Here is a 108,476-nt window from a genome sequence, read left to right as displayed (position 1 = left end):
CATGCAAGATGCCTGCTCCCACTTAGAACTGAATGCAAAGAGATCATTAACAGATTTGAGTTCAGTGCGGAGCAGAAGGGGAGCAGGAGATTGTGCCTCAGAGAGAAAGAGGAAACTCTGCTCCAGAATATTTTGGATGGAGGTATTATTTTCATTTCACCCTCAAATTATTAAATACCTCTTAACTGATTTCCCTCTGGGTTTTGGATAGGAAATGTTCTTATACACTAAATCCCTTGATAAGGTTTAGTATATTCCAAATATGTCCAAACTTCCTCACTATGTAATCCACCAAGCGGGTTTTATATTTTACTGAAAGTGACAGACAGGACTATTTTTTCATGTAGCATGTGAGTTTTAAAAAAGCAAGGTGTCAATGGGAGAAATATATGCAGGTTATATATGATATATACATTACTCCTCAATCCAAGACTGCAATTTATCTAAGGTATTTCAACAGTACTTATATTCATTCTAACTACATTTTTTAATTATTTAACTATTAATTCCATTTAGCTAATATAGCTAGCTAGCTATGCACTACTTTTTACACCAGTCATTACTTTTAACTAACATTTTCAACTATTTATCCAATAATATGAGTTATTTTACCATCCATTGGTTTACAGCTAACTATTTAAACTCATTAGCCTGATTTTCACTAACTTACCTTACCATTAATCCTTTCTGTAAACCATCATTTCAAAGTAACATATTTAACTGTTAGCTAGTTCACAATCCATTAGTGTAAGCTAAGTATTGGCTAATAGCTAACTGGCTAGGCTACTTTTGCTAACTTATTTCACCATTCTTCCTATATGTTTAGTTAACTCTCTGAGGTACTTATTTAGCCATTAGCATTACTTTTAGATAACACCTTTGCTATACATTAGTTGAAACTAACTTCAACCATTACTTTAAATGCAACAATTAACCGTTAACTGTTCATCCATTACTTTTAGCTACCTCACCATTAGCTATCATCAGCTAGCTATTATGGTTAACCTAGCTGTCCATTTCAATCCTTAAGCTATCACTTTAAGCTGTCTCAACTCATCAGTTTGTTTGCTAACCATTTTTCAGCCACTTGGTGTTATATATTAAATTCTGTTATGTATACATATATTGATTGATCAACTTCTTGAACGTGCAAGGACCAAGAAACCTCTGTTCCTGGGCTTTGAGCTTTAAAATAGTGATCTAAAGTATAAAGATATGAAAGACGATGTACTTATGCAGATTTAGAGTCCGTCTGTTACAATAAAAGAGCACTGACTTATCAAAGTTATTTATTAAATGAATAAAACTCTTACAAAAACACATTAAGGCATACCATTTGGAAATATATACACAAAGCCACACATGGCTGGCGTTAAAAAAATATCAAACCATCGCAGGCCATCACACACAGTACTCGTCACTAGCACACCGCAGATGCCCATGGTTCTCATAGATTTTATTTAGGTATAGACTTGAAAAGGGTGGTGAAATAAATACAAAGGCAAGATGGCAAAGTGGACACGAGTGTTGATGTTAAAAGTGTCTATGGATATTTTTTTCGTTCTGCGTCTCATATGAGAAATCGAGATGACAAAAATGGAGCTGTGTTTCTTCATACTTCACAGTTCATCAATGATCTCGCTTCAAGCCATGATCTCGTTAAAAACAAAGCGATATTCAAGGTATTTACAATATTAGATGATTATTAGGAAGAGCTAAGAAAGGGTGTTTTTATATTTCACAGAATGCTTAATTTTTGTGTCTTCTGATAGGATATGAAACATCACTGGTGCATAATATATCCTCAGTGTACATAAATACCAAGGCTACTTAGTGACTGCAGCAGAAAGAGAAGATGAGGGGGGGGGAAAAAAACGGACAGAACAAGACAACTGACTCTAAAAACAATCCAGTGAGCAGATCCCATCTACACATTAGACTGAGTGTTCCTAGAAAATAGCAAGCAAGCATCATTGGCAAGCTTTTGGTTTCTGATCATTTGGCTATGAAAATTATCGGACGGAGTTTTTCTTTTTCTTTTTTTCAGGGAAAGTCGCTTCATGGTGGAAAGCAGGAAGAAATCGCTGGAAGAAACCATGTCTTTTTGGCAAAAATCGACTGCCATACCAAAGTGGTTGCTGAAGCTGCGAATCATAAAATGAGGCTAGCCAACTGCAAACTTGATGATCTCAGGCGTCCATATTTGTTTACAATAGTACGTGGAAGGCTGACACTTTATAGAGGGGGCAGGGGATAAATCTGATTACTGTCCAAATAACATGTAAACAGTGGTTTTAGGATAATCACACTTGTGCAACACGTGTAAACACATGATTCTGTTTCCTGCCACTAATCAAATACTCACCCTAGCCAGGATTTGTGTGCATGTAAACAACATTGTAAAATGTACCTATTGGTATGTGGGGGTCATTTTAGGTTTAATCCAATCTGACCAGGTTTCTGCAGTGTCCACTGAGCAAAGCACTGAGGCTTTGCCAGAATTGAAAAGCGCTCCCTCAGAAGTGGCGGTGAGAGGTTGTTACATACTATAAGGTGAGTCGCTGTGTCGCAGTAACAGACACATTGCAGGAGATTCTTTCACACAGCTGGATCTGTGTAAAATCAAATGGTGACATAAAAATCTTGTGAGAATAATTTGTTCTCTTAGTAAAAACTGAAGTCAATCAGAACCATCAGTGGCAGCCTCCAACAGTGACAGAGGTGTTGAAATCAGAGTGCCTCCCTTGTCTTTCAAATCAAGAGTTCTTCGCTTGAGTCTTTTAGTGTCACATGTATGTTTCAGGGGCTGTCAGACCACAGAGACACCCTGCGCGGGGCAGTTCAGCGCTGTCACCACGTCGGGCCTCTCGATGCGAGCCAGTGCAGAACACAGCAGTCCCAGAGTGGAGCCTTCTTTCTGGGCCCAGTTAGAGAGGAGCGTGTGAGCGGGGGCCTCTCCACGCCCAAACAGGTCCAGCTGTTCGGGCTCGTAGCCCAGCGCTGCGCCCAGCTGCCTCCACCCCCGGCCCCCTCCTTCCTGAAGGAGGCGCTCCACCTCTTCCTGTCTGTGGGGGGGTAGGTTGACGTACAGGCGATTGTCCTGCCTGCTGTCCCTCTTGGTACCTTACAAGAGACACGGACGAAATTAGCTCACCGTTTGGCTGTTTCTACTGAAAAATACACACTGGATATTTTCAATAAAAACAATATTTATATGATTAAAGGAGCAATATGTGAAGACACTAAAAAAGTACCGCCAGAATGTGAAGAAATAAGTTTTGACGTCTCTGCACTTGTATCGTGCTGAAGACATATCTTCAAGCGGCTGAACTACTTTCATTTCATTACAAAGAGTCACACCTTTGCTGGGCTGGTTGTCCTGAAGGCTGTGAGAGTCCAGAAAAACACCGCTGTCGCTTTGGAGCTTTTCTCCCTCTGGAGATGTTCCCAGCTCAGCCGCACGGGCCTTTGACAGAGCCCGCTTCTGTTTACATGATCTCCAGCTGAGCAGAGCAGAGGAATACAATGTCAGTTAAGCTACCCACGCTGAGCTATTTTTCATCCTAGGGCAAATGTAATAATCATTATTACATCCATTTAAGGACTAGGACGCATCCCTAGTGAAAACTCACCACTTGTAAGCCACATAAAGAAGCAGACCGAGCACCAAGGCAGCCAGTACTGATACATAGGCCAGAATATTGTTGTTGCCACCTTGGTCCTGTGGGGTAAACTTCGTTCCAGGGGGAGGACTTGCCTCGTCTGCCTTCGTCACCTCCTCAACAGGTCCATCCACAGCAGGACGAGATAAAATGTGCAGCTTCTTATCTATTGAGAATGAGACAGGGAGAGACGTGTCACGGGCAGTGTCGATGCATCTGCACATATGAACATCAGAAACACATTTGGGCTGCATAAATTAAGGCCAGAAATCATTCCGCAGAAGCCTGCACGCCTGATGTAATGATACCCTCAGTCATCCAGCTCCCCCCTGGGGTTTGAAAACCTCTCATTGTCCCTGTTTCCAGCCATGTTCTCCCTCCTGTGGTCTGCCTATTTTAGGATCAAACACTACAAGGTACTACGCTGACCTCCCCGGGGTCAGTGGGTCATGACATATGGAACCAGAGTGTGTGCAGATGACCTTACTCCTGGAGAGAGAATGGAGTCATTTGGGAGCAAGCAGGCTAGTTGTCAGGGTCGTCAACCTCTCTTGGCCTTTAAGGTTCTTGTGGGCAGTTAACCTGAAGACCTGTCAAACTTACACCAATTGGATTACAGCACTTCAGTGGGCTCTTTTTTAAATACTCAAATTTTCCAGCTCACAGAGTGCTACAGAGTGTTCGGATGAGGTGTGGATGCAGGTGTTGACCACATGTCGCTGAAGTCTCAGGGACCCTCCCACTGCCTGACCTCCCGCCTTAAGCTCGTTCTTTCATCTTTTACTATTGCTGCCTCTCCCTGCATTAGATTTTTAATATAAAAAGGCTGGCACTGGGCCGAAGGATATGGCAGAAAGAAAACAACTCATATTACACTTATTTTGACAGACATCGTGATTTCATTCACAATTTAATTTCCATTTTTACTGAAAAAAAATAAAATAAAATCATGATGATGTGACATTTGTTGGGAGTCTGAACAAAACAAACATGTTTTCTTTACATCTTCTTTGAGTTATTTTTTGGGCTTTGTTAACAATAAGACAAATTCAGAATATCACCAGACTTGTCCTTCAAAGGTGTAATGGGCTGCAGCTACTAGCTGCTGCTGGCTAGATAACTCAGTTAGCCATGCAGCTTGTGGCCCTGTGGGCTGCCACAGTCAGCCTAGACTGAGGGTTGGGCGCACCAGGGAGAGTTGGCAACAGAACCGGGCTCAACAGCCTCAAAGTGAACACAGCCGGATCGGGAGCAAACACTGCAGCACGTGTAGAGCCATCTGGTGAGTTTTATTTTAAGTGTGTTTTAAAATGAGTTAACGCGGCGGTTCAGATGGTTTTCGTTCAATTAAAGAGAGAAACTCGAATTCAGGGTGAGGGTGGAGCGTTGTTTTTTCTATTTAATAAGGAAAATAGGTATAAGAATGTGTCCTTTCTCAACATTTTGAGATCTCATTTTATTTATGAGGCTGAACAAGCTTAGAGAGCTTGTGAGGCATTGCAAACTTGTGGGCTATCGTACTATCGCCTCTTCAGGTACAAAGTGGTATTGTGAGACAGTAGGGTAACTATCTCTGCAAGAAAATATGACTTATGCTCAACACTGTTTCATCAAATTCTGTTGGTCTTTTTTTTTTTTATGCTTTAAACAAATTCTGGCCGTAACATACACATTTCACCTTTAAAATTCCAATGCATTTTCTCAGGCTGATCCTTCCTTACTACTCACCCATGCACAGTGTGTCAGAGTTGGGCATGCAGGCTCGGATCTCCACCTCGCTGTCGGAGCACTGGGTGCAGCTCTGGCAGGGTTTGGTGCTCCTCAGCTCCTCAGAAAATGTCCCCGGGCCACACCTCAGGCACAGTGTGTCCCCCTGTAAGCCACACTCCCGGACAGCACCCTCGCCGCGATTACATTTGGAGCAAGGCGCACACAGGCCGTGGACGCTAAAAAAGAAGAAGCCATTGTCGCATTCACACTGTGTGTCCTGAGTGGCAGAGCAAGAGCCCACCATAGGGACACTGTATGGGCACTTGCCACAGGGGAGACAGGCGCTGAGGTCTTCGGACGAGGAAAATTTTCCTGGGGAATCAAAATCAGTGTCAGTCTGGAGATTCTCTCACAAATTTCAGTGGCAAAGATGAGATGCAGTGGCATCTTAAATCTTCCAGCCTCTTCCACAGATGACAGGGTTAATGATAAGGCAGGTAGGACACATTCTACTTTAGCGGAGTAACACTAGATTATAATTACTTACCCTGTGGGCATGGCGTGCACTTGGTATCCTCTTTCCCACACTCTACCTCCACTCCAAAGCCTGCAGGACACAGACTGCAACATTGCCCTGACTCAGTGAACTGGCCGCTGGCACAGGCATCTCCAAGAGCGACCTACAGTAAACAGATGACACAGAAGAGAAAGATTACCAAACAAAAACTTTCCATGAAGGCCATTTCAAATCAACCGTGGAGAAAAAGGAAAGACAAGGTTTCTCTTGGTCCAAAGAGCTTTCTGCATTACACCACATGTGGGACGATAATCACACACATCCCACCCCTGTGTGATTAAAGAAGCGAGGAACTGGCTGAACTGAAAATGGCCCTTTTATCTTTTCGATCTGCCTCGGTTTTCGCCCTTAAAGTGCTCCGAGTCCTTATCTGCAAGTGGGTAATGGAGAGCCCAGCTTGAGTTATGACATGAGGGATAGATCGGACATTCCTGACGGCTTGTGCAGCAGGGTTTGGTGCCTGACAGGAGGGGCTGGCTTTAATCATATGGCTTTAGACCGGTAGAAAGAATAAGACACAAAGGGGTGAAGGAAAAACACTCCGAAAAGTAGGAAGGAAGAGGTAAAACGAGCTTCCGCGCTCCCACTCGTTCCGAAACGAGCTTGAACGACAGTGTGTATCAGTGCGTGCGGATACAGTGCGCGTGTGTGTGTGTGTGTGTGTGTGTGTGTGTGTTTCTCCACTACAGACAAAAAACGCGGGGGAGGGATATAAAGGAGACGGTTCCAGCCCCGGGCAAGGGTGTCAGTTGACCAAGGCTAACCCAGCATGCGAGTGTCTGTTTGGGTGAGAGGGGGGCCTTTGAAGTCGCCGAGCCCTGCAGGTGTGTCTGTTAAAGGTCAGTACTTCAACTGATTCCCCTTCTCCAGGCTCTGAACGACGGCATCTTAAACATGCGCACATTTAATGGTGATTGGCCTCCTCCGCCTGAGGGCTGACAAGACTAAACAGATGTCTAACAACTAACCTCCTGCAAAGGGGAAAAGTAACAGCTAAACAACCCACTGATGTCTCTCTTTGTCTCTGAAGTCTGCCAAGAAACACGGGCGACGTGTGTGAACCTGTAGAGCCTGTGCCGAAAAGCTCGCTGCAAACACACACACACACACACACACACACACACACACACATGCCCCCAGTCGCAAAACACTGAAATGTTCCATGCTGATATGACGGGAGGAACAGCTTTGAATCGGGGCTCGCCTCGTTCCAAAAACAACAGCCAGTTTAACTGCGGCGCTCACAGAGGAGCCCGATGATATCTGAGCACAGGCCGCAGAGCCCAGATCAGAGGTATTAGGGTATCGGGGGGTGGTAGGATCCAGCAGGCAGGAACCAGTAGGATGTTTGGAGTTGGCAGACTGTGACCAAGCCTGGACTGTTATAGCTAATAGCACAAAGGCTTCCTGGTAACACTCCGGCCGGCCCTCCATGTGACAGATGGAGCTCCTCTGCTAACCTCTCAACTCTGATAAATATTTGGTGACAGCGCTTTCTTTCTTCTTTTTTTCTTGTTTCTCTCTTTCTTTTTTTTGACCTCCAGCTTTGATTTCTGTCATTTCACAGTGTGAGCCTCGGCTGTAAGTCTGCCTGCAGGGCCGGTTCGGCTCAGAGCGGGAAGTACCAAAAGGCTTGGCACTTCACTCACTAGTGCCCAGTGTACAATAAAATATTTAGCCCATGCCCACTGGAGAGGAGAGGGAACAGTGATCTACTCAGTAGAGGAATGAATAAATCATTATCTACTGTATATACAGCATGAAATAGGACTATACTGTATATGGATACCACCTTATTGGTTTATTGGTATGAGAAAATATTCCAGGATACAATCCATACTGATGACACTTAATGGTGTAAAGAGTTCATGTTTACACTGTGATTTCAAATTAAACTCAGAATCAGATAAAATGAGCAGGGTTGGGAGGGTTACTTTAAAACTAACTGTAACTTTACTGGAATACAGTTACCTTCTCTTGTATCCTTAATCCTGTGTATTCTGTTTCTACCCAAGCTTGTATTCATCACGTGTCACACAGTAATTAATCAATACATACAATTTCAAATTGACTGCATCACTACGGAAAGCGATACTTAATACATTCTCCTCATTTAAAAAGTGTGTATGCCTCTGTACTTAGTTGTAATTCATTGCCACATAAATTGACTTACTTCACCATTAAAAGATTTATTTTAGGGCTGCAACAAATGATCATTTTCACATTTTAACTATCAATCGTTTTGTCTACAATTTCCCCGAGCCCAAAGTGATGTCTTCTTTTGTCCGATCGACTGTCCAAAACCCAACGGCTCTTCATTTACTGTCAGAAATGACAAAGAATCAGGGCAAATCCTGACATTTAAGAAGCTGGAACCCAAGGAAGTTAATGACACTGGATAATAAACTAATATCAAAAGGCGCACTATGTAGCTCTGGGGGAGAGATTTGACTCTGAAGAGAACGATGAGGATTTTTTTTTTTACGCCTGAACAAACTAAACAAACAAACTCTCTTTGTCTTCATGACTGAATAAACTGAATAAACAAACTGACCTTAAAGGACAACACAGTTTCATACTGTTTCACATTGTTTATATGTGGCGGACCCTGCCACCTTTCTAGCTTCAAACAGCCTTCTGGGGACATTATTTTCCTCTGAGAACAGCTTGTTTATTCAGTTATGGAAAAAATAAATATTTCTGAGTTTGTATTATTACCTCATTAATGTTGTAAATCTTAAAATCAGAGTTTGAATTTCTTCTCCAAAACTACACAGCGCCTCTTACAATCTACTCTACATAATTGTCAGCTACGATCGATCATTTAACCTTTACCATCTTACTATATTTCTTGATGTTCCTACAATATTAGTCACTTTCAATGACTAATTTGTCGTGCATGCACCAGAGACCGTTCAGTCTCTTATCTGTTGCCTTCGGACATAAAGTCTGGAGGGAGGGGGGACTGCAGTTTGCTTTTTCCATTTAGGTAAGAAGCTGCAATCTGAAGGGATTCCCCAGTGAGAACAGACGGACCACCGAGGAGAAGCGCTTTCAGTGGGGCTCTCAACTCCACGGCTGCCGGAGTCACTCAGTCAACGCGGATCACACACACACACACACACACACACACACACACACACACACACACACACACACACACACTTCATTTCAGCCATGAAACATTTTCGGTGCCCCTTTGAAGTGAGAGCACTTTTGAAGCTCGTAGGCTGGAGTTTCCACAGTTAATCTAATCTGCGTGAAAATAAACACACAAAAGGATGCTCCCTCGCTCTCTCCCCGTGAAGACAATGACCCATGAGCCTTCACAGTCCGGCTGTGACAGCAACAGACACTGGCCTTTCAGCAGAGACAGCCCCAGCTGAGGGGAAAGTTGCTGTCGAGCTGCACATCCCTTCTCCACTGATTACTGTCATCAGTACACAGGGAGCATCAGGGACAAATTAAAGGACGTGGGTTTCTCTTTTTCCAGCATCAAGCTCGCCCGAAAACTATGACTCTAAATCAAACAAGACAGCTCACGCTGATCCGTCAACTATTAATCTACAGATCCTCAACTCTCACCAAAGCGTTGAGAAGCGGTTCGAGTTTCTAAATGACCCTGAGGTCTGACCTCTAACAAAATCTGCTTAACTACACCATGGAAATTCAGATGACTGTGGTAACAAACTGAACCATCCCCCCACCCCCACTCACCTCACTCACGCACACACATACACACACATACACGCCACAAACTGGGAGAAAATGATGATAATTGCTTTGCTCCGGATATCCAGACTCAGCAACACGGAAAGCTAGGCCACATTTTCAACCAGTGACTGCAACAAATACGGCAGAGCACAGTCAACTACGGGCAACATGAGTCCAAGAAAATCATTAGGAGTGCGCTCACATACTGGGAAGCAGCTTTAAATCATCCAGGGAGTAATCGGACAATCATCGAAGAGCACAAATGATAACTTTTCCAGTGGGCAAACGAAGCAGAAGGGGGGGATATTTAATGACATAACAAACTAAATAAGTAAACTGACCTTAAAGGACAACACAGTTTCATACTGTTTCACTGTGTTTATATATGGCAGACCCTGTCAGCTTTCTAGGTTCAAACAGTGTTCTGGAGACCTTATCATTCACTGTTATTCAGTTATGGAAACAATAAAACATGTCTGAGTTTGTATTATTACCTCTTTAATATTGTAAACATTACAATTCTGAGTCTGACTTTCTCCTCCAAAGATGCTCAGTGCCCCTTAACAGCAGAGGCAGAAGATAAAACAGTAACTTAGATCCTAAAAGGGAGATCTTGCACCCTTCATAACAGGGAAGAGATACTCATCTTTTTTAAGAGCTGACGCTTTATCTGAACGCTTTGATCTAACAAAAGTTCTTTTGACTCCGAGGAGCGTGTCCAGACAGGACTACAAGCCCCAGGGGCTTCTCCAGGGAGATGAGTGTCAAATTATTGTCTTCGGCTGTGGAGGCTTTCCCTTCTTTTCACGCTGATCCTGGTTTAATAATATGCTATCAAACCCCACTGAAACTATCATTTGTTCGTATAAGACAGTCATTTATCACCGGTGAGGTGGGATAATCTTAGTAAAACTGTGTGCACCCGTGATGTTTCTCCACATATTTAAAGGATGTTCTGTAACCGTGTGTGTGTGTGTGTGTACAGTAGGTCAGGCTTGAGAGAGAAAAAAAAATGTTTTATGGTAAGTAAGTAGTTGGACTCCACTTCTATCATGAGATACTGTAAAGGAAGATTTAATCAGAGGTTCCCCCCCCCCCCCCCCACACACACTTATTCCATTGTTATTCACCAGCTACAGCATGACAGCCATATTCACCAACAGGGGCCATGTGACACAGCCTTAAAGAAATATGACTCTGTGGTGTAAATCAGATCCCCTCTGGGAACAATGGTGTAAAAACTGAACCCGGTGGCTGGAGTTTAAAATGGCCCCTATTGTGATGTTCTGGTGATAAGAAGTGTGGAAAGAGATGCAGCAGGCACAGTGTGGAGGCGGCTGAGGAGTGGAAACATGGTGTCTCCGTGTGCGTAAAGCAGTAATTAAGTGTTGCTTACTTTGAGCAGCAGAAGCGCGCAGATGACAAACAGTCTCATGTCTCCAGTCTCCGAAAATCCAACGAGCGGACGGATTGGTGCGTCTCGAAATCAGAGTCACTGTTTTTTGTTTTTATTTTGCAATCTGCATGAAAATGTACCCGTCGGTTCTATAAATCTACACGAGTTTGCTTACATAGACTTCTTCCAAAAAAACAAAACACAAAAAAAAAACCCTGGCAGAAAAAGTTCGGCGCAGTCCGGTAATCAGATGTTTCTTTTTTTACGCACGAGAAAGCTCTTAAAAAGCAGCCTGTGTAATCCATAGATCGTCCCAGGAACAGCTCGGTAGACGCATATCTCTCCCTACACGCGTTCCCCCGCTGCTTCTGTCTTGACTTCGCACAAAGTTTCTTCTGTTTCGGCTGGCAGGATGCGTCGACTGTGCCACCTCTCTCCAGCGGCTTTGCAGCAGATGAGGCAGGAGGGAAAAAAAACGCTCCGACGAGTTCTCCGGGGCCTTTTCTCCTCCCATCTCCTCAGCTTTCAGAGCCGCCTCCTGATTGGCTGCATCACTGCGACGCGCTGCTTGAGCTGGAAGTGTAAGGGAAGGCTGTTTGCGTGTGATAATGATTGATTTACCTCCTCAGACCTGCAGAAATCATCACATGTGCGTTCACAAAACACAGGCTGCAATTTAATGCATGGAAATATGACCAAGCACTGATGTACGGAGGCCCAGAGTGTCTAATATTGAATGAACGGAACAACATGACATTAAAAGTAGCCTACATGAGTGTATGCACACAGAATAACAGTGGTGTAATATAACTTAGAGCTAAATTGAGTTACTTTACTGACATTAGTTTGGAGTCAGTCACCCAGGTGCTCCCAATAACACATCTGAATCTCATGGCTGAACACATTTTGTAAATGATTGTGAACTGGAATATATTTGTTAAAAATCATTTTATTGGCTAATTTTGTTTAAATCTGATCTGCTGAACATCAGGTGCACCAGTGAAACAGGCTTTTGGAGCATGTCTAACCAAAATAGCTGCGATAATAGGCCCTGACACTAATACATCAGTCATAGTAATTCACTCACACTCACTCACACTCAGTCACACTGGGCCTTTTACTGAATTACTGCTCTGCCTTTTGCTCATGATACTTTACGTACCTTAATTTAAACACATTTTTCAATGTCAGAGGATTTTTGTGCTACTTTTACTCCAGCACGACAAAATATATTAAAGAACCATAAAATAGTGATGTAACCTAATGGTTTTAATTATAAAATGCTATTTCAAACCTCAATTTCATTGTACTCTCCTGTACAATGACAATAAAGACTATTCTATTATATTCTATTTTATTTTCACATTGATATTTTTTGTCTTTATTTATTCATGGGATTATTTGTTTCAGTATGTCTTAATTATCCATCTATTTAATACTGAATACATTGGGTCCCAGTCAATATGACGAATGGGTGCTGGCAGTAACATTCAATGGTTTGAAGTAACAAATTACAAATACTGAAATTGTTGTAATTAAGTCATCTTTCAGGGGCTCTAGAGTATTTTTTCAAGTCTGTAAATTTACTTTCATCATGAAATCTACTTGGTTATCTTTAAAGTTATAATTAAGCACTGGGTAAGTTTATTTACTCAAGTACTGTGTTTAAGTACTTAGACTTTACTGCATTTATTCTGTTTTATACAACTTTATACTTTTACTTCACCACATTCTAGAGGCAGTTATTGTTGTTTTTGTTTTTTACTCTCCAATACATTTATTTTGATGCTTTAGTTACACTGCAGATTCAAATTATTTAAAACAAAATATAATCAACAAATACATTGTGATGCGTTATTACAGATTTACACTGCCCAGGATTAATAGTGTGATTATGATTAGGTGTTGATGAAGGTCATGGTGAATCTAGGCGCTGTATCGAATTAGAACTGAAGAAGCCTTTTGGATGAGAGGTGAAACATCTTCGAGTCCATTTGCCTCCGAAACAGCACCTACATTTTGATTGTGATTAGCTGCACTTTTACCAGTACTTTAATGTTTAAGTAATTATGATACAATAATGTAGAATATATACTTCTGCCCATTCTTCACTTGTCTACTTGTCTTTCTGCAGCAGCACAGACTCTTTATCTGTGGGCTGAGTTCCTCTGTGGTCATACATGGGCGGGAACGATAAGGGAGCTATAAAAAATAAAAACATGTAGAGAGTACTTTTGCGTTTCGTATATGTCCACAACATTTGCTACAGTGAGTAGGGAATGAATATAGATGAAAACACAGATTTGTATCCCAGGATAAATCCCTCCGGAGGTCTGCGACATGACACCAGTTTACAACCCTGAGGGGCCACTTACGTAGAGCTGTGATCCGTTGTTATCAGAAACAAAAGAGGGCACGTGAATCAAACAAGATGCTCTGAAGATGCAGCACATGTTTGATCTCAGCAATTCAAAAGATTAGAAAACCAACGCAGGGTAAATTACACACCTTGTAAATTCTAGTGAATGCATCGCAGGGGGGCCCGGGGACTTCAGAGGAAAACAAATGGAGAGATCTCTCAGACACAATACTACTTGCACTTCAAAGCCTGCCGGGGGGACGAGAGGAGACGGAGGGGATTTTCCTGCTCTGATTAAACTTCAGCCTGCATTTCAGGATCAGTCTTCGCCTTGCTCTCGTTAATACACACACAGATATAAAATAAAGGGGCTTCTTGATTTTGACTGTCAGTGTCGGCTCCTTTAAAATGGAGTGCAAAAAGGCTCCATCTTCCTGAGTGATTTTTGTTCTGTGTTGAGTCGTTAAAGGCTTTTTTTTCTCCCCCCCTTTAAAACAAGTGGAAGAAAAACTCTGGCTGTGAGCGGATGACAATTTGCTTTATTTCATGGAGATTGTACTGTTTATTTTATTATTTGTTTGATCTCCGCTCCAGTGCACTGTAAAAATATTCATCCGGCCAAGTAGTTTTTATGAGTTATTGGGTCTTTAAATGGCTTCTATCAGCATGTTTCCAACACAAACCAGCTTGTTCTCAAATCAAGTGTTTATTTTCATTATATCCAGTGCAGCTATTTGCTTCGTTCTGTCTTGCTTTGAGATCTTGATATTGACAGCAAGAGGACTTTTATTGGTTGTTTAAAGGGGGAAAAAATGGCTTCTTGCACAAAAGCTACTTATTTAGAAGGTGACTTTTTGCAGTGGATTGAAGCAAACATCAAATAAGTAATGAAATAAAGCCAAACTTATCAGTAATCAGAAAAATAAACAGTCCTTCACTTGTCTGCTTGTCTTGCTGCAGGGGCACAGACTCTTTATCTGAGGGCTGAGGTCCTCTGTGGTCATACATGGGTGGGAACGATAAGGGAGCTATAAAAAACAAAAAAAAAACAAAAAACATGACTTTGTCCTCAAGCCTGAGGAGAAACTAACCAGAGGGGGAGGAGAAGAGGGAGTGGGGGGGGGGGAGGGCTGAGGTCACTGGCCTGTTTGAGGGTTGTTGCGGTTCCTGGCAGGAACAACTTGAACGACACCTAAAAAAAAATTGCAGCATTTCACGACATCCATCCCCTCAGGTCTGCAGAGGTCGGAGGGAGATACTGCCAAGGTGTCAACCCCTCCCACCATTGTGAATGAGCCCACATCAGAGCGACCGCATCGCTCTTCACCCCTCCTTCCCCACTTCCCTTATTCACTGTTCTGTGGTTTGTATTTGACTGAGGGGTCTACAGGTCGGTTTTATCACCCGGCGCACCCCCTCCCCACCCCTACTTGAATTGTACCCCCGGAGGTGTTTACGGGGAGGCTGACAGGATGTTCGGCCCACCAGGGGATCAAAGTCTCCTCTCCGAGTATATGTGCCGTTGTTCGCCGTGACCTTTTCAACTCTAATAGGGTTAACATCACAGATGCATGCAAGGCTGGGATTACAGTAGAGGAGCTGGATGATCTACGTCGTGGCAGCGGATCGGTTTCCTTCCTGCTGTGGTTCACACACACAAGAAGAATCAGAGCTCATTTTTTAGTAATGGCCCGATCATCCTCAGGATATGGGCAGTGGTTCACAGAGAAGAGGATTCCTGAATATAAGTGTGCAGTCACGATTAAATGCCATATTAGGACTGCGAGAGAGAGAGAGAGAGAGAGAGAGAGAGAGAGAGAGAGAGAGAGAGAGAGAGAGAGAGAGAGAGAGAGAGAGAAACACACAATCACAATTTCTGTTGTAATGTTTAGTCACGAGGAGCACAGGCCGCTTGGTTTTTAAAAAGTGTATTCTCAACATTTTCCATGAAACAATACAAAGGGCTAAATAATAGTGGTCGAAGAGACAAGTTCAAGGCAGTGCTGGCCTTCACTTAAGGCTTCTTGTGTCACTCTGAATCAGAAAAATCGGGACATCCGAACAACAAATAACAACAAATACATATGCAGCATGACTTAAACCCAGAAACCATATCCACAAGGCGGCCATTTTCCTCTTCACAGTCGCATGAATGCTGAGATAACGTTGTGCTCGGGAGGGGAATTGACAAGTTGTAGATAGTCTGACAAGTTTTCCCTTCATCAGCAATTAAATAGATGATGGACAGTGAAACTCTGGAGGGATTTCGGGCCATACTTTAGGCTAAAACATATTTGCTAACAGTAGCATTCAACCACTTCCTAGCTAACATTACTGTTTGAGTCCATCTAGTGCGTTATACTCAGAGGTCTTTTAAATAAATGTGTCCAACGTGTCAAGTTAATTTATAGCTTTCCCATTTTATAGTCTAACACCATCAAGAGGTAATGTTAGCAACGAAGTGGCTGAATGCTAGCATTAGCTATTGTTCAACGGAAGCCACCAGGATTACAAAATGTGTTGTTTAACCTTGAAATATGGCTCAACGTCCTGCCAGATTTTCACTGTCCATCATCATCTCAGTCGCTGATCAATCAGGAAGCAGTGAAATGAAAATAATTCGTCAGGCTTTCTGGAACAAAGCCGTACGACATTCGAGCTTCCCGCCCCGAGTGTGATGGCATAGGAAAATGGCCAGCATGTGTGAACATGGTCTATTCTGAGAGGAGGCCTCCATTTTGATTTAACTGAAGGCTTGGAGCGTTACTGCATTATCAATCAAGTGAAATATTACAGCCAAACAGAGCAGTGTTACATGAATTGATGTCAGAATACACGACAGCAAATCAGACCTGAACAGCTGCTTATCCAAAAAAAGCCTTTATATTCACAGACTCCTCTTACAGTGAATAAAAAATGTGATCTCACGCGGCCTGAAAGCACTGATTTTGCGTATTTCCAGGCTTGGAGAGCAAGTAAACATTTCAAATATAGTTCCTTTTATACTTACACACAAGATTAATCAGGGCATCACCTACAACGCAAAGTTAATGTGTACGTGTGCACCCTGTCATAGGTATTGCATTTGCCCAAATAGTTCCCTTTGTCTGTCTCCCATCATGACACTGCATAACAACTACTTTGTTCCAAACCGCAGTAAAAGAAGCTGGCAGGAAGTGAATTCCTCTGAAGCTCACTCACAGGCTCTCAGCTCACGTGTTTCGGAGTCATCAGACATTTTCAGCGCCTCATAAACAGCAACAATACCAGTACAGGCAAGCATCCAGCCGACCAACAGTTTACTGAGTTCATTAACAACATCTTAGCCACATCTGAGTCAGAGTAGAGTGGTAAGGTGTGTTTGAATCTGATCAGCAGGGAGACAGTGATCGTACATAAAAAAACAGATGATTGGAATTCAGTGTTTACACATGGCTCAAGCAGAAGAAGAAAAGGCACTTTTCAGATCAAATAAAACAGGGGTATAGTCGTGTGTAACTACAAAACTAGCACGGACACATCTGCAAGGATCTCGACTCCACTGTGTGTAAGGCATCGGAAAGCTCTCCTCTTGAGTTTCATTGCATCCAAGCTCCACGATCATGACAGAAAGAGTGAATGTATATCACGTACTTGACCATTAAAGCAGTTATTGCTTTAATTGTAACAGATTTACATTGCTTAGAGCCGAGGGGAATGCGGAATTATACACTGTGGTATGGTGGTGCACATCTGGATCATCATCAAGATCAGAAAACAGCAGTTCACCCCCGTGTCTTTCTTTACAAAGTAAACCCTCTTGTGGTATTTACCAGTATTGCAATATGGAAATCTCGAGCAACATCTACAATAGTTTTCAAGTTTCCAGGAGTTTTAAGAAGGTGCCATTGCCAGACAATGGCTTTGGGACATTCAACAGCAAAGGGATCACAGCAGGAAGAAGCCAAGAACATGGAGTCTGGGGTTTCTTCTCTCCGTGTCTGAGGCTGCATCGGCGTGCGTCACATCCCTGGAATATGACTCACTGGATATACAGTTCAACAGCAGTTCACAACCTCAAACATTGAGCTCTCCTCCAGCCACAAAACAAGGCCACTCTTTGGAATGATGCTGATTAAAAACAGTACACAACTGTAAAGGAAATATGCAATAAAAATATCAAATCATTTAAGAGTTTTAAAAAAAAGTGCTCAGTGTATAGTTGCTCTCTCAGAGAGATCAGGGGCTGACGAGGAAGGTTTCCCAGCGTGTAAAGGAAGTTGAGCGTGGCGAGCAATCTCAGCGGTGAAGTTCCTCCGCTCACTGTTCATCTCATTTGCCAGCATTCTCAGTGGGATTGTATTCAGTTTCACCTGCCGACACCTGAGAGATGCGGCGTGTGGATCCCCAGAGGCGACGGGGGAATTGTCCTGAGCGAACCTGAGAACAGGAGAAAAACATGTAAATCCTCACTCGAGGGCTAAAGCGGAGATGTTAAGAGTAAAAGACGCTCAATTAGCATGTGAAAAAACAGGTTTTTAACAAGTACTTAGCATACGATTACCCAGCGCCACCACCTCCTGCTCACACACTCACGCATAAAAACATGAACCGACGCCCCACTCCTGCATCTCACTTCTCACCTCCTCTGGCTTCCCTGCCCCCACCACGATCAACTTCCCGTCCTCCAGTCCCACTAGGATGTGACTGCACTCCTTGGTGACGGAAACACTCCTCACGGGAACCTTCAAGGCCAGTGGCGTTACTGCAGCATCCAGGCTGTCAAACAGAGGAGAGTCAGAATCACCTTCGGTTGGTATCAAGACGCATCCCGCGCGATCCGATCACAAGTGGATAGAGTCAGGCCATGCGTCTCTTGTGACATCTTGTGATTGGATCTGACCTCCCTACTCTATGTGTAAATAAAACCATATATCACTGGAATAAACCATGTTTTTACAAAAATAAATAAATATCTTCATGTATAACATTTGCCGAATTAAAAAGTATGCCCAAATAGTAAAGACTGTGTTGTAGACAGCATTTCACAAGTTTAAAATGTTTCCTAAACACAAAAACTCACTAAATTGAGCGATTCTTTAAGGGAGTCTGGTGGACTTTCCCCACAGGCATCAAAGGAATGACATACGTTGGTTACCGTTTACTCCATTTATTAAATTTGACATGTTTACTGTCAATAAAATGCTTTCTTCTTTAGTATATTTTGTTTAAATGATGAAATCTGTTGTGTGTTCACACAGCTGTTAGGAGGGAAAAAGCACTTTAGATACGGAAACAGGATTCACTTTTTAAAAAGACAGAAACAACTCAACAATGTATTGGATTTGATGCCAAATCTAAAGGAATGTGCCAATAATTTAGAATTTGCCATTGCAGTTTTGCAAAGTTTGTCACGTTTCTCCTCACACCTCAACTTTCAAAATGACACGATTTGTAAGAGAGACTGGGGATATATCGCGGTGTCCATTTCAATGCTTGGTTGAAACAGACATGTGCGTTCACAAAACTCTACAAAGACCCTGCCCTCCGCCTGCATTTTCTCATCATTGTGCTGTGTTACGGAGGCGTTTCTCAATGTCGGAGACCCTGGGGAAATCAAGTCGATTGTTAAGTCTCACGCCCACGTCGTCAAATACCAGGGCTTTGATTTGGCGAGCCACCAACCCAAACGAGACTCAACAGTAAACCATCTCTCATGCTTGCCGCATCTTTGAATGGCATGTTTACAAACAGAGAGCAACAAATCCTGCGTACTGTGCTGTCAAAGTGGTGTATAAATGCTGCAAGTTATGCTCTCAATGTCCTTTACCTGCATAAATCCCGCATGTGGAGGCCGCCCTGCATGGTCCCCAGGATGATGTATTCAGACACCAGGTGGAGCGCAGTCACCTGCTCCTCCATGGCAAAGGAGGACAGCAGACAGCCGTTGACTGAGTAAACATGAATGGAGTACTTGCCCTGTAGGAATAAGCAGGATTGTGGTATTGGCATAAACGAGTTGAGGAACTTGTTTGAGCGTGCGTTTCAATAGGCACCGACCGTGCGTATGAAGGTACCTTTCTATGAGGGCGTTCCTCCAGCGAGGTCTGTACCACAATGTGGCCCTCCATGCCCACCTGGAGCTCAGAGATTTGGGCTGGCACGCAGCTATCGCCAGGAGGCCGCAGTGTTCGCAGAAACTGGCCTCGTCGGACAGTGTGCACTATCACGGTCCCGTCCTGAAACAGAGTGGATGGCAGGTGAGGGTCAGCAAAGATGCAAGAACACAGATGCAGTTCTGATGCTGCGATGTAGACCGTTCTCTACATTTTGAGCATTGTACATTTTTCTACAAACCAAAAGACACGTGGACTCACATGTAGCTTGTTTATCGGAATGTTTGGCAACCTGTCATGCTGCAACTTTTGGCAACAGAGAGACGAAACGGATCAATGTAGAGCCCTTAAAGCTAAAGCGGAGCATAACATTTGTATTATGTACTTTCCTATAACTTTTACACTTGAAAGAAACAGCTCAAACCAGACAAAACTGTGCTTCATTTTTGTCATGTTATGCTTTCCATGCATAAACAACTGCTGGCTATAAGTTAGAAACATCTGTCTCTTCCGTCCTATAAAAAGTGTGTGTCTTTTGGTGTCGTTTCCTGTGGCTGCTACAGATTACGTTCTCACTTCTAATGAACCACATCACAGTTTTCTTGGAGAACATCCAGCTCGGATTTTTTTTTTTTTCAAAGCATATTGTGGTTATTTAGGTCGAACAACGTTTTTCACACCTGCACAAACCTACAGAGCTCAAGAGCTTAGTGAGAGGGAAAATAATAAAAAAAAAAGACTCTTCAGCTGCATTTTCATCCAAAGTATTCAGAACTTTGAGTCCCGGGAACTAAAATAAATGTTCCTTCACCCTGTTGTTGTCTGCGTTTCCACTGCGGTCTAAAAGATCCCGTGAAGAACAGGCAAGTTAGTCCACTGACGTATAAAAAAGTGGCTGTTTTTACAACTTTCCAACAACAATGCCTGGTCTTTGTAGAAGGTCTTTCTCCCCTTTTTTTCTGTAACTCCATATTGATGTGTCGAGGCATAATGAACAAATGGTTTGGGGCTACAGATTTTTCAAAAATGCTGGCAGAAATAAAAACGCTGCAAGTATACAACCGATCACACATGTTCAGCGGAGTAAAATAATGTTGCAGGAACTTGATTCAGATTCTGTTCCCCGCAGCTGAAATGCACCGTGTTCCTACAAAGGTTCCTGCGGTGGAAACTTGGCTCAACAATCAGTCAGTCGATCAACTCGTAAATCACTCTGCAACTATCTCAATCATGATTAATACTAGTAGATGTAATTTTTCAAGCAAAAACAGATTCTCACTTGCATTAAATCACCGTAAGCTAAATAGCTTTAGGTTTTAGACAGTGGTCAAATAATAAAAAAAAAAAATATTTGGGCAATTTTGACTATTTTCTGACCTTTTATCAACCAAAGGTGAATTGCAGCCCTACTTAATTACCTTGGTACTCATTGGGCAATCTGTGAGTCTTGTATCAAGCTTCAAACAGTTAATGGCGAGAGTTATCTCTGACCTTTGACCCTGAGACAGCCATGTCCAGTTCAGTGCTGATGGCCACACAGGTGACCTCCTGGTCGTGTCCGCAGAGAACCTGCACTGGTCGAGGAGACAGGCCGCTGGAGAAGCCACCCTGAAGGACAAAGCAGCCGTTACTCTGATGGGCAGCTTACAGTTATGCGCATGTTTACAAGCATGTGAGTGAGCCAAGATGTTTACCTGCTGTAGAACCTGCCACACGATACAGGATGTGTCCCTTGAACCAGAGATGAGGTAGATGCCACAGAGATCCAGCGCCAAGCAGGTGACAACGTCTTTGTAGAACACAAAAAAAAAAAAACCCACAAATAAATATGTAGCATTTACAACAAAGCATATATATATATATATATATTGTAAGCTAGACATACGGCATTAAGAGCTCACCAATGTGCCGGCAGATCCTGCCCACCAGCTTGCCCTTCCCCAGCTGGGTGACTCGCAGACTGCAGTCCCAGTGTCCCCCACTGAACAGCAGACGGCCGTCGTTGGACACCACCAGCACCTGAGCGCTGATCTCCACCCCGGGTGAGAACGGCCCGCTCAGGAAACGCTGCGTCCTGAAGCACAAAGCAGGGTTTGGAAAGATCAAAGCGAGTTCGAAGCGAGAAGTGAGAGCAAGGGGCGGCCTAAATGTGGAGGAGATTTATAATCCGCACATTAAACTGTCACTGACATCTGCAAATTACAACCTGCGTGAACCCCGGTGCTCAGATGGCTCGCATTCTGATTTATATTGTGTTTATGTGATCCACGTTCAAGGTCAGTTTAGAATAAGATCCATTAAAACAAATTGCAATTAATTAAACAGGCTTTGAAGCATCGCAGACAAAGAAGGACAGGCGGACAGATGTTCTGCTTCAATGAATCCGACTGTCAGGAAAGTTTAATACAGCCGAGGATGATATATAACCGTGGTTCCCACATTTTTTCCTTAAGGGTCCTCTTTTCTATTATTGAGTTAACTCATGATTAATAAGGTATGTTATTGATATTTCCTATTATCTTCAATGCATAACGATAACAGTAAAGAACAACTGATAAACTGTACCATTGCCCATTACAGTGAATGCAATAACTACAGGAAGTTTATGTAAAACAAACAATTTGAATGATTTTTGAGCAGATTCCTGTGACTATTGCATCAGACGTGAGTTTTACTCATATTTTTACAAACCTTTTACACAATTCTCTGTCCGTATGATGTATTTTATTGAATTTTTAACAGTCATGCAAACTTAATAGCCTCCTTTTTTTGGCTTTTCCTTCCTGATGCATTGCCATTTTTCTGTTGGTCCATTCGGTCATTATAACTAACATTATTTGGTAGAGAGTGAAGGCTCTGTGTGGCTGTTGTGTTCAGGCCCTTAACCTGTGAGCTTTTTTCAAAAGTTAACATCCAATGAAATGCTGAGATACACTCCCACTGTATGGATACTATTTTAAAGTTTTCATACATCCCTTTAAACCAAGAAGGCCTCCTGACCTCTGAAGTTTTGGTGACCTCTAGTGGGGCACGGTAACCCAAATTTGGGAACCAGTGATGTATATCATATTTCTTTCTCAGAAAAGCAACAAGCAATATTCATCCGGACCAGCTAAGAGACACACAACACACTGACCACCTTACAGATGAGGCCCCGTGTGGTCGGGAGATTGTAGTAAACTGATATCAGTAATTCTGGAGGTCGGATGATTGGCCTAAACTAAAAAAGAACTTAAGTATGGGGTTGATATGGGTGTAGGTTTTCTGAGGGCGCTCACTTGGGATTAGTCATGGTGGGGTCCTTAGTGAAGGTGAAGTAGTTGGCGATGTTTTTGTCGTACGGCAGCCAGCTGTGTGTCCCGATCAGCCCGTTGGAACTCACGGTCACCTGCAGAGAAAAAAAAGTGCCATAATGCAAAAATGCTAAAGCTCTACTATTTATAATTCACGTGTTATTGCTCTCATGACTGTGTCGAGTTTTACATGCAGCCTCTGTGTGAAAGTGGCCTTACCAACATATCTGAGCCCTGGATGATGAAGGAGCGGTTCTGGTTCTTTGGTACGACTGCCTGGACCAGAGGAAGGCCATCGCTTACCACCTGAGGCGGCAAACACGTTTAAATACACACACACACACACACACACACCCACAACCCAACACAACATGATAATTCATTCAGAGGAATAACGATAGGACCTGGTAGAACTCACCTCCACAAAGGGCCGGAGCTTTTTGAGTTGCTCAAAGATGTTCGGGGGCATGGTGTCCAGGCGGGCATGCCGCCGCGCAGCATTCTCAGCGGACATGCGAGGAGGATGAGGCTCCTGGTTGGAGACAGGAGCATGATGAAGAGAACTTACCGACACTTTGTTGATAATAAAGGATTTGAGTCTGTATCTCAACACAAATATCCAAGAAAGTAGGATTCTCTATCATTACAGGCTCACATTCAGCAACTGGTGCAAAAACTGACGTGGACACAAGTCTTGCTTGAAGCCCTTCAGAGCAAAGACATCTGGCTGTAGATGTTTTTGAATGTTGATGAATTTCTTTTATATCTTATGATTCTGTCTTTTGTTCTTTCTTTATTTGATTGTTATATGTTCCTAACTATGCCTCTGCCGGTCTTGGCCAGGACTCTCTCAGCTTAAGCTTAAGTGAAAAATAAAAGAAGTAGCTGTGATTTAGCCCAGTGGTTGTACCTTGAGGAGCTGACAGGGAGTCTGACCAAAGTTGCTGATGATGCCTTCCAGGGCCTTACGCTCCGTCTCATTGGCAATTGCATCCAGATCTACTGCACCTGCAGAACAACACAAAGAGAAATACAACACTGTTCATGCAGAAAGACTGAAGGATAATGGGATACGAGGAGTAGAAGACAAGTCAACTGTTCGTCACTTGTAAGAAAGGGTGCACGTTTTCCTCACCCTCATAGGTGCAGTAGTAGAAGACGTTGAGTGCGTTCACTGCCTCTTCTCCTCTCTGCTTGCAACCGAAGATCAGGTCGATCCACTCATGGAGGTGATTGGACACATGCTCACATTCCTGGAGTTTAACATACAAGTGGATGTCGTCTTGAACAGTTATCTTAATACACTAAGAATGCAAAATATCAGAATTCCTTTATCGCTACAGCAATCCATGTAGACTGCAACTTTATTTATTTTACCAGCTGTTTCTATGAACATTTATGAACAAAATTGACAAATAATAAAAGATTTTTGGTTTACATGTGTGACATCAGATTACGTATATTCGAATTCAAACATATTTGTAACCTTAAAATTATTTTGGTTCACATTAAGTCTTTTCATGAAGCATCTTCTGTTTGTGTGGACTCACCAGGGCTTTCCTGTGCTTCCTGATGAAATCTTCCCTTGATGTGGCCCATCGAGGCAGCAGAACATCTGTCACTGGGTCCTGAGATATCTGCAAGTGTCCCAGGTCGAATCCTGCAACAATCAAGCAGCAGCAATGCATGAGGTTTAAATATTAGTGCATGAACACATTTCTAACTAAAACATCTGACTACAAAACACACGCTAAAAGCTACAGTCTCTCTCACCGTTCATGTTCTGCAGGAACTCTGGGAAGTAGAAAAACTCGGGGATGAGCTCTTTGACGTCAGCGGGACTCTCCATGCGAGCCTGCCAGGCTGCTGCCACCGAGTGGAACTGCCTGTCTGCACAGTCGAACCTTAACAACGACAACAACATGCATCAATATGACGCCACAGAATACCAGGAAATATCAAAACACTACATATTACTCAGCGCTCCCACCTGCCACTCTGCAGCTGGATGTGCAGAGTCGTGAATGGCTCCATGCGGATCATGTAGTGCATGACTCCTGCTGCGTTAGAGTAGTGTGTGCCATAGTGGAATTTGTCGATGGTGCCTGTAGGGTCCTCAAAGCTCTCGTACCTGGTGACAAACAGAGGAAAAAAAAAACTTGTTGAGTAAAGCCTACTTGTGTTATTAATCACAATTTGTTGCCTTTTTATGCCTTTACAGCTGCATCATGCCATCATCAGTTGGTAATGCATAAAGCTAATCCTTGTTGCTCCATATACATGTTTTGAGACCCTGGCTCCTGATCTGCAACCATTTAATACATGAAGCAACCAAAATCACATCTTTATATACCACAAAAGTACATCTCTCTGTGATGCAGCCTTTAAAAAGCATTGAAAGACAATATAAACACCAGGTCGTGATGTAAAAATCACTAGAATCTAAAAGCTGTTATCTAAGCACGTACTTTTCTCTGACATTCTGTGCATGGCGCGGGTTGACCACTCCAATGGGTTTGGACAGATCTCTGAAAACCGCGGGGTCTTCCAGATTCAGATCGGAGGAGGTGTAGTCACACAAGACCCACGGGAACTGGCGGGGAGTAAAAAACACAGTGTGAGGCCTCCTCAAGACTGTAAGTTTAATCCTCTTTCCAAGGAGATTTAAGAGTAGGCAACGCTGTGAGGGCAGAGTGAGTGTCTTTACCACGGGATACTGAGACAGGTCGTTGTAAGTGCGTCCAGCAATGGTGTTCAGCTGCATCAAATACTCAAAATTGGAGATTTCTCTGCAAACCCATTTCTGTTCAACACACAAACATCAGTTTATTTAAACGCAATGAGCACACTTCAGATTTTAGAGACTCACTGGATAGAGAGAAGTGGAGTAAATAAATACCTGTGTGAGCCCTGATGCCTTCAGGAGCTCTTGGGGGGAGCGAGAGCCGAAGTAAAACAGGTTGGGCGGCCGCAGCCCGAGGATCCTGGAGTACACTTTGTTTCGTACCTGACGGGGCAGACAAACGATTTTATTTTCTATTTCATTTTAAAATCTTTCTCATTTGAGTTATAGTGAAGAAGGGGTATAAGTTGAACCGTGCATCACCTTCTTTCTGAAGTTGATGAAGTAATGAGCCTGGTCTATGAAGAACAGCTCCAGAGCAGATCGTCGCAGGTTGTAGCGCCTCAGATGGACTTCTCTGAGCTGAGACAGTGGTCTCTTGAAGTCAAACCCAATACCTAAGAAGACACAGATATCCACTGACTTCTTTAAGGATCCTTTGAAGAAGCTGGTTAGGTGTGATGTTCATGATCACATATTTTTCATACCTTCCTCCGTCTCCTCTTTGTCGCTGCTGCCGTCATAGAAATAAAGGTGGTGCGTGGTGACCTCCAGACGACCTGGAACGACTGCCACGATGGTGATGAGCTCACAGTCTTCAGACAGAACCAGTTTCTCTTTCTGGCTCTCGTCCTCGCCCTCCACCCTGACAGCATGGGGAAAGAAAGTTAATCATTTACAGCTTCTTAAATATTTGAAGGCCTGTTTGGTGAAACGTAGTGTGTCAAAATGTGAAGGGACTTTTTCTTCCCCTGTGTTTATGACCCATGGATAACTTCTGGAGACTCACTTGTCATCCAAAAAGACAACGTCCTCTTCTCCTAGCTGATCGTCCTCCATGTCGCTCACTTTTGCTTCCTTTGCGACGGCCAAAGGGAGGGGTTCGGAGCTCCGAGGGCTGTCGGCCCCTAAAAAACACACAAACAAAAACACCTATAGACTGCCGTCAATGTTCGTATCTTACAAGAGAATATGTTTATATAGCCAGGGACTTACCCATGTTGTCCCTCTGGGCACTGGCCTCACTGTGAGGATCATAGTTGTGGTTAGGCACGAGTTTGAGACGCATCTTTGAGTAGGTCTCTGCACTGGATAATTTCAATTTCACCTCTGGTTGAATTCTGTTGAAAAACGAAAAAAAGAGAGAAATTCAGCAAAAGGACGGTTTGTTTTGATTTATTTTCAACTTGGAGGCCCACCAGCAGTCAACATATCATCCAATTATATTTCTGTCATGTTCTTCAGTGTTCTTCAAGAGCAACAGTGTTCAGTGTCTTCTAACATAACATGTTAGAAGACACTGAACACTGTTGCTCTTCTCTCACACTTTTTCATTTAAAAATGGCTCTTGCAGGTCCCTCTACTACACCACTTCACCATAGTTACGTGCTGGCACAGAAAAAAAAGATAACATGGGAGATGCGTCACCGCCACAAAACACCTGCACCTGTGTCTGAAAGAAACAGAAGTTATATTTTGTCATACCTGTTGGCCCATGCTCCTCTCTCACTGGTCAGAAGCCTGCGGAGAGCTCTCCAGTGCTGCCACACCACCCCCTGCTGGCTGGAGATCTGCTTCTGCCAGCCGAAGTGCCTGCCGTTCTCACTCCTGACTCGCTTCAGGTAGGGGTCCACGATCACCTCCTGCTTTCACACAGACAAGCGTCAGATCATCTACTGTATGCAGAAGCAAGCTTTTCTACTGTCATGACAGTATTCATTGCACGAGGTCTGAAAGTTTTTATAACCTGAAACTTGGACTTGCTGTCTGATCTGTCCTTGTCCCGTCTGAAGGCCGTGCTCATCAGGTCGTCGAAGCAGGAGTTCCAGAAATTGGACATAATGTCGTGGCTCCTCCCAAATATGTCCTGCTCATACTGCTCCATGGTGGGCTGAACCTGGAGGTGGATGACATTAACACACACACACACACACACACACACACACACACACACACACACACACACACACACACACACACACACACACACACACACACACACACACACCAGAGTGGAAAACTGTGAGTCTAGATGACTGATTGACAAACCAACCGAACTATATTATCATTAAACAACACTCTCAATTTAAAGTATACATGTAAACTATAACTTTTTTTTCTTATATGTAAAGGTTGCTTATCACTACTACTAAAGGAAGATTACTGTGTGTTGAATGTATAAACCAGGACGATTCTTACTGTACAAAGGAGAATAAATCCATATTTATTTATTTATTATATTAAAAGAGATATTTTCTTTTACGCTATAAACATAAAGCCGTGTTCAAAAAATAAATATACAAACACTTATAGAACAAGTCTGAACTGCAAACACACACACACACACACACACACACTTGAGAAATCAGCTTGGGCCAAGTTTCTAAACTCCCACGGCAGCCAAAGTTATGCCACACTGGCTAATGTATTGCAGGATCCGTATACAGAAGCAATCTAAACAAAACAGATTTATGAACACACACTGTAACACACAGCCATGATAAATCCACTTCTCAGCCAGTGGTTAGTGTGTCTGGCATCCGTTCTTAACATATCTCAGCTTCAAGTCGGAGCATAAACTGATCTCTGCTTAAAATACACCGAAGGGTCAGAGAGAAAAAGACTTGGGGGATGTTTCTTTCTGCTTTCTAAACTTGTGATAACGCCTTTAAAATATGGATTCGATTTCCACTAGGAGGTAGCTGGTCGGACCAGGAGGAAAGATTGCGAAACTCCTGAGTGTACAATAATGTGACACAGAACAGAGCCAGCAATCTGAGAGTGGATGGTTGATTATATCTGCTTGGTCATACCAAAGGCCGGAGGGGAGGCTCTCTCAACTCCCTAAACACAAGCTAAATGACAATGAAATAGACAAGCAAAACACAGACCTGATGCTGGTAAAACCTCTGCCACTCCATGGTGTGACAGAAAGCCTTCAGGTCCTGGGCGAAGGTGGTGCTGCCGTTGGTGATGGGCAGGTTGGGTAGCTGGTTTTGGAGGGTGATGGGGTCGGCATGCTGGTCGAGAAGCGTCCGCACGATGGGCACCAGATGGGGGAAAGCCTCTAGATGTTCACAGTCGGTGCTGTCCATTACACCTACCGGCCACAATGGGGCGCCCAGCTGCCCCAGCAGGAAGCACACCTCCTCCCAACTCAGACACAGCACTGTCTGGAGAAGGCTGTGGAGCTTCACGTAGGCCATGTCACACACCTGAAGAGGCAAATCAGAAGCAAATATTTGAGTCCAGTCATACAGTTTATTTAGAGACAAAACAAACATTTAAATGTAATGGTGTTTTACTTTGTCTTCCAGGCGCCATTTCTATCTGCTTTCACATCTCCATTTAAGACTATATGGCTGAAAATACTTTAAAATTAAGTTTGTCCTCTGAGAAAGGGTGAAGCCATCCGTTTCTCTCTGCGACAATAGACCCCAACACTAATGGCCCTTGGAAACACAGACTTTAAGTAAAAGAATAAGCATCGAAGTATACTTTAAGCAGCAACACTATAATGTTTATTGTATCACTGGACTTTCATTACTGATACATTAATGTGAATCTTGATCACTTTAATGTTGAAGCTGGTAAAGGTGGTTTAAAGGGGCTCTGTGGAAATTCTGTGTTGTTCCGATAGCCAGCCTTCAGTAAACATATTCATTTACTTCCCAACACATTTAACTGATGTATTTTCCGAGTAAAAGCTTCTGTTTTTATAAACGTATTAATCTTCTAAGGAGTAACATGTAAGAATTATGTTTAAAACATCGAGAAATGTACAAAATGTATCAACAGAGCGTGAAGATATAACCGTTTTGACGTTATGTAGTGTGTTAAAGAGCTATCTACTGATGTTCGCGTGCTAATCAACTACCCCAGCGGTCCAAAAGCTCCTCTGCTTGCAGTGTAAACACCAACACTCCCCTGGTAGCTCGGCTAGCTGCACGGCTTACTGAGCTAACAAGCTAACAGTAGCTACAGTCATGGATGTAGAAACAGAATACAGTCTGCAGCAGTAGCTCAGCTGTCAGAATCAGTATCTTTGGCCGAGTAAACAAGTACATAACTTCCCTCTGAAGTGTAGTGGAGTAGAAGAACTAAGTACCAGAAGTGCCTTACAATTATACTTCAGTACAGCACTTGAGTAAATGTACTTAATTACATTCCACCGCTGGAATAAAGATAGCTCTGTTAGTGTTTCTTTTTCTTTTAATTAAATTTGTATTCACTCAACTTCAGTAGAGCTTGTTTCATTTCCAGGAGACCCACAGCTGTGATGTCAGTATGCAATTAAATTTAATTATTTCAAACAAGACACTCTGGAAAACAAAGGGGGGGGGAGCTATACCACTTTGGAGATGAACACAATCAACAATATGTGGATGAAAAGCCTTACGGTCAGTTCATTTATGACCACCATCTCTATCCCACAATCCCACAGCAAGAGCAGCAGTCATAACTCTGCGAGGAGCTGCCCTTTCATACAGTACACTCCCTGAAAAAGGAATGACTGCAATGTGTTTGAAAAGAAACCCATAGAAGGCCTGGTATTTCTGAGCTGGTTCTATCTAAGAGAGCTCTTATCAGGTTAAATAAATACTGGAAACCCCTTTAAATGTATTTCCTGCAAAGTTCTTTCAGGTGTTTGGGCTGTGGGAGACATGTAGGGTGAGAAGTTGTGCTGCTGACCGGTGAATGCTGCTGCTGGATGTATCCGGTGATGATACGCAGGCCGATCTGTGCCATCTCTTTCAGTTCGGTGTTGCCGGGGCTGCCAGGGGTGCTGTGCCAGGCCTTCAACCTGTCCAGCAGGTTCATCACCCCTTCAAAGATCTGCAACACAACGAGGACAACTGTCAACAGAGGACAAAACAAAAAAGGCTAGACCTGTTCCCACACCTAGGACATAACATAAAGCCTTTCAGAATTTTAAACACAGCTTAACGTGCATTTGAAAGGGTGATTCAGATGCTACCTTTACCCAACAATGACTCTCCACCCTCCAGTGAGGCAAGCGTCTGACGTAAGACACAGTAACTGACAAGAACCACACCCAGTTCAAGTCGCTAACACCTTCAATATCAACAAGTTGTATTTTCCTTGAGTCATCTCATGGAACGACAAAATGACATCATCACATCTTGATACTCAAAGCTTTATTGTGTGTCTCCATAATTGTACGTCATTGCCCCGACACAGATGTGATAGTTTACTTATAAATATTACACAGTGTCTTCAAGGTTCTGCAGTATGTGTAACAACAACAATAGTATAGTCAAGTGTAACCCATTTCTTTGAGGACAACACCCTCGACATGTTCCACTCACAAGGTTTCACAATGTGTGCCACCAGCGCGGTCTCAGCAGAAAATCTGCGGTGGGGCTGCAGACAATGATCACTTTCATTGTCGATTGTCGAGTATTAATCTATCAGTGTCTCCTGAAGCCCAAGATGACATCCTCAAATGTCTGATTTTGCCCACAGGCCAAACATATTCAGTTTACTGTCATAGATAAAGTAAGAAACTAGAACATATCTAAATTTAAGAAGCTGGAAACAGGATTCTGACTTTAGACATCTGATTAATTATAGACTACTTGTTTTATTTGTTGACAACTAATTGGGGAATCCATGAATCGTTGCAGCTCTAATCTGCTGCAGTGCTTTTTGGCAATGAGATATTTGGGTGAAGAGGAAACGACTGTTGCTGAGCGCTGAGCATTTGTGATTCATCAGTAATCTAAATTCCACTGGCGAGTATTTATAGAAAACAAACGTGCAGCCTGCATTGTACTGGTATGTCAGCCTAGTTAGTACTGCAGAGATAGGGAAGTCACACAACTGCTTCTGTCTCACTAGTGTAAGCTATTTGAAAGGCCTAAAGATTAGGATGGATACACGTCATGCTGGAGACGTACGATTTGCCATCTTAAGCAGATCGTACAAACTGACTTAAAGCAACAGGAGCAACAAGAGTTATTGTTTTTATTTAAGGAGATCGACAGCAGTATTAGTTTAAAGTTTAAAAATGACTTTTTTTCTTAGTTTTACAGGTTTTTTGTTCGGTATTGGTTTTTAGTCAGCAGGAGGCACTGAGGCTGCCCCTTGTCTCTATGCTAAGCTAAGCTAACTGGCTGATTGCTGCAGCTTCATATTAAAGCGGCTGTAAGTGCTGTCGTCGATTTAGCTAACTTCCTGTCTGTGTTGCGGTTAGCATTCTCCTCCCTCCTCTCTATGTCATCACACTGATCTCTTTGTCTCTTTATTTTTTTCAGGCGTTTTTCTGCTCTTGGGGTGTTTGGTAGTATAAATCGTCACTGGGAACACTGGAATTGGTGGATTTCCCTGTTCCAGCATTGCCAGTAAAAAGGAGAATCTGAAAAGGAGCTCTCTGTGTGTTTCCCTGAGCAGACAGGACCTTCTCTTTATCGAGTTCCCTGTTCTGATTGGATAAAGTGGGCAGGGATACAAGAACATTTCTTTTCTGTTTTACTGAATGAGCGGGAGGAGAGTCATTGACCAAACACTTTCTAACAGTGTCACTGTTAAGAGTACGGAGCTATTTAACACTTATGTTATGTCACTTGATTTATTTTTAAAAATCACGTACAGCAGCTTTAATGGAGAAACATGAGATTGGTATAGATTTTCTCATCTAAATTTCAGCAGTCAGTGTAACAAACTATTGCTTTATCTCTAAGTGCTGTATCATAGGCAACTAGATGTGTCAGCTCAGGTATGAATGGTTGTTAGGGGCTCACCTAGCCCTAGCAACCCACATGAAGGCTGGTTGGGTCGACTCTGAAACTCAGAGCTCACAAATGTCCTTAACGACTCTGTAAGGACACTCCCACACAGAGTTTAAAACCCCCCAACTCCCCTCCAGTTAGTTAGAACTGAAGAAGCCTCTTGGATGAGAGGTGAGACGTCCTCAAGAAACTGAAACAAGTCCAGTTGCCTACGACACAACACTAAGAATTACCATGACCTCCATGACTGAGAACCTTCATCAACATATTGCTTTAAGCCCATACACAGTCATGAGCTCTAGTAGTATTTTTCATTTTATTTTGAAAATGTTCACATATGAGATCCAATGCAGGCTCGGTCTCTAAGTAGTGGAACAACAAAAGGATTCAACATTGTCTGTTTATCATGGCATTACCCAGAGCACGAACAAAATGCATCAGCGCTACATACAGTATGTTGTAGGTGGGATGTTATTTGCTATATACCTTTTCACTCCACAGCGTGCAGTTGTCTGTACCCTCAGCAAACAGGAAGTCCTGCAGCAGCCTGAGGAGCCGAACCAGACTGGGACAGAAAGGCAGAACCACTCCCTGGGCGTCCCTCAGGTCAGACAGAGACGACTCCAGCATCATCTCCAGCAGACTGGGACACAGAGTGGCAAAAAGGGTGACACAGCTGAAGGCGTGGCTCAATTTGTTTTTCCACTGTGAGGCACTGTTTGGTTTCTGTGGGGAAATACGTTTGAAATCTTCGTCACTAACCTGCGTTTGATGTCATCGGGAGGGCGGACCAGTTGGCAGGAGGAGCCCAGCTTGGTGAGAACAGAAAAGACCTGTCCTCTCTCTCTCCACACCACGTCCTCTGCCCCATCCACCCCACTGCGACTCCACAGGACGGAGAAGACAATGTTGGTCAGGAGATTGCACAGCTCCTCCTCTGGGGTCTGCTGTAATGCAAACAACGCTTACAAAAAAGATCCAGAACTTTCCAAAAATGGACTCTCACATCATCTGAGGGAGCAGTCCTACCTGAGGGTTGGAGGTGTTGGAGATGGTATCTCCAGTCGGAGGGTCCGTCCCGTAGCTGGTATCATCCAGCACGTTTGATAGACTGGAGCTCTTCCTTGGTCTGAGTGGTGGAAAGGGTTTGCATTGATCTAGAGGAGATGGTGTGTTTGTCAGACTACCTGCAGGAGTGTGTGTGCCAGTCTCCCCCATGCCCCCTAGCTCCAAGTCAAAGGGTGAGGTACCAAAGGGGGAGAGGGGCTGGTAGTCCCTCCCCTCCTCGTCGGGGCGAGACGAGGTGATATCAACTGCATTGGAGATGGAGGACGAGTGGCTCCCCTGGTCCATCGAGTCAAACGACTTAAAGTGAAGGGAGCCGGTGAAATTCTTAAGCGTGCCTCCTCCTCCACTTGGAGGTGACTGGGATAAGTCAGAGAATCCCTCAGAGATGTCCCGCTGACCACCCTCATCCTCCTCCTCATCCTCGATGTCCTGCGATGTGCGGTAGCTCAGGAAGATGTCTGTGTTTGTGTCCTCTATGACCAGAGCCGGGTCCCTGCGCAGCGGCGGCCGGTAGTTGGGTTCAAAGGAGCTGTGGGTGCTGCAGTCTGCGATGCTGGCAGCATGGGACTCGTATGACTCTTTCACATAGAGCTTTGTGAGCACGTCCTGCCAGCCGGGCTGCTTAGCGAGCTGCCTCACATAATCCTCATTGGAGTAGATCAGATGAAAGAGCTGAGGGAACAGAGGGAGAGCTTGTTTTCATTACTGAGATGATAAATATGCTTATGAAGGCATTTCACGCAAAGTGCACTAGTAGATTTAAGATTTAAGATTTGAGTGTAAGGGATGTGAGCAGACCGACCTTGCGACAGACGTCCAGGCGGACAGTGAGCTCAGCTCGATGGGACAGGCAGACCACAGCCAGGAGGTCTCTGAAGTTTGGGCTGGCATCTGTGGAGCAGCCACCAATTTTAAAATGTTTATTTCTTGGAAACCTACTTTTTAATTAGCGTCTGTTGCAGATATTCATAAAGGCACATATTATCTTCCAAAATAATCATAATCAACTAATTCACGTTACCAAGCTCAAATTAAGTGAATTTTCTGTACTTTGTGAGAAAGACAAAATCATGTATTGTCACCATATGCACTAATAAGAACTGAAAGGTCACGCTTTATTTCACCGGTCGGATATTTCAATATAACAAGTTGTCATTTCCTGTGGAATCTGGATCTTTTAGCCATGTTGCAATTGCAGCATCTTTCCCCGGGACTTGTAATCTTTGGAGAAACTCAGTGCTTTTTTACTGCAGGTACCGGGGTCTAAATTATTTAATCCCCCTGAAAGTCCCTGCTCAGGGGGATAGCATTTTCCAAACGTGCTGGAACGTAGTTCACTTTGAGTGCTGTCTGTATTTTACCCATGATAAGTGCCAAATTACATAGTTCTTTTCAGGAAACATCCTGAGAGTTTTAAGAAAATGTAGATGTATAGACCTCTTAAATAATGTTTTAATGAATTGAACAAATATAATAATCCGACTGAGACCCTGATGCCAGTTGTTGTTGGGTGTTACACCTCTAATCATTATTTGTTTCTTGAATTTTGACTTTTGCTTACTTCATATTATGGAGAATATATACTAGAAATACTAGAAGCTTAAAATCATATTTTCAGGAGCTTTAACATTTATAAAGGTCTCTTATTTATTCAAGGTAACTGGGCCGCAGGCCGCAGAGCTGTTTCGGCCTCACCTGTAGCGAGGACCTGCTCGTACAGGCATCGCACGGTGGTCATGGTTACTGGAATGTCTTCAAGGAAACACACCAGGCCGAGATATCCGAAATCCTTCAGCTTAATGCGCTGCTTGTTGCGCTCAGACACTCGCTCGCTTTTGAGGATTTTGTATAAAACCTGCAAAATCAAAAGGGAGAGTTTGTTATGTTTTTTTGTTAAATCCATTTTGATAATATATCACACAGGCAGTGAAGCTGAAGTAAGTTAAGAAGAGATCCAATCGCTTGTTCCTCACCCTGAAGACTCTCTCTCTGGCCTCATCTCCGAAACTCGGTGTGAGCAGCAAGCAGTACAGCTGCTCCACGCCCCACTCCAGCAGCACGGCCTGCACCTGCTCGCGAGGAGGGCTGCTCCTCAACAGCTCATAAAGCACATCCAAGGCCCTCACCGCCTGATCGACAGAGGCGAGAATTGTGAGGAAAGGGGTGAGGTAGGAGGATGATGTACCAAGAAATATGGATTAGAGAGAGAAACGTTTTAAGTGGTCACAATGGGAGTGTGGAAATCAAAACACAGGAATAACAAAGGCCGTGTGGATGAATCGGAGAATTCACGTTGGGATTGAAAGTGAAATATCTCGCTGAAAAGGTCAAATGATTACAAAATTGCACCCCTGAAAAAAGATGGATAAAACAAACCTGCTGCTCCTCTCCGACCGTCAGAATGTAGGCGAGGACACTGTGGAGCTCCTCTGGTGTAGGAGACTTGAGGAAGTCTTTGAGCATGGCGAACAGAGAAGTTTGAATCGTCTGCTTTTCATCAGACAGAGAGCTGCCATCTTTCTCCACACTGTCAGCAAAGACGTCAATGAATTAATACATCAGTTACCTTCTTATGAGCGGACAACTCTTAACTATTTTTTTAAATTGTCTTTATATTTATTATATCTATTGTGGATGTCAAAGGTTCACCTGTAGTACGTGCGAATGGTATCCAGAATGTACTGGACCCCATACTTCCTCTTCATGCGCTGCTTGCCTTTGTTTATCACAGATGACAGGTACTTCACGTGGGCTTTGAAAGAAAAAGAATACTTTTATCATCTTCCTTCAGTTTGACATTTAGAAATGTCACACCAATATGCAAGGTTGTTCCAAAGAAGTGCATCAATTTGCAAAACGGGACACTGAAGTGCAGCTTCAGCCACATTTTCATTTTTAATCCTTGGACTTTGAACATTAATATATTCTCTCTCAGCTCTACGGTGCTTTTAGCCTGAATATGCACATAAAAAAGGGACAAAAAAAGCTGCGGCAGACATGAAAAGGTTCGCAGGTGCATTACCTGACGACACGCGGGTGCTTGTGAACTTACCCAGACAAACAGCAAAATGGCTTTTGGTCCAGATGCGGAAATCAAAGAGCAGGTGCTGGTAGAGCTGCTGTAGAAGTGGGCTGTTGCCCTCATTGAAGACCTGCTCCAGCAGCAGCTGACAGGCCATTAAAACGTTCATGTCCATCATACTGCCGGGAACCTGCAGGACAGGAAGCGCAGAGGAGGGGGGAGTTTAATTATGTTTCCAATCATTTTGATTGTTACGTGTTTGGCTTCTATTTTAGTAACACTTAGTGGCTGATGAAGTAGCCCATTCACTTGAGATGTAAGGGAATATGTTTAATTGGTACCGACCCCATGAAATGTCACGTCATCATCATTTCTTAATTCATTTCAGTGAAAATGAGACTCCCACTTAAACCCTGACTCATATCTGTCAAATTAATCGCAATGTGATTTGTTTTTGCATGTGGATTCAGCCCTACACTGTAAGTGTGTTTCTGTCTTCTCTACTACCAAACCTGGCAACCCCATGAGATTATTAGGACATAGTTTCCTTACAGGATGCTCCACCTCAACGTCACATTTCAACATATCCTGTCGGGCAGAAAGCAAGTCTGTGCCGCAGAAATGTGACACCTGATTGGCTGCAACTGTCCGAGAATCACACCAGCGAACATAGAGTTAAACTTTTGATCTTTAACATATTTATCATGAATCTGAAGAAATCATTTCTACTACAGACGCTGTGCTGAATCAGACTTACTGCATCCCTAGAAGGCTCACTGATCCTGTTCACTCTAAATCAAAAAGCAGAAGAACTGTGATGTGCATCACAAAGCAATAGTAGTCTTAGCTTCAAACACAGCCACTGTGTATATACACCTTTGCCCTTAATTCTCAAATGTACTAAATTTTTATTCTCAGTTCTTGTTGCTCCAAAGCTATCATTGTAACTACCTATCATGTTGCAACTCAGGGAAAAGTCTGGGAAAATACCCACATTGGAGATCTTTTTTAACACGTATTTAAGGTTCTGATAGTAACCCAAACCATTTTTTTCCTGAAAAAATAAGTCAACAAGTCTAAAAATAATAAGCCAATAATGTAAAGGTAAGGAAATCAAACCTGATTTCCTAGGTGAATGTCCTGTGCTTTACCCATTCAACTCCCATGACAGGCTCCGTTGTGTGAACATAATAATTATGATGTTGTAGAAACAATCAGGTGATATCAGATAAACTCTTGCTTGAAACTCACGAAGCAATCTAGAAACTGAAATGTGCCTGCAAACTCTTAGTCAGACCTGCGCATCACAGCTCACTGTGGCTTTCATTTCTTTTATATGACTTCTTTTTCTTCGATTTTGTTTTAATTTGCATATCATTTTTCCCTAGAAATCGATTCAGCGTTTTCAAGCAGCAGATTTCACAGCTGATATCCTTTGTTCTCAGTCAGAGAGACCACACAGCCCGACCAACTCTGCATAAATCCCCCCACACAAGCATGTGATACTGTCATTCTGAAAGAGCTGCTGCTGTTTCAAAAACACCAAACCCATTCATTTCATAGCAATTACGCAGCAGCAATACAATGAAAAAGGTCAAATCTTCACTGTCAGATGCTAATTGGTTTCCCGCAAATAGTTCCCACTTGTTGGAGCAAAGAGACGCGTGGTGCAGGCGCTTACTTTGCTGAGCATGGCTCCGATGATGCTCGGCCCGTGGCAGTGCAGCAGGCCCTCCTGATTGACGGGGTGATGACGTATGAGGTTTTTCACCATCAGCAGGAAGGCAGCGACGCTGTTTCTCTCTAGTCTGCCCTCTGAGAGAATAAAAACAACTTTTGAGATTTCCTGTGTAACCCACAGTCATGTTTATACATTACAAAGCACTTTACAGACATTATCATATTCTCAGGATGACTCATTAGTCATGTGTTGGGGTATTTGTCTCACTTCTGTTAGCCTGCTTGTGCCACTTGTCTCATTTAACTCATGTTAGAAATTATGCAGACTGATGTGCACCTGGGCTGCTGAGCTCCAATTCTTCAATAAACTGTTATGACTCACTAAGCTGCCTCTGACATTTAAGTCATTAGCATTGATTTTACCATTTTTTCTGTTTGTCTACTATATATTGTCATATGTGCTTCTTGTGTCTCGCACTTCCTGTTTGTCCTTGCATCACACACTGTGTGTAGACTCTGGCTCACTGCTATTCAAGACGTCTCCTCAGTCTGAGCTGCACTGAAAATCATACCTAGCATTTTGCACTAAGGATAGGATTACTAACTAAACAAAAGGAAACAGGAACAACTACACAGTCAGTGCTCAAAATGAGGAAGAAAATGTCTTCATGATACCTAAAGGTTATTTCGCATAACTACAAAAACATTTCTATCTCCAACCCGTAATGAAAAATGCAAGTAGCAGAAAAGTTAAAAAGTGAATTATAAATTACATTTATTAAATTTCAACATGTCTTTCCAGACCAATCTCTGTAATTATTTATTTTTACCTGCATACTAAAAATCATGCGAACTCAACAAGAGCTAACCTGCAGACTTGTTTAGTGGCAGCAGCATGGCAGCGGGGCCTCTGGAAGAGGTGAGCTCTGGCCCCAGCAGGTCTGAGATCTCCTGACTGCCGTTGTAAACTGGCTCAGCCTCACATACCTGCTCGAGCAGGGGCAGTAAAACCCCTACACCTCCCACCACGTTTACAACATCCTGCAGGAGAAAAAAAAAATACAATGTTCTGTTACCTTTCACATTAGTCCCATTTAGATCAGAATTAGAATTAACAAAGTGGGATCTGCCTGAAAAGGAAGCAACACAACAGGAAAACTAGTAAAAACTACTTAAAGGAGACATATTCTGCTCATTTTCTGGTTAATATGTTAAACTTTAGTTACTACTAAAATAGGTTTTTACACTTTAATGCTCAAAAACACATCAGTTTTATCATACTGTCCAGCCTCTGTTTGAAATGCTCTATTTCCGCTCCTGTCTCTTTAAGACCCCCCTCCTTTATACCCAGTTGGTTGCGATTGGTCGGCTTACATATGCATGAGCACAAACAGCTTCCTGTGTCACTGGTCGGCTCTGTTGTGTTTTCAGCTTCCAGTTAGCTTCACTTATACCCCGAATACAGGCCTAAATTATGCAAATGTGTCACATGGTGACATAGTGATGTCAGAAAGTCACAGAATTAAAGGCGGGACTAAAGACCAGGCATTTTGGGGGAATTCAGGAGCAATGTTTTCTTCGGGAGAGAGGAGCTTCCGTTTGTTCCAGACTTTAACTATTTTAACTTTTCAGACCTTCTACATGCACAGGAATGTATGTAACACACTGAAAGCAAGGAAAGAATTAATAAGCAGAACAGGTCTCCTTTAAATCAAGCAATTAAACCGTCAGTAGCAGCATCAGCATTTACAGTTTAGTATGACTGTCATATGCGCATAAAAACAAAAGGACATGTCACAGCTAAATTCATAATACAAAATAATCAAACTGTCTCATATCTAACCTTGATGTCCCAGTTCACCACCCTGTGTCCTGTAAGCCTGCCATCGTATTGGTGATTAGGCGACAGGTCCAGACATATCTGGCTCTTGAATGCCTGAAGAAAACACACACATGCGCGCATGCGTGAGCAATAACATTTTCCTGGTTTTGTTAAGGATTTACATAATAAAAGCAGTGTAGTAAAATATGCAAGTTCTCCTGGGTTTTAGTGGCTCACCTGTGGAGTGTAGTAGAGCAGGAGCTTGCTGTTTAGATCAGATAACTCTCCATCTGATTTGAATAAGGACACGTGATTGGGGCCTGTGATGGACAGCAGAAACCAATGTAGGTCATAAAAGAAGCAAACATGAAGCTACTAGAATATTCAGTATATTATTCAGTATTCAGTATTCTTTTGAGTGATTTTCTTGACTACACATGACCCACCTGCAGCATGCAGAGTTCTCGCCTGTGCCTGCTGCAGAGCCTCGTGGCAGATGAAGGCGGTGCCCAGGAGCCCATCCAGAGACGTGGGTGTTCCCCACTCTGTGTCCTGCAGTCCTGCTGGGATGGTGTGGACCGGGGAGTCCGCCATAGACCCCCAGCGGCCTCCTGCGAAGGAGGCTGGGAAGGACTGGGAGCGGATGAGGGAGGGGGCATGGTTGGGGAAGGCAAACTCAGGTGATGTCGGGTTGGAGTACGAGGACATGGGCAGGTTGGGGGAGGTGGTGGTGGTAGTGGTACGGTGGCCTGCGGAGCCGATGCAGCAGGAGGTAAAAGGCTTCGGGAGTCAGGAGAAACAGAGGAAGTTAGGTTGAAAGAGGAACAACAGGGTAATAACAGCATAATATTCATGGACACATTAGATATATTAGTCACCTCACTGAAGGATGGAAAGCGAAGCTGAGCAGTGATACGTTGCTCGCCATCGATGTAAACAGTGACCAGGTTCTGACCAAATGGACGACGGCCCGGGATGTGGACTATAGCCACTGAATGCTGCAATGAGGAAGATATTAAAGAGAACAAAGGTTTTCTGCTGTGTCAACACTGGACAGTTCAAATTTGGTGGTTGCACTTACAGTAAAAAAAAAAAAAAGGGTACATTTTTATACTGAGACACTGAAGCAGAACAGTCTGACAGCTTTAATTCAACCGTACTGATTGAGTTCCTGCAGGGACTTGTCTCTTCGGGAGGTACACTCTTCAATTTTCCACAATAATTATGCCCCAAGGTCACCGGCCCACACAACACCGCTCATGAAGAATGATGTGTTGTTTTCTCCTCGATCAAATCTATTTTTGTTTGAGACGGGCTAAATGTGGACAAATGTTGGACAGAATCCGAGCTGAACTATTTGTGTTCAAACTCACCCAGCATGAGTCAGCTAGTGGGTGCTCAGGCAGTGCGACGGCCATGTAGTCTTTCTTAGTGCAAACAGCCACCACCAGCACACCCTCCATGGTGAAGAAGGCCTCCAGCCCGGTTCCACTCGCTGTGAAGAAACTTTCCAAAAAGAAAACACATTCTGTCAAAAGCTGTAAAACGCCATTAGCTTGTTAGTTCAGTTAGCCGTGCAGCTAGCAGTCCTGACTAGCAGTTCAGAGCACCAAGGCATTGTTAGTGTTTCACCACTAGCACAGGGGCTTTGGACCAGAGTGGGTCGAGCCTCATTGCTTAGCATGCTAAACAAGCCTCATCCATTAATAGTATGGATACGTATACAGAAAATGTAGTTGATTGAACAGATCCAGACACAGATAATGTTGTACTCACTCATCCCTAATATCAAACGTTGAAAACGTATCTCTCTACCTGTAGAGTTGTTTCCTGCGTGGTCCTTTCCCCATGTCATGCTGAGCCCCTGTGGGAGGAGGTTTACGGTTGTTGGAGAACTCCATGTTGAGGCAGAGCCAAGCGTGAAAGGCAAACCCGCTGCCTGGCCAGCGCTGGACCGTGGGCACCATAATACCTGCCATGGGGGGCGTAAGATCGAAGTACTGCAATGCACTGTCCTGACCTTCTCTGGCCGCCATGGCTGAGAGCACCCGGATACTGCGAGAGCAGTAGGGGTGCACCTTCCCCACAACTCCGCCATTGTCCTGATCCACCCTGAGCAGTCTGAGCAGGCTCTTCAGCTCCTCTGGCCTCAGACACAGGGAGCCCAGGTCCTGGAGGAGGCCCAGCAGGGCGTCTGCACACAGCCTGTCCAGATTCTGGGGCTGTGACAGCACCTGCAGCAGAGCCCCCACCATGCCCGCCTTCACAGCCATGGTGCGACAGGGCAAAGAGCCACCACAGACAGCAGCAAGCCACTGGGCCACCAGCAGCTGAAGGTCCCTCTGACCCGACAGGTCAGGCAGCCACTGCAGGAGCAGCAGCAGAGGCTGGTCGTTACTGATGCCAAGGTGATGGGCATGGGCATGCTCACCCTCCACCGCCTGGAGACAGAGAGGGACGGAAACAGTGAAGGTAAGACATAGACATGGTCACAGGTTAACTAGCAACACAATTTAAACTGGAACAAGGTCATCATTGGGAATTGACTTCTATTGTCTCCGCACTGAGTGGGGCTAATGGGGAAGTGTGTGTCTCACCATGTTCATCAGCTCCTGCAGCAGCCGTTTGGTGGGTTGACCTTGACTCTTCAGCACATCAAATAGCTGGGAGTAGCCAATCCTCTCCTTGAAAACCTCCTAGGGGGGGAAGGAGACAGAAATAGGCTAGAGAAAGCTGCTCCACAGGGGATAACTAGTTGGCACACTTCCATACATCGGAGAGGAATACAATATGAAAACAGCGTTCCTCATCTGGCTCTAATTTTTGCTGGCAGTGTAGGATTTATAACATACTTATTATGATACATGTGCAGTGGGGCTGCAAGTAACGACTACTTTCATTATCATTCATTCTTGATCTGCAGACTGTTTTCATGATTAACTGATCAGTCGTTTTTTAAATGTCAAAACATTTTGAGAAATGTTCACCCCAATTTCTTCACATTGCTTCTGTTTATCCAACCAACAGTCTAAAACCACCAAAACTCTTTATTAACTATTATAAATAACAAAGAAAAGCAGCAAATTCTTACATTTTAGAAGCAAATGTTTGACATCACTCTCAATGTACAAAGATTTTAGGGTTATATGATTCGTTCAAAGAAGGTCACAAGGGTCTTACCTTAGCATTGGGCGAGTTACTCATTATAGCTGTGAGGACTCCTAAAGCATGGACTGTAATACTGTCTGTTCCTTTGTCCCAAACCTACATCAAAACAAGGAGTTCTAGTTGATTGGGGCATTGCAGAGTTTCAAATGTGCAAGAACAGGAGTCAAAACCAAACCCCCCCCAAAAAAGTGAACACTCAAACATCACAAGAGAGACAAATAAATTCAGAGGAAATCTTCCACCGTATGAATGAATGAGGCATTTTTTGCCCTGATTATCTGTAAAATGCATGAGGAAGTACAGCACATTTCCACAGTTATTGGAGCAGACTGGCTCAAAGTAAGTGAACTGCTGTACCAGTCACCAAACAATTGCCTCTTTGTCAATTACTGATAGGTCCCAGCATGCAAAAACCAAAGCCAACCACCAAAAAAAAAAAATAAAAGAGGAGAGACTGAGGCAACCCCAAAACTATTGCTGGAAATGAGGCAACATCAAACCCCAGGACACGAGCCAGGTCTTTCGTACAAGCACAACCGGTCACACGACACAACAGCCAAAATACGAGGAGAAGAAGGAAAGACATGCTTAGAGAAAAAACAACCGTTTCATGCACCATGAAAAACACAGCATGCTCTTCTTGCCCAGTGTTGTCAACAGGGAATTCAGCCTCTAATCATGAGCATGAGTTAAATCAACACTCCCACACAGGCAAAGCGTAATCCTCCAGTTAATAATCTGAACTTTCCATCGTGCACAGAGCTAGCGGTAACGGTAACGACATACGACTGTAAGTAGCATCGCATTCTAGATGGGCAGATGAGACACATGAAAAGGGAACTCCAGACAATTATCATGTAATGCCGTGCTACCTGCTTTATTTACAAGTGAGTGTGAGCCAGACTTCCTGCCTAAAGCTTCCTGTTTAAATAGCTCAGAGCTGTGAACAAGTGGCGAGAAGGCTGAGTTTCCTGCTGACAGACCAATATCAACACCAAGTTGGGGAAAGTACCTGGTCCACTTCGACCTCTGAGAGTAAACATGTAGTGAGGTCACTGACAACCTCATGCTCCAGCCTGCGCCTGTCGCTCTGAAAGAGCTACACACGCAGGTGCAAACACACAGAGACACACACACACACAACACAAAAAGTCAGACAGTTAGGCAAAAAAAAAAGGTAATCTGTGAGACGTAATGGACACAAGTGATCATGGTCTTCCTGCCAATGGAAGCTTCTATCTACCAATATGATGGAAAAAATATGCTATAACTCATTATAATGACAACCTTTCTTGAAATAACGACATAGTATCTCAAAAGAAACTTTCGAAACAAGTTATGTTGAGATATTCACTCATTATTTGAGATACTAAGTCATTATTTGAGACATGAAGTCACTATAATGATCTTTTTTTCCTATTACAATGGCGGAAATCCACTTCCATACCCTACAGCTGTAGAGGGACTCGTGTAGTAGCTCTGTGAGGTAAAACTAGAAGCAAATACATTGTATAATAAATTGGGTTATTTCATGTTGACAAAATAGAAAAGAGGTTGGACAGCAGATGTGGCACCTCAGGCAAATGAAACAGGAAATAGACATGACATGAATAAAAAAAGGTGACAGACTGACGGGAGGGCCAAATGACAGAAGGACAGTCAAATAAAGAGCTGACAGAGCAGACAAACACATCGTCGATGTACAGAGGTCTGACCTTGCTGTTCTGAATGAGCCTGAGGATGTGTTCAAAGCAGTTGTTGTTAAGGAACACAGCTTGAAGGACGGGTCTGTCCGAGCACTGCAGGATCTCAGGAACAGCAGCTAAAATTGGCAACAAAGAGGATGTTGACTCATTTATCAGACACTGGGGAAATCAATTATCTGGCCTCCATACTGATTGAGAGAGGAATTCATTCTATTCAGCTAGACTTGAGACCTTGTGGACACTCTCTTACTTAGCATTTGGCTTTGAAGGGCGATCAGGCCGCCTTCCCAGCTCTGCCTGTCCTGCTCCTCACTGCTTAGTGGACGGTTCCAGTTGAGGAGCTGGAAGTAGCTGTCCAGTATGGTCCTGATCTCCACCTGCCGCTCTGCCGGGCTGCTGGAGTGAAGGAGGTGGATCATCGCCGTCAGGCACTGCAAGGTCAGCCGCGGGAGCCCCATGCTCTTGGGTTCTTGGGAGGTCCGACAGCACCATGCTCGCAGAACTGAGAACAGGTCCTCAACAGAGTGAGGGGTGATGGAGAGCAGGCCATTCTTCTGAAAAAATATCGACAAAGTCACTCCTCTGCAATCAGGTCTAACGTGCACTTGTAGTGTTTTCACAGACCGCAGAATAATCAGTGAAGAAGAGGACAGATAGGGAAGCAGACCTTTCCTCCACTGATGACAGCACCCTGGAGATGAACCAATCTGAGCGTGAGGGGCTCTGGGATCTGTTCGCTTTTCCGGAGACTTACTGTGAACATGTGTTCGAGCCAAGAAACAACGTTAGGCAGGAACAGCCATCACTTAACCACAATACAGAAAACATCAACACTGGCTGTCAAATACAGAGATACAAATCCAAAGAAAAATGAAGACTTAGTTTTTTGCTTTAACCGATCATTTAAAGTACGTAAATGTTGGTTGCACAATGTGATGGCTACAAAATAACAACAGTCAGTGTTGAGATTAGATTCCTATATATAGAGATGTAGTGGAGTAGAAGTATAAAGGTACATGCATACAATTTGTGTAAATGTACTTAGTTACATTCTGCCGCTGGCCCTAAAATAAATTCACCATAAATAAATAAATAAATTAATACATGATCATGGTACAGTGACTCAGGAAAACACTCCCCTGTATTTCCACCTCTGTCATTCAGAGTTACGTCATTAAGACAAGCATGAGCCTTGCTGATTGGCTAGGTGTTACGCAATTAGCTCTTAATGTTTCTAATTAAAGCCTGCTATTACGCTATAATCTTCCTAAAATTTGGACATACTGAAACTTGCCCGCCTGAGATTTCCCACATGGCTTATAGATTAGTGCTCGCTGATCAAATGGGCTTTTATAATTAGAAATGCTTGGACTGATAACCTGATAATTACACACTGAATAATTTAGTTTTCAGCCCAAAACTAAAATTCTGACTTTTTGGAGAAAACAAAAAGTCGCAGTTTTTGGGGTCGAAGATGACAGATCTAAGCTGTGTTTGGGATCAGTTTGATTCTTGTGGTTTGTGAGGTCGAACGGATATCAGAGCGGTACAGCAGATGAAAGGGAGCGTCTCACCATGGAAGAGCGCCGGCAGCTCGTCTGGCAACGCCAACGGGGAGAACTTATACTTGTTCCTCTCCAGCAAGCTCACCTCCTCCCTGCAAAACACAAAGCCTCAAGTCACCGCGCTGACTCCTACTCACATCACGCCTAGTCAGTCAGTGACTGCCGCTAATACTGCCGGCACCAATGAGGCTTGACTTCAAGGCTGGGAGCCAACAAGACTGGGTGTTGTTACACATCACAAAAGGTTGGGCAACATGTTAAATGCATAAGATGGTCTTTTGGTCTTTGTCTGACTAAATTCCACCACCCACACACTTACGCAGGAGATTCATGCAGACAGAGTAACACAGCACACACTCACCCTGCCAGGCGTCTCCTCCACGTCTGATAAGGGTCAAAGAGACTCTCACACAACACAAGTCCATACTGCACAACCAGCTGCAGTGAGGACTGCTCTCCTTCACCCGTCTTCAGCTGCACAAAAATAAAGTTTGGACACACACTTATCTTTAACTCAGCCTCAGCGCAGATACACCTGTGTTTGACATATTTTTTTTTAGCACGCAGCAGATACAACACATTCCAATAGACAGCAACACACCCACTTCTCTTTTCACTCTAAACTAGTTCTGTAACTTCTATGTGGTGATGTCACATAATGTAAACAGAATATATTCTGCATAGGCTCACTGGCCTCTACACTGTCTATCACATTTCTGTATAGTTTGGCTAGAGTAGCACTAAATAATCTGCGCATGCATGATAAACTGAGCAAAGCGCTATCACGAATCACTGAGTTTATAAGGGCCTTACCTGATCCAAACAGAAATTCAAAAGCTTGATGGTTTCGAAAACAAAACCAGGGGTCTTGTCTGGGTCAATGTTCTCCATATTCCTGGAAGCAGAGAGAAACTCGTGCAATTTAGTGTTAGGAAAATCAGCTTAATGTTTACCCAATATGGCAATCTTAGGTAAGAACGTAATTAAAGTGAACACAGGGAACTTACAATTTCCTGACACTGACTTGTAGTCGCTTTGCACAACCTGAATCATACTTCTGGAAAAATAAAATGACATGGGATCTACAGCTAAAACCAAATTTAAGTCTGGTAAAGCTGCACTTCTAATTGATGATGAGATGTGTTTTGATAAGCAGCAGATTGCCTGCCACTTTAATCAGTACTTTACAACCATTGCTGCCAGTCTGGTCAGTAAACTGCCAGGTGCTTCTGATAAATATGGCAAAGCATTTGTTAATTCGTTCTATAGAAATAAAAATGTTTCCCCTGATGCATTTGAAATTAGTCTTGTCTCAGAGTATAAAGTAAGAGAGTGCCTCTCCTCCCTGTCAGTAAATAAGGCCACTGTCTTGGACCTTATCCCCTCCAGGTTTCTCAGGGATAGTGCTGAGGTTACATCTAGTAACCTCAGCACTCACCCATGTCATTACTCTGTCCATAAATCAGGGTGTTTTCCCAAATGACATGAAGAATGCTAGGGTTGTTCCTCTTTTTAAGAAAAATAGCAGAGCTGATGTTGGGAATTATAGGCCAGTCTCTATCCTGTCAACCATTTCAAAGATTTTTGAGCGTCTTGTGCATGAACAGGTTGAGGAGTATCTTATCAGGCATGATCTATTATATGAGCTCCAGTCTGGTTTTAGAGCTGCACACTCCACTGTCACCTGTCTCTTCCATCTTTTTGACTATGTGCGTCAGAATCTAGATCAGGGGAACTATGTTGGCATGCTTCTCCTTGACCTACAAAAAGCGCTCGATACTGTGAACCATGATATTTTAACTTCTAAATTACCGTGCATGGGTTTTAACAATTTAGCTCTCAAGTGGTTCTTGTCTTACCTAACAGATAGAACACAGGTGTGGGATGTTGAGGGGACCCTTTCTGAACCTCAGAGTATAGTATGTGGGGTGCCGCAAGGCTCGTTCATTGCAAATTGTTGTTGTATGCTGATGATTCTGCTTTACTTGTCCCAGGGTGTAATATTAGAGACATTGAAAATACTCTTTGTGCTGAGCTTGAATCTGTCAACCAGTGGCTCATAGACAATAAGCTCTCTATGCATCCAGGCAAGACCGAATCAATTTTGTTTGGTACTAAAAGGAAGTTGGCAAAATCAAATGTGTTAAAAGTGATGTGTAATGGGACTGAAATTGTGTCTAGATCAAATGTCACATATCTGGGTCTTACTCTGGATCTATCACTTATGGGTGAATCCATTGCAGCCAAAATGTTGGACAAATGTGCCTGTAAATTGAAGTTTTGATATCGTAAGACAAGGTTTTTAGATTTTACTGTAAAGAAATTATTGGCTATGACATTGATTCAATGTCACATTGATTTTGCTTGCTCTGCATGGTTTTCTGGGTTGACTGTGAAACTTAAAAACAAATTTAAAGTGCTACAAAACAATGTTTTTAGGTACCTGTTAAATGCACCCCCTCGTACACATATTGGTAGGGAGGAGTTTAATAAAGCTGGCCTTCTACCTGTTCATCTTAGAGTTGAGCAACTTAAGTTGAACCATATGTTTCACATTGTTAATGGTAAGGCCCCAAACTACTTAAATGCCAACATAAACATGGTCCACACACAGCATAGGCATAACACCAGGGCTAGCATTTGTTCCTGCTTAATACCTAAAGTGAATAATGCAGGTAAATATTCTTTCTTTTATACTGGGATCATGGCACGGAATGGCTTACCTACTGCTACTCAACTCGTATCATCTAGTGGAATTTTTAAAAGACAGGTTAAGCAGATTTTATGGAATAAGATATTTTAGATCTGTTTTGCTTTTCTTATTTCTTTGTGTTCTGTGTTGTGTCTGCCTCTTGTTTAGTTGTTTTATGTGTAAACACCAAGGACCATGCTGGAAATAAGTTGTACACTTTTGCATGTCATCCTTTTGGATTACCATTTTATGTCTTTTTGATCCAGAAATCAATCAATCAATCAATCAAAAAAAGAGAGAAAAAATGCAAATAATCTGGTTCCCTCTATCATCATTCTCTCTTGGTACAGATTTATTATTTAATTTAAAAGTAATTGAAGCAAGATAAGAGCAAATGAGCTCATTTTGTAGAAGTCAACTTTTGTAGATGAAGGCAACTGACTGTGTAATTTCTCTTTCGACAAGTAGGAGAACTGCCACAACTTTTAAAAAGGAGACATGTTTTGCACTGCTCCTCAAGCGCATTAGAGATGAAATGTTAAACGAGCTTCATCTGGAGATGTAGTCCAGCACTAACCTTTTCGCCGCTGCTTATTATCATGACAACAACGGTTCCACTATGTACCATGTTTACAGTCATGATGATGAAGTGTTGTTGCACAGCAGGGTGGGCCCTCACCTGCAGACAATGATGAAGAACTTGATGAGAAGCAGGGGATGGGGGGTGTTGATGTTGTGCTCGCCGACGCCGGAGAGGTGCACCGCACTGTCCCATAGCTGCGTACTGAGGAACACCAGGACCTCCCTGGGGAGCAAGGGCACCTCCGAGCTGCACTCCTCCAGCCTGCGAGAAGGGAGGGGAGGACGAGTAGACAAGTGGGGAGGACAGCGGAGGGGAGGGAAGGCAGCGGCAAAGAGGCAAAGGGCGTTGTAATCGAGGCTGCGTTTACACAAAACATAAACATGTCAAAACCATATCTCCACAGAGGGTCAAAGGTCATCCTGCTTTGGGGGAATAGAAACCAGTGGGTGCTGCTGGCCGTGTAGTGTGTGTGCAACATAAACAAGTGTTCCTACTCACCGTCGAGGACCCAGTGACTGCACATCTATGAGCCTCTCAAAGGACGTCACGAACGCCTCCAACCACTGCTGCAGATAGCTCACATCTTTCTGCAGGAGGAAGGAAAGAGCACGTGAGGCAATAAAGTCGCCTTTCGCGCCTCGAGGCATATGATCAGCGTACGTAGACGTTTCCTATAGGTACGTATTGATGCTGTATGCTCTCTCTGGATGTTGCACTGCTACGTAAACAAGGTCGAGCCTTTATCTGTGACACACTGTGGCTGAAAACATGGCACTGACTAAACCATATGACCTGTTTTTGTAACAGGATGTTGCGAAGAGATGTAACTCACAGAGAGGAACGCATGAGCCAATTCTTTCCTTTTTCGAAACAGCGAGGTTTAAAGAAAAAACTCAATCGACATGTTCCTTTCTTTCTTAAGCTCACAGTCATAAGTTAACTCAAGAACACAAGAACAACTGTTCCCTGTAGGCCACTGTCTCGAACAAGATGTTCCTGCATCACTGTGTCCTTTCACTGCCATTTAACGCGGCTTCATTTGTCGAGGATGTTTACATACAACAGTCGTTATCTCGGCTTTAATCAGCCTCTGCAGTGCAACATATCCTGCCACTCTTCCCTCCTCACATCAATCTCTCAATCTCACATAGACTAAATAACACAAACGACTTAAACTTTCCAGGAGAACACTTCTGTAGATAAAAACCCAACGATCTTTAAGAAGTCCTGATGACTGGGAAACGTGATGCTCCTCGTGAGAACCCCCCGTTCCAAATTGCAAAACACAGAACGTCTAGAAATGTTCCCCCGATGCGTTGTGTGACGGAACAAGCTGAACATTTTAATTAGCTGAGCCTGCAAGAAGTTACTTATTTCTGATGCAGCCTCTGCAGAGGAGGCAGCGTGCAGCGAGATTTGATTTGTTTCAGACCGACTGACTCATTGTACACAAATACCATAAAGAGCACATGGTATAACAATCACTCAGGTGCTTCCCCTTAGCGGGTGAGCAAAAAACGAGCCATGTTAAGTGTGCTGTAGGTTGATGTAGGTTACTTTAAAAGCCAAACCTAAAAGCACTGTGCTCCAACATGCATACTTTTATCTACACGCTCAAGCTCCTTGCATCTAACTGCCACAGTTCCTCTGCTAAAGAGAAATGGAAAACTAATGCGGTTAACTCTGAAAACACTATGTATCCACATCTTTTCTAATGCTGCATTAATGTCAAATGTACATTACCAACTGGCATTGTTTTATGTGCCAGTCCATCTCTCATTGTATGTGGCTGAGCAGGGTTGCCAGGTTCTTGCGAACCCAGTCTCAGATGAGCCTTCAGTGTAGTCCTCAGCCAGCAGCTCAGAAGCTGCACATCACACCAAACCAGCACCAGCGTCTGACTCGCTCCCTTCTTGTCTTCCAACGGCAAGCGAGCAAACCAGGAAATGACATGTCACTTTAACCGAGGGTAATTTCCTTCATGCTCTGCCTCCTCGTCGAACCCCTTCCTCTTTTGTTTCAAGTTATGAGCAGATACTGTACAAGGGAGGCCTCTATAAAAAAACTTCCCACTGCAACAATGAAGCGCCAGGACTGAGTTTATGCATCTCTAAATTTAACATGACAAAAATATGTCACGAATAAAGATTGAAATTCAGCGTTCTGTATCGTGTGGGAGCACAAACAAGACGAATGTGTGACAAGATGGAGCTATGAATGCATAATCTAAGGGAATACTGTATTTCAATTTGGAGAGACCTTACTTCACATACATTTACCTCATCACGGCATGCAACATCTGACAAGCAAGTTATTGAAAGAAGATTTAAAAAATGACACACGTTCTTTATAAAAATCTCTGCATGTACTCTGAAAACAGGAAACTGCAACCAACCTATTTTTTTGTGCCTTCGACATCTGGAGAATCAGGTATTAAACACTCGAGTAGGAGAGGCAACGGCACTGACAAATATTTGCAACACCCCTTTAGCTTTGTTTTATTTTACAGCATCGAGAATCTGAATGAATGAATCCTCCCTAACATTAGTGTGGGTATAATAATGGGCTTTTTTTAGGATGACACTTAATAAACTCAGTGTTGATGATGATGATAGCCTGCGCAGGGCACGGCATCAGTGCTCATTCTGCTCACTGGAAACACAGTGATAGGGGTTAATTAAGTGATGCACTTATTTTTTATGTTCGTACAACTGAATGTAAAGGGCGTTAACCTGAACATCACTAAACGCAGCTTCGTTTTTCTGCTTTTATGAGAAGGGAAACATAATTTTTTTCTGTTCCCCATCTACATTTCTAGCTCGATTTGTGGTGTATTGTATAAAAAGATGAGATCAGAGATGGGAAGTGAATCTGCTTCGCCAACGAGAAGTAAAACCAGGTGAAATATATTGTGGTTTGCTGCAGCAAAATTGGTTCAGACACCTGGTTCACGTCTGTACTCTTAAGAAACCCTCAAAAAACATCCCGTACAAACTCAATATTGATCTCTCAAGACTCAAACCCTTTGATTTCAGTCCTATCAGCTTCTTTTTCCTTGACATCGCCCGGGGGCAACTATCTTGCAGTTTAGTTTGATGCGTTTAAAGCAAATTAAAGCCACTATTAAACAGATGTCACAAATCAAGCGTGAGGTACTGACCCCTAATAAACTGTGTAATTTATCTCTGTTTTCCCTGCACATGGCCAAGCAGCTGTGCCGCTCTCTGCTGCTTGGCATTCAGCTTCGCTCCAGCTTCCTGCACAAGTGAAAGCAAAGAGCACTTTGATTTTCCTGGTTGGCCCCTCTGTTGGTAAACAGGGGAGATGGAGGCACACGAGGGAATTCAGTCACAGGGCTCACAGGACATCTTCATCGTGAGCTGCAGGGATGTGTTGCTGCTGTTGTTGTGAGCTCAGTGCAGTGTGCTGATGTGAATCATAGCATGATCATTAACTGAGACAGTAGGGTGACTGATGGCGACAAAAGCCAGGAAGTGTGACTTGTTCTCTCTTCACAGCAGTCGGAGGAGGTGGTGTTCGCAGCTGCGTGGATGGGTTGCAGTTGGGTTGTCACTGTGGTCCATTTCTACCGCTGCAGGCCTCAATTAGTCCCCCTAATGGTCCATCCCGATAATAATCACAGGATAATCACACACTTTTCTTCATCAGCTTGGAACTGAAGCAACCTGATCTGAAGCGGTTGGGGGAAATGCTTCTTCCTGTCACACTCTCATCCAGAATTATGACACCTAGAGGGTCTGTAGTTTACCAAAGTGGGTCCTGGCTTAGGGAGCTTCAGACCTTCTTACTGCATCACTGCGATCATTTCCTCCAGCTTAGCTCAAAATTGCCCTGACAGCACAAATTGATGTTTTCAAAAAATAGCTTGTTTACAGACCAGAAATTATCAATATGCTTTCAACACAGGACAAAGAAAAGCAGCCAACTCTCACAGCTGAGACGCAGGAACAGAAAGAGCTCGTTTCATATTCTGGCAGAAAATTACTTGATGAAACAACAACAATAAGCATTGCAAGTTGATGCATGCTTTTGCAAAACATGAAACCGGCTTTTATAAGAAATTATACTTAAAAGGAAAGTGCACTCCAAAATAGAAAAATATATACTCTACCATGTTGACCTAGAGATGTCTGCCTTCTCTTGAATACAATGGACTAGATGGCACTCTACCACAGTTTGTGGTACTTAGAGTGCCGAAGAAATAAATAAAAAAATACATCTGAAAAACTCACAAACAATTGTTGTAGCAACCATGGCTATTCCACGGACCTTGTTGTGAACAGTGTCATGTAGGACCTCATGTAGGTTCCTGACATCAGCCAATCTTATCACCACGCAGAAGGAGGAGTGTATCTACTCATGAACGAGTTGCGAGCTAACTAAGCTAACTATGCTAGCTAATGTTACAGCTCAGCCGAAGAGGATGATCTCTAATACAGGGGCTTGATTGTATTTCTCTGTTTTATAGAACAGTAAATTGAATATAGTTGGTTATTTTAGCAGTTTGGGCACAAAACAGGTAACTTAAAGTTGTAACTTTGGGCTCTGGTAACTTATTTCTAACACTGGTTACAGTTCTGAACTAAATTAATCAGTTACAAATTTCGACCTCAAAGTTCAGAAAATGACCCCTAGGTGCAGCACTACACCTGGCACCTAATGAAATACAACTTGTCAAACCGTTGTCAAAGTACAGTTGCAGTATTAATGTATTCTGACGTGGCAAGGTGAATGAGCACATCCAAAAACAATAGCCTTTCGGGTGTCCTCGGACACGATCTGACAAGTTCTGCTACTCCCTCTGTGATTAGATCAAACTGTTCTGTGTACGTCCATATCTGTCAGGCATGAGCATTTGATGATGGTCTGAAACACATTCTCAGATATGAGATATGGAGCTCTGAGATTGGGCCAGTAGGGTGGTTTCTAACTCTGGCAAATGAAAGAGATGGGACTATTTTGCTCATTGCGAAATTATCTTGATTCTCACTGAGCTTTGCTTGGGTTGAGCTCTGTTTGGTTTAACACGTTCTCAACCCATTTAGACTTTTGGAAAACTGAAGCATCAAGTGAATGAACATTGTATTTCACAATACAGTTGTTTATAGTTATGATGAAAAAAATGAATGACTATGATAATATATTGTGTCCATATCATTTTGTCCCAACTTCAGCAACCGTCTGGTCTTTAAGGGAAATATATCCACAAAATCATCTCCTGATCTACCATTCCCTGCCTATCATATGTATAGAGGATGTATTTTTTTTCTTATTCTAGCTTTAGTGAAAGTTACATCACAATGACTTTTCAACATTTCACATCAGTCCTCAGACCTCAGCTGATCTGAAAGTCTTGCGAGGGGCGTGTGATTTCTTGCACAATAGGAGGAAGCCGAGCTCCTTTATCACCAACAAGCCTGAGCAGGCTTTGCTTTCTTATTGCAGATGCAGAACGATGGCTGTAATACCCTATGTATTCAAACATGCTGGAATCAAATGCTGGGATTCATCACAGATTTATTATATCCTGTAAAGTCCCATAATCCTAAACCATAAACCTTTACTGAATATATGTGCAAACATGCACTGATGCTGTCTTGCACGCAAACTTAAAAGAAGTCTGAAACTATTTACAGTCTTATATTCAGCTCTGTTACAGGGTGCGAATACAGCTGCAGGGGTGTGTTTGTTGGGACTCAAACAGAGAGCATCAGGTAAAGCTTGTTTACAACACTAACAAAAAGCCCAATAAATGGAGCTCAGGTCTCCTGTCCTGTTTGATTCATTAACAACAGCCACAACTCTATGTGTGATGAGTCAGAAAACAAGGCCTGTGAGCCCTAGATGGGACGTGTCCCGCCTCTAAAGAAAAGATATTGTAGGTGCCAACTTGCCAAACAGGCACAGAACAAAACCATCACAAACAGTGGCATGTTGATGTCTATAGGAGAGGCTAAGTGATTGTTCAGTGGAGTGGTTCTGCAGCCTCTCTGCAGCCTATTGTTTTCCCTCTGAGTCACATAAGGTGGTGACGTTTAATACTGGGCTCAATGAAATCCATTTCCTCTGCCATCCCTCACCGCAGCTAGGCAATATGGGCAGCTCATTTCCACACATGCAAAGAGCGTACTTGCGAGAAAGCTTGGAAAATCCATGCGTCATTCTCCAGTGAGAAATTTAGACAATTATAAACTTTGTTCCTTTAGCCTTGAGGGCAGCTGAAGGGAGATAACTGAGAGCCAAGAGGCAGCTTAATAAGGAAGTGGTCTCGCACATGGAGATGCTCGACAGCTGTCACAGCCAGACAGACACACACACACACACACACACACACACACACACACACACACACACACACACACACACACACACACTGACACCCCTGAGTCTTTCGAAGCAATGGATAATTCATGACAGAACTTACATCTTATTTTGTTTGTTAAAGACTATGAGGTAAATGTAAAGTACAGTCAATCTACAGCTGTACTTGCAGCAGCAGCAGCCCAGAGGAGAACGACCTGGGCGGAGTACACGCGTGCTTCCTCTGGGATGTGCTTAAAGACACCCTAAAGGCCACTTTGATAGTAAACGCTTTAAGATGTGATGCATTTTTTGTTTACTTGTGTCTCTGATGCACTTAGGGGATTTTTGCAGTTGTTCCAGCATTGACTTCTGCCCTCTTTCAAACCTTTGGCTGATTTCCCAGTAGGGATTATCCCCAGTCTGAAATTAAACCAATTTTCAACAGATACATGCGTAATGAAAAATGTCCTCGTCCATGACCTGACATTATCGTTGTCGAGATGAGCCGTGATGATAAGAGGGGAGTCTCCATGCCCCACAGTGAATATACAGCATTGTGCATGCAAACTTGGAAAGAAGTCTCATCTTGTTTTTCTCTGTCCTCAGGCAAGGAAGCAGATTGCACCAGCATGAAATAGTAATAATTTATTCACAGCCAAACTTTCTTTTCTCCTTCGAGAAGAGAAGTGACATGAATTCATGTGCAGTCTCCTTTTACTATTCATTTGTTTTCATCATTATTACTGAGTTATTGCACCTTCACGAACAACCAAAAGGAATGAGCAGCGGTCACACCCACAGGGAGCAACATTAGAGACCAAAATACCACATGGAACAATGTGACTCTCAGTTTAGGATATTGCTAATGAGGTCATGAGGTTTTCACGTCAATATTGTTTCTTATTTACAGTATGAGTAACAGGCAATGTGCTGCTGGCACCAGGTCAAATACAGAGGCTCCTGGTGCGAATATGTTTCCTGAACACAAACAGGCTCCCCTTAAATATTAAAGGATAAATTCACCCAATAATGAATATTCCGTCATCGTCTAGGTCCCCTATGTCGATGGAATGTCAGGGGTCAAGTTTCTTAGTCAGCAAAACATTTCTGGAGCTTCACAGCAATACCGTGTTGTAGCAGTCTCCTAAACAACTGAAGCAGATGGGGCACAACAGAAAACCAATATCAGATACATCCATGCAGCTCATCTGGCGTAATAGAAATGTCCGTAAGCACAGAGATCCGAAATTGATTTTGAAAAATGTTACTTGCACCCCTGAGGCATGGTTGAACTTGCGCAACCACTTCCGACAGCGTGCTTTAAGCTCAGCGGCCACATCAAAACAGACTGTAAGTAACATATTTTCAAATCAATTCGGGATCTTGTGCCTCTTAAAACTTGGATTACGCCTGACGAGCTGCGTGGAACCATCTCCTCTGTCGTTTTCTTTACATTTTAAAACAAGTCCCCATCTAGTGTAATTGTTCAGGACAGAATTGCTGCAACGTCGTTTAGCCATGAAGCTCCAGAAATGTCTGGTGAACTATGAAACCCCACCTCCCTCTCCATTGGAAGGAGGTGAGTAGATAAAGACTTAATTTTCATTTTTTTGGCTGAATTTATCCTTTAATCCCACACCTGTCAAATTTGAGGAAGGCAGACGAGGAAGGGACAGGAACAGGAAGTAGCCTCAGTGACACCTGCACGGCAGGTACACGATCAAACACGCTTGGTTAAGAGAGTTATTCTGCCTCAGTGATCACCAAATGCTCTCCATAACTTGAACGCCTCAGTGACAGGGTCATATGACAGCCTATACGACATGATGATACCCCCTCTCTGGTGCGCTCTCATTGCAGCCTAGGTAAATAAACAGCTACTGAACAAACAGGCGACTTCCTCATAAAAACCGATCACAACAAAAGACACACGGATCACACAGACTACCATCGTGTGTGTGTGTGTGTGTGTGTGTGTGGGTGAGGGGGGGGGGGCTCGTGTTGTAAACTTCAGGCTGAGGACCTGCTGCAACAACAGGTGTCACCGTCAGGTCTTCCGCACTCGCACTCACCTTTGTGTAATACAACATCCACAGCTCATACAGCCTTTCCTTCGATGCCATCCCGCCGCCCTTGTGGTTGCTCATTATTCTCTCCCTCTTCTAGTTTTTTTCTTTTCTTTCAATAAATCATAAGAGCCAGGGCTGTCTGAAGTTGTTTCCTAAAGGCGGGAGGACGCGGCATGCTCCTGTGAACCATTCCTGCAACAACCCCCCCAAAAAAAAAAAAAAAAATTCGGGGCGCAATAATCCAGACAAAAAAGTGCCTTTCTGTCTCGGCACACCAAAGTTATCAGAGCGGCGTGGAAAAAAAGCCCAACATGTCGGTGTGGATGCGGCCACGCTGCGATCACTGTCGAAACAGTAAACCCAGGAACACAAATGCGTGGAAATGCATGTCTGGAGAAACACCCATGTCCGCATTTAAAGCGAGCTTGTTGCTGTATGATTCCTATTGGAGAGAGTTCCCACGGAAGCGACAGATGCCATCCAGCTCCTCCACGCCGAGAATAAAATGACTGCGCCGCCCGTGTGTGGCATCCAGTCTGCGGGGCTGACCAGTCCTGAGCGGCGAGGGGGGCAAATCACCATCAACTGGTGTCTGACTCTATTAACAAGGCAGGAGATACAGTGAGGAGTTGATTGTAGATCATGCTCACAGGTAGGCTGATATTCTTAAAGACACACGCACGCATAAACACGCGAGATGCAGCCTCCTCAGGACATCTCAGACAACCGAGGTCTGTCTACATGCGTGAGCACAGATGGAGTCAGATGTTTATTAAGTTAAGTTATCAAAAGAAAATATACAAAAATATATGCTTGAATATGTGCATAAAATAGATAAATAAATAAATAAATAAATAAATAAATGTGTTGTGCAATGTCTGGAGACAGAGGATGATGAGCTGATAACACCTTGACACATAAACAGATACAGGACTGGACTTCAGACTATAACAGCTACTTATGAGGGTTCATGGTGCCTCAGTGGTAAAGTAATAAGTCATTATTGCCAACGTTTTATTATATCTTGATGAAAACTGTCGCTCAACAATCCTGAAAAACAGTCATGAGAGAACTTCATTAGTAAAAGTCGAGCTGCACTGAGTAAAATACAGGAATGTGTTCAAAATGTTACTCCAGTAAAAAAGTATATGCTGTTTAAATTCAGTCTGATTTTATTTTACTGGTCTTTATTGATTCATCATAAATGTTACGATAATCTGCTTTAATGTTAAGGACCTTGTGATGCATTTTATGTATGAATTGTATATATATATATATAAATTTAGTTTCTTCCTCTTCTTGTTATCATCAGTATTATTATTAATAATAATAATATTTATATTGTTATTGTTATTAGTATTGTTATCATGATCATTATTATTATTATTATTATTATTATTAAATGAGTGTCAGTGGTCTTCATATACTGTAAACCTACATGGTTTGGCAACAGGTTACCCATTTACCAGAAAACGACAGTTATTATTTTTGAATACAACATATATGTATGACTATGAACAGTTGTGTTTGTTTTATGTATTTCATATAAAGAAACAGACACTTTTTGCAAGAGTAGTCAGTTTAACGGCCCACCTACTACGTTAAGTTGGGTGATTTTTCTAAAAAAGCATCATATATTACACATTAATCATATCCTCAGAGTTGTTTTTTGTGTCCAAGATGCTCAAATTTGTGGCTTTTGAAGCAGAGCCATTTTTTCTAAACAAGTGTCTGTTGCACTGAGTGGATGGTTTGCAGTATAGACAACTGTTCCCTTTCTGCTATGGTAGTCGATACGGTTTATAATGTCTAATCCATCCAAATGGGTAATGTATTGATTTAGCCAGTCAGTGCTTTTATATACCTTGCATTCTCAACACAACCAGGTTTGTGTTGTCACACACTAACGTTGATCATTAGGAGGATGGACACAGTGCATCTCTAATGGAGGCAGCTGTATTACCATGGCAATGGCCTACATTCCTAACCATGACCTGACAGTGTGACCATCGACAGACAGGACAATGTGCCACTGTGTCCTATGTATTCCCCTTAATGTAAAGATCTGTTGATTGTGGAAAAGTTACTTCAGTTCTTCAAAAAAATAGTCTTCACAGTGAGCTTCTGATAGTTAAATCAATGGAAGTATCATCCCATGTGCCAAAACATCCATTTAACTTTAAGATAAATATTTTTGCTTGTGCTTACATTTCTGGATATCTTATTATATAAAATAGGCATTTGATTTTGAATTAGGACTATTTCTACGCCAGTCAGTATGGTTTACAATTCAGAAGAATTGTGTCAAGAAAACGCAAAAACATCACAAGAGCAAGCAACAGGCCACCGCAATCGATGTGCTCGACGGTCGATTTTACCTCCTCGGTCAGGCCCGCCAATGGATGTCAGATAGAATTGAGCGGCGTGTAGATATAAACATGGAGAAAAATGTTGGGTCACTACAGGAGCAGGCCCTGAAGAGAAAAGAGAGGCTAAAAGCACTAAGAGACAAACAGCTCCATGTAAGTATCTTGTCTGGTGATGTCTGGTTTCTGATAAATGCGACACAGCTTACATAAAACACTTCATCTTTTTGGTGAGGTCACGTTAGCAATTTTAGCTTTTAGCTAACGTTAGCATACTCGGGTAGTCAGCAAATCATCCCTTCACTTGGTTCGTCTTTTTAGTGGTGCTGTGAGAACATGCAGGTTTTGAGGTATAGTTAAGATTCTCAGTTAAGTCAAGTATTTATTTGTCAAATGCTTTTGTGGTCATAGTTTCTCATCTGTCTTACCTGTGCGGCTAATTTCCGAAGCTAGCTTGGACTCTCAGAGACGGTAACAAAGTAATGTATCCTATAGTCATGTGTCAAAGTTAATGTTTTAGCTAAATATTTGGTCGTTAGTAAGAGGTAATGAACGTTTGTGGCTAGTTTACAACAACAGCTCTGTTTTGTGCATGAACTGGTTCCACGTTGCACAGTGTTTATAACATGCTTGTGGTATAATGCTGTTTTTTTGCTGCCACTACAATGAAAAGAGTCCCTCTGACCAAATATGATTAGCTTCGCTTAAAGTGATCAGTAAATCACCACAATCAATTAGCTTATAGATCCCTTGTGACATACAGTGATCAAACAGAAGTCACATGTCGAAACATGTATCTCTACTTCTAATGCTAATGCTCCCGATGGTATTTTACATTCACTGAACATGTTTTTTGAAACCAGAGCTGAAGCATTAGGTGTAATTTTTGGCATTTAAGACATTTAGCTGATAGTCAGCACAGAATTCAACAGGTAGGGTCTCTATCATGATGACAAACGGAGAAACAGAATAGGCGGTGGATGCAGGAATGAGAGCCTTGCCCCTATCTTTGTGGAAGGATGTCTGCTGCCTCAAAGCGATGGGAATCGCTTTGGTTGCCTGATCAGTATTTAATGGCAATCGGTCATTAATGTCTTATAAGGAACAGATAAATAGGGCTGCCACTAGTCAGGTAGATCTCAAATGTTGATGGAATACAGAGCGATATTTTTCAGATGGGGGAATGTGTGAAAAATAATCAGCCAAAGCCTGAGGACATCAGGGCTATTTCAAATAATCAGGCTGTATTGGAAGCATTTTGTAACTTCCCTTACAAATGTTTTGCAATAATTACTAAATAGGCCTGGTTTTAGCTGTCTTCTGCACAAACCAAGCTTTGGTGGGTTGTATGTCAACTTCTTAATCATCTCATATTCTTTAAGCTGAAGACAATAATAACTAACCAGGTCATTTAGATATTTTTCACTCACAGGTGATATGTTTGAGGTTAGTGCCACGGTGTGAGGGTGAGGGTGAGTGTGAGACCAAGTCTAATTTTATGTATTTGTGTTCAGAGACGAAATGATGATAGCTTGACACCCATTTATTTTTAGCAGAATTATTAATGTGGCTGAGAAAGGCAAGTCTGGGGCTCGCTAATGAAGCTGCTGCCCCTGCGACCCGATTTTGGATAAGCGGTTGACAATGGATGGATGGATGGATGGATGGAGAATTATTAATGGGAGAAAAGTTGATGTAGCAGTAAACCTTGATTTAAAAAGTGTGAAAGGTCATAGCATAGTTTTAGTTTAGCTTAACAAAATAAAATGAATTGCATATGAATATTTTGATAATGCATTAATTGTGTCTGTCAGTTTTCAGGCTAAATTTAAAACATTTGCTTGTTTAAAATCTTAAATGTGAGGATTTGCTGTTGTCTTTGTCATTTATCACAGAAAATGAAGAGTCTTTGGGTTTTGGACAAAAATGGCAATTTGAGGTGCGCAGGTAGTCGAGTGGTTAGAGCGCATGCCATGTATGCAGTGGACCCTAGTTCGAATCCTGTACTGCACACCCCCCATCTCTCTCCCCTTTCCCGTCTATCCACTGTCAAATAAAGATGTCTATGCCTCAAAAAAATTAGGGAAATTCCAATAACCTTTTTTCAAAATGTTCCGACATTTTATCGACTAAACAGTTGGTTAACTGTAGAAAATAACTGACAGATTACTCAGTAATCCAAACAAATTATAATTGCTGCTCTAGTTATAGGATGGATTTAAAATTGGCTGTTGCTCAGGGGTATAGACAGCACCTTGTTATCGGAAGGTCACTGGTTCGATTCATCTGGTTTGCATGTCCAAGTGTCTTTGGGCAAGATACCGAACCCCAAACTGCTCCTGATGTGCTATTCGGCATCTTGCATGGCAGCCACCACCATCAGTGTATGAATGTATGTATGACTTACTGTAAGTTGCTTTGGACAAAAGTGTCTGCTAAATGTAAATCAAAGAAACTCACAGAAGAGAAGGACTCTCCTATGCCACACAGTTTTAAACTGCCCACATGTCAAAAGACAGAAGAGAAACCGAAAGCTGTAAAAGAGGATTTGAATTAAATCTTCTGTTGCATGAAAAGTGCAGATCAGAATCTGTGAAAACACATTTTAAAGTAGCAATACAACAAAATAGCAGCAGATCTCTGTGGCCTCTACCATGCACTGTACCGTTAAATTTAAGTAATTAGCAAGAAGTGTTTGAGAACTCGTATCATATCAGTAATTATCAAGATGGGATTGTATGCCAAGCAAATATTGCCCCATGATAATTTTACCATTAAAGTTCCAGATCAACACACACCTTTGGTCTTGACCCACATACTGGATTGAGAGCAGGTTGTTGCAGCAGAGTTTCAGTTGTACTTCAGTAGGGAGGCCGTCTGTTTATCTATGGAAACATGACACTGTTATTCCAGTATGACAGTCCTTCAGTTCTGGATATTAATTGCTTTATCACCAGGAAACCCTGTTCAGTGCGTAAGCCACTGTTCTGGCTTTTAGATCACAATGTGTTTCACTAAGCTGGTGTTGGACAGAGGCATACTGGCTTGGCTCACAATGTTTGATAAACGATTGTTGACATTCCTGAGGCCGGGGGTTGTTTTCCTTTTTTACTGCACTTCAAGAATGAGTCAATGCGCCGAATTGTTCTAACAGGTGGGGAGGAAACCTCTTCAGGAAAATGCAAGATGGGAGGAGTTCAGTGGTCTTTTGTTCCCAATCTTCACTGGGGGTTTATGTTATTTTTGCCTGAATTTCAACAAGCTTATGTCACAATTTGTTCTCTCCATTGTTTAAATTAGGGCACTTCAGTAGAGGCTGTTGTTGTTCTGGTATCTCTTGTTGCAGCCAGTCCTGGAGCAATTTAGTAATCTGATTTCCTAATTTATTACGTCCAGTTTTCAAAGTTCTGCATCTCCTAAATGCCTTCAGTAATAAGTTAAGTGAAATGTAGATTTGTCCCAAATAATGAACTAATGCAGAAAACACATGTGCATTTTCCTATGTGTCTTCCTACTGTGCCAGATTTCTGGCTGATGCAGAGGTCATCTTTTTGCATTTCTCTTGTGTCATTGTCAGTTTTTATTCAGTTATTCACTGATTCTTTTTTGCAGAATACAATAATAGTCAATGCTAATTCTAGACAATCCATGGACTGAAGAGTAATCCTCGTACTTTGAGAATAATATGGGGTAAATTAATGTTAATTTGATTATGATGTGATGATATTTTAACAGGGCCGAGAGGAGGAGGATGGGGAGCCAGAGAGCAAAAAAGCTTCACTTGAGGAGACTACTGAAGAGAGGCACAGGTTGGTTCATCAAACCTCAAACAAAATGTTATATCTTATTTGTTATTTGTTTAGTTTTTTTCTCCCCTTTAGCTCAGTCTTTTTAAGCTGCAGAAACGGAACTGAAACTGATATGGAAGTACATCATGAGAGCATTTATCTGCCCTTATCTGAGCACCATCTTCTTGTAACACCATGCATGTCTCAGTGTAGGTCATGAGATACAGTGTTTACACTGAGCTGGATCACAGCCTTATGCTATTAACTGCTCAAATATCCTGCAGGTTGCTCAACTTTGTGTTAGTCGGTAGGAAGGAGCAGCCATCTTTCCTGTCCTACAGGATCTTTTTTCCATTGTTTATATTTAATGAGTGCTCTGAGGGAGTGTCGCTGTGTTTCCTCCAGTCCGACAGGACGGATCTCTCTCATGAGAATGAAAATAGCTGCAGAGTTTAAAGGCCTAGTTTAGACATTTGTCAGTGAAGTGAAAAGACCAGGGTTGGATGTACTCTGGTCTTTTTTAATCTGTGTTTTGCTCAGTCAAGACACACATCTGTAACAGGGTGTGAGTGTAATGTATCTTGGAATTGGTATTAAAATTTCATGGGAGATCGAATTGCCAAACAAAGGCATGACAGAACACAACAATCAACACGTTGGTCCTTTAGTTATTGTTGATCCTCAAGTTTGAAATGTTGGGCTGAAAGTTTTTTGGGTCCCTGTGTGTTATCGCACATTCCTCCAAGCCTATTCTACAAAAGGCACCAACCGCCCCATGTAGCTTTACCTGTTACCTCTTTAGCCATTGTTAGTGCTGCTGTTTCTGGATAAAGAGACAGGCAAGCAATTTTAACATAACTGGCAATGGCAAACAAGATTCCTATAAATTCAAAATCTTCTAAGATAGTGAATAATCACATGTTGGCTTTAACGGTCTCTGTGGCTGATCGTTGTCTGGTTATTTTTGCTCTGTTGAATGGAGCAGGTAGCTTGATATCAGTGTGTAAACATTTGAACACTCGGCTCCTCCTCCTCCTCCTCCTCCTCCTCCTCTGCTGCCACAGTTAACTCTAAACATTTCGAGAGGGCCACACTCCGGTCAGTGCTCTGAATTTATCACTGGCTGTCTTTGATGCCACAGTGTGCTTGAAGTGGAAATGTGTAAACACACTCTAAAGGATTGGACGCATCCATCTTAGAGATAGTTCAGAAGAAAAGGAGTGATGTTGAACTTTAAAGGGAGAACATTTACATGTACATGTTGTTTTTTCTGGGGTTTTTTCATGTCCTGCTACTTGTGGGACTTAGGAGGGATGTTTTTTTTCATTATGTTTCTGGCCAAGACTTTGGCCTGTAACATAAATATGTCGACATTTACTGGCTAGGGAGGCGTGAAATTTCAGTTTTGATATTAATGGTATGAGGAATAACCTTTATTGATGTTTGAGACCTCCTGACACTTTTCTTTTGTTTCTTTTGACTTTTCTTTGAACTTTAATTTTTACTTTTAGACATAATATGTAACTTTTCTCATTTAAACATCCAAAATATCAATATATTGCTTAATGCTGCCCAATAGAAATGAAGCAATGGTTGATAATTGTTTACTAGAAGAAGAACCCTTTTCAATGTGGTGATTCAATGACGCATTACACACAACCCTTTTTTAAATGTTAATTTTATGTGATCTATTGAAGGTGGATAAATGATGGCCTTTAGTCAGCCTTAGACTGGAGCCTTCTAACTTCTCCAAACTAGACTTAGAAACTTGGTGTGATTTGCTGTCAGGGCATCTGGACATTGTAATCCTGTAACTGTGAAGCTCAAGTTGGCAAAATTATTCAAATTTGATGTATTTCATTCATGTTTTTATAGTCAGTGTTTCAATTCAAGTCATTTATATAACAGAGGATTTAGGGTTGTTTAAAAAAACATTTTTGATACATCATTTTATGTGACTGAAATAAACACAGTCAAATGCTGTCTTACAGGGTATCCAGAAATTAGATGTGAGACATTTTCAGGGGTGAGATGAGTGGCATGTGAACTCTATTTTAGGATGAGATGGATGGAGCAAAATATTAGCGCCGCAACTAATGATTATTTTCATTTTTGGTTGATCTGCCTCGTTTTTATTTTTACGATTAATTGAAGAAACTTTTAGCCTATAAAAATACCAAAATTTCACAAAGCCCAAAGTGCTCTTCTTGTCGACAAAGAAAAGCAGGAAGTTATTACATTTAAGAAGCAAATGTTTGACATTTTTCATTAAAATAATGACTAACGCATTACGTCAATTATCAAAATAGTTGGCAATTAATTTTTTATCCTTGCAGCTTTACAACATATTCCTCCTCAGGAGAGTCAGGAAGCCTAGAGAAAGAGAGATGTGTGAACTAGGAGTGGCCTTCAGTCAGCCAAAGGCAGAACATGACCAGCATTCCAGCCCATACCCATACAAGGCATCGGTCTGTCTGTTGGCAGTAGGGGTGTGATGAATGTATCAAGGGTGGACCCTCTCAAGCCTCCTCACAAATCCATGTTAAGCTCACAACAGCTGATAACTCTCTTGATCCGTGCCTGGTCAGACAATAGTTTACCGCTGCCCCTGGACTTTGTGTATAATCTTTAGATATGTCAGCTACAGCTTGCCAAGAATTTAGTCTGTGTGGAGATGTGATGAAAGACTGCGTAATTTAACATCAAGGAGTGCATTCCTCAGCTGTTTGCTGCTCCCCAGGAGCAGGTGGAACATGTTAATCAGACGTGTTCATAGGAATAAAGAGGGACATTATACCCGAGCCCCTCTAGACATTAGATGTGCAGCTGTGAAGGGTGTGCAGATGGTCTTTTTACTCTCTGGTGGAATATATTTGCCTACACTGCCACCTCCTGGACTGCCAAGAGAGAGGGGAAAGCGCGAGGGAGCGTTGTTGACTGATTATGTATTCCTCATCAGTCCTAAAACTAAACTTGGACTCTGATTATGTGTATTTCCGTCCTTAGAGAGCTGAAGCTGAGGAATTACACACCAGAGGATGAAGATCTGAAGCAGAGGCAGGTGCCCAAAGCCAAACCTGCATCAGGTGAGAACTTGTCAATCATTAATAGGCTTTGAAAAACATGAACTCGGATGATTTTAACATTACAGTGCTGTTCTGTTTGAGGGCTGTTAATGCCATACTGTTGTTGCTTTAAAAATAATAATTATAGACATGAATTATAAAGCTCTTTTCAAAACACACGTACAAGATTGAAACAGTTAGAAAAATCAAAACAAGCACAAAAAAAAATACAGAGAAACCAACAACAGAACAGATGAGTCATGTTGGTGATAAGATGGTGCTAGAAATAATAGACATTTCATGTTCACGTTTTAAGATTCAATGATTTAAAAGAAGATATTGCTGTCACTGATTACTTTGCCTCCAGGACAGTCGTGGACATTTTTCATCTAATATCATGTGTCACTTTTGACTGATAATATTCTTTGCTTGCAGTGGAAGATAAAGTAAAAGACCAGTTAGAGGCCGCAAATCCAGAGCCCATTATTGAAGAAGTGGTGAGTAATCTTTTCTGTCTAAAAGGGATTCAATTTATTCAAGAAATGCCATTGTAGTTGCCAAATGTAACTGTAATGTTTTCTTTCCTCAGGATTTGGCCAACCTTGCCCCAAGAAAACCAGACTGGTAAGACCTTCCTCCAACCTGTACTGTGCATAAAAATCTTGGTGTATCCAAAAATAAGCTATTTACTTACTACTACTTATTTTCATTCTAGGGATCTAAAGCGTGATGTGGCAAAGAAACTGGAGAAGCTGGAGAGGAGAACACAGAGAGCCATCGCTGAGCTCATCCGTTAGTATTTCCCACTTCATGTTTTCATGTTTTATCACAGTCTTTCTGACACCACAGAGACAGGCCTGTATCAGCTAGGCGTGAATTATTAGGCTAATTGCTTTGTGGTTTCATGACTCCACTGAGACTCGAATCCTTTTGATAACATCAATGGTGTGATTCTTCCACTGATGTGTGATCCAAATTCTAAAAATAGACATGAGCGTTCATGGAGAACGCTCAACACGATAAAACTGAAAGGTTGTCCCTCATTATTTTTTTTAATGTGTGACCGTGATTACTATTTCCCCATATCTGCACACATTAAGAGAGCATATTTTTTATTAACACGTACTCACAATTACCAAATTCATGAGTTTATGGTGGCATATAACCAAAAACAAAAGTCCCTTCTTCGATGAATTGTTTGCTGAACATAACTACTGTTTGAAAAATGTAGTGAATGAATGAGTCAGACTGACTGTGTGTGTGTTTGTCCAGGGGATCGTCTAAAAGGCAGCGAGGATGAATTGGCCGGAGCAGTGGGAGCAGTAGGAGTGGAGGACGGAGACTCGGACTGAACCCAAGATGTGACAGATTTAAAAGGAGACTTCCAAGAGGGATGTCCACGGTTTACTGCGACTGTACTGTCACATCAGTGTTGTGCTCAGAGAGACTTTCATCTCCGCTGGGAGTAAAATGTTCTGTCAGGTCTTCCTACTTCCACTCTGAGTCCTGCGTTGTGTCATTGTATTATTACATAAATATGTGGTAGTACATTGACCTTATGTGGTGTATTGAGGTGCATTGTTGATGTAATCATCAATAGTTTGTTGTAATTTTTTATATTTTCAAGTAAAATAATGATAATTTTTCAAATGCCTGATTGTTTTTCTTTATTTTACCTTTTTATTTAAAACTAAGGTGATATGGCCAAAATCCTTTATCATGATATTTGAACCTTACATCATGCTGTCAGTGCGTAGTATGGTCTTGATAGTATGGTATCGTGAGTTACTGTGATTCTCACACCTAACAATCAGTTCAAGACCCTTCTTGATGGAGTACAGTAGAGAATCAGACAGGAAATGTCAGGGAACAAACCTCTTCCTGCTGGGTTTGAATGATGGACGTTGTGATGTGGCCTAATTATGTTATTCACTGTCATTTTCTCTGAGCATCCAAAAAGAAAAGACACATTTATTAATACATCATATTTATTCAGAAAATCATCTGAAAATTCACTCAAACCGTCATGAAATGATCCCTACTGTAGTTACTGCAACATGAACATCTTTGCTACACTTGAATCAAAAGTTAGTGTTGATTCAACGGGTGATTAATAGAGGAACAATGATGGACAGATAACAATATGCTGCTTTTGGTATGACATTCACAAGTGATATCTATTGCAAGCACCTAAATACCTGTTCCGATCTGAAACACTCCTTTCACGATAAAGTGCATCTTCTGCTCACGTAGGCCCGAACTGTCTCCTCGATAAAGAGGATATTGCACAGTTACTACTCTTAATACAAGGCCTCCTTCTCCCTTCAACAGCTTTCTTCTTCCCCTCAAAGGCAAATGATCAAGGCTCCAAAGAGAAACGGAAAGTGCTCTTCTGAAGTTCACGAAAAACTACACTAACATGTGACTTAAGTGTCATTGAAATGCTTACAGCCCATTCTTTAGCTACAAAAGAGATACTCCTACACACTACAATCTTCAAAAATATACCACATTGGAGATGAAGCTCACAAACTACATTTATAGCAAGATGATTAATACTGCAAAAAACTGAAGTGTTGAATATTGTGGTTCTGGAAGCTTATTAAACCTGTCTGAACAAGATACTGCAAGAAATGCCTCAAGAGGCTGATAAGATAAATCCTGGATTTTGGTATTTATTCAAAGGGAAACTGAGATATTGTAGTCTAAGTAAGCATCAATCTTAGACTGTGGGGGAGTCAGGGGTTGTTTTGGCACTCAAGAGTGGAAGAATAAATACTCCTGCATGCAGATTATCTAATGATAAATGGTTATCTCATGTCAGAAGCAGAAAATGGCACGGAGGAGGCCGAAATATCCTCCACACCTAACCTCAATCAAAGGTCGGTAATCGGGTGCCTCCACAGATTTTAGCCCTTGAGCAGGATTGCTGTTGATCTTGTTGATAACTGTATGACCGGTAGGTAGGGCGGGTGTTGTGGTGCATTCATGGCTTCCTGGTGATCACTGGCAAAAGAAGGTGGCCGGGTCAAGGCAGTCAGTCGCACTGTCCACCACCAGCCTCGATCTTCCTGGCTGCAGGGCCAAGTTCCACCTTGCACACCCTCTGGGCAAACTTGAGCGAGCACAGTGTCTCTCCCACATTACTCTCCAGAGCAGACACCTTAAAGTAGAAAACAAAACAAGGCTCATAAGAAACCATCAGCAAAGACTTCAAATATGCACATCTGGAGCAGTAATCTCACCTGCACCACCATGACAGTCTTGCTGCCTTTTCCCAGGGAGTCTTGTAATAAGTACGTAAGGCGCGAGTTCCTGAAAGGGATGTGAGTCTGCCGAGCTCTCAGTGCCTGAATCACGTCCCCCAGTGCCAGCAGGGAGCGGTTGATATTCTGGGCCTCTTTCAGCCTCTCTCCCTCTGCGCCAGACTTCCATACCCTCTCTGAGCCAGCCAGGTCGACCAGGTTCAACTTGCCTGAGGACAGAAATGTTAATCCAGAGTTAATGTTGAAGCGATGAAGACAGTCTCTAACTGAATCCTAATCAGAAGCTCTGTCTCCACCTTCCCTCTGCTCTAAGACTACAGATATTCACAGTGGTATCCCCCGGGAAATGTTTCTGATTCAGACCTCATGACTAGACTGCACTCAGCTTTAATAAAACAGAGGCAGATTCAGTGAGGAATACCAAATCAAATGTGGGTATTAGGAAGCAGCATTTTTTGGCAGTTTTCTTGTAGGCAGGTGTGACTGACCGGTGGTCTTGTTCCCGGTGGCGAGGTCAGTGCCCTGAACGGTGATGCAAAGCAGAGCATGGGAGCGGGAGCTGTGCTGGTTCATCTGAGTGCCGAAGGTGATCCTGTTCCTTCGGGCTGTGGCTAAAATCTGGACAAGACCAAGAACCATCAGTGTGATGATTTGTCTAAAACCACTGCAATATTATAGATGTAAAACTAAAGTATCCGAATCAATGGTATGAGGAAACCCACACATAACATCACTTATCCAATTTCCATGCTACAGAAGAGAGCTTTAAAGGTGGTGTTGTTTTAAAATAAGGTGGCAAACAACTATCAAACTGGGGTACGATTGGAATCAAATCTGTAACCATCTACTCGGCCTCATGCTGATGGAAAGTCAAGTTAAGTTTCTAAAAAAAACATTCTGGAGCCTCACAGTGAAATTGTGTGGCAGCATTTTCCTAAAAAAACTGCTCGATTTAAAATTTCACAAAACAACATGAAAAAAAAAAACATAAAATTGATCCGCAGAGCTTGTTGGGTTTGACTCTGGTCATTTCTTTGTCCCCATTTACTTCAGATGTTTAGGAAAATGCTGGAACAATGTTTTGCTGTGAAGCACCAGAAATGCTTTGTGGACTACTAAATGTCTATCATTCATCAGAATGGAAGTAAATAGACTGAATTAACATTTTTTGTGTGAAATTGCCCTTTAATTGTTTGTGAAACATTTGAAACTCGTGTTTTGCTTCCTGTTTTGCTTTGTTTTTGTGAAGCTTCCTTGTTTTTTTTGTTTTTTTTCTTAAAATGAACTGTGGCTTCTTCAGAACAGTCTGTCTCACCTTCTTGATGTGCTGAAAGTTCCTCACTTCGATGACCCTGAGGCCGGGGACGTGCAGCTGTCCCGTTCCATCCGGGTTGATCTTTATGTCCAGCTTCTCTCCGTCCTTACTCAGCAGGTCTCTGAGAAGCAACATATCACACCGATGAAACAAGCAACGTCGAGTAGTTGTGAAATAAGCCGTACGAGGAAAACGGCAGCGTGCTGTACCTTAGCACCTCATTGTAGATCTCCACAGAGCTGACAGTGACGGTGTACGACCACATGTCCTTCCTCTCCTCGATCACACTGAAGAGTTGTTTCAGGGCTCGCTGGTTGATGCCTGGGTTCTCCACACTGCCCTGAAAAATTTAACGATACTTAGCCCGCAGCTTGTATTATGTATCATCACTCTGTGGCTACAAAAACGCTGTGAACTAGAGAGTTTACCTCCATGGTGTACGTTTTTCCAGAGCCAGTCTGTCCGTACGCAAATATGCAGACATGGTAGCCATCGATGCACGACGTCACCAGAGGCTCAATCTCCTGAAAGACCTGATGAAACCAAACGAAGGGTTAAGAGTTCTTGTTTTGACTGTATTTCCTGCACATGCTGTTCATTTTCATACCTCCTCCTGTGAGGCCTGAGGGTGAAAGACCTTGTCCAGTTCAAAGATGCGACCCTTTCCTTTGTTCAGCACACTGAGTGAGGACTCGTTGTTGGAGTCGGTCGTCACCACCACAGACTGGCCCTCCTCGTGCTGGTCCTCCTTTAGCACAGGCTTCACGCGGCACAGCACGCGGATGTTGCCTAAAAACAGGACGCCCCGGTTAATGGCACAGATTTCATCAGCTGCAGTGACTCTTTTTATTTCTCTGCATACCTTTAAGCTCCACCAGCTGCTCATGGTACTTCCTGCGCAGTGCGACCTCCTTTCTGTATTTCTCCATGAGATCCTTGTTGGCTTCAGACATCTCACTGATGGCTGCTGAAATCTGGCAAAAGACAGCAACAGTTCCTCATTAGGCATGTCAATTTTGGTCAGATCAGTTGTTCTGCTACAAACAGAGGACAAATTCTACTTTGATGTCACTCTGCGTACCTGTTTTTTTGCATCATTGATAGCTGCCCCGTAAAAGTCGGAGAAGTTTCGGACCTGGCTCCTCAGACTGGTGTAGTCTGTCTTCATGGAGCGTAGAGTTGGAGGGAGTGCTGTCAGACGCTTCTGCAAGCCTGACAAAAATTAAACCATTGACTCACGCTCAAATGAAATACATCTAATTAGTTGGAGTGGCTTGACATTTTTGTGAAAAATGCTGTATCGAGAATTATATGAGAAGGTTGATACCATTCTCATATTTGTCCCTGAAATACAAGATACATCTGGTTAGCTTAGCTTAGCATAATGACTGAAAATAAGGACAAAAGATGTTAGACGATCACTTGGACAGGCGCTGTGACTGAAATTAGCCTGGCAATCTTACAGGGAAGAAAAGAAAGTCGAGGAAGTTGCTGCATCCCGCCAAGAAAATAGTGTTGTGCACAAGTAAACTGTAAAATGTGCTTTTAACACTTCCTGTGTGGATTAAATAAACAAGATAGAAAATGTACATAGATATATATTTTTTTTTTTTCCTCTGGACCAAGCCATTCTAGCGTTTTCCCCCTGTTTCTAGTCTATATGCTAGGCTAGGCTAACTGTGTGATAGGTGTACATAAATAAGAATTTTATACCTTCTCATCCAACTCTTAGCAAGACAATGACTAAGCTTGTTTCCCAAAATGTTTAAGTATCTCTTTAAATTTCTTGTGTGCAGGTTTAAGGAGGTGGTGTAACTCACCGAAGAATTGGTCCTGCAGGCTCTGAAAGTGCTCGGCGGAGCAGTTGGCGGCAGCCTTCACAGCTTCCTCCTTCCTCTCCTCCAAGTGGCCTATCTCCCTCAGCAGCTCCTCTCTCAGTTTACTGATTTCTCTCTCATATGCTGCAATCTGTAACGGGTTCAGCACAGCAGTTTGTCAACCTGTCAGTTCGACTGGTCCAATCTGTGCAGGTTCAGCTCAGTAATGAGTTCGTCTGTCTATAGTATTGATCCAGGTTGTGAATTTCTAGCGGCGAAAGTGGAAACTTCCTCCTTCTGCCTTGATTTTCTCCCCTTTCATCGTCTTTTCTCTGAACACAGTGTGGTTTATTTACCCCTCTGAACTTTGTCGAGTCTGTCTCTTCCATTTTATTAAAATAAGAGTTGATGGCATCAGGAGGACCACCTGGGATCTGTGCTGGAGTCATTATGGAGCATTATTGTTAAAAGCCCACATGTAGGTTCACCTTACAATTTATGTCCAGCCTGATAAAAACTGCTGGAGTGCAATTATTTACTTCTAAAAACATCAGTCATCATCCCAGTGAAAGTTATTTTAAACTACATCAGTTTAACCTCATTGTGTGTGTGTGTGTGTGTACACATGGGTGTGTATAACTGTGTATGTTTAAGATAGAAAATGAAATCAATAATTCATGCCAAACTAGTTAAGCCTGAATCAGCAGCATCTGGTACCTTGTGCTGCAGGTTACAGCTGTATTCATCGGACTTCCTGATTTGCTCCTCCAGCTGTTTACACCGCTCGTTCTGATTGGCCAGCTTTTCAGACAGCAGCTCATTCCTCTGCCTGGCTTTAGTCAGGTGCTTTAGTGTGGCAGGTGATTCCACCTCCACAGTCTGGGTGACATACTGAGATAGAACGCACATGTGACTGGTGTCATTTAAAAACAGGAGGTACTGTCCATGCTTCTGTCCATTTGTCCCTTGCAGATAAGACGTACCTTCACCACTGGCTCTTTGCCTCTCTCTCTGTCCAGCTCCAGCTGCAGCTCCCTCACTCGCTCCTCTCGTTTCCTCAGCTCCTCTCCTCTCCGCCACTCGCTCTGTTCGCTCCGTCGCTCCAGGTGTGACAGCTGCTCAGCACGCTGCTGCAGAGACATCTCCAGCTGCTGCACTCTGCTGCGGAGGTTCTCATTCTCCTAACGAAGCATATCAAACAAAGTAAATTATGAGCATTATTAGTGTTTGAAGTTACTAATGGTGTCTTTGGTAGCACATCAGTATGGTGTGTACATGTCACCTTGATCAGCATGGTGCTGGACTGGGAGGGGATGGTTGTCAGCTGCTGCAGGAGGCCTTGGGTGAGGCTCAGGTTCTGTTTCAGACTCTCGTTCTCTGCCGACAGACACAGAACGCGCTTCTCTGAGTCCGTGGCCCCCTGAGGAAACGAAACATGAGGTCCAGCATGACAATAACAAAGATGCATCGGAAACAGAATTCTTTGCCATGTGAATTCCTTATATAATATCCTTGTAGATGATTATTTATTCATTATGGATTTATTTTTAAAAGACACGCTGAGCGTTTTCACACCATGGCGTTTTAGTCAGTGGGTGTGGGAATACACTGTGGCAGCTTTGCTGATGACGTGCAAAGTGACCAAGACTTGACAAATGATTCAATCAATAGTTCTCAGCGCTTACGGTGGCTGTTCTCAGTCTCGACAGCTCCTCCTCACGCTCTTCTATGCCACTCTTGAGCTCATCAATCTGTGGAGGACATTAGAACAGTTACATTTATAAACACATATGATTTCATAATATAGACATTCAACTCCTTATTCAATTCCTTTACGTGTACCACAATGTGAAGTTATATAATTCTACTACTTCTTTAGGCAGGAAGTCTCTTGAGATACAATATCTCTGTTGCATGAGAGAGAGAGCTCTGGTCAAAATGGCACCATAGGGTAGATTACACAGAGTCACATAAATAATTGAAAACATTCTCATATACAGTATACACAGGACCCTAGAGCCATTCTACATTTATGAAGGTATACATGTACAGTAATTAAATGTCTATAATTCATGACACATTATATAGAAAGAGTGACACCTTTTCTTTCCAGATACTTCTGGACATAAAATAATAAAAGCATAATATCAATTCTAAAAGGTTATGAGTCATTATGGGGGGACTTTACAATAAATAATTCACATTTTAACTGAGGAATCTGCATTTTCCATTAACTGTCACTTTATTTCAGGTGGGCAACTCTCCTCCTTAAGTTACGTCGCATTTGGAAATCGACACTTCTCCATTGGCAGGACGGCGGCTAGTCGAACAAGCAACTGCTAATGTGAGTTGTCCAAAAACGTTCCTTTTAGTAAACTCTGTGTACACAAACAATGTTTTAACAGCTTGTATTCATGTGTAGAGACCCTGGTGATACTACGAGCAAAGTTTCATGCTGTGTCGAGCCTTCTTAGTGTTTTAAAAATAGAGATTTTGATGCTAAGTGCCCGTAGCGCTCCCATTGAAAATGAGTTTGACCCTAAAACAAAAATATGGTAAATCATAATAGTGCCTCTTTCATCGTAATTATGCTTTTAAACAAAGGTTTGACTGGGGTACATTCACAAAAAAAGCCTAGGTTGCATTTTGGCGAGAGTTTCACTTTCCTTCAGTCTTTTATATAGTTTCTTGTGTGAAAGATCTTGAAAGCTAAAAAGATCTAAAACAGAGCATTGTTTCTTAAGCACTAAAGCACGTAAACCTGTTCTAGCAGTAACCCAAAATGAATTTAGGAACCTGAAAATGATGTGTGATATGTGACCTTTAAAATCCAGTATCGTACCTGCTGTTGAAAGGCCTGTATGCGAGAGTGTCTGTCTTTTTCCTTCTGCTCCAGCTGTGAGTGCAGCAGACGGAGCTCTCCTCGCAGTTTACTCCTCTCCCCCTGCAGGCCGTACAGAGACTCCACCAGCATGTGGACCCCAGCTTGTGTCCCTGCGTTACTGCTGGACTCACCTGGGAGACATGAATAAGAAAAACTTCATCATGTTCTGTCATCTTTGGACCAACACGGAAAATCACACCAGCCACTATCCTTTGGACTTCCTCTGACCTGTTTCTATATGTAGTCTTTTCAGCTATGACAAATTTCCACTTTACGCTTGAATACTTTCAAGTGGTGTGTGTAATATTAATGAACATTAAAGTTTGCACGTAAAGCTCTTTTACACACCATGTAGTAATGCATTGCACGGAGGTTATCGCTGCTTTCCACTCTCAACTCTCCAGGGCGACCGCACAGACCTTTAAAGGATTACTGCGGCCTCTCACGTGCAGAACCAAGATTCACATTTTTATATCCGATGCAACAACCAGCTCAAAACTACTCTATCGTTCATCACGAACCTGAGCGCTGCGCCCCACAGCATTTTAATCGCTTTCCTCCTCCTCCTCAATGATTCATCATGTTCTGCCACCTCTGATTTTTCATTGCAGGGCCTTATGCTAATTTTATCAACACGCCATGTCAGGTTTGCAGTGTCACAATGGTGCAGGGAAGGATGGTGGTGCCAGGGAAGAAAAATGAAAGGGGAAGGCTACAGTTGTGCATCAGGGGTGTTAATGTTAATGTTAATGTGCTTGGAAGAAACGTGAAAACCTCGGAGCTGGTCTGGTCTCCGGAGGCACTGAGATCACATTTTAAAAACGGCAGCCTGAGACGATGCAAAAAAAACATCCTACTGATGGAAAAAATATGATACAGACTTTAATTATTTTTTTTTTAATTCTTCTTGATGAATGATTGCTGGAGGGAGAATCTATTCAAATCAAATACGGACTACAAAAACACAACACAGCTAAAACACACAAGTGGTGGACATTCTGCAACATCCAAGAGGCGCAGCGTCACTCCTCCACTTAGTCCTGTACGTTGCATTACAGAAAACAAACAACGGAGCAGCCTTGTAACACGGGGACACCGGCTCTTGCCTATTTTTAGTCCAACACAAGTGCACGTGGCACCTTGCATGTGCCAAACCTTGTAAGTGCATTTGCAGGGAATAAAACAGCACTCTCAGACATGTTTTATTCATGACAGAGAGCCAGAGAGTCACTATCCGAGAACTAAACACACTTGCCATGTAATCATGTATCTCGGTCCTGTGACTAATGACAGTAAGTGTGTGTGAGGTCCGCTCCTTAAACACACCTACACACTGAGATCCATATAAAAACCCAGTGTGGTTATCATACAGGTTAGCGTACACATTGACAGATTTCTCTGAGGCAGCGTCAGTCAGCCTGAGGACAGGAATCTGATCCGTCTACAGCTTCATGGAGTCGTGTACTTGTTAACAAGCTGTACATATGCACAGGGAAGTGATGTAAGACAGTGCAGCTGGTGCATCCACCCGTCTGCTAAGAGGTCAAACAAGCATCTGGTCAAAACCGAAAGACCGCAGACACCGACATCTAAAGCTCTGAGGTCAATCGCAGCTGTACAGTGTCAGTCTGGCCGACTTGACTTAAACCATCACCCACGTAAATCTAATCATTCTGCTCCTTTCTGATGACTGTATTCGTCTATAAAAGGGTGTCCAAAGTGTCAGTGGAAAAACACTGAAGTGAACTACGCAAGAGACCGTTTTAAGAATTGATGACTTCTATGAAATTAGTGGAAGAATCCTTCCTTTTGAATAAACTTTCCTTCTCAAGTCCAGCTCACATTCGTATACAGTGATGGAAAATTATTGGATTTCTACAACTGTAAACGAAGCATCAGACATTCTCATCCATATTAAATTACCCAGTGGATATACACCTATTATAACAAGCCTGTGTGACAGCTTTCTGTATTTATAGTCCTCCTAATTCACCTTCCTCCATCTATCAGATGATCTCATCCAGTCCGGGGTCTCGTATTGATTTAAATTCACCCTTAGTCACGTTTTCACACCATCTACTCCTGTGTGGTTATTGGAAAAGCCTCATTACCTCCACTTCTCTCTGTTTTAATCATCCACCCACCCATTTCTTGCACCTTAATTTCACCCTCCCCCACCCTTTCATTCCTCTCTCCTCCCCCCTCTGTGGCCCTCTTGTTCTCCCTCACCCTCGCTCAGTGGACTGGGCGTCTGCTGCTGGCTGATGGCCTCCTCCAGGCTGCTGATGATGCTGTTCTTGTCCCTGAGACGCTGGCGGTAGGAGGCCCGCAGAGCCTTCATCTGGCGGCGATGCTGGACGCGGTGCCTCTTCAGCTGGACCCGGTACTGGTCGGCCTGCTGCTGCAGCTGCTGGAAGTGGGAGTACTGCTCCAGAAAAGTCAGCAAGTGGGACATCACTGCCACCAGGGGAGACTCTGACAACTGGGCAGCATGGAAACACACACACACACACACGCACACACACACACACACACACACACACACACACACACACACACACACACACACACACACACACACACGGTTTAGTGGAGCTCCTATTTGAGGAACTTCTAATTTACTTGCATCCTGCACCAGGTGAGCAGCTTGGTCAAGGTGATGACACAGTTCTCTCACCTTTCCTGTCGTTTCCAGCTGAACTTGTGAGGCCCTCCTCTTTTCAGACTCCTGCTTGAAGGACAAAAACGCAGCCAGAGGAGTGCATGCTGGGATGTCGGGGCTATCCTTCTTATCCTCATCACTCAGAGGCGTTTCATCGCTGTCACTGCTGCTGCCTGGATGACAACAAATCACACAAACAATAGAGAGTAAGGGAATGTATGCACCAGCAGAAACCATCCACATCATCCAGTGTTGTTTTATTGTTCTGCATCATGCAACCGCCTTTCCGTTGGACTGTAAATGTTGTGAAAAGCTATCTGAGGACTCACTTGACTCACTAAACCGAGCACAAGCCTTTTTCCCCATTTTGGAGGTGTGGCCATCTCTCCTCCTGCTCCCTGTTTCCATGGAAACAGGCCCTGGCTCCTGAGCACAGCAAAGAAAATGAGGGTCAGACGGTAAAACACACAAAATATTTACACATATTTTACATCAGAGCACACATCATCAAATATGACACCACCAATTTGTACTTATTTTAGGATTATAGGCTATAGTCTTTTTGCACAGGTAGGTGTTCTGTCGGTGACGCATACATGTTCCTCGCAAAAAACAAAAATTCCCAACAGAGAACCCCCCCCGAGGCTGGATATGATGTGGCTAGACATACTGCTGAGGAAGCTCCACACGCCCCCTCCAAGGCATCCTCCTCCTCCTCCTCCTCCTCCTTCTTAAAGACAGTGTAGAAGATGTAGACTAAAAGGGAGTAGAAGGCGTACATCTCCACATCGATGCAGTCCCTGTAAATGAGAGATGAACCAGGTAATCACGCACACATTTATCATCGTGCAGAAAAGCAAAAACAATTGTATTTCCTACTCTACTTGAATTATTACACACAATTACGTTTATGATGCCACTTCTCCCGAGCTTCAACATTTTTTTTCCCTCTCCTAACCATCACCTCATCCCATCACGCATTACGCTTCATCTTCTTTACCTTATCTCATATCTTCTCCTCTTTGGTGATCAAAATCCAACATTCCAGTCTTCAGTATTCCCTCCATCTGTGCTGTCAATGACAAACCTTCCCACAAAGCCCTTGTTCTCAGAGCTGCAACAGCCTTCTTGTGCAGTGTGCGGCTCCTGTGTGACTCCCTCTCCGCTGTCCGCTCTCCACCCCCTTTCTCATCCTTCTCCTCCTCCTCACCACTTTGCTCCATCCACAGGCTGCAGCTGCGGCGAGCATGCTCAGTGCAGCTTCCTGAGCCGCTGCAGTGGTGGAGCAGCAGAGACAGGATGGGGACGGAGGCGAGGGGGGAGGAAAGGTGCTGATAAGAGTGGCCAGAGGCAGAGGTGGATGAGACGTGCCAGGTTCCGGGTGCACTTGCAAATACTGAGGCGTTTGTAACACGACAGTAATAAGTGGTACAGGCGCTAGACAGGTGAACATGGACAAAGAAATCTTCGAAATGTGGCATTACATCATTTATTTAAGTAACGTTTACATCCTTTAGTGAAAATTAACACCTTAACACCTACAAAAAGCAACTGAATATAATGACGAACAAAAAGGAAAAATATGACATTTCTAAAATGTTTCCACATAGTCAGAGAAAGACCTGACACACAGTTTTCATTAGACATTGTGGCACCTCAAACTCACAAATGTGCACAAAACTATTAAATACCTTGAAATAAATCCTGGTCACCTGTGCCCTGGGGTCTGACAAAGGCATTGCCTGACATATGCTTGCACGTTCACTGCAGCAAAACTGCTGAGGCAGCTGCTCACAACTCCTGAGAGAGAATCTGCAGTGTCCACCACAAATCTCTTTAAAGAATATCAATATCTCACAAGGACACCGCCGTGGATTAACCTCCAGCAAGCAATGGTGAGTTAAACAGATGAGGTCATTGGATGTAACCATTAGAGCTGCTAAAAATCAAGGAAGGAATAAAAAAGTGTAATGATAAGTATCAAATGGGCAAGATGAGGTACGGGCAGGGCCAAGAGCTAAGACCACTGCAGATATTTAAACAGTGATACTGCTGAGGCTGCAGAACAAACAGGACCCAGACTCTGAGGCAGCTGGCTGTTTTTGGAATATACAACACTAAAACTCTAAGCAGAGAATTGTGAGGAGAAAAACAGAGTAAAATAAAATGCACACATGGTGGCTATGTCACAGGTAAATTGAATGGCTTAGTAAATGTCAACCAGGCACTTCTAGGATATAATAGTGACGCAGAATGTCACCCAGAGCTATCAGTTGTAAATTATGGTCACGTACTCTCATGCAAATGAGTTTCCTCAGGGGTGTCTGTGTTTTGTTTAATCAAGTGCTCTTATTTAAATTAAGTTCATATGAAGTTCAGCCGCGTTCTTGGTTCAGCAGCTACTGTAAATTCCAGTAAAAGAGGCGATGCAGGACAGGAAGTGCTAATGCGAAGACATTGCTGTATCAGAGTTCTGAATTATGTCAGAAATACTTGGACACTCCACCTCCGGTTTGACTTTCTATCACAGATAGATAGCAGATTAATTAAACTGGTCTTTCACTTTTAAAACAAAGTTATTGCCATTTCATTTTTTTCACATAATTTTAGTCCTGAATGTTTTGCTTGACAGTCATCTCTTGTATTCTGCCCTTGAACATCTGTATGTATATAAACACATGTTTTATTTAAGTGCATATAGCCCCCAACTTGGAAACTAGAGCTGCAACAATTTTTTAATTAATTTTCTTGACAAATTTCTTATTAATCTTTCAATTGCTTTTTAGATGAATCAATTATTTCTTACATCTCTAAGGTTTGAGTAAATAGTTCAGACTGCTCATCTTTACCCAGAGCCCAAGTTGCTGTCTTTAAACTGCTTGTTTTATATTCACGACATAAAAAGATGAACAGCAATGCAAAGATCTGAGAAGCTGAAACCAGCTATCAGGCATTTTTGCACAATAATTAATAACTGCTCAACTGATCCATTATCAGAATTGATGCATTTTTATTTCTGTTGATTAACTAAAATGATTAATCAACTCATCAGTTCAGAACTACTGGAAACTTACATTTAAATAAACAAGTTAAAGGTGCAATATATAAGAATCTTAGTTTATAACATTTAAATAACAATTAATAAGTATTACTTATTACTAGCTAGCTCTGGGCCTGAAAACATCTTTCTGCTGGCAGTCCAAACCTCCTGTACCCTGACTAGCTGCACAGCTAACTGAGCTAAGGCTAACGGCAGCTACAGGCATGGATGTACTGTGATTACATACAAAGAATATAGTTAGCAGGTACTAGCAGGTGATATGCTGCCCCCTTTTTGTGTGGAATGTGAATTCAACAGGTGGCCAATTCTTACATATTGTACCTTTAGATGGTACTTTGTGTGTTTGTATTTATATTGCATGTTCTTAATGCTTTCATTAGGAGTTTCCTGTGTCAAAGGTTGTCCCATATGTTCTTATGCACTCTAAGTGTTGCCTCAGCAAGGCAAGTTAATTCAAATCTTCCTTGAAAATGTCCTGAAACGTAAGGCACATTCATTTTTGCATAGGTCCAATGTTGCTCTTGCACTAATTTCCTATATAACCTTGGTCAGTCACATCCAACAGAAACTTGCCAAGGGCCTGCGTGGAGGCCCAACAGCCGAGAGACATGGATCCTTTTAAAAGCCACTTGGTGGGACAGTCATTTGCAGCCGTAGAAAAGTGTGTTGCAAAAGTGTTTGTCTCGATGCTCTGAGCCATAAGCAACGGGAGGCTGAGGGCCACGCCGCCAAAGGCCCCTAAAGCATTACTGGCAAACAGACACACGGTCAGGCAGCAGGACAGGGAGGACAGGCCGAGGAAGCGTGTCATCAATGTGAGAGCATCTGCTGAGATCCAGTCACTCAGTCCCAGCAGCAGACAGGAGCCACACAGGAGGATATGTGCGGTGTGACGGTCTTCGCTGAGCCACAGGAAGTCGAAGGAGACCAGCGCTGGAGCCAGAACCTCGCCAGCCCACTCCGCTTCTCTCTGGATAGAAGCGAAGTAAGAGATGGAGGAGGGGAAGATGCAAAGCGCTGCAGAGAGTCCGAGCAGGAAGAGGCCGACTGAAGGAGCCCTGTGATTCTGCAGAGGGAAACAGTGACATATTACAAAGTTGGACGTTTTTTATACTTGGATTTATTGATTCCCTTATTTCCTATTTAGTTATTTCCTAACTAAAGTAATAAAGATCTCAGTGTTCGGAACACACACATTTATTATGGATTGTATCGCTAATAAATATGACAATTTAGCTGCAAAATACCAAATAAAAACTTGCATCAGACTGCAAGAGTGGGGAAAAACAAAAGTTGTAGGGCTGTTACTTATAACTTCCAGAATTATTTACCTTTTCAATTGATTTCCTTTATTGTTTAATAATTAATAATTTTTTCAAAAACAAATAAGGTCTGGCATTTTTGTTGGGACAATGAATTAAAAGATTGCTATCAACATAGTTATTGACCATTTTTCTGTAGATCGACTAAAGGATTAATCTACAATGCTTTTAGTCCTCAAAAGTTTGTTTATTGGCACCACACTGAAAGACACCTACCTTAAAGAGCCTGTAAGAACAGTGCAGTGCTGTCACAGACAACATGATGTTGGAGCAGGATGTGATCAGCTCTGTTACACAGGACGCCATTTATCCTGAGGACGAGTGACACTGCTGTAAACATCCGCGATGTTACCAACGATACCGCCAAGGACAACAGATAAGGTTGGTTCGAATGAACGTGTTTTAACTTCACTAGACTTAAACAACTGTGGCATAAATCCGACTGTAGGTTAGTGTTTTATTGAGTCAATACCCTGCAAACACAGAAGCACAGAGGACCACACTTCAACAGGAACACTTAAACGTTTGTTTTGACATGTGACAAATCCGGACATGGGCAGTGCGCATGCGCTGCAAGTTGCCTTCTCGTTGCTCGGTCGCTCTTCCAGCAGGACGCAGCGCAGGCTAAAATGACTTATTTTGAGTTTTAAATCGTGATGTAGCCCATGCATAATGATAAGCCAATGATAAGCCAAAACATGTTTCTATTCAGTAAAAAGTTCCATCTGATTTCGGATCATTATACCATGCAAGACCGCATTAGCATCTAATGTAAACCAAGTGAAACTCGATTTTTAACGCTTTTTTGTCGGTACCTGAATGCAGCTTAAGTTCGAAAAGCATGGCGGCGGAGTGTTTGACAACAGTAACAGAGCAGTGGATACGGGAAAGGTTACAATTAAAACATCCGTATCTTGGTAATATTATCTCATGGTTATACAAACATTATACAGAAACAAATGCCAGCTAACAACCCGTGGCGTAAAACAACGTAAAACAATTGCAGCTAACCGCTCGTTACTTCTCCAAGCTTCATCACCGGTTGCTAAGCTAACGAATGCTAACATAGCAATCAGTAATAACTGTCAACTACTGCAAACCAGACGCAGTGTCGTCTCATTTATACGTGTTATACTCTTCTAAACAGGTGATGTTCGCTCACTGAGCCTCCCGGGGACTCATGAGGAGAAGATCCGACATCTGGGAAACGCACTGAATAACTTTGTCCGTCTGAAGTCTCTGGACCTCTCCTACAATGCTCTTGTCTCTGTTGAGGTAGATGTATGTCTCTGTTTTCAAGCTGTTAACGTGTTTTTTAGGTGTTTAAATTCCGTGATCATAAAACTACTGTACAGAACTGGAAATTCTTAATAATTTGCATTTATCCCCTTTTATTTCGCCTTTAAGTAACATCAAGATTGTAAAAGAGGTCAGCAAAGTGGTCATGAACGTATCTGATACCAACAGCTGACTGACCCCTTTAATTATTTCCTCCTCAGGGAATTAAACATTTGAAAGTGCTGGAGAGGCTGATCCTGTACCATAACTGCATACCTTCCCTTGAAGAGCTGAACGAGCTGTATGAGCTGCCAGCTTTGATAGAGCTGGACCTCAGGCTCAACCCTGTGACCAAAAGTCACCCACACTATCGCCTTCACCTGGTGCATGCCATGCCCAACCTACGCAAGCTAGGTGAGAGCAATAGCGTGCAGATTGCTCTAATCTCATGTCATCTTTCAGAATAACTGAGTCTCCTTCGTTGCTTTTCTAGATAGCTGTTCAGTCAGAGACACCGAGCGCAAAGCTGCCATAATGCAGTTCTCCTCTGACATTCTGCCTCAGCAGAGGAGTTCAGCTTTGAATGAGGCTGCAGACCGAAGGTACACTGATTGTCAGATGAGTAACTGTAATGAGATTGTGTGTTTCAGTCCCTATTTGATTCAAAAGTTCTGCCAATGATCATGAAAACATGGAGAACACACCAAAACTGGTTTGTGATATTGGGGATAGCATAGTGGGAAGAAGGATAAAGAAGCTTTGGGAATGTTTTGTAAACATTTGGTTCATTTTCCTTCCATTTTTAAAACATGTCACTCAACTCTTGTCCAGTACTACACTTTTTAAACTATCTTCTCCAGGGTGGTGCCAAAGATCTGTCATGTAATCAGTGTGTGTACATAACTTTACAGTTTTTGAAAAATGCTACCTCAAAAAACACATATTCCTTAGTTTATTTAAAAACTATATTATTTATAACCACGAATACAAAAAGCATGACAATCAAACACACATTATTCCCTAACAAATACACTTTTTCAGCTTAACCCAATAGTGGGTAAAAAGAAATATAATATAAACATCTCAATACAAGTAAATAAACTCTATACTGTTTCAACCTAATTATTCAAATGTATTCAAATTACTTTTATGAAAGAAAGTGTATTTACATAACCTCTATCACTTTATAATAAAGAATAACACTGAATAATATCAAAGTCTTTCTACGTTTGAACTCAACACATCTGTCCAAGAACTACATTTCCAGTGTTTCTCAAAGAACAATTATAACTCCATGGATTCGACAGAAATGGCTTCAGGTTTAATTTTTCATTTCACCCTCTTGGGTTTAAAGTGCCCCAATTAGAAATCCAGAATGCCTACTTCTTAATTAACTATTGATTAAGAGGTTAATTATTCTGGCTTCATATCAAACTTGCAAGTCTTGCAATAATTAAGTTTATAGAAAAAAGTGATCGACCAAGGTGCTTAATTTCGCTCAGTGTAGTCTTGGCTGACAAAAATGTAGAAACTCTGGGTGATAGAAACATCGACAAAAAGTTTCCGTCCTCAAAAATTACTGTCTTGCTTTGGGTTTCCAGAAGCAGTGACCAGAGAGTGGCTTTAGTCGAACACTTAACCAAGAGGCTCTCTCTGAGGTCTGACACTGATGATATTGTGTTGAATTTTGCTGTGACGAATCGTGAAGGCCAAAGTGACTCTGTTCAGAAGGAGGCAGAAGGTATGATGTCCAAAAGCTAATTCTCAAATCGAAAGCAGTCCAGTAAAATGTTGTTGTTTTTTCCAAGTCTGTTAATGTCAAACTGTCTTCTGTCTGTCAACCACCAGGGGAAAAATCAAAACACTTTACAGAGCAGAGAAGTTCTACTCCCATACAGGTGACTCTTGTTCCACAGTCAGTTAAACAATATTACCAGTATATCATCTTCATTATCATAAAAGCAGCATGTGCTTTTACTTCTAGGAAACTGCTAAACCCATCCTCAGGTATCCCCGAATGAAATATGGTAAGTTTTTGCAGCTCTCTGGGTTGGTAATCATAGCTGTTAAACACAGGATTTAATATGTTTTCTTTGAATAGTAAAGAAAAAAAGAATTATGGACATGAAATTTTGTAAAAACCGACCACTAGGTGGCAGCAGAAGGCAATCCATATATAGGCCTATTTTTAATCATGAGCACTGTGTCTTTCAAAGGTCAATTAATCTCAGTGTTTTATTATGTCATTTATAATTGAGCAGATAACACGGAGTCCAAAGTGCTGCACACAAAGGAACCATCTCATAAAAGAAGCTCTACCTCATTAAAAGGTACTGACGGACCAAAGGTGTCTTTTGGCCCTTACATAGAGAAACACAGACCTGTGTCTGGAAAACAAAAGCAAAAGGACCTTCCTAAACAAACTCGACATGAAGCCAAGGGACATTATACCCCCAATCCTGGTAAGACCTGAATGTCAGAAGTTTTAAACAACCGCAAATACAAAATCTTCACTTTCTTGGCAAGTTGTTGAATTTATGTTTCATTTTTTTCAGATCACAGTCGCTGTCACAGCTCTTTGTTTATTAACATCCGCCCTCCCAGTCCACGTCATCCTGGTTTGAATCTGTCTGACCCCTCCAACCCCATCTTACATCCTCCAAGACTGACTTACTCTAGCTTCAACAGGACTGAAGGGGGCTCCAGCCTGCCGCAGCAAGGAGAAAAGAAAAAAAGGGTGGGAAGTTAATTCAGTCTTCTAAACCATTATGCATTTGTTATTTTTCTCATATCAACTCATCTCTGAATTCCATCTCAGGGTAGTTACAGGAAACCCCTGGAGATGCTCCTCAACCTTGTGGACAAACACTGGACGGGGGAGAGGTCGCTGCATCATAACAACAACTTCCTGTGTGAGTTGGAGTTCAGTTTTGGGGAATGTGGTATCTGATTTACAGGAGCCTGAGATAATGAATGTCTTCTCATCATTTCTATATTTGGCTCCAGCTCAGGCGGTCCAGATCCTCTCTATGATGGAAAACGATATTTCCAGTCGAGAGGCTGAGGTCAGGACATTAAGACGGGAAGCCGATGCACTGAGGTTTCAAGCGGCCGCACGAAAGGAGGAGCACCAAACTGAAGTCCATAACCTCTCTGGTCAGCTGGAGGAGGCTCGCAATGCAGTTGTGAGTGGATTCAGCGCAAGAGCGCAATGTCCAGCTTCATATATCAGGATGAGCTCGCTGTAATTCCTGTTTTTTTAACTCAAACACAGGGCAAACTAAATGAACAGCTGAGGATAGTTTTAGAGGAAAACGTGGCTCTACAGAAACAGCTCATCAAGTTAGAACGACAGTATCTCAAGTCTATGATGAAAAGTTCACCTATTACTCAGATCAAAGGTGGGTGTAAATGCAAGTGGGAGAAACATTTTGAGTGAATATTTTGCTGGTTGCCTTACAAAATTCTCACACTCTGTGCTCGCTCAGAGGCTCAGACAGAAGTGGAGGAGCTGAGGAAAGAGATCGAGGGGCTGAGGGAGAAAGTGCAGGAGGCCGAGAAAGTAAGGGATTTGTCAGAGATGCTGCAAGAAAGCCACAGGTAAGAAGACATGGCCATCTTAGTGTTGACACCCGGGGGCTGCATTCCAACACTTATACTGTTAAGTACATCCCAATACATAGCATGCCAAATACAGTATGCCAAAAATATCAGGATGCCAAACTGCATTTGGGCACAAATCTTGAGTATGCAAGGCAACATGTGATTCTGGCTATTCTGACCCACAATCCTTTGCAGTGGAAGATATGTAGAACACATAAGAGAGCACATACAGATGATTGGCTGCATTGCAAATCGCATACATCTCTTATTACATAGAATTTGGCATGACAGACTGCAGCGGAGAGTTCAAGGTGCAATGTTATGACGAAGTAGTTTGCATACTTAATACAGCTAAATAGTAAGTACTTTGTAAGAACGTAATGTTAGCAGAACGTGCTAAAATTAAGAATGGTTTTGACTGTATCTACAAGCCCACAACCAATCAGTGCTTCTTTGTTGTTTGTGTGTGATTTGTGTACATACTGCAGGTCCCTGGTGGCTACCAACGAGTGTTTGCTAGCTGAGCTGAAGGGAAGTGGGGGACCTGAAAAGAGGATTTGACTAAAAAGATGCATACAGTGATGAAAATATCATGAAAAAGCAAGGGGATGAAAAAGCAAGACTACGCAGAGCACCATTGGCTTTGCATTCGCTGCACGAGGCCTTCAGCTATGGACTGTTTTTAAATCATTTTTACTTGACATCACAGCAGTGTACATTTATTTTTTTCAGTGTATTAAGTCCCCTGCCCTTGTGTGTTTAGATTATTGCATTTGTTATTTTAGAAAAATGTGTATAGGCTGCATTTGTTTGATGTAAACAGTAACGGGGAAAGGCAATTCATTCGCGAATGTTTGTGTATAAGTTTGTGACAGCACTGTTCTGTTAAATGATTATGAGGGGGAAAATGTTAGTGAGAAGGTCATAATGTGTTTCCTGGATCAGTGGCAAGATTGTGTCTCTCTTAGCTGTTTCCCCCCCTTTTTTTTTTGTAGGTCACTCGTGTCTCCATCTGCTTTGTACGCTGCAGTGGAATGAATGCATCTAGATTCCAGCTGCACTGTGACTTTATTTATACCTCTGCCTTAGGGCTGGAACGCTTCGCACTCACATGCACTTTCCTCTCACAAACCCTAATGCAAGACCTGGCAAAGCAGGTTGGGATGTGAATGTGGATGCTACTGCGTAAAGTGAACGGAGCTTTTGGTTTTATGTGAATGTTACAGGTCACTGGTCGGTGCTACTGTCGGGGAGTTTCACAGTGGTCCTGAAAAAGCCGTAAGAATGTAAAACGATGTGTTTTGACTGACACACCTGTAACCTACTCAGCCGAGGTTCAGAGGTGTGTGTGTTTTTTTATTTTCAATAATGCACGACAAATCATGAACACACATTAAGAGGCCTAAAGAACAAGAACAAAAACACACTGCATGCACCGGGGCACAATAGTACATTAAAAGTTATTTTCAAAGATAATTAAAAAAAAAAGACAATATTGTTCCTCCACATTGAAGGTGCACAGTATTTGGCATAAAGCACAGAAAACAGATCCTACTCAAGCTACTGCAGCAGACAAAGATTAACACACTGATAGCTGCTAGTTTTGCACCCGATGTATGACTCTTCATCAGCTGAGGCTACAGGTAATGTGAGACCATCACTCACTATGCTGGAAAAATATTTTACAAAAGTATATCACTTTGTTTGCATTTTTCCCTTATCTCATACAGATATAACAGTGAAACCCTGCTTTTGTTTTCAGTTGAATTTGTGCCTTGGATGACAGTACCACACCTGAAAGGTACTTCAAATCTTTTACCAAAAGACAAATATAATAGCATTAGAGTGCAGCTGACTTTGTACATGTACAGGTTGATACATATTGATTTCAAGCAATACACAATGTTATCATGAACCCACAATTTCAACACTTAATATTTTTGTTTTTTGAGCAAGAAAATATGTAAGTCTGTCCAGTAGTCTGTCCTCACAGCAGGCACGGCTTTACAGATAAGATATGACAGAACTCCTACTGTCATCTAGATGCTTTTGAATCAAATGCAATATACATAACATGCACAAAGTACAGCAATACAGAAAAAAAACATCAACATATGAAGCCAGTGTCATAAATTAAGCCATGTGGCTATAACTTTTTAGAATATACACAATCTTACCACAAATATATTAGAACTACTGTATAGAAATCTGATGAGGAGATATAAGTAAAATGTTAAAAATACAATCTTGTACAACTGAGCTCATTGACCGTAGTTAGAGCGTCCTTCAGCTGAATTCACCAATTAAAAATTCAAAAAGCATGTCAGCAAAATGGTTCATATGTAGGTAGATACAATAGGGTTTGAATGGCAAAAGTGTAAGAGAGAATAAGGAACTCCTGTTAAGTTATTTTAAGTTTTGTACACAGGCTTATTTAAAATATTTGCATGGTAGGAGTCTGTTTTTTCATGTTTTACATAGTCACAAAAGCAGAAAAGATACGGCAGTGGTAAGAAATGTTCAGTCTCTCAATGAGCTAAATTGTAGTTAACAAAACCCTTAATGTGTTTTTCTTGATTTGAGCTGAAGGCAAATTATTGAAATGACAGTGTGAGCTTGTAAAATTCAAACAAATGAACAGCAGGTTTTCCTAAAGACTCGACAAGTTGGGGCGGCAGATGGGACAAATAACACTGAGGATGGAATTAACTATTTAAGTTTTCGAAAGTGTGCCAATTGTCACTGAACCTCTGCGAAACACATTAAAAATGCATCGCTACGGCTAAATATGGGAATAGAAAAGCCTCTATTAAAAAGTGCAATGTTGTTAATTCCTCAACCTCTTGTTCCACTTTTGTTTTTCTTGGCATGTTGTTTCAATTGTGCTCAATAAAATATTGTAAGGCCCTATCATAACAACAAAGCTTCAATATTCATAGCGTAGCAGTTTCTCTGTCGTTTGTTCTCTTCAGTGTAACTCGCTATCAGACAGGAATGTACCAGCTGGTGATGACTTTGTAAAAATAGATGTAAACAGTTTTCCAGTTCTCACACTTCACAAAGAGAGGAACTCAAAATCATCTCTCTCACACATACGCACACACACTCACACACACACAAATATAGATGGGTGGGAAAATATATGAAATCCTATTCTTTTGTGCTTTCTTTGAGTTTTCTTTTAATAGAAAATTATCCTAGTAGTTGATCAAATGTTTATTTCCTCCCCCTCGCCCTCACATGGGTTTGCCCACGGTGGGTTTATTCACTTTCTTTTCGTACGTCCCTCGGTGTTTGTATCCCGAGACATATCCGGAAGTGTCAACTATGTCTTCTCGTCCCGCCTTACCCTTCCCGCGGCCTGTGGGGTCAAACCGCTCCTTGTGTGACCCTGTAAACTTGCTGGTGTCCTGTGAGGCGGCTCACTGTCGGGGAGGCCACGGCTCTCTGTGAGGAAGCGTTAAAAAAAAGCATTTGAGTTTAATGTTTGACCGCAGTAATGATGTCAGCAATATTCACGCTTTCATTCTTACCGTGACTCCTGCAATGACAGGCGCCTTCCCCTCAATCAGCTTGAAGACCTCGGCCTCTGCCTCCTCTCCAGTCTTGTCTTTGTACTTCTTCCTGGCCAGCTCTGCTAGTGCAGTCTTGAACTCGTCGTATGTGATGTTGCGAGCGGATTTCTTCCTGTAATGTAGGTGGAAAAGGAGCTTAAGTATGAGATCAACACTTGTCACAGCATGGTTCTTAAAAACCCCACAAAAATGATGACTCCCAGTAGAGTCTGAAAGCCTAAAATGAGAGCGGGCGGTAGTGTACACAGGGCCATGTGTGATCACTTTAACATGGCAGATGTAAGACAGCACGGAGATGGTATCCCGCTGAGATAAACAATGAGAAAACTCTTGCTGGATCTCGTCTCTTAGTGTGTCTCAGTACTTTGCTGTCGTCTGAGCAACTACACACACATCTGTAGGCTGTATATGTGACTATCTCTTCATATCATGTATCATATTGTGTTCAGCTGCAGTAGTCAGCACCCAGAGGCCTGATGTTTTCATTCCAGCTAGAGACATTTAGACCTGCTGAATCTCTGTATTCTCATATAAAAGACTCATATAACCCTGGACTTGGAAACTCTACATCTGGTTGTGTTTTTTAAAACGGAGAAGGGATACAAAGCTGCTGCAGGCCCTTTAAGTGGAAAGTTAAACAACACTCGAAAGTGGCCAAATCTACAATGAAAACCTACAGCGAAAGAACTGACGCAAAAACCTCAGCATGGTGGTGCCTGCTCAGGCCTTTGAGAGGCGTTAATCAGAGCAGACTGTGAGGCTTTAAAGAGACAAGAGCTACAACTGAGCATTCAGACAGAAGGTGGATAGAGGTGCTGCATCAATGGGCAGTATAGGAAAAAAAAATGGAAATGAAAGGATGTAAACATTTCTGAGTGAAGTATGAACCTGAAAATGAGCATAATATGGGACTTTTAAAAAAGGGAAATCAGTCACATTTATAACCACAATTGACTGTAAAGTTTCCCGAGGACTGAGTTATGACCAACATGGACTGTGGCTTTTAAATACCCCTTTCAGTGCATATGAATATATAAAAACTGTATATTTGATTAACTGAAGCAATATCAAAAAAGTTCTTTACACTCTGCGACTTTGCCATTTCCACATTTAAATACACATTTGAAAAAGATCAAACTGGTGTAACCACTGTAGGTAACCTACCACAGATCATCATCCATCACTCTCCTTCTGAGAGTGCTCTACTTGTTTTATTGGCCACATGCCCGTTTCACTTCCATGTTAAAAGTGCATAGTAACACAAACATAAACAGCCATTGCTGTGGTGATAAATCACATAAACAACAGCCTATAAAGCCTGAAGTCTCCCTGGGCAACCGGCTGTCATAGCAACAAGCTCCAGTAAACAAGGATGTTTGGGTAATTTTTAATTTGACTCATCCAGTGACCCTTTTTTTTTTCTTTTGCTTCGTTTGGGCAATCTATCAGTGTTGAACATTTGAGAGCTCCATTCCTCTGCGCCTGTTCCATGCTGTCTATTGTCAGGAGGGGAAACTGGATCTCCAGCTGTCCGAGGAAGATAACTGTGTGTCCTTGGCAGATCTCTCCATACTGAGCCAATAAATCCTCCAAAGTATACAAATAGTTAAGCCACGTAAATAAGCAGCCCATCAGAATCTGAGAGGGCTGCCATAAGGGTTCAAAAGGAGAAAGGTTAGAGGCGAGTGGAACTTTATTATCATTAGGCACACTGCGGTAGCTGACCTGCTGTTTATTTACATAGCTCAACCATCTGCAGTGGATGATCCATATGGATCAGACACAGTAGTTGTCTGTATCTGTTTAATGCAAAAATGCTTCCGCGCTGCCTACGATCATGTTCACTGATGAGGAAATGGAATCGAAGCCACCATAAGACAATGTTTATAATTAATTAGCCCATGCCAGATTTCTACCTCATCCATAGTTTATACTGTGGTGTTCTGGCTCCAAGCAGGCAGACAGCACAGCAGAGCCTCAATGTGGTGCAGCAGACCTCCATACACACAATAAATAAGGCTTCATTCAGCCATGCTGTGATTAGCCAGTGCTCATTAAGATGTTTAATTTTTCGCGTGCAAGCAAAGGGCTTTGACACTGATTAAAGGGAAAGCGGAGATCTGCATCTCTGGCATGGCAGCCCTCCCTGGCTCAGTCACGCCTGGAGTCAGAAACTACATGAAAATGAGCCCCTCCCCCAGTCTGAACCTCTTTTTATCCTGTGGCTGCATCTGAAGTGTAAGCACACCACAAGCTTTGTCAGATTCTACTGATTCTGCTGTACGATGCTCCCTGATCAGGCAGCTCGGACAACAGAGCCTGCAGAGTCACACGGCAGACACACACATCTAGGTACCTACAATGTTGCACGGATTCACCACGAAAAGCAAACGTGACAGGGATCTACTTTGCCTTAAATCTTTAAAGTGGTCGCACCATATTGTTTACATATTTCTAAATATTGCTCACCAATGGAGCGTGATGTAAACAAGCTTAAATCCCACAGTCAGCTGGAAGTTCCCACTCTTGTCTTGCCAGGAAAAATGTTCACAGCAGTGAACACGAACACCCATTGCCATGCCAACTGTGAAGGTGTTGATGTGGGTGACTCAAAGTCCAGAAAAACAAGGGTTCGGTACTTCTTTCGCTTTCCTGTATGAAGTGTGGCTGAAATAATGAAGGTCCATTTGGACGCCGACACATCTTACAGAGCTCTTTAACCTGCATGACACATACTTTGTTGGTTAAGTCGCTTATTATCTGTCGGCAGAGTGTTAAATCTGCCTTATTAAGAAAAAGAAGATGACTGGTTGCTCTATGTTACACAATATACAAAATTTGGTGTCAGGTGAGCTTGGAAAACAGAAAAAAGAAAAACAATTTTCAGAGGCACTCAAAATAAGAAAAAACTATTATGTAACTTATTATGGAGGCTTATGGCAATCATTAAAAAAGCAAACATGTTTCAACCATTAGGTCTTTGAATGATGTTTTCTCTTCAGGAGCCCTGATGAAGACCTAATGGTCGAAACATGTCAGCTTTCTTTAATGATTTAGCCAATAATATGTCCTTCCTCGTTTTGAGTACCTGGATTACCTCTGGGTTTTTTTTCTCGAAATGCCTTAATAAAAAACATACTTTACTATGCAGAGTTTGTAATGATTTTTTTTTTTGCAGCTTTTTGCCTTGGTTGAAAAATACAACATAGGGGATGACATGCAGCTGGAATTGAACTCGGGCTGCTGCTTTTAGGACTCCCACTCTGCCTTGGTACAAGCTACAACAATCAAGCTTATAAGGTTATAATATTAATAAGAATAAATAATGACTTATAAGATCCTTATTACCTATTAACTAACACTTATTACAAGGACAAAAACATACATTAAGCATTACAGTCAAGGTAAGTCTCTAGAATCTGGAGCCACATGCATGGTCTTTAACATAGTTGAGGAGGGAATCCTTTCACAGCCTCCATGTGCAATTAATAGATTTCAGAGTGGAATATTTCATTTCAGATATCGTCTATGCAACTTTTGACTTGATAGACGAAATAATCACATAAAAAAAACAAAAACATTTATAGACTTTTAACTTAAACTGCACTATGCATGTTGAATACTCCTGGAGCTCCTTTTTAAAACATTCCATCTTACCTGAACACTCCTCTGTTACAAAGACAGAGACAAACAGTCTCAAACTGAAAAAATAACACTAAAAACCATTTTGGAACCTGTCTGTACACAAAGTGACTGAGATTGAACTATGATTACACACAGGCAGGACACGGAAAATCTACTAAATCAATACGAGATTCCGAAGCAGACATTTTTCGTGGCTTCTCCGCTCCTTCAGCACGAGTCAGTGATGAGTGGCTTCCAGCCATGCTCTTCTATTCTGGTGCTGTCTAGCAGAAATATCTTTATTGAAACCATCCAACAGGCAGAGAAAGAAATGTAAAGCTGCTTTGTGTGTCAATAAAAATCAACACCCGAGAGCAAAAAACCCCACAAACTCCCTTTGTAAGTGCCCCATTCTTTCTTACACCAGATTTATTTTGTATATCACTGTATGGACCTCACTGTATGTGGCCAACACTTAATGCGGAAGAAGATATTTACACTCATCTGTCAATGTGTTATCAGTCCACATAGTTTGCAGACCCTTCGTATCCTTGTTAAACATAAGCACAGCTGTACGGATGAAAAATGTTTCTCCTTTGGTGGAAATAATATTGAGGTCACAGCTTATTATTAGACTCCACTTAAATCAAGCAGTAAGGGATGAATCAGTTTGGCCTGAGGACACAGGATGAGCCATCTTAACCTATGCTCTGCCGCTGTTTCTGAGGGACTGCTTCAACTGAGTCAACCTAATGTAAGAAACAAAAGGCACCTTCCTAAATACTGCCTGAAAACCCGAAATTCAATAAACGAGAGATGTTTCTGTTATAATTTCAGTTCACATCAAATGAAAACAAAAAAAGTGTTTTTCCTCTGTTGAATATTTAAGCATTGCTGTGTGGAACGATGTATGTGCAGAATTTGACACTAGAAAGGCTGTTTTCACTTTGATTGCTGTAAGTGAAAATTTTCTCTGTCCTCATTGACAATCTGATTTTAAGGGACATGACAATGAGCATGATTTTTGACACCACAAGTGGTAGTTTGGAAGCCAATCCTATATACTGAGAATGGACTTTACAGTGAAGTAGGAGACATCTTGAGTCCAGCAGTCAAACTTATATAATGGCAAATATTTGTATATTCATATATTCAGGAAGTTGCCGCCTGTTTTACTTAAATGTGTACTAAAGACGATGCCTTTGATTCAATTCTCTGAACGAAATAAAAAGGGAACCTCCTTTGTCCAGAGAAAGCTTTCATCTCCATTTCTGTGTCCTCCCAACCACAGTGCTACCGCGTCTGCACCACTTCCAGTGGCCTTTCAGGCATGCTGGGCTGGGTGACTAAGCCTCAAGTCATCTCCACTGCTGCAACAGTAAAGTAACACTATGTCATAAAAGAACACAATCCTGTAGTGGCACGCCTGTTATGAGATATTAGCTGGCTGCGACGTTGAGAGATTCAATAGCTGACTTTCAGATGATGAAAGGTGAGAGGCTCAAAATGAACTGACAATGTTTAGCCTGAAGTACATCACACACTAAATCTGGTGCTTTCCTCACATCTGGTGCCTTCCTTACTTGACTTTGCTGAAGACGATGTCCACGTCAGTGAGGGTGATGCTCTTGCCATCAATCACGCCGCAGTCCTTGCAGAGCTTGGACCAGTTCTTGCCGTGCATCTCCTTGCCGGTAGCGCGAGTGTCACCGTGGATGGCGAAGCGACGAAACGCCTCTTCCAAAGCGGTCAACTCCACCGGCGTGGATGACCCCTGACCTCCTTCACTGGTCCCATTGGACTCAGTTGAAAGCCTTTTGGACGCCCGGTCTTTAGACTGTTCAGTGTGCGGCCGTAAAGGGGCCGAGGCGATGTTGGGGTGCTTGGCTGTCTGGACTTTAAAGTCATCTATGTTGTCTCTGCGAGGGAAAAATACAACATTATCTTATCATCTATGTGGTGTGTGAGGTATATGTGGCAGTTTTTGGCTGAGGTAATATGGAAAATGTTTAGTTTTACTGTAAAAGCTAATGGAGGTGATCAAAATCAACAGATCCAAGAGAAAAAGACAGTTAATCAGCTTTTACACCGAGGACAAAGATTTTATCTAATCAAAGCCAGTTCTGCAAGACTCTCAACGGACAGACTCTTCAAAAGCAAGTAAACAATGCGTCATGCCTTGAGGTCAAGACACAGCTTGCTAATTTGCCTTGTGCCTGTTCTTTTTTACTGCGTGTTTCGGGCAAGATCAGACTCTCCAGAGGTGTGTTTCTGTGCTCATGCTGCCTGTGAATGGGCAGATGTCTTACGTCTTCTGGCACAGAGGTTAAGGATATAAATAGATCTCTGAGGAATTCAAACACACACAAATCAAGAACCAGGAGAGCAGATGGACATTGAACTAACACATAAATGTGAGGCGAAGGCTCAGAGTACTGTAGACGACTTCTATAACTTACTTCTGGTCTGCCATGCTCGTGCAGGAATTCAGTTCCGTCTGTGCAGTGCTCAGATTTGTGGACTTGTGTTTTCTCTTTGTGCTGTGGAAAAGACGAGAACGGAGGTGAATACTGTGAGAGGAAGTGCCAAGAAGTGGAGGACATAATAAAGAAAATCATAAAAATGAAAGCAATTAATGCAGCACAGCTTTTAAAAATACAAAACACCTCTTTAATCATGCACAATAACTGATGACATAATGTCTAATCCAGCCTGAATAACACACACACACACACACACACACACACACACACACACACACATGCGCGGCTACATTTAAGGCAAAACTTCAGAACCACAACTTCAAAAGGAACATCTAAATCCTCTTTATCATCACTACCACCTGAATTCCTTCCAGATCACCGTCTGCGTGTTAGTTATCTTTTGTTGTGACACATTTCTAAAGGTTGGATGTGCAAGCTGAGCAGTTCAGGGAATCCCTTCTATACACATCATCTAGTCTAGATACAGAGCAGCAGCATATCACCTCACACACATCTGAAGTGCTTACTTTGGTCATTATTACTTAAGTAGGAAAATCAAATCACTGACATAAGAAATAGCAGAATAATGATAATGTAATCCTCTAACCCTCTGCTCACCTTTCAGCTGTTCCCATACTTAGCTCAGCATCCTTGAAGGACGTGTGTTGCCATGGCAAAGTACTGCCCAACAAAGTCTCTAAAGTGATCTGCCAGTAGCTGCGCTTGCTACAGTTTTAACAGACACAAACAAGATGCAAACCCCGAACGAGATGTCCCGTGGACTAAAGCGTCTGCTCCAGCCAGCAAAGCCCCTCAACTCACCAACAACGTGATTTCCACTCACCCCTGTGAGTGGCACAGTGCACAGCGAAGGGGTTTTGTTTCCACGACCGACCCCGTGGCCAACAATCGCAAGTGTGACCTCGCTAAGTACAGTCGACACTTAAATGGGTACAAAAGTCCCAAGATTGACACTGCATAAAGCCATTATGATTGGGATGTCAATTCTACAGGGAGAAAAAGGAGAGATTATTAATGTGTATGAATAATGGCATTCAGAGCAGCAGACACTGGGGACCCATTGTCCAACTCCAGTGGCTCCTCTGTCCGACCCGTGCCCATTTCTTCACACACATGGTGACATCGCAGAGTACCACTATTCATGGTTGTGTAGTCATATGTCATCGACGACTCAGGCCAAGACAATCTAGATAGACTTATTGAGGTTGTCGAAGCCTCAATCTTTAATCTCTCAACTATATATCAACAATGCACACACATGTAAATCATATTTACACATCACCATGTTCGGTTGTTGATGGAAAATCGGAATCCATCTGCTGCACTTATAACTCACTATTCAGCAGAGACGTGGCCTTGAGTCATTGTGACATTCTGACTCGAGACAGCGAATGAATCCTTTTTGACTGAGAAATGTAGACATAAATATGAGTTTAATCAGCTTTAATAAAGTTCTTTTTACATTAACTTGACTTGTCTTGACACAACCTGTGACTTGCCCAAGGAGAAATTAGATGGGATTGCCCGTATACTTACAAAGAGAAGACAGAAATACTAATTGTTTTAGCCTCAAAAAGCTATTTAAATGCATTTAATATACTCAAACTTGGGAAGAGAAGTGGTGATACACCATCTGTGTGAATATGTGTAGGCCTACTTCTGTGCAAAATGTTATGGCTGTACTATGGTTATACATGTTTGAACAGTTTTATTTTCCTTGAAAGGCAGCAGTGTGGAATAAGAGACAAATTAGAGTTGCACTTATTATTTCTTAAAGTGCTTTAATATCATGATATTAGTGTCTATTTGATGTTATTTGGTCAAGAATCAAGTTGAAAGTAATCTAAACAGATGGAATCAAGAAACTGAGTCACACTGAGCGATCAGCACCACTTGGAGCGCTACAATCACGTTGGAGCTGCAAGTTCTGATTACTTAAAACGCCCAGCATGTTGTCTCAGCCACCAAGATACCCTTAATCAATCAAAACAAAAGACGCAAGTACTTTGGTATATGACTCAGGCAGAAAGGTTTGCAGATGGGGTCATGCTTTAAAGTGTTATTCACTGTATGTTTATTCACATTCACCGACTTCCTTCCCCACTCTCTGACTCCCTCCAAGAGGTTTATGCAACAGGCAACGTCTTGTTTCTACTATAGCCCAGAGTGAACAAACTGAACACTGACTTTCAGAGAGGCCCTTTTTTTTGCACATTTAGTGGCCACCATAAGGGAGGCTGGGGGGTGGGGTTCAGCTGGTTGCAGTCTGCAAACGCACCACTAGTAGCTGCTAAATCCAACACACTGCACCTTTAGAGGGTAACTCACATTGAATTGTGTTTACAGGTCTAGGGGAGTGCTACTGCACAAGTGAAAAAAGCAGTTTAAAGGCTCAGTGGCCAAGTTGCATCGTGGGTAATATAGGCTCCAGATTTTTAAAAGCTGTCCACCAGTCTAGCATTACACTCCTATAACACTGTTGGACACAATATAGACAGCTGATAAAAATCATTACAGTGGAGGCAGAGAAAATAACAATGCAACGTAGCCACTGAGTGACATCACTGGAGGTAGTTTATCAGATTACAGGCAGCTTCCTCTGGAGCCGCAAAAAAGGCTTTATACTACTTTTTTCACACCTGCAGTCACAGTCTCCAAGACCTGTAAACACACTTTAATGCATAAAGTTGACAAATGACTTAAATGTAAAACTGATTGTTAAAATTGTTGGTAATTAATTTCCTGCTCATAGACAAATCAGTTAATTAACTAAGTGTTTCAGCTCTAATCACATCACACTCTCTAGAGATCATCACACATGTTGAGGTTTTTAATTAAACAATTCAAGTACAGTTAGAGTGTAGAACAGCATAGTAGTGCATGTTGGAGATTTTCTCATTTGTCATGTTTAAATAATTATGATTTTGAATTACATTGTAATGCAAAGGAAGAAAAACATGTGGTATTATAATTAATAACCTTCTCTGCACGGGAAGACAAACCAGTCAAATTTGCTTTGCATCTCGATGTCTTCTTAATTTTTTTCGAAGCAGCTTCCTGTGATGCCCACATTGAGGTTCCATCGTTACTAACTTAAGTTTCAGTGGGGATCCACATCCTTTGAAATAGATTTGCTACTTGCTGTGTGTTTCCCTTTGTGCTTCACTGACAGCAGCAACATCTGTGAAACACAAAGGCATCTTTTCTCTCTTCCCTTTCAATTTATAGTCAGTAGTTTCAAGGACCTGGAGTCCTCAGTACAACAGGCCTCCTCAAACCACATCATGTTCAATACACGAGAGGGAGGTCATTAATGCCGCAGTTCAGTGGCATGAAGTGGGGCACAGATGAAAGGAGACGTAGTGCTCTGACAATGCTTTTTTTAATCAAGTCATTGCAGACTGTGAAAACAGTAGGGAGTAGAGGCCATTTGGTGCCACAAAGCTCTACCTTAACTAAATACTACTCTGATGTATTTAAAAATGTTTTTAAAAAAAGGCGACTACAGCCATCTTTGTAGAACAGTTGCGTCCTGTGATTTTTTTTCTGCCCCACATACAAACGGGGAGCCATTTGGTTAAGGGCAGATCTCCAGAGACAAATCTGTGACTGGATGACAGCATGCTTACATACACTCGCCTTCTGGCAATACACTGCACAGATGAGTGCTTTAACCATAAATTGACCCATTTTGCACTGCATCTATTCATAGCAACAATACGCGGCCACGGCTGGAACATTCTATTCATTCTCAAGAGAGGAGCTCGGCCAGTAGACAACACGCAGGCTGCAACACCAAAAACAAAAAATGTTGTGTTTAACTGTTAGGTTGGCAGACGGTGTTTAACTCGCAGAACGATGACACTGTTGTCTGTGTATGTCTGAATGTGTGATTGGGAGAGAGAGGAAGGTGTTCAGCAGCAGCCCACTCCTCCATCATGGCATCATGGTGCGTGGGCATGCAGAGATCCCATCTGCTTTCCATCCACATCAGTGTCCTTTCCAGGCTGCTGCTCTGGAGTGTGACAGTGTCGCTCTATCAAAACATAAAAACCAACATCACTACACTGAGCACCGCCCCCCTCCCCACTCCACCCAAGACTGACCTCCATTCTGCTACGATAGTGACAACTTCACTGGACCATGAACCTCTATTACTGACTGTCAAACTATTCAAACACATCATAAAGCTCCAACGATTAGCAGATTAAAAGATAATTAATTATTTCATATATATTAATTATGTTATTGATTATTACAATAAGAACTTTTGAGCAAAATGATTCCAGCTCCTAAAATTTCAGACTTAGCATAGGCCCCGTGCTGCTAATATGAGCTTGTGCTGTGGATGCCTCAGCAGCCGAAATATTGTCCTCTAGTGCCCCACTTCTCTTCCCAAAAGCTCTTCTTTGGAGCCACGTTTGTAGTGTTTGTGAACCTTTCCTTTCACCTCTGATGATTATCTTGCCATCACAGTTTGAGTTTAGCTCTTAGCTAAGCATGGATGGCCTTATGCATGTGTGACATCAATAAACATGACTTTGTAGCAGGATGAAACAAATATGTGCCAGGGAAGTAACCCAACTTTAATTGAAAACTTTGCAGTATTTTGATAGCTCATTTAAAAAAAATTAATGACAATAAAAGCTGCATGCAGCAATGAATGGGCCCTCACAGTTCACGCCCGTCGGGGCATGCTGCCGTCGGGATGTGCCGCGTAGATATATTCAGGGCAAGACCCTCTACATGTTGAAGCAATTTGGAGTAGATGGCAAATTGTATGTGGAAGTTATAATGAGTTGATGATTTTATGGCGAAGCATCATAATGAAGCGCGCCACCAGGTGTGACGTAGGTGAAAGCTTTTGATAAGTTTTCTCCAAAGATGCTATTTGCAAAGTTTGTTGCAAATCGGTCAAATGGCCAAGGAGGAGTTGGAAAAAGTATGTTAAAAAATTTTCACAGAGCCTTAGTGGCTCACGGGGAAGTTTTCACCTGGGTTTCATGCCATTCAGACAGACCAATGTGGAGATATCCAACACATGTTTTGAGCCAAATGTACAGGAAGTTGTTATTTATAAACTTAAGTATTGTTTGGAATATCAAAATTATTTTAATAACTTTTTGTCAGGAGAGTTCACAGATGCTGTGAGCAAAGTTTCGTGCAAATCGGTAAAATCGCCTGGGAGGAGTTCGAAAAAATAGATTTGTGACATTTCGCAAATTTGCGGGAAAAAACGGGGGCCTATATGGCGAGATTCAGCACAATTCAGTGAACGCGTGGATATAAGGTTTTTGAATGTGCGACAAAGTATATGTACGTTATAAGCCAAAACTGACTTTCCTTGATTATAGTGCCACCTAGTGGTGGAAATTGAGGACGATAATAGATGATGACATTTTTCAGCAGGTGTGACGTATACTCCAAGTTTGGTGAGTTTTGGGGTATGTTCAGGCAGTGAAAAATGCGATCATTTCAGACGAAAAAGTCGTCATTCGAAAAACAATAGGGACCTCGCAGGTCGAGACCTGCAAGGGCCCTAACTATTTAATTTTCAAAAACATCTGAGGGATTCATATTTGTACCACAAGAGGGAGCTGAGGTGCTAGACTAGTGGTGTTAAGGTATCTTGCCATCTTCAGCATATTGGTTGCTACGGTAGCTCAGAGATTGTTCCTGACGGTTCCCTGTAGAGGATTTTGAAAACCGTAACACACAGCTGGCCACTGACCACCTTCAATAGGATGCCAATTGCAGACTAGGATCAGGGTGCATTAAGACGTGAAATGTTAATATTCATAGTCCCCATTTCATCGTTTGATTGCAGTTTTCCTCCCTCCATCTCTACTGTAAACTATCTAATAAAGGCAAAGACACATACAGTAACTGGATAACCAGCCTACTCTCCAGTGCTCTGAGGCTGTATTAATCCGCAGCTGACTAAAACGCCACAGTGCCCAGCTGTTTTAGGAAATTACTTAGCACTTTAAGCAATATATTTTGTAAATCTTTTTTTTAAAGATCTACATTTTCTGTAGAAACCACTTGGCTTGTGGCTGCCACAGACATCATGGGTAAGTTGGGAAGACAGTGAAAGATGGACAAATGCTTTGCAGATTTTGTTTTTCTAATAAAAAAAAATATCAAAGCCCTATCCTTCAACATGGTCTCAACATTGTTTGAGGATTGCATCGCCTGACACCCCTAAATAAAAAACCTCTTAACCATTTCCCAGGTTGACCGCAGTCCCCCCTGAGGACACATACAGAGAGGACATGACATCAGCAGGCTGTAGCCGGGGGCTGAGGTCACCAGCACGCTGTCTCTGTCAGTCCTCGCCTCCCTAAACCCTTTAACTACTCTATGAGTCAAACATCTTGGCAAGCATTGTGCTGAAGAAAAACAAGATGTTTGAAACAAGCTACAGCGGTTATTGTTGGCAGCAGCAGCAAGCCAAATAGAGGTATAAGGCAGTGTAAAGAAAGCCCGGGGGTCCTTATACAACCCGACATTTGTGAGGAATATGTGATGCCAGAGACAGCAGAAGTGTCCCTGACATGGCTCAGATGGAGTGATGACTGTCGAGCCAGCAGCAAATGAGCCCTGAGTTGAGTCCGGTTAAAGATTTTTTGAAGCCAGGTTGTGTTGCATAATGTCTCATTTAATTTACTGAGATTTCAAAGTCTCTGTAATGTCGCAGACATACAAGTCTGTATTCAGCAGCTGAAAAGGAAACACAGTCAAACACACAACCACAACTATCCCCTAATGTTAAGGCCAAAACAAATAAATAAGTCTCCCTTTGATTTTGTCCGGTAGAGACAACGCTGTCAGGCTACAGCACTTCACTTTGCCCAGAAGCATTCTATATATTTTATAAACCTGACCTGAATTTCAGTCATGACAAACAAAATAGGGTAATTTACACTCTGAGGTTAATTGTTTATGACAGAACCCAAAGGCTCTTGGAATAGTGCAGTGAAACCCAGAACAGTGAAATCTGGGACAAACTCACTGACTGTGTCTTCTTCTCATGCATACCTAATTCAACCTATGGGGAGGACGTGGCTATCCACTGACCAGATTAATACCTTCCTTAGGTGTGCTGTCTTTGAATAAACAGAATTATGCAACAATAACTTATTTTCTACTGGTACAACCAGCGTCCACACTGATCTAATTCAATATGGAAGGTTATTAATTTGCTGTCAAGCAATAACTACAACCCAGTAGAGCTGATTTCCATTAAGCGATTAGTTCACCCATCAGTGTCAGTAACACTGGGGACACTGGCAACACATCCCCATCATTTTATTGAATGACCATTCTTTCCCCCATCACTTTTTAAAAGCATAATTAGTTAAAAGCATGCTGAAAAGATCACTTGCATCAAGAAATGTCTACTAACATATGAGAAAACATTTATTTTGATGCCCCATTATGTAATTTTTGTATCATCTACTCTGACCTATACAATCCCAGTCATAACATTTTCCTAAATGTTCCACATTTTCCATTTTTCAAGCAAAAGATGTCAAACATTTGCAGGTTCTGGCTTCTAAAATGTAAAGATTTGACGCTTTTCTTTGTCATTTAATAATTTAGATAAAGATAAAGAAGGGTTTTGGAGTCTAGGTTGAACAAAAGAAACAATTTGAAGACACCACTGCGGGCGCTGGAAGCATATATGCAATCAAATTGCCTCCTATTTCTCTATTTAGAGCTGAATTCACAGAAAATCGGGAAGCTAATAAAAGAGGGCATATTCTTTTTTTTCTTTTTTTTAATTTCATGCCTAATTATGTAACTACCTACATGTAACCCAACAGTTTGGCATGAAGGCTGCAGCCACGGGCCAAATGCATTGTCAATCATTCTTTCTAACCAATAATGAGGCTCAGTGGAGAGCCCTTCACTCTGGCTCTCATCGGGCCCACGTTTACAAGGTAAACAGAGGAGGAGACGCTCCTGTTTATGTTAGTGGACATGGCTGAGGCTGCAGGCTTCTCACCACCGTGTCTGAGCGAAACATGTTACATAAACTTGAATCTTCCAGATTCACACAGAGTCCACGTGATCAGTTTGTTATTGTCAGCCTCTGAGGCATGTCTGCCAATGCATATATATATATATATATATATATATATATATATATATATATATATATATATATATATATATGGCATTATAGCCTGAAAATCCTTTTAAAATTTATGGACAAAGCATGCAACAACACGTCCTCAGGCTACAGCTTCAATTGCATATTATATTTCAGTGTCAGTGCGAAGGAAGCATGCAGAGACATGAAACAAAACAAAAAGCACCCTCAGACATCAGCTGTGTGGGCTGTCACCTTCATGTTTCCTAATAAGAAAACATGCAGGTAATCCACACCGCCAGCCGAATCAAGCAGAATTAATCAACCAATAACGCCAAATTCAGTTTTAATCACCTGGTGTCGAAATCCTCCACCTTTCTTGTCAAAAATCACAAAACCATAATTGCGCGTCGCGGAGTGCTGAAGTGTTTCTCCTCCCCGCTGCCGGAGCTCAAGTCCGCCCGACGGCTCCGTCCCTCCGAGATGCTGAAGAGAAACCAGCCCGCTGATTGGCTGCCGCCGAGTGCGACGAGCTTGTTTTGCTCTCTGTTGCGGGCTGTGATGGAGCTCCTCCGCTGCTCAGTGGAGCGCTCATAAACAAGCAGTCTGAGCCCGGAGCATCTTTTTGGGTGCGTTAGGAACCGGAGCTGGAAGCTGTCAACAAAGGGACGTGGATGGGTTTTGGTTGGAGGATCATTTACAGTAATAATAAACAATTAGAGTGATGCCTCTGTGTGTGAGCACTGTCGGAAGGCCAATGACCACAAACAGGAGATATACAAATATGTGTTGCCTTTCTCTGCAAACAGGAAGTCTCAATGTCCTGATGGTGGCCAGAGGGAACTGACTCTAGGGATCATGATGATTTTTTCGATGTTTAAACAATTAAATCAAGTTTTTGTCACATCCTTCTCTTCTCCAGGCTGCCCTCTGAAACCTCCTCCTCTGATGTCCAGTGTAGTAATGTGTTACACAACCAGTAGTAGCCTAATGGCTGGACTTGGATGGACATTATGTAACCTCTAGCCTCTGGCGCGCAGCTCTGAGTTGTGTAGCTCAAAGACAAGTGGTAAAAACACGCACGCCTGTGAGCAAAAGAAGGTGCTCAGAGCAGTGAGTTCATTATGATGAAAGCTGCCTGCGCTGTGTGTAATTTACTTGGTGACATCATGATCTGTCTCAAGCTGCTTCAATTGCGCCACTGTGTGGTTAAAAGCAGCCCCTGCTGTCAGAATGAGCTGCTACAACAACAGTTGGCAAAATTGTCATGAAACCCTACACACATTGTGCTTAAAGGAAATAAAACAACAAGCGAAGACATAATCTTTTAGAAAACTTCAGTAATAGATTTTTTTTAAAAAAGGGAAAAAAAGTGAAAACATTACAACTTACAAGCAATGTGTGCGACTGTTATTAGAAAATGTATCATTGGTCCTGTTTCATTAACTCACACTCATAAACTCAACAATTCCGCTTAAAGGAAAATTAGATTTCTCTCAGACACAGCGAACATTAAAAACAACATAACTGCAGGGAATGACACATTTCTCTGGACTTGCAGCTCAGCATGAACCAAAACACACTCTACAATTCAGTACACCTCACCTATACATGTGGCCCATTTCACACTCACACAGCTGGAAGTGACTATATTAATATTTGTAAACCATATTTAATTAATCCATTATGAGAAATCACCACATTTCCATTCATTTAAGTCAGTTCACATCACATCACATCAGTCCACTCTGAAACTAGAATGACACTCAGAAGAGCGCATACCTCCGCCAAAGGCCCAACAGTGCCCTTTTATACTCACTAGTTACCAGCCACCTAAATAAGTTTTTTTCATCATGATCCATGCATTATTCCCTAAGAAATTAACTAAAATGTTGAAGAAAAGTGAGAAAATATTTTGTAATTTTGTGGAAATCTGTTCAGTAGTGTTTGTGTAATCTTGCTGACAATCCAATTGACAATCACAGGTGAAAAAATTACCTTCTTCGTAGCGGTCAAAATATTGGTGACTATGGAAGAGAGACAACAAAATGCTTTCATTTCTGCTAAAACGGCCTAATTTCCTCTTCTATCAACTTAAGTACCTGAACACTAGCTACCAACCGGCTTCTAGTGGTGAAATTGTGACGAT

The 108,476-nt window shown here is 42.3% G+C and overlaps 7 protein-coding genes across 8 annotated transcripts; 2 read left to right on the top strand and 5 right to left on the bottom strand.

Moving 5' to 3' along the window:
• Positions 1-1,272: 1,272 nt before the first annotated feature.
• nradd (neurotrophin receptor associated death domain) lies at positions 1,273-11,541 on the bottom strand. The gene is made up of 6 exons (XM_030392491.1): positions 11,060-11,541; positions 5,920-6,052; positions 5,391-5,744; positions 3,633-3,828; positions 3,361-3,503; positions 1,273-3,123 (listed from the first exon to the last, which is right to left on the bottom strand). The coding sequence occupies exons 1-6, from the start codon at positions 11,096-11,098 to the stop codon at positions 2,810-2,812; spliced, it is 1,179 nt and encodes a 392-aa protein (XP_030248351.1). The 5' UTR covers positions 11,099-11,541; the 3' UTR covers positions 1,273-2,809.
• Positions 11,542-15,291: 3,750 nt separating this feature from the next.
• nbeal2 (neurobeachin-like 2) lies at positions 15,292-58,729 on the bottom strand. Of its 2 annotated transcripts, none has more exons than XM_030394306.1 (55): positions 58,103-58,729; positions 50,205-50,293; positions 49,803-49,967; positions 47,245-47,326; positions 46,793-46,905; positions 46,441-46,523; positions 45,534-45,619; positions 45,117-45,420; positions 44,876-44,982; positions 44,173-44,259; positions 43,173-43,256; positions 42,590-42,688; positions 41,808-42,433; positions 41,366-41,498; positions 40,871-40,990; positions 40,439-40,772; positions 40,230-40,312; positions 40,014-40,106; positions 39,040-39,211; positions 38,172-38,305; positions 36,521-36,680; positions 36,118-36,220; positions 35,845-35,995; positions 35,442-35,597; positions 35,164-35,323; positions 34,271-34,359; positions 33,430-34,140; positions 33,163-33,347; positions 32,887-33,043; positions 30,341-30,484; positions 28,540-28,863; positions 27,396-27,545; positions 27,134-27,291; positions 26,645-26,769; positions 26,439-26,556; positions 26,137-26,294; positions 25,913-26,046; positions 25,706-25,813; positions 25,514-25,609; positions 25,275-25,399; positions 24,797-24,937; positions 24,580-24,710; positions 24,357-24,466; positions 23,942-24,059; positions 23,717-23,814; positions 23,225-23,338; positions 23,026-23,112; positions 22,792-22,901; positions 21,415-21,587; positions 21,208-21,302; positions 21,005-21,121; positions 19,475-19,636; positions 19,228-19,376; positions 18,041-18,176; positions 15,292-17,837 (listed from the first exon to the last, which is right to left on the bottom strand). In XM_030394306.1, exons 1-55 carry the CDS (start codon positions 58,175-58,177, stop codon positions 17,730-17,732), a joined length of 8,430 nt encoding a protein of 2,809 aa, XP_030250166.1. In that variant the 5' UTR covers positions 58,178-58,729; the 3' UTR covers positions 15,292-17,729. The 2 variants fall into 2 exon arrangements, with proteins under 2 accessions (XP_030250166.1, XP_030250167.1); XM_030394307.1 differs by having other exon boundaries at positions 33,163-33,344.
• Positions 58,730-60,465: 1,736 nt separating this feature from the next.
• On the top strand, positions 60,466-68,968 carry ccdc12 (coiled-coil domain containing 12). The gene is made up of 7 exons (XM_030392773.1): positions 60,466-60,621; positions 64,201-64,274; positions 67,260-67,339; positions 67,754-67,815; positions 67,908-67,942; positions 68,034-68,110; positions 68,591-68,968. Exons 1-7 carry the CDS (start codon positions 60,502-60,504, stop codon positions 68,668-68,670), a joined length of 528 nt encoding a protein of 175 aa, XP_030248633.1. The 5' UTR covers positions 60,466-60,501; the 3' UTR covers positions 68,671-68,968.
• A 320-nt stretch (positions 68,969-69,288) lies between these two features.
• LOC115566779 (kinesin-like protein KIFC3) lies at positions 69,289-80,481 on the bottom strand. The gene is made up of 20 exons (XM_030392769.1): positions 80,263-80,481; positions 79,933-80,062; positions 79,592-79,688; positions 79,278-79,435; positions 78,830-79,082; positions 76,559-76,731; positions 75,402-75,467; positions 74,999-75,136; positions 74,700-74,897; positions 74,434-74,607; positions 73,720-73,867; positions 72,981-73,111; positions 72,762-72,873; positions 72,507-72,688; positions 72,328-72,432; positions 72,109-72,239; positions 71,900-72,020; positions 71,073-71,202; positions 70,564-70,793; positions 69,289-70,481 (listed from the first exon to the last, which is right to left on the bottom strand). The coding sequence occupies exons 2-20, from the start codon at positions 80,041-80,043 to the stop codon at positions 70,356-70,358; spliced, it is 2,784 nt and encodes a 927-aa protein (XP_030248629.1). The 5' UTR covers positions 80,044-80,062; positions 80,263-80,481; the 3' UTR covers positions 69,289-70,355.
• A 247-nt stretch (positions 80,482-80,728) lies between these two features.
• Positions 80,729-84,182, bottom strand: LOC115566782 (uncharacterized). Its single transcript, XM_030392772.1, has 2 exons — positions 83,862-84,182; positions 80,729-83,389 (listed from the first exon to the last, which is right to left on the bottom strand). The coding sequence occupies exons 1-2, from the start codon at positions 83,949-83,951 to the stop codon at positions 82,850-82,852; spliced, it is 630 nt and encodes a 209-aa protein (XP_030248632.1). The 5' UTR covers positions 83,952-84,182; the 3' UTR covers positions 80,729-82,849.
• Positions 84,183-84,213: 31 nt separating this feature from the next.
• cep72 (centrosomal protein 72) lies at positions 84,214-90,066 on the top strand. Its single transcript, XM_030392770.1, has 14 exons — positions 84,214-84,562; positions 84,793-84,920; positions 85,145-85,337; positions 85,417-85,525; positions 86,525-86,664; positions 86,772-86,821; positions 86,908-86,950; positions 87,185-87,385; positions 87,479-87,660; positions 87,742-87,835; positions 87,930-88,108; positions 88,198-88,324; positions 88,412-88,523; positions 89,015-90,066. The coding sequence occupies exons 1-14, from the start codon at positions 84,487-84,489 to the stop codon at positions 89,085-89,087; spliced, it is 1,707 nt and encodes a 568-aa protein (XP_030248630.1). The 5' UTR covers positions 84,214-84,486; the 3' UTR covers positions 89,088-90,066.
• tppp (tubulin polymerization promoting protein) lies at positions 89,824-99,024 on the bottom strand. Its single transcript, XM_030392771.1, is given in 6 exon segments — positions 89,824-91,936; positions 91,938-91,973; positions 92,060-92,213; positions 97,309-97,644; positions 98,185-98,265; positions 98,827-99,024. Coding segments are annotated over 6 exon segments (798 nt in total). The 5' UTR covers positions 98,844-99,024; the 3' UTR covers positions 89,824-91,762.
• Between the last annotated feature and the right edge of the window lie 9,452 nt (positions 99,025-108,476).

The sequence above is a fragment of the Sparus aurata genome, chromosome 17 (assembly GCF_900880675.1).
Source record: "Sparus aurata chromosome 17, fSpaAur1.1, whole genome shotgun sequence".
NCBI classification, from domain to species: Eukaryota; Metazoa; Chordata; class Actinopteri; order Spariformes; family Sparidae; genus Sparus; species Sparus aurata.
This window is presented reverse-complemented; position numbering and strand designations above follow the sequence as displayed.

Bases quoted from the DNA above. Each gene is read 5' to 3' on its own strand.
- nbeal2 (XM_030394306.1), bottom strand. From the start codon at position 58,177: ATGAGCAACCACAAGGGCGGCGGGATGGCATCGAAGGAAAGGCTGTAT. The intron at 43,257-44,172 runs GTACTTTCCCCA...GTTTTGATGTAG, and splicing joins CAGAGGTCGAAGTGGACCAG to GTTTGGGACAAAGGAACAGA. The intron at 36,221-36,520 runs GTAAGTTCACAA...TTTCTTTCAAAG, and splicing joins CCATTTTGCTGTTTGTCTGG to CCCACGTGAAGTACCTGTCA.
- LOC115566779 (XM_030392769.1), bottom strand. From the start codon at position 80,043: ATGTACGCCTTCTACTCCCTTTTAGTCTACATCTTCTACACTGTCTTT. The intron at 73,112-73,719 runs GTGAGTTACACC...AATTTTTGTCAG, and splicing joins CCTGCAGGACCAATTCTTCG to GCTTGCAGAAGCGTCTGACA. The intron at 70,482-70,563 runs GTGAGATTACTG...TTCTACTTTAAG, and splicing joins AGACTGTCATGGTGGTGCAG to GTGTCTGCTCTGGAGAGTAA.
- ccdc12 (XM_030392773.1), top strand. From the start codon at position 60,502: ATGTCAGATAGAATTGAGCGGCGTGTAGATATAAACATGGAGAAAAAT. The intron at 67,816-67,907 runs GTGAGTAATCTT...TTCTTTCCTCAG, and splicing joins AGCCCATTATTGAAGAAGTG to GATTTGGCCAACCTTGCCCC. The intron at 67,943-68,033 runs GTAAGACCTTCC...TTTTCATTCTAG, and splicing joins GCCCCAAGAAAACCAGACTG to GGATCTAAAGCGTGATGTGG.
- nradd (XM_030392491.1), bottom strand. From the start codon at position 11,098: ATGAGACTGTTTGTCATCTGCGCGCTTCTGCTGCTCAAA. The intron at 6,053-11,059 runs GTAAGCAACACT...TGTTTACTGTAG, and splicing joins GCGCGCTTCTGCTGCTCAAA to GTCGCTCTTGGAGATGCCTG. The intron at 5,745-5,919 runs GTAAGTAATTAT...TTGATTCCCCAG, and splicing joins GTGCACGCCATGCCCACAGG to GAAAATTTTCCTCGTCCGAA.
- LOC115566782 (XM_030392772.1), bottom strand. From the start codon at position 83,951: ATGGCGTCCTGTGTAACAGAGCTGATCACATCCTGCTCCAACATCATG. The intron at 83,390-83,861 runs GTAGGTGTCTTT...TTCCCTCTGCAG, and splicing joins GTTCTTACAGGCTCTTTAAG to AATCACAGGGCTCCTTCAGT.
- cep72 (XM_030392770.1), top strand. From the start codon at position 84,487: ATGGCGGCGGAGTGTTTGACAACAGTAACAGAGCAGTGGATACGGGAA. The intron at 84,563-84,792 runs GTAATATTATCT...TCTTCTAAACAG, and splicing joins ATTAAAACATCCGTATCTTG to GTGATGTTCGCTCACTGAGC. The intron at 86,951-87,184 runs GTAAGTTTTTGC...ATAATTGAGCAG, and splicing joins GTATCCCCGAATGAAATATG to ATAACACGGAGTCCAAAGTG.